The sequence below is a fragment of the Hordeum vulgare genome, chromosome 7H (assembly GCF_904849725.1).
Source record: "Hordeum vulgare subsp. vulgare chromosome 7H, MorexV3_pseudomolecules_assembly, whole genome shotgun sequence".
Classification (NCBI taxonomy): domain Eukaryota; kingdom Viridiplantae; phylum Streptophyta; class Magnoliopsida; order Poales; family Poaceae; genus Hordeum; species Hordeum vulgare.
In genome coordinates, this window is record NC_058524.1 from 171,927,756 (window position 1) to 172,071,934 (window position 144,179).

Below are 144,179 nucleotides of genomic sequence, written 5' to 3' on the forward strand. Positions count from 1 at the left end.
GCTCCTCGTCGATGTCGTCGTCCGTGATGGCCTCCCACACTCGAAGGGATCGAAGAATAATCTTCATCTTCACCGCCCACACGCCGTAGTTGGCGTCGGTGAGCATCGGGTACTGGATGGGGATGTTGCAATGCGCCTGGACGTTGGCGCCGCTCATTCCTCCACCACTGGTTGCTGACTTGACGCCCTTCTTCACCTTGTCGCCGTTCTTGTTCGCCTTGGCACCGCCGCTGCCGGACTTGACCGACTCAGCGTCGCTGTCCGTCATCGTAGATCGTAGATCATCGAGGCTCTAGATACCAAAGCTAGGAGCAATCTCACCGTCTCGATTCGATTAACCGGTGCAAACACCTCATCATAGTCAACTCCTTGACGTTGTACGTAGCCCTTTGCAACGAGTCTTGCCTTGTACTTCACAATGGCACCCTCCGTGTCATTCTTTAACTTGTAAACCCACTTCAAACCTATCGTCTTTTGGTTTGGAGGTCGGGTTACCAAAGTCCACGTGCCATTGCTCTCAATCGCCTTCATCTCCTCATCCATGGCGTGCGTTCAACTAGGACTTTTGCTCGCCTCTACGAAGTTCGCCGGCTCCTCAACTCCGAAAAGACATAGTCCGGAGTATTCGAGCGTAACTGGCTTTGTGTACTTGTAGACTTTCTTGAGGGTCTTATAGCGACGAGGCCCCGAGGAATCCGTTGTGGCTTGCGAAGGAGGTGACACAAATTGTGTCGATGTTGATGCACTTGAGGAAGAGGATTGAGTCTCGGGCGTGTCATCGACATCCGCGCCGTCGGCGTAGTCGTCGTGATCATGATCATCATCTTGATTGTCATCATCACTATGCGCCTCGTTGTCGATGTTGTCGTCGAGATCTCCACCCGTGCCGTGCGCTTCGTTGTCCCTATCTCCTTGCGACCTATGCACGTCGTCGTCAGTGTCGGCATCATGATGATCATTATCATTGTGGTAACCTTGGTTGGCCGTCTTATCAACCACTTGACAGATGTTTACTTGTCCATAGGTTCCAATCATTCTGTCAACCTTGTGCGTCATGGACATCAATTACGACATATTATTTGCGACAGTTGTAGGCAGCAGAGCTGCAGTTTTCTTGTGGTTCACACATTTCGTAGGTGTTACAAAAACAAAAGGCTATTGTAGACAACTTACTAACTCTAGATGCACGACATGGTCTACATTAGTACTGTGGAGCTTCTAATCGCATAGTGCTTCCGGCTGACTGCAATTGTAGTGTTTTCACGTCCATGATGCATGCCTAGAAACAGCATGGTGTGGCGACCGAAAATCCGGTCTGTTGCCGGCAAGCAGACACCTGTGGCGGGAACCCCGACAATCATGGGCAAATCAGCGCATTGGCGCCTTTTGACCGTGTAACAACCGGGCACTATGTGAGATCGCGAGGGGCAAAAGCTTGCATGCAAATGTACAATGCATAGGCTAGGTTGCGCCGTGCACAAACACAGACGAACAGACTCCTCGGTACCGTGTGGGGCTAGTTTTCCGGGGTGAGCTGATTATTTGGATGTTGGAGGCATGCTCTACACTAATCATTAACGCCCGAGCTATCTAATTTTTGTACATACTAATTATCATTGGCGGCAAGGCTAATAATCACAGAATCAGTTTGGTTTTTCAAGACAAAATACAATACTATATTATACTCCCTCCGTCTTAAAATAACTGTCTCAAACTTAGTACAATTTTGTACTAGAGTTAGTACAAAGTTGAGACACTTAACTTGCGACGAAGAGAGTAGCTACTAAGCACGCTCGCTCCACGTTCATTCGCCATGCAACCGATACGATGCCCTTACCTGACACGTGTTCACTATTTTTCCTTTTCCCCCTACGTGATGTTTTCTTTGTGGTGGACTCAGATGCTCGATCGGGCTGGCTTAATTTTGTTCGCCTCGGCTTTCCCTTTTGTCAATGGAATGTTCGAGGGGACGCCGTATGGCAAAATTAACAAAAGTAACCCCTGGAGCGAAAGAAGTAACAAAGTGAACCCGAAAGCAAAAAAATTCACCCGTCTGACCCTTTCGTGTGGCACCCGACACCTAGGCGCCACACTACACTGTGTGACGCCTAAGACGTCGACGCCACACTCCCCGGCCACCTGGCAGTGCGGGCCCACACCCCCAGGCAGTGTGACGCCTAAGCCTCAGGTGTCGCACCCTGTAAAAGTGTGGCGCCGAAGGCTTAGGCGCCACACTGCGACTTATCCAGCTACGGCCCAGCCCCCTCCCCCACCCCCTCCTCATTCCCCTTGCTACGTCGACAGAAGGTTTCTGTCGTCTCTTGAGCTTGCGTTGGTTTTTTCCTTAAAGAGGAAAGGGTGATGCATCACAGAAGCAGTAAGTATTTCCCTCAGTTTGAGAACCAAGGTATCAATCCAGTAGGAGAATCTCGTCAAGTCCACAGTACCTGCACAAACACAAAGAGCTTGCACCCAACGCTATAAAGGGGTTGTCAATCCCGTCAAGATTGATTGCAAAGTGATATCTGAAGGCGGAAAGTGCAGCGAAGAAAAAGTGTAAGGCTGAAAATATGGTGCGGAGTAGACCCGGGGGCCATAGTGTTCACTAGAGGCTTCTCTCAAAATAGCAAATATTACGGTGGGTGAACAAATTACTGTCGAGCAATTGATAGAACCGCGCAAAGTCATGATGATATCTAAGGCAATGATCATACATATAGGCGTCACGTACGAGACAAGTAGACCGATACTTTCTGCATCTACTACTATTACTCCACACATCGACCGATATCCAGCATGCATCTAGTGTATTGAGTTCACGACGAACAGAGTAACGCCTTAAGCAAGATGACATGATGTAGAGGGATAAACTCAAACCAATGATGAAAACCCCATCTTTTTACCCTTGATGGCAACAACACGATGCGTGCCTCGCTACCCCTTCTGTCAATGGGTGAGGTCACCGCACGGTATGAATCCAAAACCAAGCACTTCTCTCATTGCAAGAATCATAGATCTAGTTGGCCACACAAAACCCACAACTCGAAGAGAATTACAAGGATATGAAATCATGCATAAGAGAGATCAGAAGAAACTCAAATAAGATTCATAGATAATTTGATCATAAATCCATAATTCATCGGATCTCGACAAACACGCCGCAAAAGAAGATTACATCTGATAGATCTCCATGAAGATCATGGAAAACTTTGTATTGAAGATTCAAGAGAGAGAAGAAGCCATCTAGCTACTAGCTATGGACCCGTAGGTCTGTGGTGAACTACTCACGCATCATCGGAGAGGTCATGGTGTTGGTGAAGAAGCCCTCCGTATCCGAATCCCCCCTTCGGCAGGGCACCAGAACGTGCCCCAGATGGGATCTTGCGGAGACAGAAGCTTGCGGCGGCGGAAAAGTACTTTTGATGATCTCCTGATTTTTTCTGGGATTTTAGGGAATTTATAGGCGAAAGACCTAGGGCAGAGGAGGCCCAGGGAGCCCACAAGCCTGGGAGGTGCAGCCCCTGGTCGCGGCTAGGGGGCTTGTGGGGTCCATCGTGGCCCCCTGCCCTGATTCTCACGCTTCCCGATCTTTTTCTGTTTCGAAAAAAATGTTTTTGGCAGTTTCGTTCCGTTTGGACTCCGTTTAAAAATCCTCCTCTGAAAGGGGTTAAAAACATGGAAAAAATAAGAACTGGCACTTGGCACTGAGTTAATAAGTTAGTCTCAAAAAAGATATAAAAGGCATACAAAACATCCAAAGTTTGACAAGATAATAGCATGAAACCATCAAAAATTATAGATACGTTGGAGACGTATCAAGCGTCCCCAAGCTTAACTCCTGCTCGTCCTCGAGTAGGGAAGTGATAAAGACTGAATTTTCGATGTGGAATGCTACCTAGCATAGTTGTCCTTTGCAACTTCTTTCGTGTGACATGAATGTTCAGATCCGTAAGATTCAAAACAATAGTTTTCTATTGACATGAAAACAATAATACTTCAAGCAAACTAGCAAGGTAATCATGAACTTTCAAAATAACAAGGCCAAGGAAAGTTATCCCTACAAAATCATATAGTCTGGGTATGCTCCATCATCCTCACACGACTAATGTAAATCATGCACAACCCCGGTACTGGCCAAGTAATTGTTTTCGCACTTTTACTTTCTCAAACTTTTTATAACTATCATGCAATACATGAGCGTGAGCCATGGATATAGCACTATAGATGGAATAGAGTGTGGTGGTGGTTGTGAGACAAAAAAGAGGAGATTGTCACATTGACTCGGCGTATCAAAGGGCTATGGAGATGCCCATTAATAGATATCAATGTGAATGAGTAGGGATTGCTATACAAAGGATGCACTAGAGCTATAAGTATGTGAAAGCTCAAAAGGAGAACTAGTGGGTGTGCATCCAACTTGCTTGCTCACGAAGACCTAGGGCAATTTGAGGAAGCCCATCATTGGAATATACAAGCCAAGTTATATAATGAAGATTCCCACTAGAATATGGTAGTGACGAAACGAGAGGCTCTCAAACATGAAGAACATGGTGCTACTACGAAGCACAAGTGTGGAAAAAGATAGTAGCATTGTCCCTTCTCTCTTTTTCTCTCTCTTTTTTTATTTGGGCTCTTAGGCCTCTCTTTTTTTCTCTTTTTTTTATTTGGGCTCTTTGGCCTCTTTTTTTTATTTCCTCACATGGGACAATGCTCTAATAATGAAGAACATCACACTTTTATTTACTCACAGCTCAAAGTTTAGAAATGACTCTATAGGAAATGCCTCCGGCAGTGTACCGGAATGTGCAAAGATCTAGCTTGGCGTATGACGTTGAAACATCTCGCTAGCTATCTTACGATCATGCAATGGCAATATGAGAGTGACGGCACAAGTCATGAGACGGAATGGTGGGAGTTGCATGGCAATATATCTCGGAATGGCTATGAAAATGCCATAGTAGGTAGGTATGGTGGCTGTTTTGAGGAAGGCATATGGTGGGTTTATGTACCGGCGGAAATTGCGCGGTACTAGAGAGGTTAGCAATGGTGGAAGGTGAAAGTGCATCTATACCATGGCCTCACATTAGTCATGAAGAACTCACATACTTATTGCGAAAGTTTTTATTAGTAATCAAAACAAAGTGCTAAACGCATACTCCGAGGGGAAGGGTTGGTAGGTGTTAACCATCGGGCGATCCCGACCGCAACACAAAGGATGACAATCAATAGATCAATTATGCTCCGACTTCCTAACATAGCGGTTCACCACACGTGCATGCTACGGGAATCACTAACTTCAACACAAGTATTTCTAGATTCACAACACCTTACTAACATAACTCTTAATATTACCAAATCCACGTCTAAAAACTAATTGAGAGGAATAAAGACTTCTCTTTCTACTCAACGCACATGAAGATGGAGGCTTTTTTGTATCCTATTTGGGTACCTATCATCTTTGGAACAACTTTCATAGCATAAGACAACTACCAAGTCATGCACCGCCATGCTCTAAAAGATCTAAGTGAAGCACAAAGAGCAAAATTATCTAGCTCAAAAGATATAAGTGAAGCACTATGAGCTTTCTAGCAAAATCACGATGAGTGCATGTCTCTCTCTAAAGGTGTGCAGCAAGGATGATTGTGACACAACAAAAAGAAAAGACTCCTAAGATACAAGATGCTCCAAGCAAAACACATATCATGTGGTGAATAAAAATATAGCTCCAAGTAATGTTACCGATGGATTGAAGATGAAAGAGGGGATGCCTTCCTGGGGCATCCCCAAGCTTAGGCTTTTTTGTGTCCTTGAATTTGGCTTGGGATGCCTTGGGAATCCCCAAGCTTGAGCTCCTTCCACTCCTTATCTCTTTGTCCATGAGAACATCACTCAAAACTTGAAAACTTCACAACACAAAAGTTAAACAGAAACTCGTGATAACATTAGCAAAAGAAAACAAACTACCACCTCTTTAGGTACTGTAGCAATCTTGATTTCTATTTATATTGGTGTTTGATTACTGTATTCTCACTTTTCCATGGCTAGTACCCCCCGATACTATCCATAGTTTCATCAAAACAAGCAATCAACTCAACAAAAACAGAATCTGTCAAAAACAGACTAGTCTGTAGCAATATGTATACTTCGTATACTTCTAGTAGCTCAAAATTCTGAAAAATTATGACTGCCTGGGCAAAAGCATATCAACGATCAGCGAAAAGAAACAACTCAAAATCTCATTCTGGATAAAAATGAAAAATAATCTCGTGAGCGAAAAGTTTCTGTATTTTTCCAGCAGGATCAAACAACCATCACCAAGACTAGTCATAAAGATTTTGCTTGGCTCAAACACAAAAAGAAACACAAAAGACACAATCATAACAGTATTATGATAGTGTGGACGCAACAAAACAGAAAGAAAAATATAAATTCATTGGTTTGCCTCCCAACAAGCGCTATTGTTTAACGCCCTTAGCTAGGCATTGATAATGCAATGATGCTCACATAAAAGATAGCAATCGTACACGAAGAGAGCATCATAAAGCATGTGAAAATCACATCTAAGTCTAACATACTTCCTATGCATAGGCATTTTATAGGAAAACAAATTGGCAAGACAACCAATAGTTACCAAAAACAAGGAAGAGACAATAGAAATCTCAACATAATGAGAGGTAATTTGGTAACATGAAAGTTTCTACCACAATATTTTCCTCTCTCATAGCAATTACATGTGGGACCATAATCAAATTAAACGATATAGCTATCACATACGATATTCTTTTCATGATCCACATGCATGCAAAGTTGATGCTCTTCAAAAATAGTGGGATTATCATCAACTAAAGTCATGACGTCTCCAAACCCACTTCCAATAATATTGCAAATATCATATTCATCATGAGACTTAAACAAATTTTCAAGATCATAAGAAAAATCATCACCCCAATCATGATCATTGCAACCAGTACTGGTCATAGCAAAACTAGCATCCCCAAGCTTAGGGTTTTGCATATTTTTGGCATGATTGTCACTAATAGAATTTATAGTGAAACCATTGCAATCATGCTTTTCATCCAAGGATCCCTCGTGAATCACTTCATAAATTTCTTCCTCACAATTTTCAGATTCACGCATCTCAAGCAAAACTCCATAAATATAATCTAGTAAGCAAAACTCACTAGTAATTGGTTCAACATAGTTGGACCTCTTGAAAAGATTAGCAAGTGGATGAGCATCCATGTCACTAGATTCTTAGCAAGAAAAGATGCAAGAAAATTGAAGGCACATAGCACACAGGCAAAGGAAAGGCAAACGAAGAAAAAGGAAAATATTTTTGTAAATTTTTTTTTTCAGAAGTGGGGGAGAGGAAAACGAGAGGCAAAAAAGGTAAATGCAAGAGATGAGTTTGGGACACTTACTTGGATGAGTTCTTGACTTGATCCTCCCCGGCAACGGCGCCAGAAATCCTTCTGCTACGTCGACAGAAACCTTCTGTCGTCTCTTGAGCTTGCGTTGGTTTTCGCTTGAAGAGGAAAGGGTGATGCAGCACAGGAGCAGTAATATTTCCCTCAGTTTGAGAACCAAGGTATCAATCCAGTAGGAGAATCTTGTCAAGTCAAGAGTACCTGCACAAACACAAAGAACTTGCACCCAACGCTATAAAGGGGTTGTCAATCCCTTCAAGATTGATTGCAAAGTGAGATCTGAAGGCGGAAACTGCAACGAAGAAAAAGTGTAAGGCTGAAAATATGGTGTGGAGTAGACCCGGGGGCCATAGTGTTCACTAGAGGCTTCTCTCAAAATAGCAAATATTACAGTGGGTGAACAAATTACTGTCGAGCAATTGATAGAACCGCGCAAAGTCATGATGATATCTAAGGCAATGATCATACATATAGGCATCACGTCCGAGACAAGTAGACCGATACTTTCTGCATCTACTACTATTACTCCACACATCGACCGCTATCCAACATGCATCTAGTGTATTGAGTTCATGACGAACAGAGTAACACCTTAAGCAAGATGACATGATGTAAAGGGATAAACTCAAACCAATGATGAAAACCCCATCTTTTTACCCTTGATGGCAACAACACGATGCATGTCTCGCTACCCCTTCTATCACTGGGTGAGGTCACCGCACGATATGAACCCAAAACCAAGCACTTCTCCCATTGCAAGAATCATAGAGCTAGTTGGCCAAACAAAACCCACAACTCGAAGAGAATTACAAGGATATGAAATCATGCATAAGAGAGATTAGAAGAAACTCAAATAAGATTCATAGATAATCTGATCATAAATCCACAATTCATTAGATCTCGACAAACACACCGCAAAAGAAGATTACATCTGATAGATCTCCATGAAGATCATGGAGAACTTTGTATTGAAGATCCAAGAGAGAGAAGAAGCCATCTAGCTACTAGCTATGGACCCGTAGGACTGTGGTGAACTACTCACGCATCATCGGAGAGGTCATGGTGTTTGTGAAGACGCCCTCCGTATCCGAATCCCCCCTCCGAGAGGGCACCAGAACGTTCCCTAGATGGGATCTTACGGAGATAGAAGCTTGTGGCGGCGGAAAAGTACTTCGATGATCTCCTGATTTTTTCTAGGATTTTAGGGAATTTATAGACGAAAGACCTAGGGCAGAGGAGGCCGAGGGAGCCCACAAGCCTGGGACGAGCGGGGCCCCCTGGCCGCGGCTAGGGGGCTTGTGGGGTCCCTGGTGGCCCCCTGCCCTGATTCTCAGGCTTCCCGATCTTTTTCTGTTTCAGAAAAAATCTTTTTGGCAGTTTCGTTCCGTTTGGATTCCGTTGAAAAATCTTCCTCTAAAAGGGGTCAAAAACATGAAAAAAAACAGGAACTGGCACTTGGCACTGAGTTAATAAGTTAGTCTCAAAAAAGATATAAAAGGCATACAAAACATCCAAAGTTTGGCAAGATAATAGCATAAAACCATCAAAAATTATAGATACGTTGGAGACGTATCACCCCTCCCTTCACAGCTTTAGTCTTGCGCGTTGCACATGTGTGGCGCCTAAGCCTTGGGCGTTGCACATGTGTGGCGCCTTAGTCTTAGGCGCCACACATGTGAAAACCTACTATCATCTCTACTTCCAGCATCTCTGCACAACATTTTCACAGCACATTGATGCACATCATTTTCCACAGCACTTTCCACAGCACTTCTGCACACTTGTTTTCCACAGCACATTGATGCACAACACCCACAAATAGTGCACAACACAACTTAAGACACTCATATAGAGGCACACAATTCATAGCATTAAAACACAAATATGCAAATGGTTCACAGCACCCACAAATAGTGCAAATGGTTCACAACACCCACAAGTGCAACACCCACAAGTGCGAATGGTTCACAACATCCACAACTGCAAATGGCTCTGGTTCACATCTTGGGGCCTCGTCCCCTCTTAGAAGCTAGCTTCTTTCTTCTCACAACAAGCTCCAGTTCATCCAACTCATCGTCATCGTCATCGTCATGCTAATCGTCCATGCTTCTCATCCTTGACTAATGAGAGCCCCCGGTGACTGGGTTCTTTCCTTTGTGCGCATAATCATCCGGTGAGTACCGCCTAAATTCCTTCCTAGGATTCAACATGTAAGCGGAGCGTTGGAAAGCCTTCAACGTCATTTCGTCCGCAACCTATGATGCGAAAACGATATCGTCATACATATGAAGGTTGAAAGTGCACAATGTATGATGGCTATGTCATACCTCTGGAGTGTCAACATCATCCTCTAAATGAGCTGCCGAGGTAATGTCACCATCATTCATACGAGGTACCGAAGAAGTTGAATCGTCTAGAGTATTTCTTTGGGATGAACCGGATCTCGAAGGTGAAACATATTCAGGGTCACGGCAACCTAAAATGTTGGATAGGCGTCGCAACTTATTGCCCTGTTTCTGTTAGATTGAAAGATAAATGACATATATAAGGTACCGTATGTTGAATTCGTCGGCAAAATCTTAATAACGACACAACACCTTTATGAAAAGTCGAAGTGCAGATTCTCCCTTTTTTCCTCCAGGTGTCTTGTCTAAAATAGCTTTGGTTTCATCAGCTTGTTTCTTGACCTCTTTGCGCTATGATCACAAGAAAATGACATGTAAGGCAAGTGTATATGTGTACTAGCGTTCATACTTAACATAGGGGAGCACACTTACCACAAAGTTCAGGACAGGGGCGAAAGAAGTTTGGTACCCTTCGCGAATTAGCTTGTTGTATTCGCCATGGGCAAGTGCATCGTACTTAGTGGGTTCTTCCAATACGTCCTCCTCGTAAGCCGACGGACAAATCTCGACACGAGTAATCTCCTAAAACAATCTTACGTAGTTGTTGAACGCAATCGGACAATGCTCGCGGGGCTGGGTTCCTTGCGTACTCGTAGCTGCGTGCACACTTTGCTCGAACATGATGACATAGTTCTTATGATGCTTGTGCCAATCCTTGATCTTTCGCTACCTCCTCCTATCCAACCTGCTTTTTACAAAACCCATCAGTAGCTCGCTCAACACTAAACACAAAACCCATCAGTAGTTCTTTATTGTGCGTGCTTTGTTACCTGTGAAGCTGTGTGTCAGTGTCCACCCACTCCGGCGGGTGTGGCTGAAACAACCCAAATTGATGCATCACACGATGCGGGAGATGAAACTCAACCGCCCAATTTCATATAAGGGGACAATGCATTAGCCAAAGATGTTTTTCCTACACGCATATTGGATTGAGTTGGAATGTGTGTGCATCACCAAAGCTTGGCCCGACACCATATGGCTGCCATTCCACCTACAACACAACATAAAAGGCACAATTCATTTTACTCACAACAAAAGCTGGGAGTCAACTCTGACATGTTTACCTGCTCGGCGGTAAGAGAATCCATCTCGTTGGTGTATTGCTTCTACAATAGATTCACATCGCTCGCCACCTCCAATACCACGTCCCACTTGTAAGCCCAGGTAGGAAGCCGTACACGGTTGCCGTGGTCATCCCAGGTATTCCACTTTGCGGCTTTAGGGCGTCCAACAGGAAGGCGTTCCCAGCTCCATATCGAAAGTAGGAGCATACAACCACCAACTCCACCATCCTTTGTGGACCTGCGACAAGCATCGTCCAACTACAAGTAACAACTAACATGGATCAGTTTAGCAGAAAAGTATAAAACTGAACTTACTATTAACAATTTATTACCTGCCGGTACAAGTAGGCTAGTGAGGCCGAGCCCCAACTGAACTTGTTGTCGAAAACAGTCAATGCCTTCAACCACATCCATGGAGCATTCTTGCCAGTGTCGTCAGCGAATATAGTCCTACAGATCACGTACCGCATGTACACGCGAGCATACATATGGATCACCTTGTCATTTGCGCCCTGAGGACAATGAGCAAAGTTGGCGGCAATCCAAGTGAAAGGAGCGCCAGCCGGGACTCTATCTTTCTTCCCTCCATCTTCTACCTCCGGCTCTGGAGGTGACATACCAATAAGGGCATCCATTTTGTGCCGCCGTCCCTCAGAATCAGTGCTCATACAAAGAGGCTTCCCCTCGATCAGAAGTGCGGTGATCATGGAAACATCTTGAAGAGTCACTGTCATCTCTCCGGTTCGGAGGTGAAAACTATGGGTCTCCGGCCTCCACCGATTAATAAGTACAGTGATTGCTGCAGCGTTCAGGTTGGGCGTTGGCCGACTCACAAGCTGAATGAATGGAAGGAGTCTTGTCATCTCGATATATGGTGTGTACCGCTCATCGTACTGCATTATAGTCGATGCTCCGTGAGACCGAATCTTCAAGGGCATAAGCTCCTGCAAACAGGTAGGAGTGATATCATTACAGTTTCATTTTATTAAATAGGTCCGGTGTTCAAAATATGATCTACTTACCATATCCTTCTCCGACATCAAATAGGCCCGGTGTTCAACGTCATAGACATCATTCAAAAGCCACACCATCCTACATATCACAAAAAAAATAAACTTATGAATGTACTCATCTTCAAAAAAATACTCATACGAATCTACTCATCTACTAATCCACTCATCTACTCATCCACTCATCTACATAGTACTAAAAAAATACAGATATGAATCTAATCATCTTAAAAAAAATACGCATATTACTCATATCCTCATAAAATCCACGCCATCTACTCATAGGAATAGTCATAGAACACAACTACTCATCTAGGATTAATAAAATAGGACTAACTCATCATCTACATTTCAAATCCAATCAAAATATGACTCTCAACCTAACTAACCCAAATCTGAAAAATAGGCAATACTATTTGGATAGATAGATGGGAAATGGAAGAGATTACCTCATAGCCAAGTTTGGGGGATCAATCCACAGAAGAAATCACGAGATCTGAAGCATTTAGAAGAGGGGGTTTGGATGAGGAGAAGAGCCAGCCGCCGGTTTGAAAAACGAATGGGAGGGGAATGAGGAGGGGGTGGGGGTGGGGGAGGGGGCTGGGCCGCGACTGGGTAAGTTGCAGTGTGGCGCCTAAGGCTTCGGCGGCACACTTTACACGGTGCGACGCCTGAGGCTTAGGCGTCGCACTGCCTGGGGGGTGGGCCCGCTCTGCCAGGTGGCCGGGGAGTGTGGCGCCGATGACTTAGGCGTCACACAGTGTAGTGTGGCGCCTAGGTGTCGGGAGCCACACGAAAGGGTCAGACAGGTGAATTTGTTTTGCTTTCGGGTTCACTTCGTGACTTCTTTCACTCTAGGGGTTATTTTTGTCAATTTTGCCACACCCTGTTTTGCTGTCGCTCCGTCTACTCACATGGTGATGGAGTCAGATCGACCGCCCCGAGGAAACAACCTTTATCAGGTATGCACTGTTCTCTCTACTAGATACGTATCAAGAGAGTAGCCATGCATATACCACGCGTCCAATTCCCCCTCCTCTAGTTTATTCCCAGCTAGCTCTATCCATCCCTTTCCCCTCTCAATAGCCGCTAGCTCACTTCATTTACCCTTCCCCATGGTGGCCGTCACCAACAAGTTCAAGATTCCTCTTCCCCGTGCTGGATGTAACCAAGAAGTCCAACAATCAGTGTATGATTCCTTAAACGATTGCTCTTTTTCTTTGAGTTGATATGATTTGCACGTCTTCTTCATAAGGCCTCGTTTTGTTAGCAGGTAAACCACGTAGTTTGCCTGCGATCTCGGCCCAATCCACGTGGGTCGTTTCAGGCCGAGAACTGTTCCACGTGGGTTTTATTTTGTTGTTTGGTTTGGGCCACGATGGGGAAGATACCGGCCCAAACCACGTCTGTCTGCTACGTTCCACGGGGTCCAGAAGAATCGTCTCGGAGGCATGGAACTAAATCCACACGAGACGAGCGCACGGAATCTAGGGTTGACGAGGCAAAATTGACGGCGGAGACGCGTTGTCTTCGGCAACGACAACGAACGGCGGCGCGGTGCCTCCGGCGACCACGACGGCTTCCTTCTCTCCGGTAAGTCCTCTCCTTTTTCTTGCCGATCTGCTGCATCTTTACCCCGCCACCCTCTCCCCCTCGTCCGCGCGGAGCGACAACACAAGCAGCAGCGTCACCAACCCCGACCACCCGCAGCACCACGAAGCGGCGTCCGCCGCCGCCGCCAGCCCCCACCGCCTCCGCTCTGACGCCATCACTACATCCACTAGGTTTCGAGACAGAGTTGTGCCATGCTTCGTGTGTTGAGTAATCTTGGAGGCGGTTGGGGAGGGAATGGTGGATCCAAACAATCTTGCTAGGACAGGGGAAGGTGAGGGAGAGACCGAGTGAGATGGCATAGCTGTGACCAAATCTCCTGGTGGTGCTATATTCAGCTCTTTGGCATAGCTCTGAAACTAAAATCATGTTTCATGAATAATCCTGGTCTTACACTTGTGCATCCTCTTACATCAGTGGTATGTAGTTTTAAAAGATACATGTATCTAGGATTACATTCTGGTGGCCTGTTGAGGGGCATGTTATGCGATCGTCTAGGAATTTGGTTCTCTGTACTTGCCAGCTGTGGCTAGTAGGAGCTAATTGCTTCATTTTCAAACTTTGCCAGTCTGTCTACTGTAGTATATCTAAGTTCTGGATGCAGGCACACTGATTTGCTCGGATTAGTAATTAGTGTCAGCCACTCTTTTCTCTTACCAGGACGAGACATCAGTAGCATTGATTTTCTACTATATTTAAGTTGGAATTATGCCCTAGAGGCAATAATAAATATAGTTATTATTATAATTCCTGTATCAAGATAATCGTTTATTATCCATGCTATAATTGTATTGAATGAAGACTTATATACATGTGTGGATACATAGACAAAACACCGTCCCTAGCAAGCCTCTAGTTGGCTAGCCAGTTGATCAAAGATAGTCAGGGTCTTCTGATTATGAACAAGGTGTTGTTGCTTGATAACTGGATCACGTCATTAGGAGAATCACGTGATGGACTAGACCCAAACTAATAGACGTAGCATGTTGATCGTGTCATTTTGTTGCTACTATTTTCTGCGTGTCAAGTATTTGTTCCTATGACCATGAGATCATATAACTCACTGACACCGTAGGAATGCTTTGTGTGTATCAAACGTCGCAACGTAATTGGGTGACTATAAAGATGCTCTACAGGTATCTCCGAAGGTGTTCGTTGAGTTAGTATGGATCGAGACTCGGATTTGTCACTCCGTGTGACGGAGAGGTATCTCGGGGCTCACTCGGTAATACAACATCACACACAAGCCTTGCAAGCAATGTAACTTAGTGTAAGTTGCGGGATCTTGTATTACGGAACAAGTAAAGAGACTTGTCGGTAAACAAGATTGAAATAGGTATGCGGATACTGACGATCGAATCTCGGGCAAGTAACATACCGAAGGACGAAGGGAATGACATACGAGATTATATGAATCCTTGGCACTAACGTTCAAACGATAAGATCTTCGTAGAATATGTGGGATCAAATATGGGCATCCAGGTCCCACTATTGGATATGGACTGAGGAGTCACTCGGGTCATGTCTGCATAGTTCTCGAACCCGCAGGGTCTGCACACTTAAGGTTCGACGTTGTTTTATGCGTAATTGAGTTATATGGTTGGTTACAGAATGTTGTTCGGAGTCTCGGATGAGATCACAGACGTCACAAGGGTTTCCGGAATGGTCCGGAAACGGAGATTGATATATAGGATGACCTCATTTGATTACCGGAAGGTTTTCGGAGTTACCGGGAATGTACCGGGAATGACGAATGGGTTCCGGGTATTCACCGGGGGGGGGGCAACCCACCCCGGGGAAGCCCATAGGCCTTGGGGGTGGCGCACCAGCCCTTAGTGGGCTGGTGGGACAGCCCAAGAAGGCCCTATGCGCCATAGAAAGAAAATCAAAGAGAAAAAAAAAGAGGAGGTGGGAAAAGGGGGAAGGACTCCTCCTTCCAAACCTAGTTGGATTCGGTTTGGAAGGGGAGGACTCCCCCCTTGGCTCGGCCGACCCCCTTGGGGCTCCTTGAGCCCCAAGGCAAGGCCCCCCTCTCCCACCTATATATACGGAGGTTTTAGGGCTGATTTGAGACAACTTTGCCACGGCAGCCCGACCACATATCTCCACGGTTTTACCTCTAGATCGCGTTTCTGCGGAGCTCGGGCGGAGCCCTGCTGAGATTAGATCACCACCAACCTCCGGAGCGCCGTCACGCTGCCGGAGAACTCATCTACCTCTCCGTCTCTCTTGCTGGATCAAGAAGGCCGAGATCATCGTCGAGCTGTACGTGTGCTGAACGCGGAGGTGCCGTCCGTTCGGCACTAGATCGTGGGACGGATCGCGGGACGGTTCGTGGGGCGGATCGAGGGACGTGAGGACGTTCCACTACATCAACCGCGTTTTCTTAACGCTTCTGCTGTGCGATCTACAAGGGTACGTAGATCGAATATCCCCTCTCGTAGATGGACATCACCATGATAGGTCTTCGTGCGCGTAGGAAATGTTTGTTTCCCATGCGACGTTCCCCAACAGTGGCATCATGAGCGAGGTTCATGCGTAGATGTCTTCTCGAGTAGACCACAAAAGTTTTTGTGGGCGGTGATGTGCGTTTTGCTTCCCTCCTTAGTATTTTCTTGATTCCGCAGTATTGTTGGATTGAAGCGGCTTGGACCGACATTACTCGTACGCTTACGAGAGACTGGTTTCATCGCTACGAGTAACCCCCTTGCTCAAAGATGACTTGCAAGTGTCAGTTTCTCCAACTTTAGTTGAATCGGATTTGACCGAGGATGTCCTTGTATAAGGTTAAATAGCAATTCATATATCTCCGTTGTGGTGTTTGCGTAAGTAAGATGCGATCCTACTAGATACCCATGGTCACCACGTAAAACATGCAACAACAAAATTAGAGGACGTCTAACTTGTTTTTGCAGGGTATGCTTGTGATGTGATATGGCCAACGATGTGATGTGATATATTGGATGTATGAGATGATCATGTTGTAATAGATAATATCGACTTGCACGTCGATGGTACGGCAACCGGCAGGAGCCATAGGGTTGTCTTTAAACTAACGTTTGTGCTTGCAGATGCGTTTACTATTTTGCTAGGATGTAGCTTTAGTAGTAATAGCATGAGTAGCACGACAACCCCGATGGCGACACGTTGATGGAGATCATGGTGTGGCGCCGGTGACAAGAAGATCGTGCCGGTGCTTTGGTGATGGAGATCAAGGAGCACGTGATGATGGCCATATCATGTCACTTATGAATTGCATGTGATGTTAATCCTTTTATGCACCTTATTTTGCTTAGAACGACGGTAGCATTATGAGGTGATCTCTCACTAAAATTTCAAGACGAAATTGTGTTCTCCCCGACTGTGCACCATTGCTACAGTTCGTCGTTTCGAGACACCACGTGATGATCGGGTGTGATAGACTCAACGTTCACATACAACGGGTGCAAAACAGTTGCACAGGCGGAACACTTGGGTTAAGCTTGACGAGCCTAGCATGTGCATACATGGCCTCGGAACACATGAGACCGAAAGATCGATCATGAATCATATAGATGATATGATTAGCATAGGGATGCTTACCACTGAAACTATACTCAACTCACGTGATGACCGGACTTGAGCTAGTGTAAGTGGGTCATGAACCACTCAAATGACTAGAGAGATGTACTTTTTGAGTGGGAGTTTAGCAAGTAAATTGATTAAGTTAAACTCTAATTATCTTGAACATAGTCTAAGTCCACTTTGAATATATTTGTGTTGCAGATCATGGCTCACGCGACAGTCACCCTGAATTTTAATACGTTCCTAGAGAAAGCTAAGTTGAAAGATGATGGAAGCAACTTTGTAGACTGGGCTCGTAATCTTAAGCTAATATTACAAGCTGGGAAGAAGGATTATGTCCTTAATGCTGCGCTAGGAGATGAACCACCCGCTACGGCTGACCAGGATGTTAAGAACGCTTGGTTAACACGTAAGGAGGACTACTCAGTAGTTCAATGTGCAGTCGTGTATGGCTTAGAACCGGGACTTCAACGTTGCTTTGAGCGTCATGGAGCATATGACATGTTCCAGGAGTTGAAGTTTATCTTTCAGAAGAACGCCCGGATCGAGAGGTATGAGACCTTCGATAAATTATATGCTTGCATGATGGAGGAGAATTCGTCTGTCAGTGAACATGTGCTCAAAATGTCTGGGTACTCAAACCGTCTAGCTGAGCTGGGGATTGAACTCCCGCAAGAGGCTATCACTGACAGAATCCTTCAATCACTGCCGCCAAGCTATAAGGGCTTTGTATTGAACTACAACATGCAAGGGATGAACAAGTCACCCGGCGAGTTGTTTGCGATGCTGAAAGTCGCAGAGTCTGAACTCCATAAAGAGCATCAAGTGTTGATGGTGAATAAGACCACTAGTTTCAAGAGAAATGGCAAAGGCAAGAAGGGTAATTCAAAGAAGAGCGGCAAGCCTGTTGCCAATCCGACGAAGAAACCCAAAGCTGGACCTAAGCCTGAAACAGAGTGCTACTATTGCAAGGGTATGGGTCACTGGAAGCGCAACTGCCCCAAGTATCTGGCTGATAAGAAGGCGACCAAAGAAAAATCATGTATATTTGATATACATGTTATTGATGTGTACTTAACCGGCTCTCGTAGTAGTGCCTGGGTATTCGATACCGGTTCTGTTGCTCATATTTGCAACTCGAAACAGGAACTACGGAATAGACGAAGGCTGGCAAAAGATGAAGTGACGATGCGCGTAGGAAATGGTTCCAAGGTTGATGCAATCGCCGTCGGCACAGTTTCACTTCAGTTACCATCAGGATTAGTTATGAACTTGAATAATTGTTATTTAGTGCCTGCGTTGAGCATGAACATTATATCTGGATCTTGTTTATTGCGAGACGGTTACTCTTTTAAGTCAGAGAATAATGGTTGTTCTATTTCTATGAGTAACATCTTTTATGGTCATGCACCCAATGTGAGAGGATTGTTCATATTGAATCTTGATAGTGATACACATATACATAACATTGAGACCAAAAGATTTAGAGTTAACAATGATAGCGCCATATTTTTGTGGCACTGCCGCTTAGGTCATATTGGTGTAAAACGCATGAAGAAACTCCATGCCGATGGACTTTTGGAGTCACTTGACTTTGATTCACTTGACACGTGCGAACCATGCCTCATGGGCAAGATGACTAAAACTCCGTCCTCCGGAACAATTGAGCGTGCGAGTGACTTGTTGGAAATCATACATACCGATGTGTGCGGTCCGATGAGCGTAGAGGCACGCGGCGGATATCGTTATTTTCTCACCTTCACTAACGATTTGAGTAGATATGGATATATCTACTTAATGAAGCACAAGTCTGAAACATTTGAAAAGTTCAAGCAATTTCAGAGTGAAGTTGAAAATCATCGTAACAAGAAGATCAAGTTCCTACGGTCTGATCGTGGGGGTGAATATCTGAGTTTCGAGTTTGGTGCTCACTTAAGACAATGTGGAATTGTTTCACAGTTGACACCGCCTGGAACACCACAGCGTAATGGTGTGTCCGAACGTCGTAATCGTACTTTATTAGAGATGGTGCGATCTATGATGTCTCTTATCGATTTGCCATTATCGTTTTGGGGTTATGCATTAGACACAGCTGCATTCACTTTAAATAGGGCACCATCAAAATCCGTTGAGACGACACCATACGAACTGTGGTATGGCAAAAAGGCCAAAGTTGTCGTTTCTTAATGTTTGGGGACGTGATGCTTATGTCAAAAAGCTTCAGCCTGAAAAGCTGGAACCCAAAGAGGAAAAGTGCATCTTCATAGGTTACCCGAAAGAGACAGTTGGGTACACCTTCTATCTCAAATCCGAGGGCAAAGTGTTTGTTGCTAAAAACGGAGCTTTTCTCGAGAAGTAGTTTCTCTCGAGAGAATTGAGTGGGAGGAAGATAGAACTTGATGAGGTTGTCGAACCTCTCATCCCTCTAGATGGTGGTGTAGGGCAAGGGGAAACCTCTGTCGTTGCGACGCCGGTTGAGGAGGAAGTTAATGATGATGATCATGAAACTCGGGTTCAAGTTCCTGTCGAACCACGCAGGTCGACGAGACCACGTGCTGCTCCAGAGTGGTACGGTAATCCCGTTTTGTCAATCATGTTGTTGGACAACAATGGACCTGCAAATTATGAAGAAGCAATGGTGGGCCCAGATTCCAACAAATGGCTAGAGGCCATGAAGTCCGAGATAGAATCCATGTATGAGAACAAAGTGTGGACTTTGGAAGTACTACCTGAAGGCCGCAAGGCTATTCAGAACAAATGGATCTTTAAGAAGAAGACAGACGCTAACGGGAATGTGACCGTTTAGAAAGCTCGACTTGTGGCAAAGGTTTTTTCACAAGTTCAAGGAGTTGACTACGATGAGACATTCTCACCCATAGCGACGCTTAAGTCCGTCAGAATCATGTTAGCAATAGCTGCATTTTTCGATTATGAAATCTGGCAGATGGATGTCAAAACGGCGTTCCTTAAGGAAGAGTTGTATATGATGCAACCCGAAGGTTTTGTCGATCCTAAGAATGCTAACAAGGTGTGGAAGCTCCAGCGATCCATTTATGGACTGGTGCAAGCATCTCGGAGTTGGAACAAACGCTTTGATGAGGTGATCAAAGCATTTGGGTTTATACAAGTGGTTGGAGAATCTTGTATTTACAAGAAAGTGAGTGGGAGCTCTGTGGCGTTTCTAATATTATATGTGGATGACATATTGCTGATTGGAAACAACGTAGAGTTTTTGGAGAGCATAAAGGATTACTTGAATAAAAGTTTCTCTATGAAGGACCTAGGAGAAGTTGCTTACATTCTAGGCATTAAGATCTATAGGGATAGATCAAAACGCCTGATAGGACTTTCACAAAGCACATACCTTGATAAAGTTTTGAAGAGGTTCAAAATGGAACAGTCCAAGAAAGGGTTCTTGCCAGTTTTACAAGGTACGAGATTGTGTAAGACTCAGTGCCCAGTAACTGATGAGGATAGAGAGCATATGAGCACCGTCCCCTATGCTTCAGCCATAGGTTCTATCATGTATGCAATGCTGTGCATAAGTATGGCAGGCAGGTTCCAGAGTAATCCAGGAGTGGATCACTAGACGGCGGTCCAGAATATCCTGAAGTACCTGAAAAGGACTAAGGAGATGTTTCTCGTGTATGGAGGTGACGAAGAGCTCGCCGTAAAGGGTTACGTCGATGCAAGCTTTGACACAGATCCGGACGACTCTAAGTCGCAGACCGGATACTTATTTATTCTTAATGGGGGTGCGGTAAGGTGGTGCAGTTCCAAGCAAAGCGTCGTAGCAGATTCTACATGTGAAGCGGAGTACATGTCTGCCTTGGAGGCGGCTAAGGAGGGGGTCTGGATGAAGCAGTTCATGACGGATCTTGGAGTGGTGCCAAGCGCACTGAATCCAATAACCTTGTTCTGTGACAACACGGGTGCCATTGCCTTATCAAAGGAACCACGGTTTCACAAGAAGACCAGACACATCAAACGACGCTTCAACCTCATCCGTGACTACGTCGAAGGGGAGGATGTAAATATATGCAAAGTGCACACGGATCTGAATGTAGCAGACCCGCTGACTAAACTTCTTCCACGGGCAAAGCATGATCAACACCACAACTGTATGGGTGTTAGTTTATTACAATGTAATTCGCATGATGATGTGAGGCTAGATTATTGACTCTAGTGCAAGTGGGAGACTGTTGGAATTATGCCCTAGAGGCAATAATAAATATAGTTATTAGTATAATTCCTGTATCAAGATAATCGTTTATTATCCATGCTATAATTGTATTGAATGAAGACTTATATACATGTGTGGATACATAGACAAAACACTGTCCCTAACATGTGTGGATACATGTGTGGATACATGGTGGGACAGCCCAAGAAGGCCCTATGCGCCATAGGAAGAAAATCAAAAAGAAAAAGAAAAAAAAAGAGGAGGTGGGAAAAGGGGGAAGGACTCCTCCTTCCAAACCTAGTTGGATTCGGTTTGGAAGGGGAGGACTCCCCCCATTGGCTCGGCCGACCCCCTTGGGGCTCCTTGAGCCCCAAGGCAAGGCCCCCCTCTCCCACCTATATATACGGAGGTTTTAGGGCTGATTTGAGACAACTTTGCCACGGCAGCCCGACCGCATATCTCCACGGTTTTACCTCTAGATCGCGTTTCTACGGAGCTCGGGCGGAGCCCTGCTGAGATTAGATCACCACCAACCTCCAGAGCGCCGTCACGCTGCCGGAGAACTCATCTACCTCTCCGTCTCTCTTGCTGGATCAAGAAGGCCGGGATCATCGTCGAGCTGTACGTCTGCTGAACGCGGAGGTGCCGTCCGTTCGGCACTAGATCGTGGGACGGATCGCGGGACGGTTCGCGGGGCGGATCGAGGGATGTGAGGACGTTCCACTACATCAACTGCATTTTCTTAACGCTTCTGCTGTGCGATCTACAAGGGTACGTAGATCGAACATCCCCTCTCGTAGATGGACATCACCATCATAGGTCTTCGTGCGCGTAGGAAAATTTTTGTTTCCCATGCGACGTTCCCCAACAATGCGATCGTCTAGGAATTTGGTTCTCTGTACTGGCCAGCTGTGACTAGTAGGAGCTAATTGCTTCATTTTCAAACTTTGCCAGTCTGTCTACTGTAGTATATCTAAGTTGTGGATGCAGGCACACTGATTTGCTCGGATTAGTAATTAGTGTCAGCCACTCTTTTCTGTTACCAGGACGAGACATCAGTAGCATTGATTTTCTACTATATTTAAGTTCTGGATATCTGCTAGTAATTAATGTCGGCCACACTGATTTTCTACATACCTAAGTTGTGGATGCAGGCACACTGTTTTTTTAAATTATGTTTTGGGAGACGAGACATCCCATTTCTGTTACGAGGACGTCAATAGCATTGATTTGTTGTTTGCTGCTCACCATGCAATCTTTCACAACACCTTGATAGTTGATGGTTTGCCATGAACTATTTCAGTGGATTACATCCAGAGAGGGTCATAGGCTTCATGGAAGAATTACCTTTACCCTTGCAGTTTCAGTTTGTAGTATCCAGTTTCTGTTTGCAGTTTCAGTACAGTTTCTTTGGCATAAATGTTATCTAATATTCTCTTTTTTTGTAGATCACTTTCTTTGCAGGTCGAGTGGGAGAGGACGAATTACCTCCGTCGTGGGATCCAGTTAATACACCAGTTCATCATCTAGATAAGCGACATAAGCAACAACGTCGAAAAAATCAAGTCAAAAATTCAGGTTTGATGCATCCAACCTTTACCTTTGTCATTGATTTATGTGTGTGCTGCCATATGTGATATGCATTACATTGATGAAAAATTGACATCCTGTTGGTTAATTTTTTTTATTTGATGGTTACTTAGTGGTAATATGAATTCGACAAGTGTGCATGGAAAGAGGATGAGGGAGGAGGAAGATGATGATATTATGCTTTTCTGGTTGCCTGCATTGCACCTTTTGGGTCCTAGTGTACCCAAAAAGCATCGGCATACATCGATACTGTCCGACAAGGAGCGCCTACGAGAAATACTTGAAGGTCACGTGATGGATTACCGAGTAGCATTCCGTATGGAACCTGAGATCTTCAAGTCATTGGCTAACTATCTTAGACGAGATAATCTGATGCATGATACAAGAGCGAAGGTAGAGGAAAAACTTGGGTTCTTCTTGTACATGCTTTCACACAATGCATCATTTCAAGATCTACAACTCGAGTTCAAGTACAGCGGCGAGACATTACATCGCCATATCAAGGCATTTTTCAACATAGTCCCTGCTCTCACCTATAGGTTTCTAAAACTTCCCAATGTTCAACACACCCATCAGACAATTAGTACAAATCCACGCTTCTTCCCCTACTTCAAGGTACCTTATTAGGTATTAGCTATGAAGTAGTTATTTTTCTCACAAGATCACAAAATCATTCTTCATCCTTTTCCTCGCAGAATTGCATTGGAGCAATCGATGGTTCCCATATCCCTATTACTATAAGAGGAGACAAAGCTGCTCCATATAGGAATAGAAAGGGCACACTAAGTCACAATGTGATGTTGGCTTGCGACTTTGATTTAAATTTCACTTTCCTCTCATGTGGCTGGGAGGGATCTGCAACGGATGCGAAAGTCCTTAGATCGGCTTTGAATAATGGGTTTCATGTTCATGAAGGAAAATTCTTCCTTCTTGATGGTGGCTATGCTAATACACCATCATATCGTGGAGTTAGATATCACATGAAAGAGTTCCAGTGTGGTCAACGTCGACCAAGGAACTACAAGGAATTATTCAACCTTCGTCATGCTATATTAAGGAATTATATAGAGAGGGCTTTGGGGGTTGTGAAAAAACGATTTCCTATCCTCAAAGTTGGTACAATTCATCGCATAGAGAACTAAGTCAAGATACCGGCAAATGCTGCGATTTTTCATAATATCATTAGAATGCATAAAGGTGACGAGGAGTGGTTAGACAATCAGCCCAATAACATACCAGCGAGGGATTTTGTTGATCTCCCGAGAGGTGATAATCAATACCACAATGATGTGGAGTCGTTGAGTAATCAAATAGTTCATGGAGATGATGATAGAGACACGATTGCAATAAAGATGTGGGAAGATTATGTCATTGTAGCGACCCGACTCAAGACGAGTCAAGCCTCTGTGTTTCTGTGCCATCCCTGGATCAGTATGCTGGCACACACAGTACATCAATGTATATATCAAAGTGCAATCACATGTAAAATAGCGTAAAACCGATATATACCTTAATTATCTCAGCGGATGCGGTCAAGGGAGCGGAGTCCCAATAAACACCAACGGCAAGTTGAGTGTAGACCGTAACCCTGAATCGTACTCTTACTCGTCGAAGAAAAATATCTGCAACATAAGGCGTTGCAGCCGTGTGGGTCAGCATATTGAATATGCCGGCAAGTCACATATGAGAGGGGTAAAATATCATCTATCTCTACATGCATATTTGGCAGGTGGGGCTATAAGTTTTGCATAAAGCCAATTTTATCCTACAACAAGAGGGGCTAAAAGCAAAATGTTACTACATTGTTGGTTGTTAACGAGATGGTTCCGCCAACCAGTTCTCGTACCCAGGTTATCAATAATACCCTCATCAAATATATGTAATGGTGTTGAGAAATCCAGATAACTTCAGTTCCTTTGGCTCAAGTCGTCCATGACCGTGGACACGGCTAATCGATTAGGTTTGAGTACTCTGCAGAGTTTTGCACACGTTCCCCACAAGATTTGATCGCCTCCGAGTATGTCCTCGCACTTCAGGATGTTTGAAGACCGGATGATCAAAACAGGGTCTTTCAACGGGTCCCTCTGAATCCCTGTCGGTGCCCATCCATTCGTACCGTTCTTCTACATCTGCTAGCACCGCCTGTCTAGAGTCGCCGCGTTGTCCAACCAAGCCAGAGCCCATAATGACTTGTGGCTGTGCAGGTAAGCCTTGGGTCTTGAAAATATCCGTCCGTCTCTTTGAGCCTGGGTGAAGCTTTCCGCAGGATGTCATGGCCGTCGCCAGCATCCCGGGCATCCACTGGGTTCCCCAGGGAGCCGATCAACCGTCCTTCACCCAGAGTTGCATTGCGTCCGAGGTCTTGAAAATCTTGTCTTAACCGGTCTTGATTATTAATCAACCTTGCATCACTCGTGTTATGCACTCAACCGAAATCCCGTCTACTCAAGCATAGCAATATGAAATTTGTCGTCCCGGGGCCAAGTATCGGGGTTGTTGTGTGCCTAACACATGATACTACAATCTATACTAAAATTTCCAAGTACCTACTCAGCATGCAATTGGGCATAGGATGGTAGAACTACGATGCATAAAACATAGGTGATAGTATGATCAAAGTGACTTGCCTGGTGATGTTGACGAAGAAGAATTTCTCGAGAAAATAACTTGATAGACTACTCGTCACTCTCCAATGAAATCTATATAACAAACATATCATTCACATAAGCACTCATACTAGCAATCATTCTAGCAATCAAAACAAAAGAGAGAGCGAATAGGAATCCGAAGGAAACTTCAAATAAGACTAGGGAGTCTTCTACTACGTCAAACACTAAATAGTTTTTGTCTAACAGAAAATAATAACAAGGAACTAAGATATAAGTTTAACTAACATAAAATAAAGTATTTTACATAAAACTATTTTGGAAGTATTTTCAAATGGGAGTTGAAACAGTAGAGAAATCAATTGCAAGTTATTAGAGAACTAGAATTGATTTCATGAAAACAATAAAAATAAAATAAAAACTTGTTGCAAAACTACTGTTTTATCTAACAGAAACAAAACATAATAATGTTTCTGAAATAATAAATAAAATATTTTAAAACAAAGATAGAAAAGGAATTTAGCCGAAATCCTAAAACAGGTGAAACAGTGAGCTAAAGTACTCAAGCAAATCTGAAATTTTTACCACTGATAAATAAGGTCACTAGTGATCAGTACCAAAACGAATCAAATTAAAAGCTATTTTTAAACTCCTCGAATAGGCAAAACAAGGTTTAAACTAAACCTGATCTAACTTGTATTTGAAAATTTCAAACATAGACCAATTATATGTTTTTAAAAACTACAGGAAATTTGTGAGCTACTGGAAAAAGAATCACTATCATTGGACTTCGGGATCAAAAGTTGTGGCCAAAACAAAATTGAAACTTTCTGTTTTTGTAATATAGACAGAAAAACTGAAGCTAATGTAGCTAACTAAGGGGGTACACGTTGCATGTTGCTATTGGCTGCGGGTGCTGTTTGTTGCATTGCTTGGAGCAAACGGCCTAGGCTTAACAAAACTACTGGCTAAAAGAATAAGTGAACAAAAAAACCGATGGTTTTCTAAACTAAACCGAAAGGTTATTCCTAGATCTAATCTAAATCATATATCCAAGATCTAACGGTTACAAAATAAGAAAAGAGGAAGAACAGAGAGGGGAGAAGTTACCTTCGGCTGGGAGAGTTGCTCCCGTGGCTGCTGGTGGCGAGGTGGGAAGGAGGTGCTCCGGTGGGGAGGGGGGGCGGCGGGAGTGGGGAAGGGGGGGCGAAGGTGGGGGGTGCTCCTGGTAGGGGAGGGGGGGCGAGGTGGAGAGGGGGGGCTGTAGGGCGGGGCGAGGTGGAGGAGGAGAGCTCCTCGCGTGGTGGTGCTGGTCACTGGTTCCAGGGGAGGAACCGAAGGGTGGAGGGCGACGGGGTGGCAAGGGGGTGGCGGTGGAGGGGGCCGAGGTGGTGGGGAGAGGTGGCCGAAGGGTGGAGGTGGAGGAGGTGCAGCGAGGTGGTGGAAATCTGCTGGTGGAGGAGTTCTCTGGTGAGGTTCTCCGGCGACAACTCCGGCGAGGTGGGGCACGAGTTAGAGGCGAGGAGAGGAGAAGATTTCAACGGGAATGGAACGAGGAGGACGTGGGGCTTCTTATAGAGGCGACGGGAGGCGCTGGGAGGGAAAGGATTTCGTGAATCCCGGAGGTGGGGATTCTCCTCTCCATGGAAGGAAACTTCGTGTCACGTGAAGAAGAGATGGAGGTAGGAGATGATCTCTCTTGGGCCAAAATAGGGATAGGTTTTAATGGGCCAGGAGGTATTCCTAATAAAAGTGATTTCCTTCCTATTTTCAAAACTAGGAAACTAAAACGTTAAAAAGGAAATCAAATCAATTCGGAATAAAGAGTTTTTATATACTAAAATTATCAGAAAAATAAAATATAGATGATGGGCATTTTTCCAAGGCAAAAATAAAAACTTCAGAAAAAATTATTTTCACAAAATTGCCTAAAAGGTTTATTTTCTTTTGCCAATAATTTTCAAATGACCCTCTAAGTTTTAGGGTGCAAATAACAGTCGCTCTTTAGAATGTATTTCCCGGCATTTCTTGCACGAAGAAAATGAATGGAAATGCAAAATAATTCAATGCAAATATCTCCGTTCAAATTATTTATAGTTGAAGAAGTCATGTCATCTTCTCTCTTTGCTTTCAAAAGATTGAATTTGAATTCACCGGAGAAGGGGAAAGTCATTTTATTCCCTCTCATTCAAAATTTTCGAAAAGTTTCAAACTTCACACAAGTTTCAATCACTCAGCAAACAACCAAACAATCAATCTACTAATTATATTAACATTCCAAAATTTATAATTTTGGGATGTTACAGTCATTTATCGCCAACAGTAGCAAGGAAGATGTGGGGAGGCGTGAGGATGTGGAAAGAGTTAGTAATCTGAACTCTTTGTTTCTTTCCATAATTGTTAGCACATAATTTTTTCATGACTAAGTTAGATAAGAATGTTACTTATATTATTGTGCTCAACAGCTATGATGTTTGGAAGAGTTTCTCCGAAGTTCGTGGCTCCGTCCAAGAAGTTGTCACCAAAAGCTTGTATTACAAAAAGGAAAGGGACATCTCCAAAAGGTTGTACCTCAAAAAGGAAAGGGGCATCTCCAAAAGCTAGAGCATCATGGACTTTTGAACAAGAGAAGACTCTAGTTGAGTTGTTTCATGAGCATAACAACCCATTATTTAGGGGAGACAATGGATGGTCTACTGAAGCATGGAACAAGATAACAAGAGAAATGAATGAGAAGCATCCATATGCTTTATTCACAAAGCTGCAGATACAAAATAAGGAAAAGGAGCTCAAAAGGGACTATCGCTTCCTCAAAGAAGCAAGGATGCAAAGCGGAATCTCATGGGATGACTCAAGGAAGATGGTGGTGGCTGAACCTGCATTGTGGGAAAATATTCTCATTGTAAGTTAATTCTGTCCTCATCTAGCCTTCTGTCCTCATTGTGATAAATTCTTGTGTGGCTATTCACCAATTAATTTATTCTCTTTTTAGTCATTTCCTAAAGCGAAGAAGTTCCGCTCTAACAGGGCTTCCTTTCCATTGTTTGATGCTTTAGGAGAGCTACATGATGGTGAGCTGAACTTATTTATACTGAGTAGCACCCCCTTCATTCCTTCCTTCCCTTCCTGCTTAATTTCCCACCTCTTTGTGCATTTTATGTTAGCATCTTTAGAATTTGATCTCTAGGAATTGCTAGATTCTTTTTTTTGCTTGTGCCCCCCATGTTGCTAGTTCTTGCTCCCTCCTCTTGTTTTGGTTGGGTAGGGGGTAGGGGCATGAGATGGAGATATGCTCCACCCAGTCAGTCTTAATTTGCTTGTCAAAGTGTGGTTAATTAATAAATGGCTCTCTTGTCATACTATGTTGGTTCTGTTTGTTGGATCCTCAACTATTTAGAAATCGAAATTCAGAATCAGCATGTTAGAGTAGTCAGTACATTGTTGTTTTTTTAATGGAAGCACAGTAGTAAGTCCTTTGGTGACGAACAGCGCAAGAATGTGGCGTTGGTTGTTTAATAACCGATCACACAAACACGCATTATATGTGCATAAATAAATCGGGGATGGGGTCTTTCTTTTGTGGCTTTTTGTCCTGGCACTTTGTAAATATAAATATGCAGAGATAGTAGCATAGGTCATCATTGAGGTGGTGAACCTATTCGATGCCAAAAAGCAGGATCTTTGTAAATATAAATTCACATTTATGTTTAATTGATCTATTATGTCATTTTCCTTGTGTAGGACAAACAGCCGAAGGAACTTTGAACTTCACGTCATCTGAACCTTCTCAACATCCTATTCTTACTCAAGTTGATAATGTCGATGAGCCTTTCGAGAGAGAGAGCACATTTCTGGATATGGAAGAGAGAGTGGATGATGATGACGACGACGATGAGATAAGCATCTCTAGCCAGCAACCAGAAAAAGCTGTTGGAAAATATCCTATGGAGGTTCAAGGTACTGTTGGGAAGCGAGTGGAGAAGGAGCCAAAGAAACGCAAGAAAGCTGATGTTGCAGGGATGATGGAGAGCTATATTGCCATGAAGACCAAGCAAGATGGAGAGGAAGCTGCAGCAAGGGAGAGAGCCAAGGCTGATGTAGATGAGTTTTCAATCAAGAAATGCATCGCTGTGGCGAACGAAATTGAAGAGCTAAGCACTGAAGAAAAAGTAGATGCCTTTGATGTTTTCATGAATGAACAAAAGAGAGAGATTTTACTCAGCGCCGATCCATCAAGTCGCATCATGTGGTTGAGGAGGCAATTGGGTAGACTAGCTTGAGTCAGGTATACTATAATATCTTGCATCTAGGAGTGGCACATACTATAATTTCTCTACTTGCTTACTTATGCTCTAGAAGTCTAGTGGTAACACAAAGTTTTGAACTTTTTATTCAGCAAAATCTAATACTAATAGATAAGTTGCTCTAGAAGTCTGTTTGTATGCTAAGTTTAATGTGATAAAACGCCACAGGGACTGAACACACATTTGCTCTATTTCTGCTATTGGATCTGATGCATTTATACTCGACACCATTTGTGTTGCTTCTCTGCTGCAATGTGTGTAGTGGAGACCGGGATTAGTCTGCATTTCATACATTGAGTTCTCGATTGAGTCACTATCCTTGACGAGAGTTTTGGGTCAGTGTACACATTTGTTGTCTGACTTGTAACGGATAACTACTATGTGGTTCATGCTAACTGCTACTATAAGTTAATTAGGACCATCATTTTTGCTTTATTTCTGTTAATCAGACACACATTTGCTGTCTAATTCACTATCCTGTAGTTCTGCAAATATATTGGTCCTGTAGTATCTTGTAGTTTTTCTTAATTAGATCTTTGTTTAATGATGAGTTCATGGTTCATGACCCTTATTATGCCTTGCTTGAACCAGAAATGCCAGCTCAAGAACATGGATATGAGTAGGCCCATCGGCGAGAAGTGCACAATCGAGGAACAAATGTTGTTTATTTATTTTCAAATGAATCGCAAAAGTTTGGAGTAGTTTGTACTAAATTATCAAGGATGATATGTAATCTGTGTTGAATTATCACAAAAGTTCTTGCTTATATATGCTAGTGCTGCATTCAAATGCTATGTAATCTGTGCTGAATTATCAAGGATGTTTGTTTTTCTTGTTGAAATTGATAGGTCATTAATAACTGAACCAAACCCCCCTTTTAGTTTGAGAGAACCAAATGAGTGTGAAGAGAAGGGGTTTGACATGGATGAGCTATGGAGTGGATTGGTGACAGGCAGGGATCAATTCGATCCCCTAGTGGATTAGTTCCACTAGGGGATTAGTTTCCCTGGAACCAAATAAGCCCTAACGGTGTTGGTGGCCTCCTTGGCCGAAGTTAGAAAGAAGGTCGCACCGCTCAGATCCCTGGTCGCAATCATCGCGTTCTGCCGTGCATGCATGCATACACAATATTTGGTGGCCAGAGCCGCCTACTGTCGCGTGTGCGCGGCGTGCAGCTGTAGCCGACATGCGTTGCCGAGCGTGTATACTCGCCGGCTCGTGCTGCCACCAGGCGTCTGGGCAAGTGCCACTTCCTGACGTTGGGCGCGAGGGCAACCGTTGCCTGCCGTCGGTGGGCGTGCGCGCCACCGTTGCATGCAGCCACCGCTTGCTGCCGCTGCGTAAGCGGGTCTCCACTGTGTGTTGTCGTATGACCAACGTACAAATTAGCCACTTTCACATTGTAGCTATCTCAGAATCATGTTTACTTTCACAGATTGTAGCTTACCATGAAGGAAGATGCACTGTTCAAAGATTTGGTGAAGGGTGCGTACGGTCTTACCTTCATTGTTCGTATTGGAAGGATATGGGATCACTATACCATCGACGCATCTAAATAATTTGCCATCAATTTTGTCATGGTAGACCGTAAGGCAAGTGAACTGAATGTACATTGCTATCAATTTTACTTTCTTCAAAACATACACTTCTTCTGGATAGAATACCATCTTGAGCTCTTCTACCAAATTAATTCTGCAGGGAGGAGTAATCAAAGGAGTGATCCCGTCGGATATAGTGCATCAGTTTCAGGAAAGAATGAGAGAGGGGTCAGTGTACAAAATTTGGAACTATCTCATCGAAAGGCCCAAATATATCTACACAACATCAGATCATCCACAAAGACTTCCTTTCATAAAAACAACCACTGTTACTCCTATTGTTCCTCGACCAGTAGGTTTTCCCTTGCTTGCTCATAATGCATTGCAATTTTTAAATATTTAAAAACGTATTGGATCAAAGGAAATTCTGTCAGGTTACTCTTTAGCGGCCCTTTTATACAAACTTGAAATATATCTGTGATATCAATTTGAACTAATAATATTATATGTGTCCAAATTGCTAGATACTATTGGTGTCATGATTGACGGTACCAACCTACTGCCTCCTACTCGTGCTGCCAAGGAACCAAGGCGTGAGATAACAATCATTGATGGACAGTAAACTGATCTGCAATCTCTGGCGTTAGCTAGACGAATGCTTATGACAACAAACCTACTCCTGCAACGGCACAAGAAGAATGCTGAAAGCACTCCCCAGTAATGAGACTGGAAGAATGTTGTTGATGGCCCACGAGCGCGTGGGTTCGCAACAGTTTTCGAGGGTAGAGTATTCGACCCAATTTGTTGGTTTGCATGACGGGAGGTGCGAGTATACTCTCAAGTATTAGCAGCTGAATTTGTCAGATTCAACCACACCTCAAAGATTAGTATCTGGAAGCACAGTAGTAATAGCAGAGTAGCGAGTAACGGCAGTGTAACGAGCAATAGCAGCGGCAAGGAACAGTAGTAGTGACAGCTGTAGCAAGTAGCAACAGTAGCAAGCGACAGTAGTAGCAACAGTAGTAGCAGCAGCAGCAAAGCAAGAAAAGTAACAGCAGTAGCAACAGTAGTAGCAGCAACAGCAAAGCCAGACAAGTAACAGCAGTGGCAACAGTAGTAGTAGCAACAACAAAGCAAGACAAGTAACAGCAGTAGGACAAACTCGTAGGCAATGTGTCGGTGATTTGTTTGGATGATACTCATCATGCAACAGCTATAACACGGAGAGATATGTGGCCAGCTCCCGTTCGTCAATGTGATGTAGGCATGCATTTCGTGTGTTGTCATACGTGCTTAGGGAAAAGAACTTGCATGACATCTATTGTCCATCCCTCCCGTGGTAGCGGGGTCCAAATGGAAACTACGGGATATTAAGGTTCTCCTTTTAATAAAGAACCGGACCAACGCATTAGCACTTGGTGAACACATGAACTCCTCAAACTATGGTCATCACCGGGAGTGGTTCCGGTTATTGTCACTCCGGGGTTGTCGGATCATAACACATAGTAGGTAACTACAACTTACAAGATCGGATCTAAAACACACATATATTGGTGACAACATAATAATTTTTGATCTGAAATCATGGCACTCGGGCCCTAGTGACAAGCATTAAGCATGGCAAAGTAGTAGCAACATCAATCTCAGAACATAGTGGATACTAGGGATCAATCCCCATCAAAACTAACTCACTTACATGATAGATCTCATCCTACTCATCACCGCCCAGCGAGCCTACGAATAGATTACTCACGAACGACGAAGAGCTTCATGGAATTGGAGAGGGAAGAAGGTTGATGATGACGATGGCAACGATTTCCCCTCTCCGGAGCCCAAGACGATCTCCACATGTGCCCTCGAGATGAAGAACAGGAGGTGGCGGCGCCTCCGTATCGAAAACGCGACGAAAACTTCTCTTTTTATTTTTTCTGGGACGAAAGGCAACTTATAGAGCTGGAGTTGGGGGCGGCAGGTGCCTATGGGCCCCACAAGCCTGCCCACCGCCACCAGGGGGTGGTGGCGGAGCAGGGGCTTGTGGCCCACTGGCCCACCCCCTGAGGTGGAACTTGGCGTAGATATTTTTTATATTTTCCAAAACTTCTCCCCGTAAATTTTCAAGATGTTTGGAGAACTTTGATTTCTGCACAAAAATAACACCAAGGCAATTCTGCTGAAAACAGCGTTAGTCCAGGTTAGTTCCATTCAAATCATGCAAATTAGAGTCCAAAACAAAGCAAAAGAGTTTGGAAAAGTAGATACGATGGAGACGTATCAACTCCCCTAAGCTTAAAACCTTGCTTGTCCTCAAGCAACTTAGTTGACAAACTGAGAGAGAAAGAATTTTTTTGACAAACTTTGTTTGATCTTGTTGTTGCAACTATGTCTAACTCATAACCAGAATTTCAGCAAGATCACAAGTTAACCACATAAGCAAATGACACAAAGGTCTCACGGTAAACTAATATCAATGGCATAATCAGCTAACGAGCAAATAATAATGAGTTTAAAATACCAACACTTCAGTCAAAACAAGCATGAAGCAATATGTATAGGTGGTATCTCGTTAGCTCTTTCTGAGACCGCAAAACATAAATGCAGAGCACTTTCAAAGATCAAGGGTTGACTAAACATTGTAATTCATAGCAACGAAGATCCAGTCATAGTCATACTCAATATCAATCAAAAGCAAAGCATAGAAATGACAGAGGTGCTCTCTAATTGGTGCTTATATAAGAGGAGGAGGACTCGACAGGAAAATAAATAGACAGGCCCTTCGCAGAGGGAAGCATTGATTTGCAGAGGTGCCACAACTCAAGCTTTGGAAACAGAGATAATAATTTTGGGTGGCATGCTTTCATTGTCAACGCAATGACCAAGAGTTCTCAATATCTTCCATGCTAATCATGCTATAGGCGGTTCCCAAACAGAAAAGTGAAGTTTTAACTCCCCCACCACCAATCAATCACACTCCACGGCTAGCCGAATCCTTGGGTACCGTCCATACTAACATCAATCCGGGGGGAGTCTTGTTTTACAGTTATGTTTTCGATTTAAGCGTGGAACTGGGCATCCCAAATACCGGCCCCTTTCTCGTGAATGACTATGAATAAACACATGTGGAGGATAACCCTCCTAGCATGGAAGATACCAATAGCCCTCTGTCACCACATGAGCGGTTCGGGCATGCAAAACAAATTATTTCTTGAAGGTTTAGAGAATGGCACATGCAAATTTACTTGGAACAGCAGGTAGATACCGCAAATAGGTAGTTATGGTGGACTCTCATGGAAAAACTTTTGGGTTTATGGAAGTGGATGCACAAGCAGTATTCCTGCTTAGTACAAGTGAAGGCTAGCAAAAGACTGGGAAGCGACCAACTAGAGAGCGACAACAGTCATCAAGATGCAATCAGTTTGACTAACATTGAATGCAAGCATGAACAGGATATAAATCACCATGAACACGAACATCATAGAGGCTATGTTGATTTTGTTTCAACTACATGCATGAACATGCGCCAAGTCAAGCCACTTCAAACATTCAAAGGAGAATACCATCCTATCATACTACATCATAGTCATCTCAAAATCTATGTTGGCATCCAAGACAAACCATTATAAGCTCTCAGCTAAATAAGCATGGCATCAGAAACTATGATCTCTAAGTTGTCATTGCAAACATGGTTCTCTCACAACAAAGCTAAATCTGGGTCGACAAGCTAGTCATATTTACAAAAACAAAATAGATAGAGTTCATTCCAGCTTTTCAGTATCAGTCACTTCATCATATACCATCATTGTTGCCTTTCATTTGCACGATCGAACGATGAAAACGATAATAAGCGCATTGGACTAAGCTGAATCTGCAGGCAAACACAAAGGAGAAGACAAAATATTATGGCTCTTTGAAAGCTAAATAGGTAAGCATGCAAGAACCAATAAACATTGTAACCAATATCTTCTACCTTGACACAAAGAAAAAGAAAACTATTTACACGGGAATGCTCCCAACAAGCAAAAGGAGAAAGAAAAATCTTTTTGGGTTTTCTCAAAAGGACACAAAACAAGAAAACAAGAAAAAGAAAATAAACTACCATGGATAATACAGTGGCAAAGTGTAAACACCGGCTAACAAAGTGGAAGCATAAGCATGAATGTAAAGTCGGTGAGAACACGTACTCCCCCAAGCTTAGGCTTTTGGCCTAGCTTGTACTCCCATGGTGGGAAATAACCAGCTCCAGGATACTCCGGAGCAGACTGTGGATGCCACTGCTGTGTGAGATCCTTTGGCTCCCACTGATAAACTGGCGTCTGGTACTCGAATAGCGGCTCGGGCACGGGCGCCTGTGGTTGGGCCAAGCCCCAATATGCGTAGATGTCCGCGGGCATAATAGTGTACCTACGTGGATGAAGATCAAACAAAGAAGGAGCAGGCAAAGTAATAGTCTCTCGAGTACCCTGACTAAACACCAGGTTATAAATCATCCGTCTACTAGCATCTCTATCCAAAAAATCATGACGAACCATGCTATCATAATCAAGATATCTCTCAGGGAGAAGCATCTCTCCTTCCTCTCCCAGTATAATGGGTATCTCAAAGTGTCTGGCAAGACGTGTAGCATAGATACCTTCATAGACGACACCTTTAGAACGGTTCAGGTTCAACCGTTGAGCGACTATAGCACCCAAGCTATAAGTCTTATCGTTATAAAGGCCTTCGTGCAAAACCGCAAGGTCTGGAGAACTAAGTGATCCAGCCTCCCCACGGACAATCAAACATTTTCCCACAAATAGTGAGAAGTACCGAAGCACAGGAAAATGTATGCTAGCAATTCTAGCGCGAGACACTCCTCTCTCCTCTCCAAGAGCAATAGAACCAATGAAATCCTCCAAGTCCCATGGACGAGGGTCACAGATATCCCCAACATAAGGTAATTTGCATACATTGCAAAAATCCTGCAGCGTCATGCACTGGGGGACATCGTATATCATGAACGCAACCATGGGAGGATTCTTCCTCGGATAAAAGTTGAAGCTTTGAACGAAAATATTGGTGAGGAGGAGATATTGTGGGCACTTATCTTCAACGAACGCAGTAAGACCTGCGTTCTCCACCAAGTAATAAAAGTCTTCATAAAGTCCGGCGGCGCGCAAAAATTCATCACTTGGCCACTCGCACGCTCGAACTTCTGTCACTCGAGGGACTACGTACTTGGGTGGTTCTTCTCATCCTCCTTGTGGTTACGGTTTGAAGAGCCTCTCAAGAACCTCCTCATCTTTTCCTTTTTCTAGCTCTGAAAAATTCTGAAATTTTTAGAGACTTCGAAAGAAAAGTGAATAAGGATTAACCCAACTTGTAGCAACTACTCCTACTAGTGCCTAGAGACCGTATCACACGCTAAAACTACTTGGGACCAATTAAAATCGACATTTCTAGCTCAAGAACAGGGTCACCAAGGTAGCAAGAATACGCGAAGGATAAAGCACTAGAGCAAAAACTAATTGGACCAATGGAGGAGTCACTAACCAAGGAGTAATTTCCCCAAAACGGTTCGGAGAATGGTGCTTTGAGCAAAGAGATCGAAAATCACAGCCAAATGAGCAAGAACACGGGTTTGAGCTGCGAAACAATTTTTTCTAGAGGTGGAAGAAGAGGCTGGGAGCTGGAATGAGTGGAGGGGGTGCCTGTGGGCCCCACAAGCTTGCACCCCGCCACCAGGGGGGTAGGTGGTGGTGGCAGGGCTTGTGGCCCACTGGTCTGGGCCCCAGGCTAGCTCTCAGGCCCACAAATTTGCAAAAATTCCAGAAAAAATCATACTAAATTTTCAGGACCATCGGAGAACTTTTATTTTCGAGGTATTTTTCTCCGGGACGCTAAACCAGAAAACAGTAAAAGCTAAACTAATTCCATCATTTTTCTTCTAAGCAACATAAAAGGAAAGCTCAAAACAGAGGTATGTGACTCTTTGATTCATCCGTTTCATAGTCATCGAAAGAAATCCGTCAATGGGGTTGATCAAATCTTTATGACAAAACCTTCTCGAATTGCAAGAGAGAACGGAGAATTTTCGAATAAAAACTAAGTCACCTCAATGGGGATATGTATCTCCCCAAAAAGCAAATCATACTTCATCTTGACACGAGGAATAGGGCATTCAAAGCTCCCAATGAGAATCGATGAAGTCTTTTCGATAGCATTGATGCAATGCACTGGATATCGTTTCTTCAGAAAGTGCACTGTGTGCTCATTACCGTTGACATGGAAAGTGACATTGCCTTTGTTGCAATCTATAACAGCTCCTGCAGTGTTTAAAAAGGGTCTTCCGAGGATGATAGCCATGGCATCGTCCTCGGGAATATCCAAGATAATAAAGTCTGTTAAGATAGTGGTGTTAGCAACCACAACAGGCACATCCTCGCAAATGTCGATAGGGAAAGCAGTTGATTTGTCGGCCATTTGCAGAGAAATTTTAGTGGGTGTCAACTTATCCAATTCAAGTCTATGATAAGGAGAGAGCGGCATAACACTAACACCGGCTTCAAGGTCACATAAGGCAGTTCTTACGTAGTTTCCTTTAATGGAGCAAGGTATAGTGGGCACTCCGGGATCACCAAGTTTCTTAGGAGTTCCACCTTTGAAAGTGTAGTTGGCAAGCATGGTGGAGATCTCAAGATCTCGTATCTTCCATTTATTAGTCACGATATCTTTCATTTACTTGGCATACGGAGACATCTTGAGCATATCAGTTAACCACATCTGCAGAAAGACGGGTCTTATCATCTCAATGAAGCGCTCAAAATCCTCATCATCCTTTTTCTTGGATGGCTTAGGAGGAAAGGGCATAGGTCTCTGAACCCATGGCTCTCTTTCTTTACCAAGCTTCCTAGCAGTGAAGTCATTCTTGTCGTATCTCTTAGGTTGTGGATTATCAGGATTAACCGTAGGTTCAATCTCCACATCCTCATCATGGCTAGGTTGAGCATTATTATGAACATCACTGTCCATATTGTCACCAGGTTCATGTTCATCACCAGATTGTGTTTCTACATCAGACGCAGAAATATCATTAGGTTCTTCAGGTGTGATAGTATTTGGTGAACTGTCATGCAGGTCTCTATCATCCTTCTTCTTCTCCTTAGGATGACTAGGTGTATCAGCATTGATTCCTTGAGAATCTTGATCAATTCTCTTAGGATGACCTTTAGGATACAAAGGTTCCTCAGTCATTTTTTCTCCTCTAGTAATGACTCTGACAGAGTTGTCATTTAATTCGCTGAGCAGGTCATTCTGAGCTTTAAGTACTTGTTCTACCTGAGTAGTAATCATAGAGGCATGTTTACTCAAAAGCTTCAGATCATTGACATTTCTGTCTACACAAGCACTTAAATGGCTAAGCATACGAGTACTTTGTTCCAAATGTCTGCTAACATAATCATTGAAACTCTGTTGTTTGGCAACAAAGTTGTCAAATTCATCAAAGCATAAGCTAGCAGGTTTATCAAAAGGAATATCACTCTCATCAAACCTACACAGAGAATTCACTTCTACTACCTGTATCGGGTTATCGAGACCGTGGATCTCTTCGATAAGTGGTAGGTTTTTGAAATCTTCAGATCTAATGCCTTTCTCTTGCATAGATTTCTTGGCTTCTTGCATATTTTCGGGACTGAGGAATAGAATACCTCTTTTCTTAGGCGTTGGCTTAGGAGGTGGTTCGGGAATAGTCCAAGGATTATTGTTGATCAAGAGGTTATTCAGTAGGGTCTCAACTTGTTCTACAGTTCGTTCCCTAAAAACACAACCGACACAACTATCTAGGTGGTCTCTAGAGGCATCGGTAAGTCCGTATAGAGGATATCAAGTATCTCGTTCTTCTTAAGAGGGTGATCAGGCAAAGCATTTTGTAGCCGGACGAGCCTACCCAAGCTTGTGGAAGACTCTCTTCTTGGAGTTGAGCAAAGTTGTATATTTCCTGCAAGGCAACTTGCTTCTTATGGGCAGGGAAATATTTCTCACAGAAGTAATAGACCATCTCCTGGGGACTACGCACACATCCAGGAGCAAGATAGGTGAACCAGACTTTAGCGTCATCCTTTAGAGAGAAAGGAAACAGCTTAAGGATATAGTAGTGGCGGATCTTCTCCTCACTAGTGAAAAGGTTGGCTATTTCGGATAGTTTGGCAAGATGGGCTATGATTGTCTCGGACTCATAACCGTGAAAAGGATCAGATTCGACTAGAGAGATTATCTCAGGGTCGATAGAGAATTCATAATCCTTATCGGTGACAAAGATAGGCGAAGTGGCAAACTTCGGGTCATTTTTCATCCTAGCTTCCCGAGATTTTTCCTTCCACTTGAGAAGTAATTTCTCAGCATCATAGGCATCCTTACACGCAAGAAAATCCTCAGCTATCTCTCCCTCCATAACATAACCCTCAGGTATATCAGGCAATTCATATCTAGGAGAGCTAGATCTAGCAGGAGCAAAAGCAGGTTCTATCTCAATAGTATCGACAGTATCAGAAGTATCACGAGCATTGGCAGTAACTCTAGCAATATGAGCATCAAGGAACACTCCTAGTGGAACATCAGGCAAAGGAGTATCTCTAGCAGTATCAAGCATAGCATCATCAGGCAAAATAGCATCTCTAGCATCATCAGACAAAGCAGTATCAAGCATAGCATCATCAGGAAAAATAGCATCTCTAGCATCATCACGCAAAGCAGTATCAAGCATAGCATCTCTAGCAGTATCAGGCATAGTATCAAGCATAGTATCATCAGGCATAGTATCAAGCATAGCATCTCTAGCAGTATCAGGCAAAGCATTATCACGCATAGTATCAAGCATAGCATCTCTAGCAGTAGTATCACAAGCATCATCAAGCACAGGCGACATATCAAGATTTCTAGCAGGAGGTGATGTCGCAAACTTACTCATAACTGAAGGTGAATCAAGTGCAGAGCTAGATGGCAATTCCTTTCCTCCCCTCGTAGTTGAGGGCAAGACTTTGATCTTCGGATCCTTCAGATTCTTCATAGTGATCAGCAGATATAAATCCCAAGTAACTCAAAGAATATAGCAATACCTCCCCGGCAACGGCGCCGGAAAAATGCTGATCTGCAATCTCTGGCCTTAGCTAGACGAATGCTTATGACAACAAACCTTCTCCTGCAACAGCACCAGAAGAATGCTGAAAGCACTCCCCAGTAATGAGACTCGAAGAATGTTGTTGATGGCCCACGAGCGCGTGGGTTTGCAGCAGTTTTCGAGGGTAGAGTATTCGACCCAATTTGTTGGTTTGCACGACGGGAGGTGAGAGTATACTCTCAAGTATTAGCAGCTGAATTTGTCAGATTCAACCACACCTGAAGGATTAGTATCTGCAAGCACAGTAATAACAGCAAAGTAGCGAGTAACGGCAGTGTAACGAGCAATAGCAGCGGCAAGGAACAGTAGTAGTGATAGCAGTAGCAAGTAGCAACAGTAGCAATCGACAGTAGTAGCAACAGTAGTAGCAGCAGCAGCAGAGCAAGACAAGTAACAGCAGTAGCAACAGTAGTAGCAGCAACAGCAGAGTGAGACAAGTAACAGCAGTGGCAACAGTAGTAGTAGCAACAACAAAGCAAGACAAGTAACAGCAGGAGGACAAACTCATAGGCAATGGGTCGGTGATTTGTTTGGATGGTATTCATCATGCAACAGCTATAACACGGAGAGATATGTGGCTAGCTTCCGTTTGTCAATGTGATGTAGGCATGCATTCTGTGTGTCGTCATACGTGCTTAGGGAAAAGAACTTGCATGACATCTATTGTCCATCCCTCCCGTGGCAGGGGGGTCCAAAAGGAAACTACGGGATATTAAGGTTCTCCTTTTAATAAAGAAACGGACCAACGCATTAGCACTTGGTGAACACATGAACTCCTCAAACTATGGTCATCACCGGGAGTGGTTCCGGTTATTGTCACTCCGGGGTTGCCGGATCATAACACATAGTAGGTAACTACAACTTGCAAGATCGGATCTAAAACACACATATATTGGTGACAACATAATAATTTCAGATCTGAAATCATGGCACTCGGGCCCTAGTGACAAGCATTAAGCATGGAAAAGTAGTAGCAACATCAATCTCAGAACATAGCGGATACTAGGGATCAATCCCCATCAAAGCTAACTCGATTACATGATAGATCTCATCCTACTCATCACCGCCCAGCGAGCCTACGAATAGATTACTCACGAACGACGAAGAGCTTCATGGAGTTGGAGAGGGAAGAAGGTTGATGATGAAGATGGCAACGATTTCCCCTCTCCGGAACCCAAGACGGACTCCAGATCTGCCCTCCAGATGAAGAACAGGAGGTGGCGGCGCCTCCGTATCGAAAACGCGACGAAAACTTATCTTCTTATTTTTTCTGGGACGAAAGGCAACTTATAGAGCTGGAGTTGGGGGCGGCGGGTGCGTGTGGGCCCCACAAGCCTGCCCACTGCCACCAGGGGGTGGTGGCGGAGCAGGGGCTTGTGGCCCACTGGCCCACCCCCTGAGGTGGAACTTGACGCAGATACTTTTGATATTTTCCAAAACTGCTCCCCGTAAGTTTTCATGACGTTTTGAGGACTTTGATTGCTGCACAAAAATAACACCAAGGCAATTCTGCTGAAAACAGCGTCATTTCAGGTTAGTTCCATTCAAATCATGCAAATTAGAGTCCAAAACAAAGGCAAAAGAGTTTGGAAAAGTAGATACGATGGAGACGTATCATAAACCTCTCATCTTTTGGCTTTCTTTATTCACCATCTCTATACTGTAAACCCAAAAAATTATATACATTGTGCAGGAACACTCTCTTCAAAGTACAACATGTACATGATGGCACGTAAATGTTGATATTCCTGAAATGAAAACAATATTGAAGATGTGAGCACTTTCTACTACAAAACTGTACCTTAATTATTGTACATCCTAACATACTCACTCCACTACTATGCATTCTTACCATATAGGGTCAACAACCAACCATATTAAATTGAAGTACGCAATCCTGGACAAAGACCACGAGAAAAAGTTGAAACAACTATCAGCACCTTGAGAGGAGTCGATCCTCCTACCACACTAGTATTTTACATCCATGTAACTACACTCACTATTGGTATTTAATACTTGAACCTAAGTTCGTTTCTTGCCTAAATTTACAGAAAATTTGGTTCAGGTTTAGTGTGAAAATAATCCGAATAGTGTCTCTTACGGACTCAATGTACATGGGTTGCAAACTTTGCTGGAAAGGACTAACAATGCCAGGCGGTGGTTTACGCAGTTGTCATAACTGTAACTGTCCTGATGGAGGAGAGCCTTGGCCAAGGTACACACCTAATTATCCGTTAAACAAATTGTTAGAATTGGTCCATCTACAAATTCTGAAATCTCAAATTGAGCCCATGAATAAAATGACAAGTGGTGGTGTGGTGGTGCTAAAGTTTAATCCCATACCGCTAGTGAAGGAAGAGTTGGACCTCTTTATATAGTGAGTTCTCCCCACCATTCTAAGTGTGTGTTGAGAAGAGAAAGGGGAGAACCACACGTGCGCGCTGATGGCTGCTGTGTATCCCTTGCAACGGCGCCAGAAATAGTTGTGCCGATGGCACCAGGAATCCTTCAGCTGCGGCTACACCTTAAGGGACTTCCTAGGCAAGTATGCAAAGGATTTCCCCCGTGGCCTTGGAGCCTTGCGTTGGTGTTCCCTCGAAGCGGAAAGGGTGATGTAGCCCAGCGACGGTAAGTATTTCCCTTAGTTTGAGAACCAAGGTATCAATCCGGCGGAAGAGTATCTCAAGATCCTGCACAAACACAAAAGCTTGCACCCAACGTTAAGAAGGGGTTGTCAATCCCTTATAGATTGTTTGCCAAGTGAGAACTGAAAGCAACAAAGTAACAAAGCAAAATAAAAGCGGAGTTGTAAACGATGGATGTGAATAGACCTGGGGGGCGTAGTGTTTACTAGTGGCTTCTCTCATGAAAGAAAATAGACGGAGGGTGAACAAATTACTGTCGAGCAATTGATAGAACTGTGCAGAGTCGTTACGATATCTATGCAATGATTGTTTCTATAGGCATCACGTCCGAAACAAGTAGACTGATACTTTCTGCATCTACTACTATTACTCCACACATCGACCGCTATCCAGCATGCATCTAGTGTATTAAGTCCATAAGAACAGAGTAACGCCTTAAGCAAGATGACATGATGTAGAGGGATAATCCCGAACCAATGATAAAAAACCCATCTTTTTACCCTTGATGGCAACTGCTTGATGTGTGCCTTGCTGCCCCTACTGTCACTGGGAAAGTTCACCACATGGCAGAACCCAAAACCAAGCACTTCTCCCATTGCAAGAATCATAGATCTAGTTGGCCAAAAAAAACCCAAGACTCGGAGAGACTTACACGAATATCAAATCATGCATATAAGAAATCAACAACGACTCAAATATATATCATAGATAATCTGATCACAAGTCCATAATTCATCGGAACTCGACAAACACACCGCCAAAGAAGATTACATTGGATAGATCTCCATGAAGATCATGGAGAACTTTGTATTGAAGATCCAAGAGAGAGAAGAAGCCATCTAGCTACTAACTACGAACCCGTAGGTCTCAAGTGAATTACTCACGAGTCATTGGAGAGGCGATGATGATGATGAAGAAGCCCTCCACCTCCAAAGTCCCCTCCGGCAGGGCGCCGGGAAGGGTCTCTAGATGAGATCTCGTGGAAACGGAAGCTTGCGGCGGCAAAAAAGTATTTTTGAGGTTCCCCTGATTTTTTGCGGAATATTTGGGAATATATTGGCGCAAGACCTAGGTCAGGGGGCGGCCAGGGAGGCCACAAGCCTGTGCACCACCGCCTCCCCCCTGGTGGCGGAGTGGGGGCTTGTGGGCTCCCTGGAGCCCACCTGGCTTGGCCCAAAAGCCCCGTGGACTTCTTCCCTTCGGGAAAAAAATCATTTTGGGGTTTTTCTTCCGTTTGGACTCCGTTCCAAAATCACATCTGAAAAGAGTCAAAAACACGGAAAAATAGGAACTGGCACTTGGCACTGAATCAATAAGTTAATCCCAAAAAAGACATAAAAAGGTACATAAAACATACATAGAAGGCAAGATAACAGCGGGAAACCATCAAAAATTATAGATACGTTTGAGATGTATCAAGCATCCCCAAGCTTAACTCCTGCTCGTCCTCGAGTAGGGAAGTGATAATGAATGAATTTTTGATGCTTTCATGCTACCTAGCATAGGTGTCCTTTGTAATTCCTCTTATGTGACGTGAATATTCAGATCCATTAGATTCAAAACAATAGTTTGCTATTGACGTGGAGACAATAATAATTCAAGCAAACTAGCAAAGTAATCATGAACTTTCAAAATAACAAGGCCAAAAGAAAGTTATCCCTACAAAAGCATATAGTCTGGCTATGCTCTATCATCATTGCACAACAAATTTAAATCATGCACAACCCCGGTATTGGCCAAGTAATTGTTTCACACCTTTACTTTCTCAAACATTTTCTACTCTCACGCAATATATGAGCGTGAGCCATGGTTATAGCATTATAGATGGTGTGGAATGTGGTGGAGATTGCAAGACAAAAAGGAGAAGATAGTCACATTAACTAGGCATATCAATGAGCTGTGGATATGCTAATCAATAGATATCAATGTGAATGAGTAGGGATTGCCATACAAATGATGCACTAGAGCTACAACTATGTGAAATCTCTTAGAGAAAACTAGTGGGTGTGCATCCAACTTGCTTGCTCACGAAGACCTAAGGCAATTTTGAGGAAACCTATCATTGGAATATACAAGCCAAGTTATATAATGGGAATTTCCCACTAGCTATATGGTGGTGACAAAACGAGAGACTCTCAATCATGAAGATCATGGTGCTCAAAATGCACAAGTGTGGAAAAAGTGGTAGCATTGTCCCTTCTCTCTTTTTCTCTCATTTTTTTTAATTTTGGTGGGATCTTTGGCCTCTTTTTTTATGGGCTTCTTTGGCCTCTTTTATTTCCTCACATGGGACAATGCTCCAATAATGATGATCATCACACTTTCAACTCAAAACTTAGAGCAATTATGACTCTATATGGAATGCCTTCGGTAGTGTACCGTGGCAACGATCTAGCATGGCATAGACATCAATGGAAACATCATGCTGGCTATCTTACGATCGTGCAATGGCAATGTAGACGTGGTGGCACATGTCATGGTGGTAGTTGCATGGCAATATATCTCGGAATGACTTTGAAAAATCCATAGTAGGTAGGTATGGTGGATGTTTTGAGGGAGGCTAATGGTGGGTTTTGTGCACCGGCGAAAGTTGCACGGCACTAAGAAGATAGTGATGGTGGAAGGTAAAAGTGCATCTAAACCATGGACTCAACATTAGTCATGAAGAACTCATATACTTGTTGCAAAAGTTTTATTAGTAATCGAAACAAAGCATTCAACGCATACTCCTAGGGGAAGGGTTGGTAGGTATAAACCATCGCGCGATCCCGACCGCTACGCAAGGGTGACAATCAATAGACTAATCATGGTCAGATTTCATCGCATAGCGGTTCACCATACTTGCATGCTACGGGAATCACTAACTTCAGCACAAGTATTTCTAGATCCACAACACCTTACTAGCATGACTTCAATATTACCATAACCACAACTCAAAACTAATTGAGATGAATCAAACTTCTCTAACTATTCAATGCACATGAAGGTGGAAGTTTTCGTATCCCTTTGGATAACTACCCCTTTTGAGACTACTTTCAAAGCATAGATCAACTACCAAGCCACGGACCGCTGCGCTCTAAAAGATACAAGTGAAGCACATAGAGCAAAACTATCTAGCTCAAAAGATATAAGTGAAGCACATGTGAGCTGAATTGTCTACCAAAAGATATAAGTGAAGCTGGACAAAATCAAGGTGTGTGCATTTCTCTCTCTCTAGGTGTGCGGCAAGGATGATTGTGACACAACAAAAATAAAAGACTCCTACGATACAAGACTCTCCAAGCAAAAACACATAAGATATGGTGAATAAAAATATAGGCCCAAGTAACGTTACCGAGGGATTGAAGACGAGAGAGGGGATGCCTTCCCGGGGCATCCCCAAGCTTAGGCTTTTACGCATCCTTGAATCTCTTGGGGTGCCTTGGGCATCCCCAAGAATGAGCTCTTGCCACTCTTTATATCTTTGTCCATAAGAACTTCACCCAAAACTTGAAAACTTCACAACACGAAACTTAAACAGAAACTCGTGATATCATTAGTACAAGAAAGCAAACCACCACTTCCTTAGGTACTGTAGCAAACTTAAATTCTGGTTGTACTGATGTTGGGGTACTGTACTTTCATTCTTCCATGGCTAATACCCCCCGATACTATCCATAGTTTCATCAAAATAAGCAACCAACACTACAAAAACAGAATCTGTTAACAGCAGACCAGTCTGTAGCAATCTGTATGTTTCGTATACCTCTGGTACTTCAAAAATTCTGAACAATTACGACAATCTGAAGATTTTGCGTAGCAATCAGAAGCAGAAAGAATCAACTCAAAATCTCATACAAAAAAAATGAAAATTCTTTTCGTGAGCAGAAAGTTTCTGTCTTTTCGAGCATGACAAAACGATCATCCCCAAGACTAATCATAACGGTTTTGCTTGGCACAAACACAAAAAACACAATCATAGCAGAATTATGAAAGTGTGGAAAACACAAACAGAAAGAAAAAGGATAGATTCATTGGGTTGCCTCCCAACAAGCGCTTTTGTTTAACGCCCTTAGCTAGGCGAAAGTGATGGAATCACGTATAGTCATCTTTGGTGCTCAAACCATAGGTAGCCCTCATCATAGATTCATAAGGAAATCTTATTTTCTTTCTAGGAAAGTGCTCCATGCCCTTATTTAAGGGAAATTGAAATCTAATATTCCCTTCCTTCATATCGATGATAGCACCAATAGTCCTTAGGAAAGGTCTACCAAGAATAATGGGACATGGAGGATTGCAAATCTATGTCAAGTACAATTCCATGGGTACATAGTTCTTATTTGCAACAATAAGAACATCATCGATCCTCCCCATGGGCTTCTTGACAGTAGAATCCGCAAGATGCAAATTAAGAGAAAACCTCATGAAAACCAAGAATGTCACATAAAGACTTTGGAATCGCGGAAACACTAGCACCCAAATCACACAAAGCATTGCACTCATAGTTTTTGATCTTAATTTTGATAGTAGGTTCCCACTCATCATGACGTTTTCTAGGTATAGAGACTTCTAGTTCGAGATACTCTTCAAGAGATTTCATCATAGCATCTACGATATGTGCGGTAAAGGCTTTACTTTGGCTATAAGCATGTGGAGAGTTTGCAATGGATTGCATCAAAGAAATGCATTCAAACACGAAGCAATTATCGTAATTGAATACCTTGAAATCCAAAGTGGGAGTTTCATTACTACCCAAAATTTTGACTTCTTCTACTCCACTCTCCACACCTTTATCATCAAGATAGGTGGACTCCGAATCATTGGGGCGTTTTTCAACCAAAGTGGATTCATATCCAGCCCCTCCATAAGTAGGTTTGACACGCGAAAACAAAGATTCAAGAGGAGACACACCAAGCACTTTAAGATCTTCGCGATTTGCATCACTAGAACGCACCCTTTTAAACCATTCATGTCTAGAGCGAATTTGGGTGGTTCTTTCTTTGCTCTCATTCATGGAGATACGCATAGCTATCAAAGTTTCATCCAAGTTGATCTTGGGAGGAGCGCATCTAACTTTCAAAGCATCAATATCGCAAGACATCCTATCAACGCTCTTAGCCAAATCGTCTATTTTGAGTAGTTTTTCCTCTATGGACGCATTCAAAATCTTTTGAGAGTTGATGAACTCTTTGATATTACTCTCTAGATCAGAGAGTAATTTGTTATGATTTCCATAAGTGTTGCCATAGTAATTTCCATAATTGTTATAGGAGTTACTAGGAAAAGGCCTAGGAACATAGTTTCCTCTAAAAGCATTGTTGTTGCCAAAATTGTTCCTACCAACAAAATTCATGTCTAAACTAGCGTTGCTACTCTCAATCAAAGAAGATAGTGGCATGTTATTAGGATATACGGTAGCGTTTCTACTAGCAACCAAATTCATCAACTCGTCCATCTTAGCACTAAGCGAGTTAATCTCTTCTATAGTGTGCACCTTTTTGCTAGCAGGCGACCCTTCAGTGTGCCACTGAGAGTAGTTGGTCATGATATTGTCTAGGAGTTTTGTAGCGTCTCCTAACGTGATTTCCATGAACGTTCCACCTGAGGCGGAGTCCAAGATATTGTGAGAAGCGAAATTCAAGCCAGCGTAAAAGATTTGTATAATCATCCACAAACTCAAGCCATGAGCGGGCCAATTTCTAATCATAAGCTTCATCCTCTCCCAAGATTGTGCAACGTGTTCATGATCAAGTTGCTTGAAATTCATGATATCGTTACGTAAGGAGATGATCTTTGCACCTATCCCAAGAATCTATACTATTTTTAGGCAAAGAAGAAAACCAAGTTTTTGCGCGATCTCGCAACGAGAAAGGAAAAAGTTTCAACTTAATCACGTCATTATCCACATCTCTTTTCTTTTGCATATCACAAAGCTCAATGAAGGTATTGGGATGGGATGCAGCATCTTCACTAGGAAGGCCAGAGAATTGCTCTTTCATAACAAGATTCAGCAAAGCTGCGTTGATTTCATACGATTCCGCACTAGTGGCGGGAGCAATCGGAGTACTAATAAAATCATTATTATTAGTGCTCGAGAAGTCGCAAAGTTTGGTGTTTTCCGATATGATGTATTCAGCAAACAAACAATCACACAAGAAAGCAAGAAACCAGTAAAGGAAAACGGCAAGGGCAAGAGAAAATGGCGAAGGCGAAAGGCGACTAAAAACGGCAAATGTGAAGTGGGGGAGAGGAAAACGAGAGGCAACTAGCAACAAAAGTAAATGCAAGAGAAGAGTTTGTGAGACCTACTTGGATAGATCTTGATTTCTCCTCCCCGGCAACGGCGCCAGAAATACTTCTGATGGCTGCTGTGTATCCCTTGCAACGGTGCCAGAAATAGTTGTGTTGACGGCACCAGGAATCCGTCATCTGTGGCTACGCCTTAAGGGACTTCCTAGGCAAGTATGCAAAGGATTTCCCCCGTGGCCTTGGAGCCTTGCGTTGGTGTTCCCTCGAAGCGGAAAGGGTGATGTAGCACATCGACGGTAAGTATTTCCCTCAGTTTGAGATCCAAGGTATCAATCCGGCGGAAGAGTATCTCAAGATCCTGCACAAACACAAAAGCTTGCACCCAACGCTATGAAGGGGTTGTCAGTCCCTTATAGATTGTTTGCCAAGTGAGAACTGAAAGCAACAAAGTAACAAAGCAAAGTAAAAGCGGAGTTGTAAACGATGGATGTGAATAGACCCGGGGGCCGTAGTGTTCACTAGTGGCTTCTCTCATGAAAGAAAATAGACGGAGGGTGAACAAATTACTGTCGAGCAATTGATAGAACTGTGCAGAGTCGTGACGATATCTATGCAATGATTATTTCTATAGGCATCACGTCAGAAACAAGTAGACCGATACTTTCTGCATCTACTACTATTAATCCACAGGTCGACCGCTATCCAACATGCATCTAGTGTATTAAGTCCATAAAAACAGAGTAACGCCTTAAGCAAGATGACATGATGTAGAGGGATAATCTCAAACCAATGATAAAAACCCCATCGTTTTACACTTGATGGCTACTGCTTGATGTGTGCCTTGCTGCCCCTACTGTCACTGGGAAAGGTCACCACATGGCAGAACCCAAAACCAAGCACTTCTCCCATTGCAAGAATCATAGATCTAGTTGGCCAAACAAAACCCAAGACTCGGAGAGACTTACAAGGATATCAAATCATGCATATAAGAAGTCAGCAAAGACTCAAATATATATCATAGATAATCTAATCACAAGTCCACAATTCATCGGATCTCGACAAACACACCGCCAAAGAAGATTACATCGGATAGATCTCCATGAAGATCATGGAGAACTTTGTATTGAAGATCCAAGAGAGAGAACAAGCCATCTAGCTACTAACTACGGACCCGTAGGTCTGAAGTGAACTATCACGAGTCATTGGAGCGGCGAGGATGATGATGAAGAAGCCCTCCACCTCCAAAGTCCCCTCCGGCAGGGCGCCGGGAAGGGTCTCCAGATGAGATCTCGCGGAAACGGAAGCTTGCGGCGGCGGAAAAGTATTTTCGAGGCTCCCCTGATTTTTTGCGGAATATTTGGGAATATATAGGCGCAAGACCTAGGTCAGGGGGCGGCCACGGAGGCCCCAAGCCTGCCCACCGCCGCCTCTCCCCTGGTGGCGGAGTGGGGGCTTGTGGGCTCCCTGGAGCCCACCTGGCTTGGCCCAAAAGCCCCCTGGACTTCTTCCCTTCGAAAAAAAAATCATTTCATGGTTTTCTTCCGTTTGGACTCCGTTCCAAAATCAGATCTGAAAAGAGTCAAAAACACGGAAAAACAGGAACTGGCACTTGGCACTGAATCAATAAGCTAGTCCCAAAAAAGATATAAAAAGGTACATAAAACATAAAAAGAAGGCAAGATAACAGCGTGAAACCATAAAAAATTATGGATACGTTTGAGACGTATCACGCGCTCGCTCGCCTGGCCTAGCAAGCAGGGCGTACGTGCGACATGCGCGTGAATGGTTCGCCGAATTCCGGTTCGATGCCTTGCGGGTCGCGGCTTCTTTTTGCCATTTTATTTTTTATGTCTTGTCACACAAGTTCATAATTTCTTGTCCGATAAGTACACGACTTGGAAACCAAGTCGGTTTGAGATGTGGTCACGACACGGAACCGACCTTGGTCCTCCTATATATACTGCTTACCGTGGTCGGTCAAAGACACACCGAAAACTTCTAGGGTTTTGCCTCGTCTCACAACTTGCGCCGCCATCATAGTCTACCTCATCTCGAATGCCGACGTGCATTATTGTGCGAGAGAGCAGGTCTTCGGAACCATTCGTCCTTGCGATCCTACACCGGGAGAGGGCGAATTAGGCTTTTTGGAAGCGCTTTGCACGACTACTCAAATTCGTCACCACGGGTCGTCTACCGTCCAAGTCAGGCGGTGCTCCTCATCGTCGTATTCATCGCCATCAACAAAGGGTCTTCACCAACATCATCGTCAACATAGTTGCTCCTGTTGCAACTAACGAACTGTACGTTACTTGTAATCTGTTTATGTTGATCGTTGTAGTTGGTGCTTCTTGCGCAGTGATGGTGTGCATGTTCAGTTGCTCTGACGGATTGCTAGAGTATTGCATGCTATCTTCTGTTTTAGTCTTGAATTATTAGTGAAATTAATCATGAACTTGCCTAATCTTCCAACAATCCAAAAACCTAATCGAGGCAATTTCCCGAGTTAACTATGGCTAGATTTGATTATGCACTGAGGCCGGATAAGTTTACCAGTGTGCACTTTAAGAGGTGGGAAGTGAGATCCACGCTCTGGCTTACTGCTCTAAAAGTTTTCCATGTTAGTGCTGGCATGCCAGAGGGAGCTTGTGATGAAGATCAGATAAAGTTCCAGGAAGCAAACACTATGTTTGTGGGATGCATTTTGAGTGTTCTTGCTGACCGTATGTGCGATGTGTACATGCACATACAAGATGGAAAGACACTGTGGTATGCGCTGGAGGCTAAATTCGATGCTACAGATGCAGGTAGTGAACTGTACATCATGGAGAATTTTCACGACTACAAGATGGTCAAAAACCGTTATGTGGTTGAACAAGCTCATGAGATACAGTGTATTGTGAAGGAGCTGGAACTCCTTAAGTGTGATCTACCCGATAAATTTGTTGCTAGGTGCATGGTTGCAAAGTTGCCCACCTCATGGAGAAACTTTGTCACTTCTCTGAAACATAAGAGAGAGGAGATATTAGTTGAAAATCTGAGTGCATCTCTTGATGTTGAAGAGAAAGCTCGGGCTAAAGACACTACGGAGAAAGGAGGTGAGGTTCAACCTACTGCCAACATGGTACAAAGTTTCCCACATAACAAGAAAAAAAGGAAAGAACAAGCATGTTTCAACAAGCCTATAAAGACTACTACCTTCAAGACGAAGAAGATCAACAAGGATGAGCTAGAGTGCTACGCCTGTGGGAAACTGGGACACTTTTTCAAGGAATGCCGAGAACATGCAGACCGTAGAGGGAAAACCAGCTCCAAGAGAGTCAACATGGTGACCGCTAGCAATACTGATGGCTATGGTAATTTACCTATTGTGCTTTCAGGATTTCAATCATCTTCATGGTGGATTGATTCAGGAGCTAACGTTCATGTGTGTGCCGATGTCTCTTTGTTTACTTCTTATCAGGTCGCAAGGGATTCTTCTGTCCTAATGGGGAATGGATCGCATGCTTCTGTTTGTGGCATTAGCATGGTGGATCTGAAGTTTACTTCGGGAAAGATCGTGCAACTAAGGAACATGCAGCATGTCTGTACTATGAACAAGAATCTAGTTAGCGACTCCCTTCTATGTCGATATGGGTTTAAGGTAGTTTTAGAGTCAAATAAAGTAATCGTGTCGAGATTAGGACAATTTATAGGCAAAGGCTATGAGTGCGGAGGCTTGTTCCGCTTTTCCCTTTCAGATTTTTGCAATAAGTCAGTAAACCAAATATGTGCTAGTATTAATGATGATACAAGTGTTTGACATTCTTGTTTATGTCATATTAATTTTGGTTTAATATCTCGGCTATCGAGTATGTGTGCAATCGAAGCAGCCTCGGAAGCCTCACACGGCTGCCGAAGAGAGAAACTTGGCACCTATAGAACTCATACATTTTGATCTATGTGAGATGAATGGTATGTTTGTTGGGAAACGTTGCATGTGAAACAAAAATTTCCTACGCACACGAAGACCTATCATGGTGATGTTCATCTACGAGAGGGAGATCAGATCCACATACCCTTGTAGACCACTAAGTGGGAAGCGTTAAGAAACGTCGTTGATGTAGTGGTACAGCTTCGTGATTCAAATCACCGTCGTCCAACGATCCTTCCCGATCTAGCACCGAACGGACGGCACCTCCGCGTTCCGCACACGTACATCTCGATGAAGATCTCCTCCTTCTTGGTCCAGCAAGATATACGGGGAATAAGATGAGTTCTCCGGCAGCGTGACAACGCGCCGGTGATGGTGATGATCTATTCCTGTAGGGCTCCGCTCGAGCTCCACAGAAATCCGATCTAGAGGAAGAACTACGAGGTATAGGATTGAGTTGCACGTGGCCAAGTTGTGTCTCAAAAACCCTAAAATATCTAGTATATATAGGAGGAGGGGAGGGGCTAACCTTGGGGCTCAAGGGAGCCCCTAGGGCACTGTCCGAAGTGGAGAGGAGGACTCAACCTCCAGCTCGGTTTGGGAAAGGAGGAGTCCTGCTCTTCCTTCCCACCTCCCTCTTCCCTTTTTCTTTTCTTTTCTCTTTTCTTTTTCTTCCTAGCCGACATGGTGCTCTTGGTATGGACTCACCAGCCCATTAAGGGCTAGTGCACCACCCCTAAACCACCAGGCTCACTCCCGGGTGGGTGGGCACCTCCCGGTGAAGATCCGGAACCCATTCGTCTCTCCCGGTACACTGTCGGTAATGCCCGAAATCTTTCCGGAGACCAAATGAAACAATCTTATATATCAATCTTTGTTTCCGGACCATTCCGGAAACCCTCGTGACTTCCGTGATCTCATCCGGGACTCCAAACAACCTTCGGTCACCAACACCTATAACTCAACTATACCGAAACGTCACCGAACCTTAAGTGTGCAGACCCTGTGGATTCAAGAACTATGCAGACATGACCTTATACACTCCCCGGTCAATATACAATAGCGGAACCTGGATGTCCATATTGGATCCTACATATTCTACGAAGATCTTCTCGGTTGAACTTATGTGCCAAGGATTCATATAATCCCGTATACCATTCCCTTTGTCCTTCAGTATGTTACTTGCCCGAGATTTGATCGTCGGTATCCTATACCTATTTCAATCTTGTTACCGGCAAGTCTCTTTACTCGTTCCGTAATACAAGATCCCGTGACTAACACTTGAGTCACATTGCTTGCAAGGCTTATATGTGATGTTGTATTACCGAGTGGGCCCCGAGGTACCTCTCCGTCACATGGAGTGACAAATCCCAGTCTTGATCCATGCTAACTCAATGAACACCTTAGGAGATACCTATAGAGCACCTTTTTAGTCACCCAGTAGCGTTGTGATGTTTGATATACACAAGGTATTCCTCCGGTGTCAGTGAGTTACATGATCTCATGGTCATAGGAATGAATACTTTACACGCAGAAAACAATGGCAACAAAATGACACGATCACATTCTACTTTTATATTTTGGGTCTTGTCCATCACATCATTCTCCTAATGATGTGATACAGTTATCAAGTGACAACACTTGCGTATGGTCAGAAAACCTTAACCATCCTTGATCAACTGGCTAGTCAACTAGAGGCTTACTAGGGACATTGTTTTGTCTATATATCCACATATGTATCTATGCTTTCATTCAATACAATTATAACATGGATAATAAACGATTATCTTGAAACAGGAAATATAATAATAACTATTTTATCATTGCCTCTAGGGCATATTTCCAACAGTCTCCCACTTGCACTAGAGTCAATAATCTAGTCTCACATCGTTGTTCGACCTGGGGAGAGTCAAGTCAAGTACAACACAGGATTGACCGGGTGGGGCGCGCCAAAGCAACCCAGGACCCACAATGGAATGAATCTAGCACCCATGCATTTCTGGTGTTGATCATGCTTCGCTCGTGGAAGAGGTTTAGTCAGCGGATCTGCAACATTCAGATCTGTGTGCACTTTGCAAATATTTACGTCCTCTCCTTCGACATAGTCGCGGATGAGGTTGAAGCGTCGTTTGATGTGTCTGGTCTTCTTGTGAAACATTGGTTCCTTTGCTAGAGCAATAGCACCAGTGTTGTCATAGAACAAGGTTATTGGATTTAGTACACTCGGCACAACTCCAAGATCCATCATGAACTGCTTCATCCAAACACCCTCCTTAGCTGCCTCCGAGGCAGCCATCTACTCCGCTTCACATGTAGAATCTGCTATGATGCTTTGCTTGGAACTGCATCAGCTTACCGCACCCCCATTAAGAATAAATATGTATCCGGTTTGAGACTTAGAGTCATCCAGATTAGTGTCAAAGCTTGCGTCGACTTAACCCTTTACGACGAGGTCTTCATCACCTCCATAAACGAGAAACATTTCCTTAGTCCTTTTCAGGTACTTTAGAATATTCTTGACCGCCGTCTAGTGATCCACTCCAGAATATGCTTATGGCCAGGCTGACGTCCGGTCTTGTGCACAGCATTGCATACATGATAGACCCTATGGCTGAAGCATAGGGGACGGTACTCATCTTTTCTCTATCTTCCGCAGTTACTGGACACTGAGTTTTACTCAACTTTATACCTTGTAACACTCGCAAGAACACCTTCTTGGACTGCTTCATTTTGAACTTCTTCAAAACTTTATCAAGGTATGTGCTTTGTGAAAGTCCTATTAGGCGCCTGATCTATCCCTATAGATCTTAATGCCTAATATGTAAGCAGCTTCTCCTAGGTCTTTCATTGAAAAACATTTGTTCAAGTAATCCTTTACGCTCTCTAAAAACTCCACATTGTTTCCAATCAGCAATATGTCATCCACATATAATATGAGGAACGTTACAAAGCTCCCACTCACTTTCTTGTAAATACAAGATTCTCCAACAACTTGTATAAACCCAAATGCTTTGATCACGTCGTCAAAGCGCTTATTCCAACTCCGAGATGCTTGCACCAGTCTATAAATGGATCGCTGGAGCTTGCACATTTTGTTAGCATTCTTCGGATCGACAAAACCTTCGGGTTGCATCATACACAACTCGTCCTTAAGAAAACCATTAAGGAACGTTGTTTTGACATCCATCTGCCAGATTTCATAATCGAAAAATGCAGCTCTTGCTAAAATGATCCGAAGGGACTTAAGCATCACTACCGGTGAGAAAGTCTCATCGTAGTCAACTCCTTGAACTTGTGAAAAACCCTTTGCCACAAGTCAAGCTTTATAAACGGTCACATTACCATTTGCATCCGTCCTCTTCTTAAATATCCATTTGTTCTGAATAGCCTTGCGACCTTCAGGTAATACTTCCAAAGTCCACACTTTGTTTTCATACATAGATCCTATCTCGGACTTCATGGCCTCTAACCATTTATTGGAATCCGGGCCCACCATTGCTTCTTCATAACTCGCAGGTTCATTGTTGTCTAGCAACATTGTAGATAAGACAGAATTCCCGTACCACTCTCGAGTAGTACGTGATCTTGTCGACCTGTGAGGTCCGATAGTAACTTGATCTGAAGCTTCATGATCATCATGATTAGCTTCCTCCTCAACTGGTGTTGCCTCGACAGAGGTTTCCCCTTGCCCTGCGCCACCATCTAGAGGGAGCAGAGGTTCCACAACCTCATCAAGTTCTATCTTCCTCCCACTCAATTCTTTCGAGAGAAACTCCTTCTCAAGAAAAGCTCCGTTCTTAGCAACAAACACTTTGCCCCTCGGATCTGAGATAGAAGGTGTACCCAACTGTCTCTTTTGGGTAACCTATGAAGACACTCTTTTTCGCTTTGGGTTCCAGCTTTTCAGGCTGAAGCTTCTTGACATAAGCATCGCATCCCCGAACTTTAAGAAACGACAACTTTGGCCTGTTGCCATGCCATAGCTCATATGGTGTCGTCTCAGTGGATTATGATGGTGCCCTATTTAAAGTGAATCCAGCTATCTCTAATGCATAACCCCAAAACGATAACGGCAAATCGGTAAGAGACATCATAGATCGCACCATATCTAACAAAGTACGATTACGACGTCCGGACACACCATTATGATGTGGTGTTCCAGGCGGTGTCAACTATGAAATGATTCCACATTGTCTTAAGTGAGCACCAAACTCGAAACTCAGATATTCACCCCCTCGATCACATCGCAGGAACTTGAACTTCTTGTTACGATGATTTTCAACTTCACTCTCAAATTGCTTGAACTTTTCAAACGTTTCAGACTTGTGCTTCATCAAGTAGATATATCCATAAATACTCAAATCATCAGTGAAGGTGAGAAAATAACGATATCCGCCGCGCGCCTCCACACTCATTGGATCGCACACATCGGTATGTATGATCTCCAACAAGTCACTTGCACGCTCCATTGTTTCGGAGAACGGAGTCTTAGTCATCTTGCCCATGAGGCATGGTTCGCACGTGTCAAGCGATTCGAAATCAAGTGACTCCAAAAGCCCATCAACATGGAGTTTCTTTATGCGCTTTACACCAATATGACCTAAGCGGCAGTGCCACAAAAAGGTGGCGCTATCATTGTTAACTCTACATCTTTTGGTCTCAATGTTATGTATATGTGTGTCATCACAATCAAGATTCAATATGAACAAACCCCTCACATTGGGTGCATGAACATAAAAGATATTACTCACAAAATAGAACAACCATTATTCTCTGACTTAAATGAGTAACCGTCTCGCAATAAACAAGATCCAGATATAATGTTCATGCTTAACGCATGCACTAAATAACAATTATTTAAGTTCATGACTAATCCTGATGGTAACTGAAGTGAGACTGTGCCGACGGCGATTGCATAAACCTTGGAAGCATTTCCCACGCGCATCGTCACTTCATCCTTCGCCAACCTTTGTTTATTCCGCAGTCCCTGCTTCGAGTTGCAAATATGAGCAACAGAACCGGTATCAAATACACAAGCACTACTACGAGAGTTGGTTAGGTACACATCAATAACATGTATATCACATATACCTGGTTTGGCGTTGGCCGCCTTCTTATCAGCCAAATACTTGGGGCAGTTGCACTTCCAGCGACCCATCCCCTTGCAATAATAGCACTGAGTTTCTGGCTTAGGTCCAGCCTTGGGTTTCTTCATCGGAGTAGGAACAGTTTTGCCACCCTTCTTGGAGCTCCCCTTCTTGACTTTGTCGTTTCTCTTGAAACCAGTGGTCTTATTGACCATCAACACTTGATGCTTGATGTTTGCTGTGTATCCCTTGCAACTGCGCCAGAAATAGTTATGTCGATGGCACCAGAAATCCTTTAGCTACAGCTACGCCTTAAGGGACTTCCTAGGCAAGTATGCAAAGGATTTCCCCCATGGCCTTGGAGCCTCGTGTTGGTGTTCCCTCGAAGCGGAAAGGGTGATGTAGCACAGCGACGGTAAGTATTTCCCTCAGTTTGAGAACCAAGGTATCAATCCGGCGGAAGAGTATCTCAAGATCCTGCACAGACACAAAAGCTTGCACCCAACGCTATGAAGGGGTTGTCAATCCCTTATAGATTGTTTGCCAAGTGAGAACTGAAAGCAACAAAGTAACAAAGCAAAGTAAAAGCGGAGATGTAAACGATGGATGTGAATAGACCCGGGGGCCGTAGTGTTTACTAGTGGCTTCTCTCATGAAAGCAAGTAGACGGTGGGTGAACAAATTACTGCCGAGCAATTGATAAAACTGTGCAGAGTCGTGACGATATCTATGCAATGATTATTTCTATAGGCATCACGTCCGAAAGAAGTAGACCGATACTTTCTGCATCTACTACTATTACTCCACACGTCGACCGCTATCCAGCATGCATCTAGTGTATTAAGTCCATAAGAACAGAGTAAGACCTTAAGCAGGATGACATGATGTAGAGGGATAATCTCAAACCAATGATAAAAACCCCATCTTTTTACCCTTGATGGCAACTGCTTGCTTTGTGCCTTGCTGCCCCTACTGTCACTCGGAAAGGTCACCACATGGTAGAACCCAAAACCAAGCACTTCTCCCATTGCAAGAATCATAGATCTAGTTGGCCAAACAAAACCCAAGACTCGGAGAGACTTACAAGGATATCAAATCATGCATATAAGAAATCAGCAAAGACTCAAATATATATCATAGATAATCTGATCACAAGTCCAAAATTCATCGGATCTCGACAAACACACCGCCAAAGAAGATTACATCGGATAGATCTCCATGAAGGTCATGGAGAACTTTGTATTGAAGATCCAAGAGAGAGAAGAAGCCATCTAGCTACTAACTACGGACCCGTTGGTCTGAAGTGAACTACTCACGAGTCATTGGAGGGGCGATGATGATGATGAAGAAGCCCTCCAACTCCAATGTCCCCTCCGGCAGGGTGCCGAGAAGGGTCTCCAGATGAGATCTCGCGGAAACGAAAGCTTGCGGCGGCGGAAAAGTATTTTCGAGGCTCCCGTGATTTTTTGCGGAATATTTGGGAATTTATAGGCCAAATACCTAGGTTAGGGGGCGGCCAGGGAGGCCACAAGCCTGCCCACCGCCGCCTCCCCCCTGGTGGCGGAGTGGGGGCTTGTGGGCTCCCTGGAGCCCACCTGGCTTGGCCCAAAAGCCCCCTGGACTTCTTCCATTCGGGAAAAAATCATTTGGGGGTTTTTCTTCCGTTTGGACTCCGTTCCAAAATCAGATCTGGAAAGAGTCAAAAACACGGAAAAAACAGGAACTGGCACTTGGCACTGAATTAATAAGTTAGTCCCAAAAAGATATAAAAGGGTACATAAAACATACAAAGAAGGCAAGCTAACAGTGTGAAATCATCAAAAATTATAGATACGTTTGAGACGTATCAATGCTCTTTCTAGAGTTCTGACTGTGCGACTTTCAGCATTGCGAATAACTCGTCGGGTGACTTGTTCATCCCTTGCATGTTATAGTTCAACACAAAGCTCTTGTAGCTAGGTGGCAGTGATTGAAGAATTCTATCAGTGATAGCCTCTTGCGGGAGTTCAATCCCCAGCTCAGCTAGACGGTTTGAGTACCCAGACATTTTGAGCACATGTTCACTGACAGAGAAATTCTCCTCCATCTTGCAAGCATAGAATTTATCGGAGGTCTCATGCCTCTCGATCCGTGTGTTCTTCTGAAAGATAAAATTCAACTCCTGGAACATCTCATATGCTCCATGACATTCAAAGCGTCGTTGAAGTCCCGGTTCCAAGCCATACAAGATTGCACATTGAACTAGTGAGTAGTCCTCCTTACGTGATTCCCAAGCGTTCAAAACATCTAGGTCAGATGTAGTGGGTGGTTCATCTCCTAGTGCAGCATCAAGGACATAATTCTTTTCCCCAGCTTGTAGGATGAGCCTAAGATTACGAGCCCAGTCTACAAAGTTGCTACCATCATCTTTCACCTTAGCTTTCTCTAGGAACGTATTGAAATTGAGGGTCGCTACTGCATGAGTCATTGATCTACAACATAAAATATTGCAAAGTGGACTTAGACTATGTTCAAGATAATTAGAGTTTAACTAATCAAATTACTAATAAACTCCCACTCAAATAGACATCCCTCTAGTTACTTGAGTGTGGCATGATCCAAATTCACTAACTCAAATCCGATCATCACGTGAGTTGAGTGTAGTTTTAGTGGTAAACATCTCTATGCTAATCAAATCAACTATACGATTCATGGTCGACCTTTCGGTCTCTCGTGTTCCGACGCCATGTCTGCCCATGCTAGGCTCGTCAAGTTTAACCCGAGTGTTTCGCGTTTGCAACTGTTTTGCACCCGTTGTATATGAATGTTGAGTCTATCACACCCGATCATCACGTGGTGTCTCGAAACAATGAACTGTCGCAACGGTGCACAGTCCGGGAGAACACAATTTTATCTTGAAATTTTAGTGAGGGGTCACCTTATAATGCTACAGTCCTCCTAATCAAGATAAGGTGCATAAAAGGATTAGCATCACATGCAATTCATAAGTGACATGAAATGACCATGATCTTGTGCTTCTTGATCTCCATCACCAAAGCAGCGGCATGATCTTCATCATCACCAGCGCCACACAATGATCTCTATCATCGTGCCGCCATAGAGGTTGTCGTGTTATCTATGCTATTACTACTAAAGCTACAACCTAGCAATATAGTAAACGCATCTGCAAACACAAATGTTAGTTTAAAGACAACCCTATGGCTCCTGCCGGTTGTCGTAGCATCGACGTGCAAGTCGATATTAACTATTACAACATGATCATCTCATACATCCAATATATCACATCATGTCTTTGGCCATATCACATCACAAACATACCCTGCAAAAACAAGTTAGACGTCCTCTAATTTGTTGTTGCATGTTTTACATGGCTGCTATGGGTATCTAGTATGATCACATCTTACTTACGCAAAACCACAACGGAGATGTGCAAATTGCTATTTCACCTCTCTCCAAGGACCGCGTCAGTCAAATCCAATTCAACTAAAGTTGACGAAACAGGCACCCGCCAGTCATCTTTATCCAACAAGTTGCATGTTAGTCAATGAAACTGGTCTCTCGTAAGCGTATGAGTAATGTTGGTCCGGGCCGCTTCAATCTAACAATACTGCCGAATCGAGAAAAGACTAAGGAGGGCATAAAATCGAACATCAACACCCACAAAAACTTTTGTGTTCTACTCGATATTACATCTACGCCTGAACCTAGCTCGTGATGCCACTGTTGGGGAACATTGCATGGGAAACAAAAAAATTCCTACGCACACGAAGACCTATCATGGTGATGTTCATCTACGAGAGGGAGATCGGATCCACATACCCTTGTAGATCGCTAAGCGGGAAACATTAAGAAATGCAGTTGATGTAGTGGTACAACTTTGTGATTCGAATCAGCATCGTCCCACGATCCATCCCGATCTAGCACCGAACGGACGGCACCTCCGCGTTCAGCACACGTACAGCTCGATGACGATCTCCGCCTTCTTGATCCAGCAAGAGAAATGGGGAAGTAGATGAGTTCTCCGGCAGCGTGACGGCGCGTCAGTTATGGTGATGATCTATTCCTGCAGGGCTGCGCTCAAGCTCCGCAGAAATCCGATCTAGAAGAAAAACTACGAGGTATAGGTTTGAGTTGCACGTGGCAAAGTTGTGTCTCAAAAACCCTAAAACCTCTAGTATAAATAGGAGGAGGGGAGGGGCTAGACTTGGGGCTCAAGGGAGCCCCTAGGGTGCCGGCCGAAGTGGAGAGGAGGACTCCAACTTCAATTCAGTTTGGGGAAGGAGGAGTCCTCCTCTTCCTTCCCACCTCCCTCTTCCTTTTTTTATTTTCTCTTTGGTTTTTCTTCCTAGCCGACATGGACCTCTTAGGCTGGCCTCACCAGCCCACTAAGGTCTGGTGCGCCACCCGTGGGCCACCAGGCTCACTCCCGATTGGGTGGGCCCCTCCAGGTGAAGATCCGGAACCCATTCGTCACTCCCGATACACTGCCGATAATGCCCGAAATCTTTCCGGAGACCTAATGAAACAATCCTATATATCAATCTTCGTTTCCGGACCATTCCAGAAACCCTCGTGACATACGTGATCTCATCCGGGACTCCGAACTACCTTCGGTCACCAACACCTATAACTCAACTATACCTAAACGTCACCGAACCTTAAGTGTGAAGACCCTGTGGTTTCGAGATCTATGCAGACATGACCTGAGACACTCCCCGGTCAATATCCAATAGCGGGACCTAGATGTCCATATTGGATCCTACATATTCTACGAAGATCTTATCGGTTGAACCTCTGTGTCAAGGATTCATATAATCTCGTATACCATTCCGTTTGTCCTTCGGTATGTTACTTGCCCAAGATTTGATTGTCGGTATCCTATACCTATTTCAATCTCGTTACCGGAAAGTCTCTTTACTCATTCCGTAATACAAGATACCGTGACTAACACTTGAGTCACATTGCTTGCAAGGCTTATATGCGATGTTGTATTACCGAGTGGGCCCCGAGATACCTCTCTGTCACACGGATAGACAAATCCCTGTCTTGATCCAAGCTAACTCAACGGACACCTTCATAGATACGTGTAGAGCACCTTTATAGTCACCCAGTAACGTTGTGAGGTTTGATACACACAAGGTATTCCTCTCGTGTCAGTGAGTTACATGATCTCATGGTCATAGGAATGAATACTTGACACGCAAAAAACAATAGCAACAAAATGACACGATCACATGCTACCTTTATATTTTGGGTCTTGTCCATCACATCATTCTCCTAATGATGTGATCGAGTTATCAAGTGTCAACACTTGCGTATGGTCAGAAAACCTTAACTATCCTTGATCAACTGGCTAGTCAACTAGAGTCTTACTAGGGACATTGTTTTGTCTATATATCCACACATGTAGCTATGCTTTCATTCAATACAATTATAGCATGGATAATAGAGGATTATCTTGAAACAAGAAATATAATAATAACTGTTTTAGCATTGCCTCTAGGGCATATTTCCAACAGTGTTGACAAAGGGTGGAAAGAGATATTTCATGACTTTGATTGATGATGCGACTAGATTTTGCTATGTTTATTTGTTGCAATTTAAAGATGAAGCTGTCGATTACTTTAAGATCTATAAAGCTGAAGTTGAAAATCAACTAGAGAGAAAGATCAAGCGTCTTAGGTCGGATCGTGGTAGAGAATATTTTCCCAAAGTTTTTTATGAATTTTGTGAGGAACATGGTATCATTCATGAGAGGACGCCTCCCTATTCGCCCCAATCAAACGGGATTGTTGAGAGGAAAAATCGCATGTTGACTGACTTGGTGAACGCCATGGTATACACTGCTGGTTTATCTAAGGCATGGTGGGGGGAGGCTTCGTTGACCGTATGTCATGTCCTGAATAGAGTTCCTAACAAAAATAAAGAGAAAACCCCTTATGAAGAGTGGGTTGGGATAAAACCATCACTTTCTTATTTGCACACTTGGGGATGTTTGGCAAAGGTCAATATTCCTATCCCCAAGAAACGCAAACTTGGACCAAAGACAGTGGATTGTGTTTTTCTGGGTTATGCTCAGCGGAGCATTGCTTATAGATTTTTAGTAGTTAAATCTGAGGTTCCTGATATGCATGTAGATACTATACTGGAATCTCGTGATGCAAAAAAATTTGAGAATATGTTTCCTATGAAAGATATGCATATCATTGCTAGATTTTCTTCTGAGTTAAATTCTAAATCTAGTACATTTCATGATTATATTGAACAAACACCTGAGGAAGTCCATGAGAAGGATAACGTTGAAGGTCCTGTAAGGAGCAAGGGACGAAGGGTTGCAAAATCCTTTGGTGATGATTTCATCGTATACCTTGTGGACGATACTCCCAAGTCTATTGAAGAGGCATATGCATCTCCGGATGTAGATGATTGGAAAGAAGTTGTTCATAATGAGATGGACTCAGTTCTTTCTAATGGAACTTGGGAATTAACTGAACGACCTTATGGTTGTAAACCTGTGGGATGTAAATGGGTGTTCAAAAAGAAGTTATGGCCTGATGGTACTATTGATAAGTACAAGGCAGGACTTGTGGCCAAGGGCTACACTCAGAAAGAAGGCAGAGATTACTTTGACACCTATTCACGTGTTGCTAGAATGACCACCATTCAGGTGCTACTCTCCCTGGATCCCTCTTATGATCTGATAATTCATCAAATGGATGTAAAGATAGCTTTCCTAAATGGAGAGTTGGAACAGGAAATTTATATGGATCAGCCTGATGGGTTTGTGTTAAAAGGAGAAGATAAAATGGTGTGCAAGTTGCTAAAATCTTTGTATGGTCTGAAACAAACACCTAAGCAATGACATGAGAAGTTTGAAAGAACTTTGACTTCTACGGGATTTGTCATTAATGAGGCTGATAGGTGTGTTTACTATCGCCATGGTGGAGGCAATAGTGTCATATTATGTTTCTATGCGTATGACATATTTATCTTTGGTACAAACATTGTTGCGATCAATGAGGTCAAGTCTTTCCTGCCAAAGAGTTTTGACATGAAAGATCTGGGAGAAGCTGGTGTGATCCTAAACATCAAACTTATTAAGGATGAGAGTGGGATTACTCTAATGCAATCTCACTATGTTGAGAAGGTCATGAGACGTTTAGGCTTTATGGATAATAAGCCTTCTCCAACACCTTATGATCCCAACGTGACACTTAGAAAGAACGAGAAAGAAACGAGAGATCAGTTAAGATACTCTCAAATTGTCGGTTCACTCATGTACCTAGCTAGTGCTACAAAACCAGACATCTCTTTTGTTGTGAGCAAATTGAGTAGGTTCATGTCCAACCTGGGTAATGATAATTGGCATGCACTAGAAACAGTCTTGCACTATCTGAGAGGTACTATGAGTTATGGAATTCACTATTCGGGGCACCCCCTGTGCTAGAAGGATATAGTGATTCAAATTGGATCTCTGATGTTGATGTACTCTACACTACAAGTGGGTATGTGTTTACTCAGAGGTGGTGCAGTGTCATGGAGGTCTTCCAAGAAAACCATTTTGACAAGGTCAACTATCGAAGCAGAACTAACTGCTTTAGACACAGCCATTGTAGAGGCAAAATGGCTGCGTGAACTCTTGATGGACTTGCATGTGGTTGAAAAACCCGTACCGGCTATTCTTATGAATTGTGACAACCAAACGGTTATCACTAAAGTAAATAATTTTAAGGATAACACAAAGTCATCAAGACACATGAAGAGACGTTTGAAATCTGTCAGGAAGTTGAGAAACTCCGGAGTAATAACGGTTACGTATATTCAAACAAACAAAAACCTCGCAGATCCTTTTACAAGGGGACTATCACGAAATGTGATAGATATTGCATCGAGGGAGATGGGAATGAGACCCATATATGTTACACCATAGTAGTAACCCAACCTTTGTGATCGGAGATCCCATGAATTAGGACTTGGGAAGAACAAGCTATTGGTTAACAGAGGAGGGTAATAAGTGACCGTCTCTAAGTGAAGATGCAAAACTCTCAGAGCTGTAAGGCTTAAGTGTTGTAAGGCAGGTTGGCAACATGCCTTAATGTGATTCCATTGGCTATTATAGCAAAGATGTTGTCCTACAGAGCAATCTTGAAAGAACACACCTATATGAGCGCCGATTGTAAAACATCGCAATCTAGGAGATTTGAGTAATCTCTAGTAAGCTCATGAAGAGACCAAGGAGTACGATGTATATGCTCCAAACCATGGGGTAGCCTACTAGCAGCCAGATACTGGTTAAGACTTTGAATGAAACCTGTTCACACAAAACTAGCAATTCAAGGCATAGGCCATTATCAAGTTGTGGATGGATGTAGCTTAAAGTTCTAGGCAGAAGTTCAACTTCACAGTCTCTGCTAAAATACTCGTATATTATACAAGTGGAGAGAAAACGCAAATCTCTAAATGGGTATTTGAGATCTGGTGGGGGATTGTTAGAATTAATGGGCTTGGCCCATCTACAAATTCTGAAATCTCAAATTGAGCCCATGAATAAAATGGCAAGTGGTGGTGTGGTTGTGCTAAAGTTTAGTCCCATACTGCTTGTGAAGGAAGATTTGGACCTGTTTATATAGTGAGTTCTCCCCACCACTCTTGGTGTGTGTTGAGAAGAGAAAGGAGAGAACCACATGCGCGTGCTCGCTCGCCTTGCACGGCAGGGCAGGGCGTGCGACATGCGCGTGAATGGTCCACCTAATTCCGGTCCGATGCCTTGCGGGGATGCGGCTTACTTTTGTCATTTTATTTTTTATGTCTTGGCACACAAGTCGACAATTTCTTGTCCGGTAAGTATACGACTTGGAAACCAAGTCGGTCTGAGACGTGGTGGCGACACGGAATCGACCTTGGTCCTCCTATATGTACTGCTTACCATGGTCGTCCAAAGACACACCGAAAACATCTAGGATTTTGCCTCGTCTCACAACTTGCACCGCCATCGTAGTCTACCTCATCTCGAATGCCGGCGTGCATTGGCGTGCGAGAGAGCAGGTCTCCGAAACCGTTTGTATTTTCGATCCTACACCGGGAGAGGACGAATTAGGTTTTTGGGAAGCGCTTTGCGCGACTGCTCAAATTCGTTACCACGGGTCGTTTACCATCCAAGTCAGGCGGTGCTACTCATCATCGTCTTCATCGCCATCAACAAAGGATAGTCACCAACATCATCATCAACACAGTCGCTCTTTCTGCAACTAACAAACAGTACGTTACTCGTAATCTGTTTATGTTGATCGCTATAGTTGCTGCTTCTTGCGTGGTGATGTTGTGCATGTTCAGTTGCTCTACCGGATTGCTATAGTATTGAATGCTATCTTCTGTTTTAGTCATGAATTATTTAGGGAAATTAATCATGAACTTGCCTAATCTTGCAACACAAATAGGAAGAAAATTCTTTGGCATGCAATTGCTTACACCTTGATGTTTAGTATGAAAACAGATACAAAATAAGACTACATGCAATAGACGATGGAAATGACAATGAAGAAAATGCTCCATTTCCCGAATTCTTATTCTTTGGCGCACTTGGTGAACGAATAGCTGGCATCACCGCAGATTGTGCAGCAGCCCACAAAATAGGAAGGACTGACTACCTTCCTCCCGAACTGAAAGAACTCCCACGCAAAAGATTCATTCTAACATATGTGGCACAAGAGGTATCACTTAAATGTGATTTCCACATGTTCCAAGTCAAGGCAGTATAACACCTAGAAAGTGAAGAACCCCTTGCCCCACTAGCAATGCTAAACATAACCACAACATCACCAACATCTGAACAAACAGACAAAAATACAGTTACCACACCAGCAACGTGAGAATATGATATGGACACACATGAACCTTCACATATAAAAGATGGAAAGGTATAGTTGTCGAAACAAGAAACTCCTTCTATTAACTATACAAATAGTCATCTTAGTTTACTTAATCCACTTGGTTCTTTGCAGTTATTGGATGAGACGTCCACTTCGCAAAGCAGGAAGAGGAAAAAAAACAAGGACAAACTCTCACCTCCTCATCATAAAAAGAGGTTAGAACATACATTTTGTACAATCTTCAAACAACTAGTCTACTAACTGCTCACATAATACTACTTAATCATAAACAACCATGTGGACAAGCAGTTATTCATCTCCGAAAATGATCAAACAAACCTGAACTGATCAAGAGAAAGCTCCAGATATGCAACCCAAGTGATGAAGTAGCTCCACATACCAGATTCTAATACAAATCAAACTACGCTTTCAACATGGGAGATCTCAAGACTGAAGAAGCACAGTTCTTAGTATTGTAAATATATGCGTACCTCTTTTCACCTGAACTTGAACTTCTTGCCCTTTGTGCCTGTTTTAGACTAAGCTTCCTGGCTCTTTTGAACTACACTTCTCGCTTAGTTGTATGTATCCTACTAGTTTGTTCCTTAGTTGGACCCCCGTGTGTGAGCACAATCTTAATCTATGATCATCATAGATGTAATGACATCCTACCTCTTCTGTACACGATTGTGCCAGTCCTAACACCCTCGTTATATAGTAAAAGCTAAGATATGTTCCCCACTAGATCAACTTACACTATGTTCGGCAAGACAAGCCCAAGTAGCAACAACACAACACCATGAATCAGACACCACAGGTAACACGTTAATTCCGTTTAAACATACTATACAAACAATAAACAAAAGTGCTAGCTCATCTTTTAACCTCTCTTCTAACCATTTCCAGATCAACACGCTCTCGACGAAGCGTATCTTGCTGGACATTTGCAAGGCAATGGGGATCAAAATACATGCATACGACGTGCATCCTCAAAACAATGCCGGATACGTCGCTAGACTCCGCATAGATCTTCCACCACCCTAGAATTCTGGCGACACAATCATCCCTCGCACACACTTTAGTAGCCCATAGGCAACAGAAGATGACTTGTGACACCCTCGATTTGATCGTACGCTAATCATACACGCAAATGCGTACGACCAAGCTCAAGGACTCACGGGAAGATATCAGAGCACAACTCTAGACACAAATAAAACATACAAGCTTCATATTACAAGCCAGGGGCCTCGAGGGCTAGAATACAGAAGCTCGATAAACACATGAGTCAGCGGAAGCAACAAATATCAGAGTACAGACATTAAACATGAGGTGCCTTAGAGAAGGCTAGCACAAAAGATACAACGATTAAACGTGGCGAGGCCTCCTGTCTGGGAACCTCCTAACTACTCCTGGTCTTCAGCGGCCTCCACGTAGTAGTAGGCACCGTCGGGGTAGCAGTCGTTGTCGGCGGGATACTCCATCTCCTGGGCTCCATCATCTGGTCGCAGCAACGGATCAAGGGGACAAAGGGGGAGCAAAGCAACGGTGAGTACTCATCCAAAGTACTCGCAAGACTGATATCAAAACTATGCTAAGTATGCATCAGTATCAAAGGAAGGGGTTTATATGTGGACTAACTGCAGCAATGCTAGAATAGAGAGAGAAGTCTAGTCCTATCAAAGACTAGCATCTTCAACGATCTTGCAGGAATAGACGAGAGTAGAACAAGGAAACACAATTCAATAGTCATATTGTTGTGGCAATATTAATATGAGGTCACGCCCAGAGATTCACCCTCAACTCCCTGCAAGGAAGCAATCCCAGAGCAACATTCCAGTTAAGTAACAGTTGTAGTTCTATAAGATCGGGGCACAACTCCAAGTCGTCCTATAACCGTGGACACGACTATTCGAATAGATAAGTTCTTCCCTCGAATGGTGCACAACATATTCCTCATCACACTCGATAAAACTCTATCCGGACGAACTTTTCTAGGTCATCCCCGGCCTAGGAATATCGACACGTCGCAGCCCCACCTAGACTCAACAGAGAGGCCAGCCCACCGGTCTAAATCCTAAGCACGCAGGGGTCATGGGCCCATCAACCTTTGCACTCCTGGACGATGCGAGGGCGGCCAATGTTAGTCCTAGCACCCGTTATTACAAGCGCGATACATATTCGGACCACTCGGGCGCGCGCCACTCCATTGCTGGCGTGTGAAGAGATTCGGCTGATACCACGACGTCGAGTACCCATAACTTCTCCCATGTAGACGGTTAGTGTGTAATAAGGCCTTCCGACCAACCCAGATCAAATACCCAAATCCATTAACATTTTAATTGACTCATCGACACATCCACGCGGGAATCCACCCGCCTAACATTTATTTAACAATGCTCCTAGTAACACGGCAAGTAATTGTGTGGTTGTAACATCAGGGGGATCCGAGGCATCACCCTCGTTGGATTCCGAACGATATATTCGTCAAGGTGGACTTAGAGGAATCACCCTCGAGGGTATCACACTTGAGGGGTTGCACGAAAGATTCATCATCGGGAGTGATGAAGGAGGAATCACCCTCGATAACCACGACCGACTAGCTACACTACAGAGGTATCATCATGAGTACTTGGCGAGGTGTCAGCCTCGGTACCCGATAGTAGCTCTGCAGCGTCGTACAACTAAGGGGGTGTTAGTGTTGTGTCGGGTCTTGGCTCGTCGATCAGGGCTCGAGACTTGATGATAAAGCAGGGCAACTGGACTAAGGGGGCAAAGGGGATGACTGAGACACCTATACAAAGCAGTTTAAAGTGCGGTACTGAAGGTAGAAGTTCATCAAAATTACGCTATGCATTTGATATAGGAACTAACTACAATAGTAGCAAAATTCTAATGCAAGCATGAGGGAGAAAGAAATAGGCGATATAGGGATGATCAAGCGGGGTTTGCTTGCCTTGTTGCTCTGCGGGAAAGGGCTGGTCGTCAACGTGTAGTCGTACCTTGCAGCATCGTCAGTCTCGAGCTCTACTGGTAAGAAGAGGGGGAAGAAACAATAAATACACGACAATGATCAACAGGGATGCACGACATGGAAATATGCATGTCTAGGCATGAGCTAACGCAGTATCATTGGGAAAATATCGGATGATATTTCCCGGGTCTGTGGCTACTACCAGTCACACGAAAAACGGTGGAAAGTTCCACGTTTGCTATGCTAGGGGCGCCAGACAGACGAGCGGATAGCGTATCTGAGTTCGTCTCGTTTTGCACCTGAACTTTGATGTTCAAAATAATTTAATCTAACTTACAGTTTATTTTATATTAATTTTTAAAACTTTATTAATTATTTAAGAATTAACAGAATTAATTATATTAGAAAATTACTCGCAGTGACGTCAGCATGACATCAATAGTCAAGAGGGTTTGAGTGGTCAAATATGACGAGTGGGTCCGATGTGTCATAGTCACTTTTATTTTTTTAGATTAACTAATAATTAATGAGTTTAATTAGTGGGAGGGACCCACGTGTCATAGTATCTAAAACAAATAATTGAACATATTATTTAACCGTTTCACTAATTAACCTATTAATCTTAATTGTCATATTAACTAATTAATTAATTAAACTATTTATTAATTATTATTTTAAATGCTTTTATTTGAGTAGGGGTATGTGCGGCCTCCCTGTCAGTGGGAGAGGGGGGGTTGGCCCCAAATGGCAGTTGCCCACCAGCCACACACACACACACACACACAACACACACACACACACACACATACACAACACACACACACATGTTGTACACACCACTATATCCATACATACACACATATACACATGCATAATTTTATATACCATTGCATTCATACATACACATTTATACATATATTCATACACTCATTTTTTATCTTTAAACAACCCCACGGCTAATCCACTCCTCTCATGTCTAACGGGAGGGAACGAGGTGGTGAGGTCGCCGGAGACCGGGGAGGCCGAAAGCGGCGCATGGGGGGCGGTGGCCGGAGCTGCGGATGGGGAGAGGAAGGGGAGGGGAGATGCCCGATGGCGCACCGATCCTGTAGGGGAGCAGAGGCATGGGGGCGAGTTGGGGAGGCCCGTCGTAGGGGAAGGCCGGCGTCGAGGCAGATCCGGCGACGAGGAAGCGAGGAGGAGGCGCAGGGGCACCGGGCGACGGGGAGGCGGCGCGGGGAGGCGACGAGGTGGAAGATCCGGTGTGGGGCGACGTGGGGCTCGGCACGGGGGGCCCTGGCAGCGGAGGATCCGGTGGGGGCGGCCCCCAGCAGCGGCGAGGAGAGGTGGTGCGGGCCGGCGCTGGTGGGAGGCGCTCGAGGGGAAGGAACGAGGGGAGGGGTGCTCGGTCGTGGCTGAGGGGCTCTGGTGGCGTGGGGTGCGAACGAGCGAGAGGTGGGGAGCGCTGGGCTCGCTCGTGGGTGGGTAGCGAACGAGAGGGAGGCTGTGTGGGGGTGGGTGAACGAGGGGGGAATGAGGGGGTTCGGTTCCCCTCGTGGGGGTCTGATGGGTGGGTTTGATGGTGGCGGGTGTGAGGCAGGGACTGAGTGTGGCTAGGGTTTAGGTGGGGGTTTTTGTACCCCCAAGGTTAGTGGGTTTGTTTGGGTAGATTAGATGGGCCGGCTGGCCCACTTGGGTGGGGTTTTTTTCATTTTTTTTCCTTTCTTTTTATTTTATTTTTAGTTTGTGTTTTAGTTTTACTATATTTTAGTGAACATAAATACCTCCAGAAATATTGATTCCTAAAATACAATTATCTATGCAATATTCGACACACACCGAACCTTTTGTTTTGTCATTTGAAAACTTTTATTTTTATTTAAATTAAATTTTTAATTTCATCGTGATTTGAACCAGAATGAGATTAGCAAAAGTGAAGGCGATGACAAGGCATTATTACCGTGGGATTACCGTCGCTTGATGACAGGGGTTATTGTAGCACAAATCCGGGGATGTCACAACTCTCCCCTACTAACAAGAATTCTCGTGATGAGAATTAAGAGGTAGAAGGAAAGAGCTCGGTGTATTCATCACGAAGATGATCCTCGCTTTCCCAAGTGGCTTCATCTTCATAATGATTTTACCACTTCACTTTAGGGAACTTGGTGACTCTGCGACGAGTCTGACATTCAGCCTGATCGAGAATGCGGACCGGATGCTCTTTATAAGAGAGGTCTTGTTGCAGCTCAAGCATATCATGATCCAGTGCTCGAATAGGATCCTTGAAGCAGCGACGGAGCTGAGACACATGGAAGACATCATGAACCTGATAAAGGTTCGCCGGTAGTTCCAATTGATAAGCTACTTTTCCACGCCTTTCGTGATGAGTGAAAGGACCAATATAGCGAGGAGCTAACTTGCCCTTGATCCTAAAACGGTGTGCACCTATCATTGGTGTGGCACGAAGATAAGCCTTTTCACCAGGTTGATAGACCATATCTTGATGATGACGGTCGTACTGACTTTTCTGAGAGTTTGAGCAGTCTTCAGATTCTCATGAATAATGCGGACTTGATCTTTAGCATGTTCGATAACATCTGGACTGAAGAGTGATCGTTCCATTGGACGGTGGCTCGGGAATTTCATACGAAGCCAAGTGCAAAGGATACTTTGGAGTTAAAGATGTACAGGATAGTCAGGTTTTTTTCCTGTGGAACTTTGGGTTATGGGTCCACCATGTGGGCCGAGGGTAGGCAGAGTGGTGACATCTTGCACGGTCTTGGAAACAAGACATGTTAGAGGATAGTCTACCAGTTATGTCGGCAACAACCGTCAGTACCAAGGGCCGGGGACAAATAGAACCATTTTCCTGCTCGTTGGAATGAGGCGGACCAATAGGCATGGTTCTCGTCCACCGACGGCTACCGGAATGTTATCTACAATGGTAACAGGGTCTTACCGACAGAGTTATATATCGAGGTTGTTACCTAAGCTGGGAATTAACACTGCTTAGATAAGTTATGCCTCAAGAAAGGTCAAACAAATCAATGGGAAGGAAAATGTGTTCACACACACAAGTATTAAAGTATACCATTCCCGAGGAAAAATAGGGTATGGTATACATGATAGGTCATCAAGTACATAACCATTTAGATAAAGAGGCAGGAAGAACCATGATGTTTACCCATACCATGTGGTTTGGATAATTGATCAGGAACAATTTAGCATTGCGCTTCCAATGTTCTTGTTGATAATTGAAGTACCACATTCGTGCTTCGAGATAGCATCGACATGGTCATCGGATAAAGGTTGGACTTTGGGTACACAAAGGATTAATCAAAATTAACTTATAAAATAAGTCATATAGTTTCCGCATGGAATATGGCGAATCTTACACATGGGAGAATTTATAACAATAGGTCATGCGGCACGGTGTACCAGACAAGACATCATTATACCAGGTTACATAAAGACCAAAGTTATAATTATTGGGAAATGTTCCAACCATCATATCTCCCCGAGATTCAGATCTGATTGGTGCCAGGGTACCTCAAACCTAGGATGCCTGAGAAGAAAAAATGATGATGCAAGATTCTCAGGATATGAACTACAAAAGCAATCCTTGGATCACGAGTTGGATTGTAAGACACATGAACAACATGTCAAGACATTCATGCACACGTGGAATTCTTACAACAAAATGCAACTGAGTTGTGATTTGGGAACCATCATCGAGGATATCAAGGCCCTTGTGTCAGCCTGGATTAGTTCTTAGGAAGGAACTTCTTTTCCTTGATCAAATCAGTCAGTGGATGGGCGTGCTAAGAGAAGTTATATGAAGTGAAGATAACAAATCTTCAACACATATAACACTTCGCACCTGCGTGAATGATTTGGGATGATCCTAGAGGAAGAAAAACAAAACTTTCATATATTCATGGTGATAGGATTGCACGTGAACCTTGGGAAAACACTTCTTCTTATCAATTATATTCTTCATGAGCTAGGCACAAAGATAGTGCTTTCAAAAGCCCCATTACGAACCATGGAGAAGTTGAGGGTGTGGTCGATGGGCTCAACAACAATCCCTCAATATTTTGATGGGGATGAATTCCCAAAAAATTACAAGATCAAGGAGATAGCATTTGTCAAGTCAAATGGTATAATGTCGTATGCTCAAGGGAACAACGACAATTAAACATTGGTCGAAGGGTGCACTCAGAAATACAGATTGAGTAGCACGACCAATGCTAAAAATAGTGAGCCAACAGCCAACACACCAAGAATGAAACAATTAGTTGTTATCCTCAAGGCAATAGGGTTGCCATAAGTATTGGGATCACACATCAAAGTTCACTTGTTGGTATTCTGGTTTGAAACAACATGGGACCAAGCAATGCTTGGTGATGGCTAGAAGTATCACTATATCAAGAATTCTTAAGAGGTGCAACAATTCTCACGACATTCTTGACATAAAAGTTAGTAATACTCCAAGGTAGGAGATAACATAAGCTGAATAGCAAGGAACTTAAGGGACAACACAAAACATGATCAAGTTTGTGCTGGAGGGAAGGCAATAAGGTTTGTTGATGATAACAAAAATCATCGAGGGGAAAGGATGGTATTTCTCATCATGCATTCGATTGATACCCTGAAGGAGCTCAGAATGATGATGATGATCACCACATATTTGTCAAGAAGTTTCATGAAGGTGTAATCGCTTAGCGACGACATCAAGTAAAGGAATAATGAAGTGAAAGGTTGTCGGAACCACAGATAAGACTGCTAGCTCCGAATCGAGATTGCCTTTCAAGACAACCAACATAAAATTGAAATCTCAATGTAAGCTTATCGCACTGTTGGATTTTGGTACCACGGATGAAGGACAGAGATAGCATTGCCAAGCTCCAACATGACGATGATGATGTAGCTTAACAGCTTGGAGTGCCAAGATCAAGTACAAACTCGTAAACAAGGAAGATTACTAAGAGTTGTCGAATCGCAATGCCTACTCGGTTCGGTTGTTGGTGTACTTGAGTGTCCAACAACTCAAATCACGAGGAATTGGAAATAGTGAAATAGCATATCTGGTGAGGAGCTCACAAGAAGTTATATAGCTCCGTGATATTTTCGGGATACCAGGGACAATACTCGGAGGTAGATCAACATAAAGGCTTGGACCGATGTATTGATTTGAAGAAGACAAGCACTTTAACTTGTCTACGAATGGAATTCAAAGAGGATCAATCATGGTCGGAACCACGGTTGCAAAGTACCAAATCACGGATACAAGATCAAATCATGCAAAGTATCAGTGGAACAATATCACAAGAATTTCTTTGAATGTAAAGGATGTCGTCGGATAATAACCCAACAATGGGTCTCACAGTCCACAGGGGACCTGATGCGAGTATCGGTACTAAATCAGAGGGAGATATGATGAAATGCATCGGGTTATAAAACATCTGAAAATATATATACTTAATTACCAAAGGAATTAGGATTTCCAGGTTGGTGTATCATAATCAGATGCTCCGACCAAACACAAGTAATTTGAATGGACTTAGATGGACAACCAACCAAAGTTGATTTGTCAAGAACTAGCTCTGTCTCGAAAGGACGTTGAGACGGAAAGATAATTTATGAGTGTCAACAAATGATTGTGTGCATTCACACAAAGGTAGAATCAATAAGATCATAGGAAAATCACAAAGGATTTTAATGAATGCGACTAGACATATGGATTTAACCATAATGCAAATAGGTGAGAAAGGTCTAGAGCAATAGGCTACTGGGGATTCCGGAAGATCGAATAGCAATTCAAAGAGCTTTCGAAACCCATGACAATTGATGATGGACGAATCCCCGATAAGATAATTCATTGCATCTCGTAAAACAAGAGCAATTGGAAAACCAAGTATGAACGACATTTGTATGTAGTCATCCATAGGGGTTGACGGAGGAAGGGAAATCGTAGAAGCGATGAGCACCAGCTTCCGACAGAACATCGGAGAGTATCTTCGGAGTCTTCTGAGTAATCAAGCCATCGTCTGGAATTGTGGGGCTCTCCGGGACGAAGTATTTACGAGAACCTAGAGTTAGAGTTAGCAAAAGCTTTAACCCGAAAGAGAAGAGAGAGTAGAACCCACAGTATAGAAAAGGAGTAAAAGATACTAATACCACCCAACTAAGATGTGGGCCCATAAGCCACAACATCAAAGTTAGTAAGTTTTTCAAGTACTAGACTCAACTTCGGTCAAGGAGTTGGAAAGGGGGATACCTAAAGGAAGTCGGCTCTGATACCAACTTGTAACACGCTCGATTTGATCGTACACTAATCATACACGCAAATGCGTACGACCAAGATCAAGGACTCACGGGAAGATATCACAACACAACTCCAGACACAAATAAACATACATGCTTCATATTACAATCCAGGGGCCTCGAGGGCTAGAATATAGAAGCTAGATAAACACACGAGTCAGCGGAAGCAACAAATATCCGAGTATAGACAATAAACATGAGGTGCCTTAGAGAAGGCTAGCACAAAAGATACAATGATCGAACGAGGCGAGGCCTCATGCCTGGGAACCTCCTTACTACTCCTGGTCTTCAGCAGCCTCCACGTAGTAGTAGGCACCGTCGGGGTAGCAGTCGTCGTCGCTAGGATACTCCATCTCCTGGGCTCCATCATCTGGTCGCAGCAACGGATCAAGGGGGCAAAGGGGGAGCAAAGCAACGGTGAGTACTCATCCAAAGTACTCGCAAGACTGACATCAAAACTATGCTAAGTATGCATCAGTATCAAAGGAAGGGGTTTATATGTGGACTGACTGCAGCAATGCGAGAATAGAGAGAGAAGTCTAGTCCTATCAAAGACTAGCATCTTCAACGGTCTTGCAGCAATAGACGAGAGTAGAACAAGGTCACACAATTTAATAGTCATATTGTTGCAGCAATATTAATATGAGGTCACGCCCAGAGATTCTCCCTCGACTCCCTGCGGGGAAGCAATCCCGGAGAAATATTCGAGTTAAGTAACAGTTGTAGTTGTATAAGATCTAGGCACAACTCTAAGTCGCCCTATAACAGTGGACACGATTATTCGAACAGATAAATTCTTCCATGCAGGCGTGCACAACATATTCCCGTCACGCTCGATAAAACTCTAGCCGGACACCCTTTTCTGGGTCATGCCCGGCCTCGGAATATCGACACGTCGCAACCCCACCTAGACTCAACAGAGAGGCTAGCCCACTCGTCTAAATCCTAAGCACGCAGGTGTCATGGGCCCATCACCCTTTGCACTCCTGCACGATGCGAGGGTGGCTGCTACTGCAACAAAAGACCTTCCAACGGCATCAAAAATAGGTGTGTCGAGGGCACCAGGAATCCTTCTCCTATGGCTACGCCTTAAGAGACTTCCTAGGCAAATATGCAAAGGATTTCCCCCGTGGCCTTGGAGCCTTGCGTTGGTGTTCCCTCGAAGCGGAAAGGGTGATGTAGCGCAATGATGGTAAGTATTTCCCTTAGTTTGAGAACCAAGGTATCGATACAGTGAAGGAGTATCACAAGAGCCTGCACAAACACAATGAACCTGCTCCCAACGCTATGAAGGGGTTGTCAATCCCTTATAGATTGTTCGCCAAGTGAGAACTGAAAGCAACAAAGTAACAAAGCAAAGTAAAAGTGGAGGTGTAAACGATAGATGTGAATAGACCCGGGGGCCGTAGTGTTTACTAGTGGCTTCTCTCCTAAAAGCAACTAGACGTTGGGTGAACAAATTACTGTCGAGCAATTGATAGAACCGCGCAAAGTCATGACGATATCTATGGCAATGATTATATCTATAGGCATCACGTCCAAAATAAGTAGACCGATACTTTCTGCATCTACTACTATTACTCCACACGTCGACCGCTATCCAGCATGCATCTAGTGTATTAAGTCCAAAAGAACAGAGTAACGCCTTAAGCAAGATGACATGATGTAGATGGACAATCTCATATCAACGACACATCCCATCTTGTTACCCTTGATGGCAACTACTCAATGTGTGCCTTGCTGCCCCTACTGTCACTGGGAAAGGTCACCACATGGAAAGAACCCAAAACCAAGCACTTCTCCCATTGCAAGTATCATAGATCTAGTTGGCCAAACAAAACCCAAGACTCGGAGAGACTTACAAGGATATCAAATCATGCATATAAGAAATCAGCAAAGACTCAAATATCATAGATAATCTGATCACAAGTCCACAATTCATCGGATCTTGACAAACACACCGCCAAAGAAGATTACATCGGATAGATCTGCAAGAAGATCATGGAGAACTTCGTATTGAAGATCCAAGAGAGAGAAAAAGCCATCTAGCTACTAACTACAGACCCGTAGGTCTGAAGCGAACTACTCACGAGTCATTGGATGGGCGATGATGTTGATGAAGAAGCCCTCCAACTCCAAAGTCCCCTCCGGCAGGGCGCCGGGAAGGGTCTCCAGATGAAATCTCGCGGAAACGGAAGCTTGCGGCGGCGGAAAAGTATTTTCCTAGATCCCTTGATTTTTTGCTGTATTTTAGGGAATATATAGGCCAAAGATCTGGGTCAGGGGGCGCCAGGGAGGCCACAAGCCCTGCCACCGCCGTCTCCCCCCTGGTGGCGGAGTGGGGGCTTGTGGGCTCCCTGCAGCCCTCCTGGCTTGGCCCACACGCCCCCTGATCTTCTTCCGTTCGGGAAAAAATCATTTCGGGGATTTTATTCCGTTTGGAGTCCTTTCCAAAATCAGATCTGAAAAGAGCCAAAAACACACAAAAAACAGGAACTGGCACTTGGCACTGAATTAATAAGTTAGTCCCAAAAAGATATAAAAGGTACATAAAACATCCAAAGATGACAAGATAACAGCATGAAACCATCAAAAATTATAGATACCTTTGAGACATATCAAGCATCCCCAAGCTTAACTCATGCTCGTCCTCGAGTAGGGAAGTGATAAAGAATGAATTTTTGATGCTTTCATGCTACCTAGCATAGATGTCCTTTGTAACTCCTCTTATGTGACGTGAATGTTCAGATCCATTAGATTCAAAACAATAGTTTGCTATTGACGTGGAAAAAATAATAATTCAAGCAAACTAGCAAGGTAATCATGAAGTTTCAAAATAACAAGGCCAAAAGAAAGTTATCCCTACAAAAGCATATAGTCTGGCTATGCTCAATCATCATTGCACAACGAATTTAAATCATGCACAACCCCGGTATTGGCCAAGTAATTGTTTCACACCTTTACTTTCTCAAACCTTTTCAACTCTCACGCAATACATGAGCGTGAGCCATGGTTTTAGCACTATAGGTGATGTGGAGTGTGGTGGAGGTTGCAAGACAAAAAGGGAGAAGATAGTCACATTAACTAGGCATATCAATGAGCTGTGGAGATGCTCATCAAGAGAAATCAATGTGAATGAGTAGGGATTGCCATTACAAATGATGCACTAGAGCTACGATTATGTGAAAGCTCTTAAAGAAAACTAGTGGGTGTGCATCCAACTTGCTAGCTCACGAAGACCTAAGGCAATTTTGAGGAAGCCTGTCATTGGAATATACAAGCCAAGTTATATAATGAAAATTTCCCACTAGCTATATGGTGGTGACAAAACGAGAGACTCTCAATCATGAAGATCATGGTGCTTAATATGCACAAGTGTGGAAAAAGCGGTAGCATTGTCCCTTCTCTCTTTTTCTCTCATTTAAAAAAAAAAAATTTGGTGTGCTCTTTGGCCTCTTTTTTTTGGTGGGCTTCTTTGGCCTCTTTTATTTCCTCACATGGGACAATGCTCCATTAATGATGATCATCACACTTTCAACTCAAAACTTAGAGCAACAATGAATCTATATGGAATGCCTTTGGTAGTGTATCGTGGCAATGATCTAGCATGGCATATACATTAATGGAAACATCATGCTAGCTATCTTACGATCATGAAATGGCAATGTAGACGTGATGACACATGTCATGGTGGTAGTTGCATGGCAATATATCTCAGGATGACTTTACAAAAGCCATAGTAGGTAGGTATGGTGGCTGTTTTGAGGGAGGCTAATGGTGGGTTTTGTGCACCGGCGAAAGTTGCACGGCACTAAGAAGATAGTGATGGTGGAAGGTGAAAGTGCATCTAAACTATGGACTCAACATTAGTCATGAAGAACGCATATACTTGTTGCAAAAGTTTTATTAGTAATCGAAACAAAGCATTCAACGCATACTCCTAGGGGAAGGGTTGGTAGGTATAAACCATCGCGCGATCCCGACCGCCACGCAAAGGATGACAATCAATAGACTAATCATGCTCAGATTTCATCACATAGCGGTTCACCATACGTGCATGCTACGGGAATCACTAACTTCAACACAAGTATTTCTAGATCCACAACACCTTACTAGCATGACTTCAATATTACCATAACCACAACTCAAAACTAAATGAGATGAATCAAACTTCTCTAACTATTCAACGCACATGAAGGTGGAAGTTTTCGTATCCCTTTGGATAACTACCCCTTTTGAGACTACTTTCAAAGCATATATCAACTACCAAGCCACGCACCGCTGTGCTCTAAAATATATATGTGAAGCACATAGAGCAAAAGTATCTAGCTCAAAAGATATAAGTGAAGCACATGTGAGCTGAATTGTCTACCAAAAGATATAAGTGAAGCTCGACAAAATCACGGTGAGTGCATGTCTCTCTCTCTAGGTGTGCAGCAAGGATGATTGTGACACAACAACAAAAATAAAAGACTCCTACGATACAAGACGCTCCAAGAAAAAACACATAACATGTGGTGAATAAAAATATAGCCCCAAGTAACGTTACCGATGGATTGAAGACGAGAGAGGGGATGCCTTCCCGGGGCATCCCCAAGCTTAGGCTTTTATTGCATCCTTGAATCTCTTGGGGTGCCTTGGGCATCCCCAAGCTTGAGATCTTGCCACTCGTTATCTCTTTGTCCATAAGAACTTCACCCAAAACTTGAAAACTTCACAATACGAAACTTAAACACAAACTCGTGATAACATTAGTATGAGAAAGCAAACCACCACTTCCTTAGGTACTGTAGCAAACTTAAATTCTACTTGTGCTGATGTTGGGTTACTGTTATTTCAATCTTCCATGGCAAATACCCCCCGATACTATCCATAGTTTCATCAAAATAAGCAACCAACACAACAAAAACAGAATCTGTTAACAGCAGACCAGTCTGTAGCAATCTGTATATTTCATATACTTATGGTACTTCACAAATTCTGAACAATTACGACAGTCTGAAGCATTTGCGTAGTAATCAGAAGCAAAAAGAATCAACTCGAAAGCTCTTACAGAAAAGAAAAAAATGAAAATTCTTTTCGTGAGCAGAAAGTTTCTGTCTTTTCCAGCATGACCAAACGATCATCCCCAAGACTAATCATAACGGTTTTACTTGGCACAAACGCAAAAAGAAACACAAAAAACACAATCATAACAGAATTATGAAAGTGTGGAAAACACAAAACAGAAAGAAAAAGGATAGATTCGTTGGGCTGCCTCCCAACAAGCGCTTTTGTTTAACGCCCTTAGCTAGGCAAAAAGTGATGGAATCACGTATAGTCATCTTTGGTGCTCAAACCATAATTAGCCCTCATCATAGATTCATAAGGCAATCTTATTTTCTTTCTAGGGAAGTGCTCCATGCCCTTCTTCAAAGGAAATTGAAATCTAATATTCCCTTCCTTCATATCGATGATAGCACCAATAGTCCTTAGGAAAGGTCTACCAAGAATAATGGGACATGAAGGATTGCAATCTATGTCAAGTACAATGAAATCCACGGGTACACAGTTCTTTTTTGCAACAATAAGAACATCATCGATCCTTCCCATGGGTTTCTTGACAGTAGAATCCGCAAGATGAAAATTAAGAGAACACTCTTCAATCTCATGAAAACCAAGAATATCACATAAAGCCTTTGGAATCGCGGAAACACTAGCACACAAATCACACAAAGCATTGCACTCATAGTTATTGATCTTGATTTTGATAGTAGGTTCCCACTCATCATGAAGTTTTCTAGGTATAGAGACTTCTAGTTCGAGCTTCTCTTCAAGAGATTTCATCATATCATCTACGATATGTGCGGTAAAGGCTTTGCTTCGGCTATAAGCATGTGGAGAGTTTGCAATGGATTGCATCAAAGAAATGCATTCAAACAAGGAGCAATTATCATAATTGAATTCCTTGAAATCCAAAGTGGGAGTTTCATTACTACCCAAAATTTTGACTTCTTCTACTCCACTCTCCACACCTTTATCATCAAGATAGGTGGACTCCAAATCATTGGGGCGTTTTTCAACCAAAGTGGATTTGTATCCAGCCCCTCCATAAATAGGTTTGACACGCGAAAACAAAGATTCAAGAGGAGCCACACCAAGCACTTTAAGATCTTCGCAATTTGCATCACTAGAACGCACCCTTTTAAACCATTCATGCCTAGCCCGAATTTGGGCGGTTCTTTCTTTGCGCTCATTCATGGAGACATGCATAGCTTTCAAAGTTTCATCCAAGTTGACCTTGGGAGGAGCGCATCTAACTTTCAAAGCATCAATATCACAAGACATCCTATCAATGCTCTTAGCCAAATCATCAATTTTGAGTAGTTTTTCCTCTATGGACGCATTGAAAATCTTTTCAGAGTTGATGAACTCTTTGATATTACTCTCTAAATCAGAGGGTAATTTGTTGTGATTTCCATAAGCGTTGTTGTAGGAATTGCCATAATTGTTGGAGGAGTTACTAGGAAAAGGCCTAGGAACATAGTTTCCTCTAAAAGCATTGTTGTTGCCAAAATTGTTCCTACCAACAAAATTCACGTCCAAACTAGCGTTGCTACTCTCAATCAAGGAAGATAGTGGCATGTCATTAGGATCTACGGTAGCATTTCTACTAGCAACCAAATTCATCAACTCGTCCATCTTAGCACTAAGCGAGTTAATTTCTTCTATAGTGTGCACCTTTTTGCTAGCAGGCGACATTTCACTGTGCCACTGAGAGTAGTTGGTCATGATATTGTCTAGGAGTTTTGTAGCATCTCCTAACGTGATTTCCATGAATTTTCCACCTGAGGCGGAGTCCAAGATATTGCGAGAAGCGAAATTCAAGCCAGCGTAAAATATTTGTATAATCATCCACAAACTCAAGCCATGAGCGGGACAATTTCTAATCATAAGCTTCATCCTCTCCCAAGATTGTGCAACGTGTTCATGATCAAGTTGCTTGAAATTTATCATATTGTTACGTAAGGAGATGATCTTAGTCGGCGGAAAATACTTGGATATGTAAGCATCTTTGCACTTATCCCAAGAATCGATACTATTTTTAGGCAAAGAAGAAAACCAAGTTTTTGCGCGATCTCGCGACGAGAAAGGAAAAAGTTTCAACTTAATCACGTCATTATCCGCATATCTTTTCTTTTTCATATCACAAAGCTCAATGAAGGTATTGAGATGGGATGCGGCATCTTCACTAGGAAGGCCAGAGAATTGCTCTTTCATAACAAGATTTAGCAAAGCTGCGTTGATTTCATACGATTCCGCACTAGTGGCGGGAGCAATCGGAGTACTCATAAAATCATTATTATTAGTGCTCGAGAAGTCGCAAAGTTTGGTGTTTTCAGCCATGATGACTTCAACAAACAAACAAGCACACAAGCAAGCAAGAAAACCACCAAAGGAAAATGGCAAAGGAGAAAGGCAAATGAAAACGGCAAATGTGAAGTGGGGGAGAGGAAAACGAGAGGCAACTCGCAAAAAAGTAAATGCAGGAGATGAGTTTGTGAGACCTACTTGGATAGATCTTGATCTCTCCTCCCTAGCAACGGCGCCAGACATACTTCTGCTACTCCAACAAAAGACCTTCCAACGGCGCCAGAAATAGGTGTGTCGTTGGCACCAGGAATCCTTCTGCTACGGCTACGCCTTAAGAGACTTCCTAGGCAAATATGCAAAGGATTTCCCCCGTGGCCTTGGAGCCTTGCGTTGGTGTTCCCTCAAAGCGGAAAGGGTGATGTAGCATAGCGATGGTAAGTATTTCCCTCAGTTTCAGAACCAAGGTATCGATCGAGTGAAGGAGTATCACAAGAGCCTGCACAAACACAAAGAACATGCTCCCAAAGCTATGAAGGGGTTGTCAATCCCTTAAAGATTGTTCGCCAAGTGAGAACTGAAAGCAACAAAGTAACAAAGCAAAGTAAAAGCGGAGGTGTAAACGATAGATGTGAATAGACCCGGGGGTCGTAGTGTTTACTAGTGGCTTCTCTCATGAAAGCAAGTAGACGGTGGGTGAACAAATTATTGTCGAGCAATTGATAGAACCGCCCAAAGTCATGACGATATCTATGGTAATGATTATATCTATAGGCATCAAGTCCAAAACAAGTAGACCGATACTTTCTGCATCTACTACTATTACTCCACACGTCGACCGCTATCCAGCATGCATCTAGTGTATTAAGTCCAAAAGAACAGAGTAACGCCTTAAGCAAGATGACATGATGTAGATGGACAATCTCATATCAATGATAGAGCCCATCTTGTTACCCTTGATGGAAACTACTCAATGTGTGCCTTGCTGCCCCTACTGTCACTGGGAAAGCTCACCACATGTTAAGAACCCAAAACCAAGCACTTCTCCCATTGCAAGAATCATAGATCTAGTTGGCCAAACAAAATCCAAGACCCGGAGAGACTTACAAGGATATCAAATCATGCATATAAGAAATCAGCAAAGACTCAAATATATACCATAGATAATCTGATCACAAATCCACAATTCATCGGATCTCGACAAACACACCGCCAAAGAAGATTACATCGGATAGATCTCCATGAAGATCATGGAGAACTTTGTATGGAAGATCCAAGAGAGAGAAGAAGCCATCTAGCTACTAACTACGGACCCGTAGGTCTGAAGTGAACTACTCACGAGTCATTGGAGGGGCGATGATGATGATGAAGAAGCCCTCCAACTCCAAAGTCCCCTCGGCAGGGCGTCGGGAAGGGTCTCCAGATGAGATCTCGCGGAAACGGAAGCTTGCGGCGGCGGAAAAGTATTTTCGTGGATCCCCTGATTTTTTGCTGTATTTTATGGAATATATAGGCCAAAGATCTAGGTCAGGGGGGCGCCAGGGAGGCCACAAGCCCTGCCACCGCCGCCTCGCCCCTGGTGGCGGAGTTGGGGCTTGTGGGCTCCCTGCAGCCCTCCTGGCTTGGCCCACGGGCCCCCTAATCTTCTTCCTTTCGGGAAAAATCATTTCGGAGATTTTATTCTATTTGGACTCCGTTCCAAAATCGGATCTGAAAAGAGCCAAAAACACAGAAAAAACAGGAACTAGCACTTGGCACTGAATTAATAAGTTAGTCCCAAAAAAGATATAAAAGGTACATAAAACATCCAAAGATGACAAGATAACAGCATGAAACAATCAAAAATTATAGATACGTTTGAGACGTATCAGTGGCCGATGTGAGTCCTAGCACCCCTTATTACAAGCGCGATGCATATCCGGACCACTCGGGAGCGCGCCGCAACATTGCTGACATCCAAAGAGATTCCGCTAATACCACGACGTCGAGTACCCATAAGTTCTCTCACGTAGACGGTTAGTGCGTAATAAGGCCTTCCGATGAACCAGATCAAATACCCAAATCCATTAACATTTTAATTAACTCATCAACACATCCACGCGGGAATCCACCCGCCTAACATTTATTCAACAGTGCTCTCACTAACACGGTTAAGTAAACGTGTGGTTGTAACATCATGGGGATCTGAGGCATGACCCTCGTTGGATTCCAAACGATGTATCCGTCAAAGTGGACTTAGAGGGATCACCCTCGAGGGTCTCACACTTGAGAGGTTGCACGACAGAGTCATCGTCGGGAATGGTGAAGAAGGAATCACCCTCGATAACCACGACCGACTAGCTACACTACAGAGGTAACATCATGAGTTCTTGGCGAGGTGTCACCCTCGGTACCCGATAGTATCTCTGTAGCGTCGTACAACTAAGGGGGTGTAAGTGTTGTGTCGGGTCTTGGCTTGTCGATCAGGGATCGAGACTTGATGATAAAGTGGAGCAACTAGACTAAGGGGCAAAGGGGATGACTGAGCCACCAATACTAAGCAGTTTAAAGTGCGGTACTGAAGGTAGCAGGTCATCAAAATTACGCTATGCATCTGATATAGGAATTAACTACAACAGTAGGAAAATTCTAATGCAAGCATGAGGGAGAAAGAAATAGGCGATATAGGAATGATCAAGGAGGGTTTGCTTGCCTTGTTGCTCCACGGCAAAGGGTTGGTCATCAATGGTGTAGTCGTACCTCGCAACATCGTCACTCTCGGGCTCTATCGATAAGAAGAGGGGGAAGAAACAATAAATACATGGGAATGATGCAACAAGGATGCATGACATGGCAATATGCAGGTCTAGGCATGAGCTAACGCATTATCATCCGTCATAGATGGATTGGAAAAATATTGGATGATATTTCCCGGGTCTTTGGCTACTACCGGTCATACGAAAAACAGTGAAAAGTTTCACGTTTGCTATGCTAGGGGCACGAGATAGAAGAACGGATAGCGTATCCGGGTTCGTCTCGTTTTGCAGATGAACTTTCATGTTCAAAATCATTTCATGTGACCTACAGTATATTTTATATTACTTTTTAAAGTTTTATTACTTTTTTAGGAATGAACAGATTTAATTATATTAGATAATTAAATATGAGATCACGGTGATGTCAGCATGACATCAATAGTCAACACAGTTTGACTAGTCAAAAATGACGAGTGGGTCCCATGTGTCATAGTCACTTTTATTTTTTTAGATTAACTAATAATTAATATGTTTAATTAGTGGGAGGGACCTACTTGTCATACTATCTAAAACAAATAATTAAACAGATTAATTGACCGTTTCACTAATTAACCTATTAATCTTAATCGTCATATTAACTATTTAATTCATTCACTAATTAATTAAACTATTTATTAATTACTATTTTAAATGTTTTTCTTTTAATAGGGGGTGTGTGGGGCCTCCCTGTCATTGGGAGTGGGGGGTTGGTCCCATATGGCAGTGGTCCACCGGCCACACACACACATGTTGTACACACAACTATATCCATACATACACACATATACACCTCATAATTTTATATACCCCTGCATTCATACAAACACATTTATACATATATTCATACACTCATTTTATTCTTTCATTATTATCTTTAAACAACCACACGACTAATCCACCCCTCTCCTGTCTAACAGGAGGGAACGAGGCGCAGGGGCGAGGTGGTGAGGACGCCAGAGACCAGGGAGGCCGAAGGCGACGCGTGGGGGCGGTGGCCGGAGCTACGGAGGGGGAGATGAAGGGGAGGGCGGAGCCCGACCGCTCACTGAGCCTATAGGGGAGCAGAGTCATGGGGCGAGTTGGGGAGGCCCGTCGTGGGGAAGGCCCGTGTCGAGGTGGATCCGGCGTCGAGGATGCGAGGAGGAGGCGCAGGGGCGTCGGGCGACGGGGAGGCGACGACGTGGCAGATCCGGTGCGGGGCGATGTGGGGCTTGGCACGGGGGGGCCTGGCGGCGGCGGATCCGGTGAGGGGGCGGCCCCCAGTGGCGGCGAGGAGAGGTGGTGTGGGCCGACACTGGTGGGAGGCACTCGAGGGAAGGAACGAGGGGACGGGTGCTCGGTCGTGGCTGGGGCGCTCTGGTGGCGTGGGGTGAGAACGAGCGAGGGGTGGGGAGCGCTAGGCTCGCTCGTGGGTGGGTAGCAAACGAGAGGGAGGCTGCGTGGGGGTGGGTGAACGAGGGGGAACGAGGGGGTTCGGTTCCCCTTGGGGCCTTGTTCGGTTAAACCTCTCGTGAAGAGGATTGAAGAGGTTTGGAGGGGATTGAGGGGGAATTTGACTTGTAGGGAATTTAATCCTCTCCAATCCACTCCAATCCCCTTCAAACCCTTTGCAACCGAACAAGCCCTGGGGGGCCTGATGGGGTGGGTTCGATGGTGGCGACTATGAGGGAGGGAGTGAGTGTGGCTAGGGTTTAGGTGGGGGTTTATACCCCCCAAGGTTAGTGGGCTGGCTTGGGTAGATTAGGTGGGCCGGCTGGCCCAGTTGGGGTGTTTTTTTTTATTTTTTTCCTTTCTTTTTATTTTTATTTTAGTTTTTTTATTATATTTTATTGAACTTAAATACCTCGAGAAATATTGATTTCTAAAAGGCAATTATCTATGCAATATTCGACACACACCGAACCTTTTTGTTTTGTCATTTGAAAACTTTTATTTTTTATTTAAATTATATTTTGAATTTTATCGTGATTTGAACCAAAATGAGATTAGCAACAGTGAGGCGATGACAAGGCATCATTACCGTGGGATTACCGTCGCTTGATTACAGGGGTTACTATAACACAAATCCGGGGATGTCACAATGACGCCCTAGAAGAGGTAGAAGAATTCACCATCAGGGAAATCATAGGTTTTGGCAACTTAGCAGTAGATGATGTAAACTATAGAGAATCACAAAAAACATCATCACACGCCGAATTTGCTACCATGCACGCAATAAAGCACTTTAACAACTCTAGGAGGGGAATGGATGAAAATCATTCTCTCAAAGGAAACCACACAAAGCTATACCAACTCGCAGAAGCATGCATCAACTGCAATAACATCCTCCCCATAGCCACCAAAAAATCAATCTCGACTTTAAAATACACTGGAAAGATTCCACACAAACCCAAGCAGAAGAGCTAGCATATTACCTCATAGACACAATCCTTGCACCAAAATACATCCACATCAAGCCAACCAAAAAGCATGGATGACATCAACGACAACATTAACGACTAAAATTGGTAAGCTCGTGCATAATTACATCTATTGCTAACAAAAAAAATCTGCCAAATACCAACAAATTGCTTTTCTTTGCATCTATTCTCGTCAGAGATGACCAACCAGAAGACCGACGTAACCTTTCATACTTGTTGCAGTTATTTACTTCTATACTAGATGACCTACTTCACGTAAAATAGTTGCCTCAAGAAACACCAATAATATAGCTCCATAGTTCTCTCGCACTCATTTAGATTTCTACTAGGCACACTACTTCCTGTAAAATACTTGCCATAGGCAACATCAATAAAGTAATGTTCTCTACAAATCAACACAATTACCTCCTATGATCATGTCAATCTAGTTAAATATCAGTCTACCGCAATGCATCATCTCTCTTATCATACATTTCAACCAACATAAAAATCTCTATTGAAAGTTCATCCACTTACCAAACAATGCAAACACGCTTGCCGCACACATAACAACATGGCGTACATGCAAACCAACCTATAGTAAGATATACTATCACAAATAACCAAAACACACAAAAAGACAACCACACGTGAACGCATCCATGAGCGAAGTGAACAAAACAAGCATGCCAACACGATGTTCTTATCTACACAGGCCACCACCTCATGGACTTGCCACACACCAAACCTTCGTCCTTACCAACACATGTACGCATGCAAAGCTAGACCGACATAAATGCAACAACAGCAATTAAGCCAAGACCCTTCCAACAACAAAACATAAAATTATGCCGACTAATAGATCGACAAGAAAACAATACAAACGACACTTTCCACCTCATTCACTGGCAACAAACCTCAATGACGGGCGCGGCATGCCGCCGCGCCATCCATGTGCTAGTGATATGATAAAGTTACACATGAAGTGGATAACGATTAATGAGGACATGACTACCTTGGATATTATCACAATCATTGCATATGCGTATTTATTTGAAGTGATTTCTGATAAAAGTCATGCAATAATCTATTTATGTTATCCGGAACAAAAAATACTTCACCTGTTTTTATTATATGCCTAAATGCAGAGTAGTCGAACACTTGTATGAACAACGTGTGATGACAAGGGAAGAGCAAATGGTTGGATGCTATTCAAAAGGTCCTCTAATGTCAAAGGAAATAATTAGTTGTTGTTCAAGAATTTCTCTCACGTCACTTTTAGCCCAAGAGAAGATAGAGTCCAAGTCTCTCACGTTATGGACTCAGATTCGGACTACACAGACATGCGTGTACCAAAGCGCCAATAACTTTTACATCCGGACTCTGAATTGGATGATTCTTTTTGGGGTGCAAGGTAGATTTTATGGGACTTCCAGCCCAATTAGAATCACCTTCAAATTCGTCTGAAGCGTGGAGATATCGACCAAACAATCTGACGTTGCACCAGAATCCGAGTCAAACTACAAGTCCAAAGGTGTTGCATCACCTCCACTTGGGCCCATAGGCCTTGTACGACCTAGGGTTAGTTTTAGGCTGCCTTGGGACGTCCTCCCACCTCCTTGGCCGCCACCCCTTGCTCCTATATAAGTAGATCAACCTAGTGGCTTTTTGCTTGGGATTTGTTTAGTTAAAAGTTAGCCATTGCAACTTCGTGTACTTTGTTTGTGTCCAACGACCAGAGTAGACCGCTTGCGGATCCCTATCCTTATCAATACTTCATATATATTCATAGTATTCAAATTGCAATATCATATTCTTGCTTGTTCTTCAATTGCTTGCAGGAATAGACCTTCGTGGTCAGGTTGATCGTGTTCCGTCGTGGTCAATAACCTCTTGGAGTTGGTTTAGCGATTGCTAAGGCGCAACGTCGTGCACATTTGTATTCGGATCGTCAAAGTCGTCTCCACAAAATCGATAGTTATCATCTCATCGAAAGATTGGCCCCTCCCCCCTATGTCAAGTGGTATCAGTTTTCAGGTTGCCTCATGAGAATTTCCAGTTATCTCTAGATTAGATTTATTTTTATTACCTATTACCCAAGAAAAAATCACAAAAGAAGAGTTAGATCTAGTTATCCTTTGTCCAAGCCAGTCTGAGCCTTTGTAATTTTCTTTTTAGTGCTTGCATAGTTGAATTATTGGTTGCATCGTCGTGTCAAGTTGCTGGTCTTAACGTCTAGTCTTTTAGAGTTTTGAGTTATCTTCACAAGTTGTCACGCCACTGCCGCACCATCTTCCTTGCTGCTACCACATACCACCACTACGCCGCCGTCATCCCTTCCGTTGTCGCCCACCACCATCCATCAATATTCACCACGTGCTCCAATTATTCATTGTCATTATCATACTTGAGGTCATTCGCATCTGTGCTTGATCCAATCTGCATCTTATTTGGTTGTTCGAGAGACGAGAAAAAAATGTGAGAGCAAAAAAAGTAAAAGAGAAAAAAGTGAGAGAATTTTTTTATAAAAAAGAGAGAGAGAAAAAGAAAAAAAATACAAATTTCGGATCTATCTAGACTTAATTCCCTATCTGAATTCGGATTAGAAACTCTTTTGTGCACTGTTCGGTAAAACAGGTGTATCTTTCTCATATGAAGTCCGTTTTGGCTCCACGAGTACTCAAATTTGAGCTATCGACGAGTCGCATTTGAATAGTTTATCAAGCTATTTCATTATAGTCACCTCTAAATCGGCTTCTAAATAGGACTTTTTGCCCTCCGAACGTCAAGAACACAGTTTGTCAATATTTTTCAGGTCTGTTCCCGAATTTTTTGGGTCTTCATACGGTCTCGGAATTGAGTGATTTTTTTTACATTCGAAAGCTTGAGTCAGTAGAATTGTTGAGAAAAAATATCAGAAATTTGACATCATATTTTCAAGAGGGAAGTTGTAGAGATAGTTTTGGTTTATCCTGCTTGGGGGTCATTTATCATCACTATCTTTACTATCATTGTGATCTTTACTTATATCTTCATATCTAGAGCTACTTAATCTCATCTGTTGCTGGTATTTGTGCTTTGACGTGACTCCTTTAGTGTTTCAGGCTCGCATCTCTAGTACGGTCTAGACTAGGACCAGCACAGTACCGTCGTTGAGCGTTTATTCAACGTTGCATCTCTGAATTGATTATTGCTAATCATTGGTACCATATATTATAAGCCTTCCCAGCTCCACATACATCTACATCGTGTGTTTGACGCCACGTGGCAATCGCTTTATCCAAGCTTTGAGAGTTTTGACTACACCGGTTGTCGGTCACCACCTCTGTTGCGTATGATATAAACGACACTTTCCACCTCATTCAGTGGCAACAAACCTCAATCACGGGCGCGGCATGCCCCATGCCATCCCTATGCTAATGATATGATAAATTTACAGATGAAGTAGAGAACGATTGATGAGGACCTGATTACCTTGGATATTATCACACTCATTGCATATGCGTATTTATTTGAGGTGATTTCTGATAAAAGTCATGCAATAATTTATTTATGTTATCCGGAACAAAAATACTTCACCTGTTTTTGTTCTATGCCTAAATGCACAATGGTCGAACACTTGTATGAACCATGTGTGATGACAAGGAAAGAGGATGCTATTCAAAAGGTCCTCTCATGTCAAAGGAAATAATTAGTTGTTGTTCAAGAAGTTCTCTCACGTCACTTTTAGCCCAAGAGAAGATAGAGTCCAAGTCTCTCACGTTATGCACTCAAATTCGGACTACACAGACATGCTTGTACCAAAACGCCAAGAACTTTTACATTCGGGCTCCGAATTGGGTGATTGTTTTTGGGCCGAAAATTAGATTTTATGGGCCTTCCACACCAATTTGAATCACCTTCAAATTCGTCCGTAGCGTGGAGATATCGACCAAACAATCTGACGTTGCACCAAAATCCGAGTCAAACTACAAGTCCAAAGGTGTTGCATCACCTTCATTTGAATCCATACGCCTTGTACGACCTAGGGTTAGTTTCAGGCTGCCTTGGGACGTCCTCCCACCTCCTTGGCCGCCGCGCCTTGCTCCTATATAAGTAGATCAATCTAGTATCATTTTGCTTGGGATTTGTTTAATTAAAAGTTAGCCATTGCAACTTCGTGTACTTCGTTTGTGTCGACATGTGTTCGACAAAAAGTAACCGATAAACCAAACAAAAAACAAAAAGAAACCAGAGAAAAAGAAAAAAAAAAGAAAAAAAAAAGATAACTGAGAAAACCAATGCAAAAGAATGTATACAGTGAAAGCCTAAAAAGAAACAAAAAAACAAAAAAATAAGGATAAAACAAAATCGAAAGAAAACAAAGAAATAAAGAGGCAAAAGAGGGAAAAACTGAGTGAAAAGCAAGCACAAAACTAAAGAAATCATAGAAAATCGAAGATTAGGAATGATAAGAAAGAGAGAAAAACAAAGAAAACCAACGACATCAAAAAGGAAAAAAAATCCAACGAAACCATTCCACAAAAAAGTAAAACCATGAAAACTGAAAAGGAAACAAAGAAAAGCGATGCAAACCAAGAAAACTGAAGTAAAAAAGAAAAAAAAATCCAGTGAAAACCAAGAAAGAACCAGTGAAGAAGAAAAAAACTAGGAGAAAAAAGAAAACCTAGATAAAACAGAGAATGCCATTTAAATAAAGAACATGAAGCCGAGAAGAAAGCGAACCTGGAAAAACTGAAGAAAAGCAGTACAAACGTTCAAGAAAACCACCAAACCGAGCAAGCGACTTCAATCGAAAACGTAGCGAAATAAAACAACAGAGTAAGTGAGCTGGCGCAGTACCTTGACAGACACCCTGCTCTTGATATAAACCATATATAGTTCTTGCCGAAATCATTAGTAGGAGTATTCTTTGCAAAGGTAACTCCCACGGGCAGCCCCAACAAATTTGCATATATGTCATTTATTGTAAATTGTAAGTTTTCTATTATTTTGTAGATTCATTTATTTAAAATGTTTTATCTCTTAAATTGTGTGATTTTGAATCTTTTTTACTGTTTGATTTCTTGCGTCGACTTCTTCAAAACTAGACCACGCCTCTCAAGATAGGGGAAAACACATTTTTCCCTTTTTTGCCGTGCCTCTCGTTGAACAAAAAAATATATTTTTATGTCATTTTTTCAAATTTGTTTTTAGTTCCATGCCTAAGAAAACCGAAGAAAAATCAAAAACACTTAAAAAACATCTAAAAGCTGAAAACTAGTGTAGAAAAATAGATAAAATAAAATCCGAAAGAAACGTCTAGAATGCGACACGTGGTGGTGGTTGAGAGGCGACAAATGGCGCGCTCCCAGCCCACCTCAAGTGACCCTTGCGGAGGCTTTCGAAGGAGCACTCTTTGAGTAGTTGCTTCCAGTTCTCACGCATATCATTTGCAATCACTGGCCTAATGTAATATTCAATTCGACAGGGCTTCATACAAGGCCCAAACGAGAATTTTTTGTGTGAGATGAGAAACTAAAGCATTTCTTACTCCCCAGTTGAGAAAAAAAATGTAGTCCGAAACAAAAACGCAAACAAAACTTTTTTTTTGTGATGAGAAACTAAAGCATTCCCTAGTCTGCAGTTGAGGAAAAAAAATGTAGTCCGAAACAAAAGCAAAAGTTCCAAGAAGCGCATGGTCTTTCCTCCACTGAGTCTGAAGCCAAAGATGTAATCAGGGTCTCAGGGATACGGATTCAATGTACGGAGACATAGCTATCTTCACACCGACCAGCGTAGGTCACAAACTCACAATCCAAGATCGACGTCCATCACTATGATATGCATGCCTGGTGCGGAAAAAGAAGGCTCGCATCGTGGCGATCTTTTAATCTCAAACTAAGTGGCACAAGTCTGAACCAACGTTAGTGCAGTGCCACAAGATTCTACAAAGTTGATAACCAAATAAAGTGCAGCGATGGATGGACGTTCAATGTATGTAGAACCACCACGTTTTCCTATACTGATTAAACGTCCGTGTTTGATGCCGACTATACCGTCGTGGTCGCCGTGAACTGCAAGCCGGAATGTTTCAGCTACCTGCGTCTAGTGTACGACATGCTTGAAACAAAGGAATGTGCAGCTGAGAAAGAGCAACCGAGGCAGCAGACAACCAGAAGTGTGGAACTAAATGCAATCAGGCTGACCCGAAGATATGGCAGGAATTTGTTTAGGTTTAGTCAAAAGACAGCTCTTAATTTGCGTCTAAATTGAGCCCACATGTCTCCTGATCTCTGAACATCCTCCATGAAACTCCATCAAACTGCAGCACTAAGTTATTTTTTTTTTGGCGAGGAACAGCAGCACTAACTTAAGACAAATGTGCTTTTCATCTGTAATTTAGCAACTGATGGCGATAACAGAGTTGTTCGTGAATAATTAGGAGCCTACATAGTGGCAAAAAAAGAGAGGAGCCCACACGGCCAGACCCTGCACACGACACACAGTAGACATTGTTCAGATTAAACACACCGGTCATTTGCTCGTAATGGATATATCATATCTTAGTATCATCTATACTTATACTAATTAGGCACTCTCTAGAAATTCTCACGTTAATCAGTAATTATGAACCGTTAATCTGATGAGATCAAATCTTTACGGTGTAGATCAACTCAGATAAAAAAAAAAGCACGCATATCTATCTTCCATGACTCAACTCTCTCAAATCTACCACGTCTCACATATCTCTACAACAAGAAAAAAACTCACGTATCTCCCTCCCATTACCTAACTCCTTAAACCTGTCACGTAATCTCTTACAACTCATATAATCCTTGGAAAAAAACTTAACTCCATGGTCCTTCCACGTTAATTCTAGCGTGGCAAAAAAAGAAGAACTAACTTTACGATCTCTTCCACGTTAATTTTAGTGTGGCAACATAAAACTGAAGCACATGGTCTGTTTCACGTTTTTTTGACTTGCACAGTCTCTTCCACATTAATTATACTGGAACGTAGATTGTTAACTATCGAACCTGTTTAACATATATTCCTAATCATTTTTATTATGTCACGTTCTCCCACAAGTATGTCTCCCTTCTTGGCACGCTTGCGTACATCCTATGGATGAGACTCCTCAGGTTGAAACTTTAAAAAACTTATCCGCATGCTGCCACAAAGAGCCTTCTTCAGATCGCAGCTCCTACCAGCCTCCTCGCTAAACTCGATATCAATGGTAGGATACCTTCTTCTATATACACATATATGAGATGACATGCCTATGAAGGACACACTTAAGGACGAGTCGCGCTCAAGCGGTTTCCCAAGCTTCATACACAACATCTACAGGGATGAGTTCATGTTGACGTACACCATGAAGGAGACCGAGCACACTGCAGCCATGATCCTCAACAACTTCAGGGACCTCCTCGAAGTGGAGGTGGCGGCAGAGGCCAGGGAAGTGCTCCAGAGGTCTAAACGGTGTGTCGCCCTTACTTTATTCATGCCATGCTCGACGAGTAGTACCAGCAGGGAGGCAAGGAGTGCCTGTAGTGGCTCCACGAAAAGGCTCCCGCCTCTATCGTTACTTTAGAAGCACTGTCGTCATGACCAGCGAGCATATCGTAGAGTACGTGCTGGGGCTAGCCAACCTGAAGGAAATTCATGAGGCCCCGCTTGGCATCAGTGTATTTTTCTGTATATATTTTACAGGGGTATTACACCGGTCATAGTTGATTTTCGTTTGTGAAAGAAAACGACGGATGCAGGTGTGTATAATTTACAGGTGTATGGCGTTGTGAAACGCCAATCCAACCAGGGCCTGAATAAGCTGACTACGCCTTCCTAAATCTCCTCTGTGTTTTCTTAGCTCTTTTATCTTTTCACATGTTTTTTATAAGAGTGTATCATGCATCTGGAGATCTTTTAGCATGTATATTCAGAAACAGACACCAGCAACTCCTGAAGTACATGTTGGGCTGAGCAACAACAGTAGCCAGTTCATGAATAATCTGATTACGTCGTTCTAAATATCCTCTGTTTTTTTAGTTTCCTCTGTTTGGTTTATGCGTGGATTCCTTTGACACCCCAAGCATGTTGTACAACTCCATGTTGCAGGTACTATACGAGTACAATGAATTTTCTGAGCTCTCATTTCAAATATTGTTTTATAATAGTGTATCATCTGGAGATGTATTAGCATGTGTATTGAGAAACGGACACCGCCAAAAATTGTGGCCCTGACTCAAGTGTAATAGCAAAAAACCAAAGTGTGTATATGATGATCCCATGAACTGTTCGTTCATCATTCTATACAGTAATTATACTCTTTGACATAAATGTTAGATTGGTATTCAAAAGAAACTATAACCCACATGCTCAACAACTTTTTAGGGAAACTCGCATGCACAAATAGATCATGTATATGGAAAAACAATGAGACGCATTGGTTCGTTTTAAAGTTAGCCAACAACATCAATCAGAAAAGAAATTCCATGCGTGAATGCGTAAAACTGAATCCATCATTGTGCATTTAGACCACTTAATTACTTGATGACAAAAATTTCATGTGCGAATGTGTAAAACTGATTCCACTATTGTGTATTTAGACACTTACTAGATGACATGAATTCCATGCACGAATGTGTAAAACTGATTTGTGCATTTAGAACACTTACTGAATGACATATTGATGTTTGAGTTGATGAGGTGACTAGAGGATAATGAACTAGGAACATATGCAGTAAGCAAAGATGCATGCACGTCACGTTGATCAGTAATTATGAACCGTTAATCTGATGAGATGAAATCTTTACGGTGTAGATCAACTCAGATAAAAAAAAGCACGCATATCTATCTTCCATGACTCAACTCTCTCAAATCTACCACGTCTCACATATCTCTACAACAAGAAAAAACTCACGTATCTCCCTCCCATTACCTAACTCCTTAAACCTGTCACGTAATCTCTTACAACTCATATAATCCTTGGAAAAAAACTTAACTCCATGGTCCTTCCACGTTAATTCTAGCGTGGCAAAAAAAAGAAGAACTAACTTTACGATCTCTTCCACGTTAATTTTAGTGTGGCAACATAAAACTGAAGCACATGGTCTGTTCCACGTTTTTTTGACTTGCACAGTCTCTTCCACATTAATTATACTGCAACGTAGATTGTTAACTATTGAACCTGTTTAACATATATTCCTAATCATTTTTGTCATGTCACGTTCTCCCACAAGTATGTCTCCCTTCTTGGCACGCTTGCATACATCCTATGGATGAGACTCCTCAGGTTGAAACTTTAAAAAACTTATCGGCATGCTGCCACAAAGAGCCTTCTTCAGATCGCAGCTCCTACCAGCCTCCTCGCTAAACTCGATATCAATGGTAGGATACCTTCTTCTATATACACATATATGAGATGACATGCCTATGGAGGACACACTTAAGGACGAGTCGCGCTCAAGCGGTTTCCCAAGCTTCATACACAACATCTACATGGATGAGTTCATGTTGACGTACACCATGAAGGAGACCGAGCACACTGCAGCCATGATCCTCAACAACTTGAGGGACTTCCTCGAAGTGGAGGTGGCGGCAGAGGCCAGGGAAGTGCTCCAGAGGTCTAAACGGTGTGTCGCCCTTACTTTATTCATGCCATGCTCGACGAGTAGTACCAGCAGGGAGGCAAGGAGTGCCTGTAGTGGCTCCACGAAAAGGCTCCCGCCTCTATCGTTACTTTAGAAGCACTGTCGTCATGACCAGCGAGCATATCGTAGAGTACGTGCTGGGGCTAGCCAACCTGAAGGAAATTCATGAGGCCCCGCTTGGCATCGGTGTATTTTTCTGTATATATTTTACAGGGGTATTATACCGGTCATAATTGATTTTCGTTTGTGAAAGAAAACGACGGATGCAGGTCTGTATAATTTACAGGTGTATGGCGCTGTGAAACGCCAATCCAATCAGGGCCTGAATAAGCTCACTACGCCTTCCTAAATCTCCTCTGTGTTTTCTTAGCTCTTTTATCTTTTCACATATTTTTTATAAGAGTGTATCATGCATCTGGAGATCTTTTAGCATGTATATTCAGAAACAGACACTAGCAACTCCTGAAGTACATGTTGGGCTGAGCAACAGCAGTAGCCAGTTCATGAATAATCTAATTATGTCGTTCTAAATATCCTCTGTTTTTTTAGTTTCCTCTGTTTGGTTTATGCGTGGATTCCTTTGACACCCCAAGCATGTTGTACAACTCCATGTTGCAGGTACTATACGAGTACAATGAATTTTCTGAGCTCTCATTTCAAATATTGTTTTATAATAGTGTATCATCTGGAGATGTATTAGCATGTGTATTGAGAAACGGACACCGCCAAAAATTGTGGCCCTGACTCAAGTGTAATAGCAAAAGACCAAAGTGTGTATATGATGATCCCATGAACTGTTCGTTCATCATTCTATACAGTAATTATACTTTTTGACATCAATGTTAGATTGGTATTCAAAAGAAACTATAACCCACATGCTCAACAACTTTTTAGGGAAACTCGCATGCACAAATAGATCATGTATATGGAAAAATAATGAGACGCATTGGTTCGTTTTAAAGTTAGCCAACAACATCAATCAGAAAAGAAATTCCATGCGTGAATGCATAAAACTGAATCCATCATTGTGCATTTAGACCACTTAATTACTTGATGACAAAAATTTCATGTGCGAATGTGTAAAACTGATTCCATTATTGTGTATTTAGACACTTACTAGATGCCATGAATTCCATGCGCGAATGTGTAAAACTGATTTCATTATGCATTTAGAACACTTACTGAATGACATATTGATGTTCGAGTTGATGAGGTGACTAGAGGATAATAAACTAGGAACATATGCAGTAAGCAAAGATGCATGCACGGTTTCTAGCCTTGCCACATTATTTAGGACAACTTGACAGGTAAGCACTAGCGCATGTATATGCCTCTTTGCTGTGTATCAGTTAGTTTCTCTTATCACTAATACCAATGGTCACAATATCTATCGTAGTTACGTATCTAAGATGTGAACATATATATATATTTCCTGGTAGCAAACCATCATGCTCTCATGAGTTAGATTAGATATATTTCTAAATGTGGCGAACCTCTAGCTAATAATGTTTATAGGAATAGCCCAACTCCGTCGAAATAGTTCAAAAACTTTACTCTTATAAACAATATATTTTTTTAGTATTGGATAGTTTCCCGCATCAAATATTCACATACAAATGGATTAATTTGTGCACATCTAAACCACACATGAAGGTAAAAATAACTAGCTATTATATCTTGACTAGCATAAGATTATAATTACTAGCAAAGCTGGTTACGCCAAACATAAGAGATGTTGACAATGATGAATGCCGAGTTCAAACTGCTACCACCATTCCATAATGTAGTGCATATATTTTTTGAAGAAGTCAAATTTAGCAAATTTTGACTAAGTTTATTGAGAAAATCATGTAAATCAACAATACCAAATATACCATGTGAAAACATATCTAATGATGTATCTAACATTATGTGATTGGTATTCTTAATATGCATATTTTTCTTTGTATACTTGGAAGAAGTTACAAAAATACTTTTAAGATAAAATCTATAGGCACTACATTGTGAAATGGAGGGAGCATGTTTAGTAACATCTCCTAAAGTTAAGGACCATGCCCTCACATGTTACAAAAGGTATGTCTTTATGTTTATATTATAAGTAAAAAATAACCAAAATCACATAAATGTTTTTTAATTACCTACTTTATGTAACCCTTACAATAAAATATAGGAAAATTAACCTCGAGACTATACTTGATTTGGATTAATCTTTTGAACATATATGCCATCAAATTTTGATAACTACTTAACCATGGCAACTTACACAACACAACACATTATGGGCACTATGACATAAGCCCTTTGAGTAGGAAATCTATTTGAGAAAACAAAATATAAACAAATATTAGCTGACTAGCCCGTGCGGTTGCACGGGTTGACGACTAGTGTGTATAATATTAGTTTATGATACTATCTTTGTAATGCATAATATCATATATTAGTATCATAGATGACTCTATTTGCGACTGTATTTATTGTCATGCATACATAATAGCACAATATTTATTATGTTGTATTATGATATACTTCCTCTGTTTTTTTGTGTAGGATGTATTATTTTCAACACGATTACCTAGGCACATAATTATAGACATGTTAAGACTAAATTACCCTTGACAAATTTGTTGGTTAGTGAAAAGTGAATCAATTAGTCTAGAAAAGTATGTGATACATGTAATCGACAAAGAGATACTTTTTCTTCTTTTGTAATAAGAAGAGATAAAGACAATCAGAAAAGAGATACTTTCCCTTTTTTAGGAGGGCTAACAAGGGAATTATGAGGAATTAGAAAAAATACACCTTATATTCTGAAATTTTATCAAAAAACAAATACATCTTATATGAAGTAATGGAGAGAGTAATAATTATTTTTTTATTTAATTATATGACATCTCGTTAAATAGTTAAATTCACATGCATGATGCTGGACTAGCTATGATACTTTTATAATGACCAACCTTACACTCATACGAGTAGGTTTAAACAGCTCACGATGTGTGTAATGTTGTGTGTCATGTAGGCACGCTAGTTAACGTGACACGCCAAAAGCTATCCGTTAGTAAGAACCTGTTTGGAACTGTTCTACTCCACAGAACTTAGCTCCGCTCTAAAAAACGTAAGCCAAACGGGGTAGCTTCATGATATACCGCTCCATCAAAAAACTAAAATCTAGGATCCAACTCCTTGTTTTTTGTGAAACACTCTAGGAGGTGCTCCATAAAAATATAGAAACTGGAGTTGGAAGAAAATTACCTACCACTACCACAAAGAAGTGGATACCCCTTCATTTCTTATCTCTCGTCCAATCAAATAGATCCTTTCCACCAAATTTTCCATTCGTGAAGCTGGAGCTAAATGAGAGCCAAACATTCTCTTAAAAATGTTGCAACTCCTTTATGAAACTGCTCTAAATGGATTTGGTGAGGCGGAACTGATTTTGATGGAGCAGAGCGGTCCCAAACAGGCCCCAAAAGTATTACCATCCAGCACGACCGTGAACTCACCGATGATGATTTCTTACATATGACCTAGACTTAACCGACAACCACCACTCACGGCGTAGGAAATGAGGGCGTCAAAGGAAATTCAATTTGGCTCTTGGGATCATATACTTTTGCCCATCAAAAATATTTTTTGCAATGTTAAAAAAAGGAAAAAATTAGACGTGTTCTTTATCATACCCAAATGGTACCTACAAATTTTTAGTAAAAAATCTTAAGCATTTTGAGCTGAGTGAAAAAAAACAAATCATGTTACCTAGAAATGTTACACTTATTTTTGTTTTTTTCACCTCCGACATACCACTATCCCGTTTTGCATGAAAATTGCCAAGCACGCTTCTTAGACTAAGATGAACATCCACACAAAAAAATCAGATTTTTTTAAATTTATTTCCTACTCCCTCCGTCCTAAATTACTTGTCATATGAATGAATGTATCTAGAGATATTTCAGTTTAGATACATCCATTTTTATCAATTTATGCGACAACAAATTCCGGATGGAGGGAGTATTTGTTTTAAATTTACTATCCATCAAAGAGCATATGCTCCCAAGAGCCAAAACAGCCCTCCCGTCAATGGGGAAATCCTTCCCCGTCAATGGTAATATTGTACTTCATATGTAAGGAAATATAAGAGTGTTTAGTGATCTAGACGCTCTTATATTTCTCTACTAAGGGGGTATAAATTTATTAAAGCCAACTAGCGTCTTTATCGGTCAAAAACCTTATTCAATTTGCAAAACTGACTTTTGGAGCACATGGGCATTGGAGCACATTTCTTTTAAACCCCTCAAAAAATGGTGCTTAAAAGTCTTGAATTTTTTTTACATGAATACACATTGTTAGAGCATATATCTCCATATGTGGTTTTGGTAATTGATGACAATTCCTATGGACTAATGGTTGCCTTAAGTTATATTTATAGGATTTGTCCATAAACACTTCTTGAAGTCCATCTGTTGGGTTCAAGGAGTTTATATGATGACCAAGGTGTTATTCAAGGTATTACCCAAAGAATGGTCATAGAGACACAAGGTTGATCAAGATCGTCAGACAAAGAGTAAATCAAGATGATCAACACACAAAGTGTACAAGGTGTACCTATTGGGATCAAGTGATCCCATGGTATGGTAAGCATTGTCAATGACGTGTTTGTGTACTAACCCATGGTGTTCGTGAGAGTTCTATGTGGGGTTAGGTGTATTTCCATGGGCTTGCGTCAAGAGGAAGATCTCATACAATCCATGGAGGATGACGTCAACTGGTGATCGTCATCAAGATTGCGGTGTGCAAGTTCAAGTGGATCAACACGAAGATATCTTGCTTGAAGCTTGCCGTCCATTGTGGTCGCAATGGACTTGTGAAGATATGATGAAGAGCGGCTCACCCATGTTGTGCATGGGGGAGCAATCAACTAGTCTCCATCAAGCCAACGCAATCAAGAAGGTGGTCCATCTTGAGGAAGCCAAGATCATCGTCATCTAGCTCAAGAGGACGAGGTGCAAGGTATAGGTTTGCCCTTGATAGGTTTTCTGTTTTAGGATAGATTGTTGTACTCTCAAGGGGGGATCTCAAGTGAGTAGCTCGATCGTATCATTCGTTGAGAGCTCAAACAATTTGCATCCTTGCATCATACTTCTTGGTTCCTGTTTGGTGGTTCTCTTTATGAGTTTTAGAGATTATGGTCATCTTCATGACAAGCTCGAGTTCATCGAAAACGAAGTCCATATGCATCTTCTATGATGTTTTCGATGTTGGAGTTTTTGCCGGGTATTCATTCATAGAGGTCTCGCATCTCTATAACATTGGCATTTTCATATCTGTTTGGATAGCTCTTGTCGTCCTGAATCCAATAAGCTTGGGTTTGCTCGATTCAGAGCTCGTATGCGAAAGTTATGGTTGTTTCACTGGCGAGAGGTAGTACCGCTTGTACCAAGTGGTAGTACCGCTCCCTAGCGGTAGTACTGCTCCGGGTGGGCGGTAGTACCGCTTCAGGACGGTAGTACCTCCCTTTGGGCGGTTGTACTTCGTCGGACTTTTTGTGAATACATTTCCAAGCGATGGTAGGCCCGATAGTAATATCTTTACTATCGTGGCCAAGTGGTGGTACCGCTCCTCGCCAGCGATAGTACCGCTAGGGGCAGCGGTAGTACCACGCCTGGTCAGTGGAAGTACCACACCTCGCCAGCGGTAGTACCACTGTGCGCGTGCTGTAAGTGGGGCTAACGGTCTCATTCATTCCCTCACTATATAAAGGGGGTCTTCTTCCCCTTGGACTGATCTGACCGTTTGAGCTCGTGTTCTTCCTCCATTGTTGACCTTCTTCGAGCTTGCTAACTCTCAATCCCTCCAATGATTCTTGCTAGTTCTTGAGGGAAAAGAGAGAGGCGATCTAGATCCACATCTCCACCAGTCACTTTCTCCTCTATGTGAGGGGAATCCCTTGGATCTAGATCTTGGAGTTCTTGGTGAGCTCCTTGTTCTTCCTATCATATTTCTCCATACACTACAGGAATCACCTTCTTTGCCGTCTGCCATCACAGACGGCAAAGACAGTATCCCTGACGGCAAAGACAATACCACAGACGGCAAAGATTGTCACGGTCGGCAAAATTTCTGCGTCAGCCTACGACGGCATAGGACCTTCTTTGCTGTCTGCCCCCGCAAAGCGGACGGCAAAGTTCTTTGCCGTCAGCTTTCACTAGGAGCAGTCGGCAAAGCTTTTGAGACGGCAGCCGACAGGCGTTGCCTCCGTTAGGGGTTAACGGAGCCTTTGCCGTCTGCCTCTCCCCGTGAATCTTTGTCGTCTGCCTCCCCGTCAATCTTTGTCGTCTGCCTTCTCCTCCCCTCCCCTCCCCTCCATCTTTTCCATCTGCCTCCCCGTCAATCTTTGTCGTCTGCCGGGTCCTTCCCCCCCTCTCTCCACTCTTTGTCGTCTGCCTCCTCCTCTGTGCCCTCTTCTTTGCCGTCTGCCCCCCAGGAAGCAGACGGCAAAGAGACTATATGGCCGGCTGCTACTGCCCAGGTTGCACAGCTGGGCGCCACGTGGCACCTTTGCCGTCGGCTGGCTGACGGCAAAGGCCTTTGCCATCAGCTGGCAGACGGCAAAGAGCCTATATTGTCACATTTTTATTTATTTTTTCTATTTCACAGCACATATACATATAATTCATAGCACATATATCATAAATAGATCACAACACATATATGATATACATATAAAGCTCATCAATGCCATTTGTTCATCAACGTACATCCCATATGTCAAAAGAACCAACACATACAAAGTTTCATCCATATATACATACATATAGTTGCACATATATTGTTCATCAACACATTGTTCATCAACACATACAAAGAACCAACACATTGTTCATCAACTCAAATAAAAACGGAAACTAAAGCACTCCAACGCCAGCTTCCATGCATGTAGTACATCCAATCTGCAAAATGGGAATAAGAAAGTCAGAAGAAGAATAACAACAACATATATATTACAAATAAGCTAAATTGAAGAAGAAAGAGAAGAATCAAGAAGAGAACAAGGAGAAGAAAAACAAGAAGGAGGAGGAGGAGGAGGGGAAGGGGAAGGAGAAGGAGAAGGAGGAGGAGAAGAAGAAAAAAGAAGAGAAGAAGAAGGAGAAGAAGGAGGAGAAGAAGGAGAGAAGAAGAAGGAGAAGAAGGAGGGATCCTTCTCCTTCTTCTTCTCCTCCTTCTCCTTCTTCTTCTCTTCTTCTCCTCCTCCTCCTTCTTCTTCTCCTTCTCCTTCTCTTCTTCTTCTCTTCTTCTTCTTCTTCTTCCTTCTCCTTCTTTTTGAGCTAAATATTCCAATTATGTCATTTTAGAGGAAAACAAGCTAACTATATAATATTCATGAGCTAACCAAGGTTCTTATGCCATTTTGAGCTTATTATGGTATTTTGGAGCTAAATGGGCTAATTATGTCATTGTTGGGTTAATTAAAGAAAGGATAATATGAAAGAGGATAAGAAAGAAAATGGCATAAGAAGAAGAAATCAAGAAGAAGGAGGAGGAGGAGGAGAAGGAGGAGGAGGAGAAGGATAGAAGGTCCTTGGCCTTCTCCTCCTCCTCCTCCTCCTCCTTCTTCTTCTTCATCTCTTCTTCTTCTTCTATCTTTTCATTTTTCCTATTTCTTCTCCTCTTCTCCTCTTGTTGGAGCTAAATTACCTAATTATGACTTTTTTGAGCTAAATATTCCAATTATGTCATTTTAGAGGAAAACAAGCTAAGTATATAATATTCATGAGCTAACCAAGGTTCTTGTGCCATTTTGAGCTTATTATGGTATTTTGGAGCTAAATGGGCTAATTATGTCATTGTTGGGTTAATTAAAGCAAGGATAATATGAAAGCAGAGAAGAAAGAGGAGGAGGAGGAGGAGAAGAAGAAGAAATCAAGAAGAAGGAGGAGGAGGAGGAGAAGGAGGAGGAGGAGAAGGATAGAAGGTCCTTGGCCTTCTCCTCCTCCTCCTCCTCCTCCTCCTCCTCCTCCTCCTTCTCCTTCTTCTCTTATTCTTCTTCTTCTTCTTCTTCTTCTTCTTCTTCTTTCTTTTCATTTTGCCTATTTCTTCTCCTCTTCTCCTCTTGTTGGAGCTAAATTACCTAATTATGTCTTTTTTGAGCTAAATGGGCTAATTATCCCATTTTAGAGGAAAACAAGCAAAGTATATAATATTCATGAGCTAACCAAGGTTCTTATGCCATTTTGAGCTTATTATGGTATTTTGGAGCTAAATGGACTAATTATGTCATTGTTGGGGAAATTAAAGCAATTGCAAGGATAATATGAAAGAGGAGAAGAAATCAAGGAGGAGGAGAAGAATAAGAAATGAAGGAGGAGGAGGAGGAGGAGGAGAAGGACTACAAGGTCCTTGGCCTTCTCCTCCTCCTCCTCCTCCTCCTCCTCCTTCTTCTCTTCTTCTTCTTCTTCTCTTCTTCTTCTATCTTTTCATTTTGCCTATTTCTTCTCCTCTTATCCTCTTGTTGGAGCTAAATTATCTAATTATGTCTTCCTTGAGCTAAATGTTCCAATTATGTCATTTTAGATGAAAACAAGCTAAGTATATAATATTAATGAGCTAACCAAGGTTCTTGTGCCATTTTGAGCTTATTATGGTATTTTGGAGCTAAATGGGCTAATTATGTCATTGTTGGGTTAATTAAAGCAAGGATAATATGAAAGAGGAGAATAAAGAGGAGGAGGAGGAGAAGAAGAAGAAATCAAGAAGGAGGAGGAGGAGGAGAAGGAGGAGGAGGAGAAGGCCAAGGACCTTCTGGCCTTCTCCTCCTCCTCCTCCTCCTCCTCCTCCTTCTTCTTCTTTCTTTTCATTTTTCCTATTTCTTCTCCTCTTGTTGGAGCTAAATTACCTAATTATGTCTTCTTCGAGCTAAATGGGCTAATTATCTCATTTTAGAGGAAAACAAGCTAAGTTTGGAGGAGAAACTTACCGTAGTGGTCATCAAGGAGGAGAAGCACCACAGTTGCTCGCGTCGGCTTCGTTTGGAGACGGTTGCCCTGGAGAAGGGTCGTGCGATGCCACTCGGGAGTTATTCTGCAGAAAAGATATTTTTGCAATGTCTCAGTTAGCATGATGACACTCAATTATTAATACTAGTTTATAATAATTCTCACCGTGCCAATCGAAGAGAAGACGGGCATCGGCGGAGGGATTTGACCGCTCTTCTCGCACAGACCCTGAAGAATGGGTCGTATTAGTTAGTATTGAAACAGACACTACACACATGATTTGGCTAATGTGAAAAAAAAACATACCACAAAAAGCTCGTACAGAGCCCGTTGACCCGCCTCATTCCGGGCCCTCTCCTCCTCAAGCAATCGTGTCGTGGTCTGGTCCCTCTCATCAAGAGCAGCCTGAAGAGCAGCCTGGCTTGCCAATCTCTTTCTCAAGAGCAGCCTGGTTTGCCGCTCTCTCTTTCCGAAGAGCAGCCTGAAAAACCATTCCTCATTACCACAGTAATGATCTATGGTGACACACATAATGAAATGGATGAAAGTGTTCTTAGTCCGTACAACTAACCTCGATGGCAAGTTCGACTGGCCGTGGACGAGGCGTTATCTCAGGACATCTGCTCGACTGGCGCGCCTTGATCTCCGGAAGAGTGAGTGGACAACGTATTATCCCATCTCCAATGGCTATCGAGCCATGGGGCCTCCCGCCACCAGATATCATCACCAGCTCTGGATCCAAAGGTTCCTGGCTAGGGTTAAAGTCATCCCCTTTCGTAACCTTCCCCGCGTCCCTGTATGCCATGGGCTTCTGGTGGGATGATATGTTGGTGAAGTTACTGGGATCATCCACGTCAGACTCAGAGAATGCCTTCGCCTTCTTGTACGAGGCAGTATGGGCCATGCCATAAAGGTCGTACAAGTGTGGCATCTCAGTCTTATTGTGATGCGCCTAAAAGAGAGGAACAAAATATCAGCATCAAGAATGAATTGCATGAATCATGAAGCAAATCACATACCCAGTTTCGTCCAAACTGAAGTAAGTTGGCGCTGCCTTGATGGTGTGGCACACCAACCATTTGGCTACGCCGATCCTTCGCATTCTCGTGGACGGCTCGCCAGCTGCCTGTGCACCACTCATCAACCAACGCCTCCCAACAATCCATCTTATCCGCACACCATCTCGGGGGCACCTGTAAGTTATTAGAAAGAATTTTTAGCGCTACGCCTATGAATGAAATCAAGAAAACTACGTAGAAGGACTTAAGAATAGGTAATTACCTTCATGTATTGCTCCTTCTTCAGAAACTTTCCGCGGCAATCCTTCTTCTCCTTCTTAATACCACGCGTGGCGTAGTAATCTCGAATAGCCTGCGGCCCAGCCTCGTGGCGCAAGTTCTGTAGTAACCGCCTACACTCGACCTCGAGAACCCTGGCCGCCTCCTCCTCATATCTATCCTCACACCTATAGAAGGTCTACAATCAAACGTGAAAACACCGATTAGTACAATAATTAGGTATATTGTTAATTTTAGATTCTGTAAAAGGATAATTTACCCAAAAGCTCCTGATCACCATCTCGGCCCTCGTGTGGCACAAGACACCATCTATAATCTCCTCCGGCGGGGCCTGCGCAGCCTGGTAGTTCTCCCAGGTAAATCCTAGTGTAGGAACCTGACCCTCACCAGGCAACGTGACAAACCCCGGGAAATTTGTCCGGCAAAGCACACCAAGGACGGAGTTCGGCCTACGGACTCCAAGAGCATGTACCCATCCCCTGCAGTATGATAAGGTCAGCGCATTAGATATTTGAACAAACTTGAAGGCAAAAGCTAAAAAAGGGTAAATGTACTTACCTATCTCCTTCAGGTTTAATCACCGGCCTCTGCTCGCGGGTACCCGGGGCGACCGGGAGACGTGTACTACCACGCTTGTACACGGTGGCCCCGTCCACCTGCACATCGCCCTCACTATCCGTAAGCTCATCCCCGCCATCCCCGTCCCCTGAGCCACCCGGACCCTCGGTCCAATCCGGCAACTCGGTACGATCCGGCCAAGGCTCCCATCCGGCCCTCTCCACGTCGGGTGAAGCCTCCGGAACCGTAATCTCCTCCGGCTGCTCCTGGGCCGAATGCACCTTGACCCGAGGCTGCTCCTGGACCGGAGTCTCATGGGACGAATGCCCGTGAACACCAGGCTCCTGGACCGGAGTCCCCGTAGCCTCCTCCGCAAACGAGTCGACCATACTAGTCCTATGCTCGGGTGAATGAGCTGGTGGTGGTGGCGAGGACGGCTCAACAGTCCTCCTGGATCTTCCGCGGCCACCACCTCTCCCTGTACCCTTCCCCTTCCTCCCTACCCGACCAGCACCTCTCCCAGTGGGCAATGCCGCCGACGAAGAAGAACCCCCGGCTGGTGTCGAAAGACTGTCTGCCAAGGCTCTACGGAGAGATAGGGGTGGAAGGGAAGTACCACCCCTCGTGCAGGGCGCCTGGGAAGAACCCGTCGAGCGCTCTGGACCCGCGCCCACCATCTTTCAACACCTGCCATGATAAATATTAAAAGAAATTAGTACAACATAAAAAAATTGAATGACTGACATGAATAATAATATGTACATGAATAATAAAGATTAAAATATATATAATTTAAGTTGTGAATCTTACAAACTAATAATCATCATCAATAAATGCATCATCATCATCATCACTATCACGCATGTCTTCATGAATGACGTGCTCATCGGGTTCAACGGCGTGAAGTTGTGAAAGGCCTTCCTTTAATCGTTGAAGCATTGACAGGTCATCCGCATCAGTAACCTCTACGAGTTCCAGGTCTTCTGGTTCCGGCTCAGGGCTGGAGTCGGATTCATTGTCGTTGTCTACTTCCATGTTCTTGGATGAAGCATGGCGGTTCTTGAAACGTTTCTTGGAAAGACGTGCTTCTTGGAAGAATTCTCCATCATATGTGTCTGGGTTAATGTGAGTTTCATAATCCTGTTCATTTGGGAGAGGTGGTCTGACATGTGGCGGCACTTCATAAACAACATACCAACCTTCCAGATTCTTATCCGTTTGGCATGCCCACGGTAGATAGAAAACTTGGGTCGCCTGTTGAGCCGTAATATAGACATCGAGAACATTTAAATGGGTGTTTGGATTGATTTCGAATAGTCCTATATGTTCATGAGTCCTTCTAGTCTTTTTCGGCTGGAACCAATAACATTTGAAGACTACGACGTTCGGTGGGTTTTCACCAAAGAATTGAAGTTCATAAATTGCTTCAACTCTTCCATAATACTCGATAACACCTTCGCCGATAGCAGAGACACCACAATTTGTAGATTTCCAGTCGGGCATAGATAGCTCTTTGCCAAAGGTACGAAAGAGATACCCGTTGATGTTGTATTTCTCAAATGAACGGACCTTATAGTCAAAACCATTAGCGACTTGTCTCAATTCGGCGTCCATAGACTCTGAATTAGCCTACAAGTTTAATACGACACGGTTGTTGCATTAGCCGCAAGTTAGACCAAGAATGAAATGGTCCATTATTGATAATTACCGTTTGTTTGAACCAAGAGATGAAACCGGGATAGCCGCCTCCTGTCTTTGACAGAAGCTCATACTCTTCGACGGAATCATTTTCGATCACCGCTCCATCCGAGAATTTGACGACGTAACGGCTGTTTGAAATATCCGGGAATAAGAGCAGTTCAAATGAATTAGAAGTTATGGGAAAATGTGCCGAGAACTCACTCGATGTACGGCCGCACTTCTGTTAGGTTGTTGAAGATATACAACGAAATGTTCCGCCATTCTTCGATATCCAATGTTATTGGTTTCGAAGCACCGGCTGGTGCGAGCTTCCCTTTGAATAGGCTGAGGTTGGACCCACCTTTTTTAGGGTCTCCATCATTGTGTCGAGGCTTCGGATTATGCAAATGATGATTTTTGGCTTCGTAGTGTGCTGTCACAAAGTTTGCCACCTCCTCAGTAATGAATGCCTCAACCATCGATGCTTCAATTCTACGCTTATTTTTACATTTACCTCGAAGGGTCTTCTGCATCCTCTGAGTTGCATAGCACCAACGATCTTGCACGGGCCCACCCAATCTTGCCTCGGTCGGTAGATGTAAAATCAAATGATGCATTGGATTAAAGAAGCCCGATGGAAAGATCTTCTCTAACTTGCACAACAACTCCGGTGCAAACTCCTCCATGTCTTCTACCACGCGAGGCGACAATTCTTTTGCACAAAGAACACGGAAGAAATAGCTCAGCTCCGCCAGTACTAGCCATTCATCCTCAGGAATAAAGCCACGTAACATCACTGGCATTACCCGCTCTAGCCATATGTGCCAATCATGACTCTTGAGACCAAAGATTTTTAATTTTTCAAGACTCGCTCCCCTCTTTAGATTCGCTGCATACCCATCGGGGAACATCAAGTGCATTTTGACCCACAAGATAATTTCCCTCATAGCTGGCCTTCCAAGATTGAACCAGGCCTTTGGCTTCGACCACTTCTGCTTTCCTTTGCCTTCTCGCATGTTTTGTAACGGTCTATGACATAGTGGTTCTTGATCGACTCTAGCCTTAATATTATCCTTTGTCTTCCCATCTATGTCGAACAATGTACCAAAAATAGCCTCTCCGATATTCTTTTCAGTGTGCATCATGTCGATATTGTGTGGAAGAAGGAGGTCTTTGAAGTAAGGCAGATCCCACAAGCATGGCTTGTGAGTCCAGGCATGTTTTGAATTATACCCCTTGAAATACCCTCGACGCTCTGGATCAGGCTCAAGGGCGTTTAACTGATCCAGGATCTGTTGGCCTGTGAACGCAGGTGGTGCCAAGTTTTTGACAACTTTACCTTTGGTAAAGTTCTTCTTGTCTTTTCTGAACTGATGGTCAGGATCCAGGAACTGTCTATGCAAGTCAAAGCAAGAGTACTTTCGACCCTCCTGCAACCAATGAAACTGAAGAGTTGCCTTGCATTGGGGGCACGGGAACCTTCCATGCACACACCATCCAGAGAATAGCGCATACGCTCGCAAGTCATGCATAGAGTACATGTACCACACATGCATTTTGAAGTTTTCTTTTCTAGTGGCATCGTATGTCTTGACCCCATTTCCCAAGCTTCTTCCAATTCATCCATAAGCGGTTGCAGGTACACATTCATATTCTTCCCCGGATAATTGGGCCCTGGAATTATCAACGTCAGAAATATGTTCTTTCTTTGCATAATCTGCCCGGGGGGGGAGATTGAGTGGAATGACAAATACAGGCCAACAACTGTATTGGGTTGTCGTCATGCCAAAGGGATTAAAACCATCCGTGGAGGCGCAGACTCGAGGATTCCTTGGATATGCCGCTTTATCCTGATGCAATCCATCGAAATGTTTCCACGCTTCCCCATCCGATGTGTGTACCATCATCTTATTCCCATCCGCATCTAGTTCGGTTATTTTGCCCAATTTGTGCCATGTCATCTGTCTCGCTGTCTCTTCGACCATGAAAAGACGTTGAAGTCTTCATACGATTGGCATATACCGAAGAACACTAACTGCGATTTTGGTCTGCCTCTTCTCACCCATACCGTTGTCTACCAGAAGATACCTGCAAGACTCGCAATTGGGACAATAGTCCAAGTGTGCATACTCCTTCCTAAATAAGACACATCCTTTCTCACATGCATCTATCTTCTCATAGGGCATCTTAAGTACACGAAGTATTTTGTCTGACTGGTACAGGTTTGCAGGCATGACATGGCCTTTGGGTAGGAAACGTCCAAATAGTGTCATCATCGCGTCGTAGCATTCTCTTCCCAAGTTGAACTGAGCCTTCAGAGCCATTACTTGTGCAATTGCATCCAGCTGACAGAGCTCAGTGTGCTCATGGAGAGGACGTTTTGAAGACTCCAACATTTCATAAAAGGCCTTTGCAGATTCCTCCATCTCATCTTCCGAATCCCGAGCATCATCAAAGTCTTGCACCATGTCTTCGATCCCAGTACCATGCTCGTCCGTGCGACGACGGACCACCTCAGCTCTTGTGCGTTGTATAGACTCACCATGAAATGTCCACACCGTATAATTAGGCTTAAAACCCCTCCTCTACAGGTGTTTAATCATTACAGCCTCTGTCGTCTTTTTATAGTTCTCGCATCCAGGACAGGGGCAATAGTTTCTTTCCTGGCCATTTGCGAATGCGGCTTTCACAAATTCCTTTGTTTTTAAAAACCATTCTTTGATCATCTCTTTCTGACTAGGGTGACCGGTATACATCCACGCACGATCACTCATCTTGCGTAGCTACTAAAGACAAAAGAAATATATTTATATATAATTTAGCTTTTATATTCATCGGTTAATCAGGTTTGCCATTTTTATTACGTCCAGGCAACCTACACGCTAATAGGTAAATATAGGTCCTAATCCCACCTGAGTATGTGTAGATTGGGTTCGTTTTCCCATGCTCTGCTCCGGATCCAACGCAAAAGTTCGGCAGCACCTCCCCGCTGTTCTCCTGATACACGTCTCCGCAATAAACAGAGAGGATGTGCATTTGGAGAACAACAGGGAGGCACTGACGAAATTCCACATCGGATCCAGAGCACAGCATACGGGGAAAACGAACCCAATCTACACATACTCGGGCTGTCCATGGATAAAGTTGGACAATTCGAAAGGACGGCGGTTATAAATATGCAAAGACATGCATATTTATAGATGTCGCCCTTTCGAACGGGAGACGCATACTGGTCACGCATACTAATAAATTAATTGAATTACCTAAATCTAGAAAGTTTCATCCGAAAACCGAGCCATGGTAAATGAAGGGGGCGGGGAGGAGATGAAATTTGTACTGACCCACGAATGCACGGGCGGAGCTCGTACAACGCACGGGCAGGTCTTCGCACAGCAGACCTCACAGCGACGAGACAACTATCACATGTAAATCCTTTGATCAACACAAATATTCCAATTATGTCATTTTAGAGGAAAACAAGCTAAGTATATAATATTCATGAGCTAACCAAGGTTCTTGTGCCATTTTGAGCTTATTATGGTATTTTGGAGCTAAATGGGCTAATTATGTCATTGTTGGGTTAATTAAAGCAAGGATAATATGAAAGCGGAGAAGAAAGAGGAGGAGGAGGAGGAGAAGAAGAAGAAATCAAGAAGAAGGAGGAGGAGGAGGAGAAGGATAGAAGGTCCTTGGCCTTCTCCTCCTCCTCCTCCTCCTTCTCCTTCTTCTCTTCTTCTTCTTCTTCTTCTTCTTTCTTTTCATTTTGCCTATTTCTTCTCCTCTTCTCCTCTTGTTGGAGCTAAATTACCTAATTATATCTTTTTTGAGCTAAATGGGCTAATTATCCCATTTTAGAGGAAAACAAGCTAAGTATATAATATTCATGAGCTAACCAAGGTTCTTATGCCATTTTGAGCTTATTATGGTATTTTGGAGCTAAATGGACTAATTATGTCATTGTTGGGGAAATTAAAGCAATTGCAAGGACAATATGAAAGAGGAGAAGAAAGAGGAGGAGGAGGAGAAGAAGAAGAAATCAAGGAGGAGGAGGAGGAGAAGGACTAGAAGGTCCTTGGCCTTCTCCTCCTCCTCCTCCTCCTCCTCCTCCTTCTCCTTCTTCTCTTCTTCTTCTTCTCTTCTTCTTCTTCTTCTTCTTCTATCTTTTCATTTTGCCTATTTCTTCTCCTCTTCTCCTCTTGTTGGAGCTAAATTATCTAATTATGTCTTCTTCGAGCTAAATGTTCCAATTATGTCATTTTAGAGGAAAACAAGCTAAGTATATAATATTAATGAGCTAACCAAGGTTCTTGTGCCATTTTGAGCTTATTATGGTATTTTGGAGCTAAATGGACTAATTAATTCCAAAAAACTAAATACCAAACATGTAATCTTCTTTTTGTCTTCTCCTCCTCCTATTCTTCTTCTTCTTCTTCCTATTCTTCTTCTTCTTCTTCTCCTCCTCCTCCTCCTCTTATCCTCTTCTCCTCCTCCTCCTCTTCCTCTTCTTCCTATTCTTCTTCTCCTCTTCTCCTCCTCCTTCTCCTCTTCTCCTCCTCCTCCTATTCTTCTTCTTCTCCTCCTCCTCCTCCTCCTCCTCTTCTCCTCTTCTCCTCCTCCTCCTCTTCTTCTTCTTCCTATTCTTTCTAGTAAGCTAACTAACTAACTAACCTAACTAACCAAGCTAAGTAAACCTATCGCTAAACCTAGATAGCACTAAACAGCAAAAAAAACAGAATCTACCACTAAGTAACTAAAAAATAATCTAGCTACCACTAAATAACAAAACAAAATCTACCACTAAACTACCAACTAAATCTACTATTAACTAACTAAATCTACCAACTAACTAAACTACCACTAAAACTACTAATTAACTAACCTACCAACTAAACTATATATGCCACAACAACGACAATAACAACAACAACTACAATAACAAGAACAACTACTACAACAACAATAAAAAAATCTTGCCAGTAGTTATAATCTAATTCCAAAGAACTAAATACCAAAAAATAAAAAAATCAAGGGGGCGGGGGTGGATGGGCTTACCGGCAGTGGGGCTGCGGGGGCGGCGCCGAGGCCTGCGGGGCAGTGGCTGGGCCGGCGGCGCCGGCGGTGGGGCTGCGGCGGCGACAGCAGGGGCGCCGGGGGTGGGGCAGCGGGGCGCACCAGGGGCACCACGGGGCGCCGGCGGTGGGGCTTGAGGGGTGGCACCAGGGGGCGCCGGGGGGGTTGTGGGGCTTTGGGGCGGCACCAGGGGCACCGAGGCGGCGCCGGGGGTGGCCGAGCAACAGTGCTGGCGGCGTTGGGCGTCGGGGGAGGAGAGAGAGAGGGAGGGGCCGTTTGAGAGAGAGAGAGGGCCGCGGTGGGGGCGGGACAGCCGTTACTAGATTCAAGATCTTTGTCGTCTGCTAGCACACGGCAAAGGGGTCTATACTCTTTGCCGTCTGCTGGCAGACGGCAAAGAAGGCGCCAGCAGACGGCAAAGAAGGGAGTAGGTTGACCTAAGGTTCCCCCGGCCAGATGAGCTTCTTTGCCATCTGTTGGCGCCTTCTTTGTCGTGTGCCACGGACGGCAAAGAGCTGATTGCTGGCAAAGACCTTCTTTGCCATCAGCTAGTTCTTTGCCGTCAGTTTTGCTGAAGCTGATGGCAAAGAGTGTCTTTGCCGTCTGCTAGCTGACGGCAAAGAATAGGCAGACGGCAAAATCTCTGATTCCAGTAGTGATAGCTTTTTTTGTTGTGGAGGGATTTGAGTGTGAGGGACTTGACCACTTTGTGTGTTCTTGCCATTGCATTAGTTGCATCAGTTTGAGTTCTCGACGGTGATACGTGGAAGTGAGAAGTTGAGAAGCTTATTACCTTTTGGTACTTAGTACCCTAGAGATTGTTCTTTGTGGATGCTTTGGCGTCCTAGAAACTTGGTGGTGCCTTGGAGCTTAATCATTGTGGTGTAAAGCTCCGGGCAACCGTCGGGGTCTCCAATTAGGTTGTGGAGATTGCCCCGAGCAATTTGTACGGGTACCGATGACCGCCCCCAAGGGTTACCATTTGTACGGGTTCGGTGACCGCCCTCAAGGGTCCCTTAGTGGAATCACGGCATCTTGCATTGTGCGAGGGCGTGAGGAGATTACGTTGGCCTTAGTTGCATCTTGCGGAGCAATGTGCATCCACACCGCTCCAACGGAGATTAGCATCTGCAAGGGTGTGAACTTGGGGATACATCATCGTCTCCGCGTGCCTCGGTTATCTCTTACCCGAACCCTTTACTTATGCACTTTACTTTGTGATAGCCATATCGTTTCTTGTCATATATCTTGCTATCACTTAGTTGTTTATCTTGCTTAGCATAAGTTGTTGGTGCACATAGTTGAGCCTAGTTGTTTTAGGTTTTGTGCTTGACAAATTAAACGTCAGTTGTTTTAGGTTTTGTGCTTGAAGATCACCAAGAAAACGAATTGCGACATTACTATTTACCATTCGTTTGCTTGGTGATCTTCAAGAGCACCACCAAATCTACTGCCATGGCACGGATTCGAGTCGGAGCACTGCCAAATACACTGTTATGGCATTCATTCGAGCTAGGCCACGACCAAAACCCCTTTCCAGGGTACACACTCCAACCATAAAAGCCCCCCCCCCCCCCCCGTGTACAACCACATCATCAACGAATGAGAAGATGGGGATGGCAAGGTACGCCGAGGTGGCAACTAACATGTCTCCATGGCCTCGCCGAAGGCGACGATAGTATAGGCAAGGAGGGAGACGATATCATTGGAGCCTTCGCTTTCTCTTCGCACGACAAAGAAGAAGGGGCAACGCGACCACCTTTTAAGCATGAGGTGCAATCAATGGAGGAGGCAACTCTAAATCAGCCTGCCTAGTTAGCAAAATCTAAGAACAAACCACTTGGATTCATAACCAAAACCACCCTTGGGCACAATGATAAATTTTTGACATACTTTAGGGGGTGATTTAAACGATTTTGTACTTCAGGGGAATTCGATCCATTGGGAGATATTTGGTCGGGGGGTATACATTCCTCTAGATTTAACCCTACCAATCTTTCCATCGCCCAATCCCTCCTCATCTGATTTGTCGACCCGTCATTCCTCCACAATTCTCCTCCAAATCCACCACTCCAAAAGTGTAGCATTTATTGCAAGAACTGGAGGCCCTCAATGCAAGGCTTTTGAAGGTGATTTACTTTCCTAACATAGGCCTCCTATCTGATAGCCTCGGGTTGCACCCATCACAAATATCGCCTACAATGGTGGAGGGTACTAGTGTACAAAAGGATGATCTAAACCTACATAGTGGCCGGGTGAGGAAACTAATGTACGGATCACCATCGGATCCCCCGAGATGGCATGTTGCGGGTCGCTAAACTATATGATGATGCACATACAAGGGCGAGTGACTATATTGAACATGCTACCTACACATGGGATATTAACATGTTGGAAACTAGCTTTTCTATTTGTCACTCATGTTGAGATCACCATGAATATATGAGTTTCTTCTAGAAGATTGGAAGATACCAGATCATGGCATTACGACTACAAAAGATTATATATGATTAGGTACACTTACCATATGATAGTGATCATCAAGGAGAGAAGGGGGCATGGATCAATGACATTTCGTCTGGTTCACGTCCTAAGAAATAGGAAAATGCCTTGACTGCCGTTGGAACGTTCAGGTTCCCTTCCTAATTGTTTAAGATGAACGTGTCCTAGTGGAGACTGGCGAAGCAATCTTCGCGACATGTTATATAATTCAGCACAGGAGGATGCCACAAACTAGTGAGTGTTCTGTTTGCGGCACGAGTGACTCATGGCGCCACTCACTAGTTGATTGCATGATGGCGTGATGTGTATGGGTGTTGGTTGATGAAGATATATTAGAGCACATGAACAACATGCAATATATTTTGTTCAGTAAATTGTTTTTGCCATGAACGAGTTTGTGCTATTCATTGGGCAATTTGATACATAAAGAGAAAAGTTGTGTACAAAGATCAATTTGAGAGCCCTTTGTTGACATTCTATTTTGTAAAGGGTTTTCTGGATGAGTTTGAGTCTTCAAAGAAGGTAACACAGATCTCGCACCCTTCTCATATAAAGCTGGAGTTGGACAGATGCAACGACGGATCCAGAAAAGAAAGTGTTGGCAAGGGGTGGACACAAATTCGAAGGATGTCTATTTTTTCAGAAAATTTGAAAGGTATCTGTGCACAAATTTTAACCACCTGAGCTTCTTCACTAAATAGATAGATTCCTCCACCTTTCTATGACAAAGATATATGTTACCCTTATTTTGATCGAAATTGAATTGAACACGGCTTGAACTTTCTAAATGTTTAGCTCTGATACTATATTTACTTGCATGCAATGACTAGTTTATCCCAAAATCCAAGCTTATAGAGATATGCAAGCAATATATTTTAATGTCGGTGAATTTAGCACCCGTGAGTGATTTGGTTTTATGTCATAGTGTTATAATTTACAGTTAAGCAATTGAAACATTCAACGGTCAATCTAAACGAGGGTCCTATTTGGATCCATGGGTTAGAGTTAGTTTAAGCTAGTTGGGATCACATAGCCCTAAAGTATTTAAACATGAGGGCTAGATTGGAGCTAGTTGCATCTAATGTTGGGGAATGTTGCATGGGAAACAAAAAAAATCCTACGCACATGAAGACCTATCATGGTGATGATCATCCAAGAGAGGGAGATCGGATCTACATACCCTGGTAGATCGCTAAGAGGGAAGCGTTAATAAACGTGGTTGATGTAGTGGGACGTCTTTGCAATCCAAATCGCCGTTGTCCCACGATCCGTACCGATCTAGCACCGAACGGACGGCACCTCCGCATTCAACACACATACAGCTTGATGACGATATGTGCCTTCTTGATCCAGCAAGAGAGACGAAGAGGTACCTGAATTCTCCGGTAGCACGACGGAGTGGCGGTGATGGTGGAGCTACTCTGGCAGGGCTTCGTCGTGTCGTACTGATCTAGCTACAATGTGTCATGAAGTAGTGTAGGGAGAGAGGTTTGCACTAAGGCTTGAGGTGCAAAACCCTCTCAAACCTCCACTATATATAGGAGGAACCAAGGGTTGGCTGCCTTGCCTCCTACTCCAAGTAGGAGGGGTCGGCCGAGCCAAGGAGGAAGGTTTCCTCCTCCAATTCGGTCTGGAGCAGGAGTCCTTTCCTTCTTGCCCACCTCCTCTTTTTTTCAATTCCTTTATTCTTGCTCTAGCCGAAATAGCCCTATTGGGCTGGCCTCACCAGCCCACTAAGGGCTGGTGCGCCACCCATGGGCCTATTAGGTTCTCTCCCAGGTGGGTGGACCCTCCCGGTAAAACCTCGAAACCCATTCATCACTCTCGGTACTTTACCGGTAATGCCCGAAATCTTTCTGGAAGCCAAATGCAACAATCCTTTATATCAATCTTTGTTTCCGGACTATTCCGGAGACACTCGTGACGTCCGGGATCTCATCTGGGACTACGAACAACATTCGGTTACCAACATCAATAATTCAACTATACCGAAAACGTCACCGAACCTTAAGTGTGCAGACCCTGCGGGTTCGAGAAATATGTAGCATGACCGAGACACTCTCTGGCCAATATCCAATAGCGGGACCTGGACGTCCATATTGGATCCTACATATTCTACGAAGATCTTATCGGTTGAACCTCTATGTCAAGGATTCACACAATCCCGTATATCATTCCCTTTGTCCTTCGGTATGTTACTTGCCCGAGATTCGATCGTCGGTATCTCCATACCTATTTTAATCTCGTTACTGGCAAGTCTATTTACTCGTTCCGTAATACAAGATCCCATGACTAACTCTTTAGTCACATTGCTTGCAAGGCTTCTTTGTGATGTTGTATTACCGAGTGGGCCCCGAGATACCTCTCCGTCACACGGAGTGACAAATCCCAGTCTTGAACCATGCTAACTCAACCAACACATTCGGAGATGCCTGTAGAGCACCTTTATAGTCACACAGTAACGTTCCAATGTTTGATATCATATGCTACGTTTATAGTTTGGGTCTTGTCCATCACATCATTCTCCTAATGATGTGATCCCGTCATCAAGTGACAACACTTGTATATGGCTAGGAAACATTAACCATCCTTGACTAATAGGCTAGTCAACTAGAGACTCACTAGAGTTATTATTTTGTCTATATATCCACACATGCATTTATGTTTCCATTCGATAAAATTATAGCATGGACAATAAACGACTATAACTATTTTACTATTGCCTCTAGGGTATATTTCCAAGAGTCTCCCACTTGCACTAGAGTCAATGATCTAGCCTTACATCTCCATGTGATTTACAATGTAATGAATCTAACACCCATACAGTTCTGGTGTTGTTCATGCTTTGCTCGTGGAAGAGGTTTAGTCAGCGGATCTGCAACATTCAGATCCGTGTGCACTTTGCAAATATTTATGTCTTCCTCCTTGATGTAATCGTGGATGGCGTTGAAACGTCGCTTTTATGTGTGTGGTCCTCTTGTGAAACCTTGGTTCCTTGGCTAGAGCAATGGCACCACTGTTGTCACAGAACAAATTGATTGGATCGAGTGCACTTGGCACCACTCCAAGATCTGACATTAACTACTTCATCGAGACACCCTTCTTAGCCGCCTCTGAGGCAGCTATGTACCCCGCTTCAAATGTAGAATCTACTACGACACTTTGCTTGGAACTGCACCAGCTTACCGCACCCCCGTTAAGAATAAATACATATCCGGTTTGCGACTTAGAGTCATCCAGATCAGTGTCAAAGCTTGCATCGATGTAACCCTTTACGACGAGCTCTTCGTCACCTGCATAAATGAGAAACATTTCCTTAGTCCTTTTCAAGTACTTCAGAATATTCTTGACCGCCGCCTAGTGTTCCACTACTAGATCACTTTGAAACCTGCCTTCCATACTTATGGCCAGGCTGATATCCGGTCTTGTGCACAACATTGCATACATGATAGACCCTATGGTGAAGCATAGGGGATGACACTCATATTTTCTCTATCTTCTGCAGTTACTAGACATTAAGTCTTACTCAACTTTATACCTTGTAACACAGGCAAGAACCCCTTCTTGGATTGTTCCATTTTGAACTTCTTCAAAACTTTATCAAGGTACGTGCTTTGTGAAAGAGCTATTAGGCGTCTCGACCTATCTCTATAGATATTTATGCCCAATATGTAAGCAGCTTCTCCTAGGTATTTCATTGAAAAACTTTTAGTCAAGTAATACTTTACGCTTTCCAAATACTCCACATTGTTTCCAATCAGCAATATGTCATCCACATATAATATTTGAAACGCTATAGATCTCCCACTCACTTTCTTGTAAATACAAGCTTCTCCAAAAACTTGTATAAACCCAAACGCCTTCATCACCTCATCAAACCGTTGATTCCAACTTTGAGATGCTTGCACCAGTCCATAAATAGATCACTGGAGCTTGCACACCTTGTCAGCATTCTCTGGATCGACAAAACCTTGGGGTTGCATCATATACAACTCTTCCTTAAGAAACCCGTTAAGGAACGCCGTTTTGACATCCATCTGCTAGATTTCATAATCGGAAAATGCAGCTATTGCTAACATGATACGGACGGATATAAGCATTGCTACGGGTGAGAATGTCTCATCGTAGTCAACTCCTTGAACTTGTGAAAAGCCCTTTGCCACAAGTCAAGCTTTATAAACGGTCACATTGCCGTCCGCGTCCGTCTTCTTCTTAAAGATCAATTTGTTCTGAATAGCCTTGCGACCTTCAGGTAATACTTCCAAAGTCCATACTTTGTTTTCATACATAGATCCTATCTCGAATTTCAAGGCTTCTAACCATTTGTTGGAATCTGGTCCCACCATTGCTTCTCCATAATTCGCAGGCTCATTGTTGTCCAACAACATGATAGACAAGACATGATTCCCGTACCACTCAGGAGCAGTACGTGCTCTTGTCGACCTGTGAGGTCCAACAGTAACTCGATCTGAAGCTTCATGATCATCATTATTAGCTTCCTCTTCAACGGGTGTTGCCTACACAGAAATTTCTTTCTGCCCTGCGCCGCCATCTATTTGAAGCAGAGGTTCCGCAACCTCATCAAGTTTTATCTTCCTCCCACTCAATTCTTTCGAGAGAAACTCTTTCTCGAGAAAAGCTCTGTTCTTAGCGACAAACACTTTGACCTCGGATCTAACATAGAAGGTATACCCAACTGTCTCTTTTGGGTAACCTATGAAGACACACTTTTCCGTTTTGGGCTCCAGCTTTTCAGGCTGAAGCTTTTTAACATAAGCATCACATCCCCACACTTTAAGAAACAACAACTTTGGCTTCTTGCCATACCATAGCTCATATGGTGTCGTCTCAACGGATTTTGACGGTGCCCTATTTAAAGTGAATGCAATTGTCTCTAGTGCATAGCCCCAAACGATAATGGAAAATAGGTAAGAGACATCATAGATCGCACCATATCTGATAAAGTACGATTACGACATTCGGACACACCATTACGCTGTGGTGTTCCACGCGGTGTCAACTGTGAAACAATTCCACCTTGTCTTAAGTGAGAACCAAACTCATAACTGAGATATTCTCCTCCTAAATCAGATCATAGGAATTTGATCTTCTTGCTACGATGATTTTCAACTTCACCCTGAAATTGTTTAAACTTTTCAAACGTTTCAGACTTGTGCTTCATCAAGTAGATATAACCATACCTACTCAAATCGTAAGTGAAGGTGAGAAAATAACGATATCCGCCGCGCGCCTCTATGCTCATTGGTCCGCACACATCAGTATGTATGATCTCCAATAAGTAACCTGCACGCTCCATTGTTCCACAGAACGGAGTCTTAGTCATCTTACCCATGAGGCATGGTTCGCATGTGTCAAGTGATTCAAAATCAAGTGACTCCAAAAGTCTATCAGCATGGAGTTTCTTCATGCGCTTAACACCAATATGACCTAAGCGGCAGTGCCACAAGAAAGTAGCGCTATCATTGTTAACTTTACATCTTTTGGTCTCAATGTTATGGATATGAGTGGCATCACAATCAAGATCCAATATGAACAAACCCATCACATTGGGTGCATGACCATAAAAGATATTACTCATATAAATAGAACAACCATTATTCTCTGACTTAAATGAGTAATCGTCTCCCAATAAACAAGATCGAGATATAATGTTCATGTTCAACGCACGCACTAAATCACAATTATTTAAGTTCATAACTAACCCCGATGGTAACTGAAGTGAGACCGTGCCGATTGCGATCGCATCAACCTTGGAACCATTTCCCACGCGCATCGTCACTTCATCCTTCGCCAGCCTTCGTTTATTCCGCAGTTCCTGTTTCGAGTTGCAAATGTGAGCAACAGAACCGGTATCAAATACCCAGGCACTACTATGAGAGTTGGTGAGGTACACAACAATAACATGTATATCATATATACCTTGTTTGGTGTTGGCCTCCATCTTATCAGCCAGATACTTGGGGCAGTTGCGCTTCCAGTGACCAGTCCCCTTGCAATAATAGCACTCAGTTTCTGGCTTAGGCCCAGCCTGGGTTTCCTCGTCGAAGGGGCAACATCTTTGCCACTCTTCTTGGAGTTACCCTTCTTGCCTTTGCCGTTTTTCTTGAAACTAGTGGTCTTATTGACCATCAACACTTGATGTTCTTTTTGGATTTCTGACTCAATGACTTTGAGCATAGCAAATAACTCATCGCGTGACTTATTCATCCCTTGCATGTTATAGTTCAACACGAAGCTCTTATAGCTAGGTGGCAGTGACTGAAGAATTCTGTCAGTGATAGCTTCTTGCGGGAGAGCGATCCCCAGCTCAGCTAGACGGTTTGATTACCCACACATTTTGAGCACATGTTCACTCACAGACGAATTCTCCTCCATTTTGCAAGCATAGAACTTATCGGAGGTCTCATACCTCTCGATCTGGGCAATCTTCTCAAAGATAAACTTCAACTGCTGGAACATCTCATATGCTCCATGATGTTCAAAACGTCTTTCAAGTCCCGATTCTAAGCCATACAAAACTACACATTGGACCAATGAGTAGTCAACCTTACGTGCTTGCCAAGCATTCAAAACATCTTGGTCAGCCGTAGAAGGTGGTTCATATCCTAGCGCTGCATCAAGGACATAATTATTTTGCCCAACTTGAAGGATAAGTGTAACGACCAAGATGCGGTCCTTTCCGATCTGGGGGTCGAGGCCCCGAATTGGAAAGAAGCGCATCTAAGCATTTCGCAAACAGGTAACACAGCACAAATAATAATAAAGGTAGACAATTCGGGATTCAATTGTCTTCTCATAAATATCTCACAGTACAACACACATACAACCAAAGTAGTTCCGCTACGGACTACAAAACATAGAAAATGCTATGCTACCCTGCCTGCACGCCCACGATCACGACCACGCCTCAATCTTCTGGATAGTTCACATAAAGGCGGTCTGTCTCCTCGTCGCACTGCCACGCCAGCTGAGTGCCGTCGAAATCATCTGTCTCTAGGGTACTTGTACCTGTTGGGATTTTGGAGGAATCCGTGAGCCACAGGGACTCAGCAATCTAAGACCTTGGTGCCAGAACTAGTCAAGTTATTAGGTAGGGTAAGGTGAAGTGTTTAAGGTTGCAGCATCCTAGCTTGATTTAGTGGCTAACTTACGTAAAGCATTTATGAAGGTGGTCTACACTAGCGGTCGTGATTACTTGATCACTAAATGATCCTTAACACCTACCTACGGCATTCATAACCCCACTGTGTTCCCGATCGAAGAGACATCTTCGAGGGGACAGTCACGGTTACGCACACAGTTGGCAATTTTATTAGCTTATGTTTGAGTTATCTAATATCGGATGTTAACAAAATATTCCAAGTTGCCACATAACCGCGGGCACGGCTTTCTGAAAGATTAAACCCTGCAAGGGTGCTCCAACAAGTCCATCACAAACGTACACGGGCCGCAAAGTAATCCTCTATCACGAATCTCGTGATCTCGTCGGATTCCTTAGAGGAAAACCTCAACTCTGGGGGAAACCAAAGCTTCACCGGGATTCCTATACGCAAGATATATCGCTAAGGTAAAGCAAGACTAGCAGGACCTCCCAACGTGTCGACGACCCCGATAAGAGCCGCGTATCTCAGTCTCAGGACACGCCGGATGAAACTAGCTACAGGTACCAAACCTCAAGTTTCCTTGTGGTGGCCTCACAGGCAGACCAGTTTGGACCAACACTCATGAGGAGCACTGGCCCGGGTTGTTGATTAAAGATCCTCGGGGTGATCATTCCCTATGCAGATTATTAAGTGATTAGCAAATTAACACTAATGTTGGGTCCTGCCGGACAAGTCTTATCACTAAGCGATTTATCGAGGGGTCCCCATAACAACCCCGAACGTGTTAGGAGCGATCATTATGGAATCAAACACCGGTAACCGGTAACTAAGGCGGCAATAACGGAACAAAGCACCCGGCAAAAGGCTAGGCCTTCCGTTATTCACCAAGTATATAGGTGCATTAGTTAAATAACAGAATTTAAGATAATGATATCAAGCTCATGTTGTCACATGAGACAAAGCACCTGCATCTAGCAACGCTAACATTAGTAGCTGAGCAAAGCCTACTTAGCCATTCAAGTTTTGCTAGGAAGGGATCAGTGTATGGGTTCATGGCATATCAAGAGGCAATTTAATTCAGTGGTAGGCAGCGAGCAATATGACATGGAAACTCAAACTAGTATAACAAGTCTAGAGATGGAATCAAGGTCATATCATCTTGCATGTGATATCCTCAGCTTGGAATGGTTCTTGTTCGTCCTGCAAGTACTCTCCCGAATCCACGTACGCGTTCTCCGATCCCGGTGCTACCCAACATAAGAATAACATCCAATGAATAACAGCACCTCAAGATGCAACAAGCACATGATGCATGAGATGAAAGATGAGCATGCATCACTATTTCTATCACTAGCACAAGCAAAAGAAGTTGCTACAAGTTTCTGAACAGAACTGTACACTAAGCTATTTTGACATGCATGAGAATGACATGATCAGATGTGTATCGTGAAAACGATGCAAAACCATATAAAGAACATTACGTTCGGAGCTACGGATCAACGGGAATCAACGAATCAAGGTATGAAGCCCTACGTGTCAAAAACAACACCACACACTCCAATGGCACAAATCTAGTATTCCCAGGTTGCCAAGACATATAACAACCCAACATGAATGGATTGGAGCAAGGAAGAACACCACAACATCAACTAAGCACCCACAATCATCAAAATGACAATACTACACAATCTGCCATAATCTGCATCTTAGCTCTTTGTGAGCTACATGCAACATATCTACAGCCCTCCAAATATGACAAATAATATATGTGGCTGTAGCTAGCCAAGAATACTACCAGCACAAGCAAGAATCACACAAAAAGGAATTAAACACAGGAAGATACAAGGCTACAAACTTTCCCAAAACCATCAGGTATCAGGGACTTCGTGAAAATTCCTGCACCTGACTTTCGGTCTTTGTTCTGAAGCTTTTTGACAGCAACCAAAACATAACCTACAGGACTCCAAATGGGATGAAATTTGACAGGGAGCTTCACAAACATATCAGGTCAAATTCCTAGCACTGAACTAAGGCTAGATCACAACACAATGACTAGCACAACCTCATCTACAGGAGAAGAAATTGTTTCCAGATTCCCAGACTTAGTGAAATTCCAGATTTCACTAAGCTGGAATTGCCAGCCACATGACCACTTTGGATGGGCACCACTTGCACACATGTATTCCAAATCATGAATTGAAACCCACATGTGGTAGAGGGGGTCACCCTCTACTACCACAACCAAGAATCAAATACAAGAGCACATCACCCTGCATGGAACCAAGCTCTAAACTTAGAAAAAAAATGCAAATATGAATTTCCAGAAAAATGCTCCAATTGCAAATCTAAGTTCACCAATGGATTCCTTGGGAAATTCTACCACAAAATCATATATGATATGTGGGCACTTACTTGGAACAAGTGGCCACAAATTAAGAAAGAGGAAACTACTCCAAATCATGACTAGGGAATAGTGCATCATTTCATGTAGTTCCTCTATATCAACTACTACATGGTTGAGCTCATGTGCACAATGACAAAGTGACATGGGGGTTTGAACCCCATGTTTGTGTCATGCACATCAACTTCACAACCCCTTCTACCAAGCTTCCCAACATACAAATCACCATGCCCTCTCACATATGGACATGTGAAGGTGCACAAGTGTTGCAAGGTGGGGATGTTTTCACCACATGCATATCATCAACTCATATGCATATCATCTAGTTAGAACCCACACCACCTACACATGCTAGCAACACAAAGAATGCTAACACATGCATGAGGCACTTACACCACATGCATACACACACTAGCACACCTCATGTGTGGGCATCTCTCACACACACATGCTCAAGCACAACATAATCTAAAACCTACATATGATCAACTATATATATCCACGCACACCACAAGATCTCATGCTCTACTCACATGGTATGTGGGGGGGGGGAACGCACAAACACACTTACATCACATCTTGCCTAAGATAGGTCATATGTCGATCAACATGCACATGAACAACACAACCACATCACCTCTAGTGCAAAAATACACACATACATATGCTAGCTCACATCTACCCTCACATACAAAAACCTACACACTAACACACATGTGCTTAGCACCATGTGTGTGCACACACACACACACACATTCACACATGCATATGGCCATTCTATGGCAGCAAAGAGAAACAATAAAGCCCTCTGCCATCTAAGTTTAAACCACAATCATCAAACAAACAAAAAGCATAAAAGAAAAATGAACAGCAAGGAAAAGAAAAAAAAGGGCCTCCTAGAGTCGAACCCCTGTGACCCTGCTGTGTAACACACCCCCACACCACTGGGATACGCCCGCTTACTCGACACAGAAGGGAACCTACCAGGTTATACTGCCCCTGTGGCTACCTGAACAAAGCAACGCAAAAATGCAAAAGGTGCCGAAGGGGGGATTCGATCCCGCGACCTCCATCAGGCACACCACACACACATACCACTGGGCTACTACTCGATTACTGACAGAGAAGGGGTCGCATTCAAGGTATTCTAGCAGCGCTACTCTGCCCTGCCTACAGAGTAACACCAGCGTCAGGGAGAACGCCGGGGTGTTTCGTCGGGGTTGCTGCTGTTGTGCCACGGAGGCCTTCCTACGTGCTGCTGCTGCGCCTGCTAAGCCTCCCCTACACAGATCTACAACGATCTACTGTATCTAGCATCTACCTGCACCACCGCAACCTACCGCAACCTAGTGCACCCCTGCCTCTACTAACTGACGGAGAAGGCACACCATCAACTCGCTGGATCCAGGCCGATCTAGGGGATAGAAGAGAGGGGAGGTGCAACCTCACCTTGAGGAAGGAGGGAGAGCCCGATCGACGGAGAGGAAGAAGCACCGATGGTGTAGAAGAACGACAACGAGGAAGATCTGCTGCTGCTGAAGTAGAGGAAGGAGGGCACCGTGGCCGCGGCAAAGACGTGGTCGGGGCCGTCGGTGCAGTCGTTCCCCGGGGTTCCTAGCACCGGGAATGGAACGCGGGCACCTTCCCCGAGCTCCCGGACATGATCGCCGGCGACGCTCGACGGAGATGGCGGGGGTAGACGCGGCAGGGCTGCTCTCACCTCTCTGCTAACCCTACAGAGGCCTTACCTGACAGAGGAGAGGGGGAGAGAGATGGGGAAAGGAAAGTGGCGGCGGAGGAGAGGAAAGGGAGGAACCCTAGGACGAGGGGGGAACGCGCCACGTTATAAGGGGGGCCCTCGACGTTTGTGCAACGGCGTCCTCATGCGTTCTCTGATGCTGACGAAAAGCGTGCACATTGGGGGTGACGGCGTCAGGAAGGAAGAAGGAGAGCCCTGCGGACTCCTGCTGCGCGAGAGAGAGGGAGGTGGGCCGCCAAGTGAGAGAGAGAGCCCACCTTGGCGGCACTTAAAAGAAAAGAAAGACCATGTGCTTTTCTTTTACAGAAATAACAGAGAAGAGAGAAATAACACAGGGTTTTCTGTAGGAGATAAAAACAAAATAAAAATGCCCCTGGTCTTGAAAACATCTAACCTATTTGGATAAAATGCAAAGGGAATTTTTGGAGCAACTTGAATAAATGCAAAACAGGAATTTATTTACTGTTTTGGATTTATTTGCACCCTTAAAAGTAAGATACAAAACAGCAAAAACACATCTTGACATCCTCCACAAAATATACTAAATCATGGGCATTTTTGAATCAAGGTTGGGACAAGTGAATATTGGCTTGAGAAATAAAAGAGGAAGAGAGGTTGCAAACATGACAAGCCCACTACATTTAGTACTAACATCACATGAAAGCATAGAGCACCTCAACACATACACAACATCACAAAGTAGCTAACCACAAGATCACCACATCACATGAAATGCTAAGATCCTATACCACAACACAAGACAAGGCATACCATGATATGCTATGCATGCATGCATGGGAAGGAAGGAAAATACAAGGGACACCACATGAAGTCATGGCAGAATTGATATCATTAAAACTCTGACAAGTTGGACCCACTTACAATAGGTTCCAAATAGGGAAGGTTTACACTTGGGGCACTACAAACTCTCCCACACTACAAACAAGATCTCGCCCTCGAGATCTAAGACTGAAAGAAATCGGGAAATTTGGAACGGAGGTGATCCTCGCGTTCCCACATAGCCTATTTATCGAAATGGTGAGACCCGTGCACTTTGAGAAATTTGACAGTCTTGTTACGGGTCTTGCGCTCAGTCGCCTCGAGAACCGCAACTGGATGCTCACGATACGAAAGGTCAGACTGAAGGTCGATATCTTGAAGATGCACAGTGCGCTCGGGGGTCTTGAAACACCTCTGAAGCTGAGAAACATGGAACACATCATGGACATTTGCAAAGGTTGACGGAAGCTCAAGCTGGTACGCAAGGTCGCCCCTCTTGCCAACCACTCTGAACGGACCAACGAAACGAGGCGCAAGCTTGCCTTTGATGCCAAAGCGTTGCATACCCTTCATAGGCGACACCTTGAGATAGACAAAGTCATCAAGCTCATAAGACATGTCACGATGCTTGCTATCGTAATAGCTCTTCTGACGGGACTGGGCTGCTCTGAGGTTGTCGCGAATGATCCGACACATCTCCTCAGCTTCTTCTATCATATCATTGCCAAGGATCTAACGTTCGCCGGTCTCGGACCAGTTGAGCGGAGTACGACACTTCCTGCCATAAAGAATTTCAAACGGAGCCTTGCCAGAACTAGCTTGATAATTGTTGTTATACGAGAACTCCGCGAAAGGCAGACAATCTTCCCACTTCATGCCAAAAGAGATAACACAGGCTCTCAGCATATCCTCAAGAACTTGATTCACTCTCTCCACTTGACCACTAGTTTGAGGGTGGAACGCTGTGCTGAAGCGGATCTTTGTACCCATAGCAGACTGAAAAGAATCCCAGAACTTGGAAGTGAAGATACTTCCGCGATCTGAAGAGATCATCATAGGCATGCCGCGCAAAGAGACAATCCTGGAGGTGTACAACTCTGCCAGCTGAGGTGCTGAAATGGACTCCTTGACTGGAAGGAAATGAGCCACTTTGCTCAATTTGTCGATGACGACGAAGATAGCATCATTGCCCTTCTTGGACTTCGGAAACCTGGTGACGAAATCCATCTCAATGTGATCAAACTTCCACTTGGGAATCGGCAAAGGCTGCAAAAGACCTGCTGGGCGTTGATGTTCTGGTTTCACCCTTCGACATACATCACACTCGTTTACGAACTGAGCAATCTCATGTTTCATACGAGTCCACCAGAAAGTCTGCTTCAAGTCATGGTACATTTTGGAGCTTCCAGGATGAATAGAGAGCAGAGAGTTATGAGATTCTTCCATGATCACCTTCCTGAGATCACCTTTTGGGACGACAAGGCGATCCTCGAAAAACAACGTGTCCCTGGCATCAACAATGAAGCACTTATACTTGGGGAGACTCTTTCCCACGCCAATCTTGACCTTCTTCACCATAGCGTCAAGAAGCTGAGCTGCTCTGACCTGATCTTCCAAGGTAGGAGAGATCTGAAGGTTCGCAAGAAATCCCTGAGGTACTAGCTGAAGGTTGAGCTTCCTGAAAGACTCACAAAGACCCGGCTGGAGAGGTTGCAGAATCAGACTGTTGCAATATGCCTTCCTGCTCAATGCATCCGCCACAACATTTGCCTTGCCTGGTGTGTACTCAACACTCGGATTAAAATCCTGGAGCATTTCTACCCAACGTGTTTGCCGAAGATTCAAGATAGGCTGAGTGAAGATGTACTTGAGACTCTTGTGATCGGTGAAAACTTCAACTTTACGTACCAACAAGAGATGTCTCCAAGTCATCAAGGCGTGTACCACAGCTGCTAGCTCGAGATCGTGCCCAGGATAGTTCTTCTCCGCAGGCTTCAACTGCCTGGAGGTATAAGCAACCACCTTCCTATCTTGCATCAAGACTGCCCCAAGACCCTGGAGAGAAGCATCCCAAAAGACCTGGTACGGCTTGGAATCATCTGGAGGAGCCAAGACCAGAGTGGAGATAAGCTTCTCTTTGAGTGTATCGAAGGCCAGTTGACACTCTGGAGACCAAGCATACTTAACACCCTTCTGAAGAAGACTAGAGAGCAGCTTGGCGATCTTGGAGAAGTTCTCAACGAATCTTCTACAATATCTAGCAAGCCCGAGAAAGCTTCGAAGCTGCTTCACATTTTGCGGAGGCTCCCATTCAACAATGGCTTGAACCTTGGACGGATCAACCTTAATGCCCTCGGCAGAGATAATATGCCCAAGATAAACCACTTCTTTCAGCCAGAACTCGCACTTGGAAAACTTAGCATATAGCTTGTACTCTCTCAGTTTATCAAGCACCAATCTGAGATGTTTTTCATGTTCTTCCTCAGTCTCAGAAAAGACCAGAATGTCGTCGAGATAGAGCAAGACAAATTCATTCTTGTATGGGGAGAAAATATAGTTCATCAATCGACAAAATGTCGGAGGAGCATTTGCCAGACCAAAAGACATGACTGTATACTCATACGAGCCAAAACTAGTACTGAAGGCCGTCTTCGGAATGCCTTCCTCGCGAATGCGAATTTGATGATAGCCCATTCTGAGATCAAGCTTGGAGAATACTTTAGCACCTTTCAACTGTTTGAACAACTCAGTTATGTTCGGAAGTGGATATTTGTTCTTGATTGTATTCTTGTTCAATGGACAGTAATCGACACACAGCCAGTCCGTGCCATCCTTCTTCTTGACAAACAGAACACCACGGCCCCATGGAGACGAGCTCGGTTTGATCAAACCCAAACGCTCCTGCTCATCGAGTTGCCTCTTGAGTTCCTTCAATTCTTCTAGACCCAGCTTGTACGGCCGTTTGCACACTGGCTCTGTGCCTGGCTCAAGCTCAATGACAAACTCAACTTCACGGTGCGGAGGCATGCCTGGTAGCTCTTCAGGAAACACATCTTGATACTCGCAGACCACTGGGACTTGCTCAATAGGATTGATCTCGCCCTTTTCATTCAAAGAGAACAAGCGGATTGTATCATCGCGCGCCGCGAATATAATCACATCCTCCGAAGAGTGGGTAAGCTTCACTTCTTTGGCTTCACAATCAATTGACGCCTTGTTCATGGTCAACCAATCCATACCAAGGATGAAATCAATGTCGGAATTGCCCAAAACAATAGGAGATGCCAGAAAAGCATAAGCGCCCATCTTGACACAAACATCTCGGACGAACAACTGAGAGCTCATCCGCATACCCGGAGAGACAACTTGCAATGACTTGGAAAGGAACTCGGTCGCAATATTATTACCAAATGCAAAGGGGTATGACATGAAGGAATGCGAAGCACCAGAATCAAATAATACTTTAGCAGGGATATCATTGATGAGGAGGTTACCCATGATCACATCAGAGGAGTTGTCCGCTTCAGCTGTGTTCACCGTGTTGACTCGAGCTGATCTGGGGTTGAATTTGGCAAGAGCGTTGCTTGGAGGTTTGCCTGGAGGAGGAGGCGGCAGTCGGAGCTGAGAAGTACATTTGTTGGCATAGTGACCCTTCTGCCCACATTTGTGACAAGTGACATCTGCTCGCTGCCGGAACTGAGTCTGAGGAGGCCCTTGCTTCTGATGCTGGTATCTCTGCTGGAAGCCAGGGTTGGGTGGGTGGGAAGAACCACGACCACCTGAGTGCTTCAGCTGCTGTGAGTGCCGAGGAGGAGGAGGAGAAACCCAAAACCTCTGTTGCTTCTGAACCACCTGAGTCGAGGAAGAGATGGAATCTCTGAAGCGCTTCTTGGAATTTTCCACCCTGAGCAAGGCTGCCTCTGCTCTGAGAGCTAGGTTGTAGAACTTGTCAAACTCCTCAGGATCGTGCAAGGCAAGATCTAACTGCAAGTCTTCTTTCAAGCCACCCCTGAACTGGTAGATCTTGCTCTTCTGATCCGGGATATCCTGCAGCGCGTAACGGGCCAGCTCGTGCAACTCGACATTGTACTTGTACACGAAATTGTTGCCCTACTTCAAACGCCTGAACTTCTCACGCATCTCCTCTACAAAACTGGAAGGGATGTAGTGGGACCTGAAGTCGCGAAAAAACTCATCCCAAGACATCACCCTGTCGCCTCTAGAGTCCTTGAGCTGCTGCCACCATATAGAAGCCTGTCCCTTCAACTGAAACGTTGCAAACTTGACATAGTCCTCCGGACGCACATTGCTACACTCGAAATGTTTGTTCATATCACGGATCCAATCTTCTGCATCAAATGGCTGGTCGCAAGAAGTGAACGTCTTAGGCTGGTTCGACAAGAACTGACTCAGATTGGCGAAGTGATTCCCACCCTGCTGGAAATTGCCCTGTTGTTGATTGGCTCTCTCCTGGATCAACTGTAACAGCATCTGAGTGTTTGCATTAGTAGTTGCCATCATCGCTTGACAGACCTCTGCAGGAGGAGGCGGCGGAGGAGGAGGAGGTGGTGGAGGCGGCATATCCTCACGCCCTCGGGTCTGACGAGTCGGTGGAGCCATCCTGAAGACGGATAACATATTAGTCCACAGAATAATTGAAGATATTGCTGAATCAAAAGACAGAATAGTTGAACAGAATTTAGCAATTGCACTTGAACAACATAGCAAGAATGCATCCTCAAAGTGACGGACGACAAAATTCCGATAAGGACCACTGCAAACAAGTGTGAGCTAGAATCGCTCGGAACAAACATATGATCGAGATTTCCCAAACCTCAATCAAGCGTCTCTAGGAAGATAGTCCAATAAGATACTACTAGATATCCCACCTATGAATTCCCGAAATAACTGGTCATGCAATCAGGTACACGGATACAAGGAGTATTTCACACAACTCCTAAACTAACCCGTCACCTGTATCACATCCTTCAACACACAACCAGCATCTCGGACCTTCATCTACAACAGATCCTCGTGATCACAACGATACCAAGTGTGGTAGTACCCCCGAACAATCTACACCAGTACTGGGGACATCGGGGTTATCTCACCACTACCAGTATTGAAGCAATAACGAACATCCTTCGTTCTTAGATACTCAGAAATCTGAATGATGGCGATGTGCGCAAGAATCCCCTAGAGCACGACTCCCCTGATACTTAGAGCAGATAGGAGGCACCAAGACAGGATTCTGTCACATCGAAATCATATAGACTTCACAAACACCCGCGTGATCCTAAAAAAATTGAGCGAGAAAAGGAGTAGAGTTAAGGATTTCCTAAGACGGGAACCTCACCAGAGCATAGAAGAGGAGAAAAAAGAATCCTACTCTCCGATATAACTAAGACTCAAAACATTTTCTAGACTCGAATCGGCCAAGTACGATCACACAAAGGCTCCTATGGTCGTAAGGCTCTGATTACCAACTTGTAACGACCAAGATGCGGTCCTTTCCGATCTGGGGGTCGAGGCCCCGAATAGGAAAGAAGGCATCTAAGCGTTTCACAAACAGGTAACACAGCACAAATAATAACAAAGGTAGACAATTCGGGATTCAATTGTCTTCTCATAAATATCTCAGAGTACAACACACATACAACCAAAGTAGTTCCGCTACAGACTACAAAACATAGAAAATGCTATGCTACCCTGCCTGCAGGCCCACGATCACGACCACGCCTCAATCTTCTGGATAGTTCACGTAAAGGCGGTCTGTCTCCTCGTCGTACTGCCACGCCAGCTGAGTGCCGTCGGAATCATCTGTCTCTGGGGTACCTGTACCTGTTGGGATTTTGGAGGAATCCGTGAGCGACAGGGACTCAGCAATCTAAGACCTTGGTGCCAGAACTAGTCAAGTTATTAGGTAGGGTAAGGTGAAGTGTTTAAGGTTGCAGCATCCTAGCTTGATTTAGTGGCTAACTTACGTAAAGCATTTATGAAGGTGGTCTACACTAGCGGTCGTGATTACTTGATCACTAAGTGATCCTGAACACCTACCTACGGCATTCATAACCCCACCGTGTTCTCGATTGAAGAGAGATCTTCGAGGGGACAGTCACGGTTACGCACACAGTTGGCAATTTTATTAGCTTATGTTTGAGTTATCTAATATCGGATGTTAACAAAATATTCCAAGTTGCCACATAACCGCGGGCACGGCTTTCCGAAAGATTAAACCCTGCAGGGGTGCTCCAACTAGTCCATCACAAACGTGCACGGGCCGCAAAGTAATCCTCTATCACGAATCTCGTCATCTCGTCGGATTCCTTAGAGGAAAACCTCAACTCTGGGGGAAACCAAAGCTTCACCGGCATTCCTATACGCAAGATATATCGCTAAGGTAAGACAAGACTAGTAGGACCTCCCGACGTGTCGATGACCCCGATAAGAGCCGCGTATCTCAGTCTCAGGACACGCCGTATGGAACTAGCTACCGGTACCAAACCTCAAGTTTCCTTGTGGTGGCCTCGCAGGCAGACCAGTTTGGACCAACACTCATGAGGAGCACTGGCCCGGGTTGTTGATTAAAGATCCTTGGGGTGATCATTCCCTATGCAAATTATTAAGTGATTAGCAAATTAACACCAATGTTGGGTCCTGCCGGACAAGTCTTATCACTAAGCGATTTATCGAGGGGGTCCCCATAACAACCCCGAACGTGTTAGGAGCGATCATTATGGAATCAAACACCGGTAACCGGTAACTAAGGCGGCAATAACGGAACAAAGCACCCGGCAAAAGGCTAGGCCTTCCGTTATTCACCAAGTATATAGGTGCATTAGTTAAATAACAGAATTTAAGATAATGATATCAAGCTCATGTTGTCACATGAGACAAAGCACCTGCATCTAGCAACGCTAACATTAGTAGCTGAGCAAAGCCTACTTAGCCATTCAAGTTTTGCTAGGAAGGGATCAGTGTATGGGTTCATGGCATATCAAGAGGCAATTTAATTCAGTGGTAGGCAGCGACCAATATGACATGGAAACGCAAACTAGCATAACAAGTCTAGAGATGGAATCAAGGTCATATCATCTTGCATGTGATATCCTCAGCTTGGAATGGTTCTTGTTCGTCCTGCACGTACTCTCCCGAATCCACGTACTCGTTCTCCGATCCCGGTGCTACCCAACATAAGAATAACATCCAATGAATAACAGCACCTCAAGATGCAACAAGCACATGATGCATGAGATGAAAGATGAGCATGCATCACTATTTCTATCACTAGCACAAGCAAAAGAAGTTGCTACAAGTTTCTGGACAGAACTGTACACTAAGCTATTTTGACATGCATGAGAATGACATGATCAGATGTGTATCGTGAAAACGATGCAAAACCATATAAAGAACATTACGTTCGGAGCTACGGATCAACGGGAATCAACGAATCAAGGTATGAAGCCCTACGTGTCAAAAACAACACCACACACTCCAATGGCACAAATCTAGTATTCCCAGGTTGCCAAGACATATAACAACCCAACATGAATGGATTGGAGCAAGGAAGAACACCACAACATCAACTAAGCACCCACAATCATCAAAATGACAATACTACACAATCTGCCATAATCTGCATCTTAGCTCTTTGCGAGCTACATGCAACATATCTACAGCCCTCCAAATATGACAAATAATATATGTGGCTGTAGCTAGCCAAGAATACTACCAGCACAAGCAAGAATCACACAAAAAGGAATTAAACACAGGAAGATACAAGGCTACAAACTTTCCCAAAACCATCAGATATCAGGGACTTCGTGAAAATTCCTGCACCTGACTTTCGGTCTTTGTTCTGAAGCTTTTTGACAGCAACCAAAACATAACCTACAGGACTCCAAATGGGATGAAATTTGACAGGGAGCTTCACAAACATATCAGGTCAAATTCCTAGCACTGAACTAAGGCTAGATCACAACACAATGACCAGCACAACCTCATCTACAGGAGAAGAAATTGTTTCCAGATTCCCAGACTTAGTGAAATTCCAGATTTCACTAAGCTGGAATTGCCAGCCACATGACCACTTTGGATGGGCACCACTTGCACACATGTATTCCAAATCATGAATTGAAACCCACATGTGGTAGAGGGGGTCACCCTCTACTACCACAACCAAGAATCAAATACAAGAGCACATCACCCTGCATGGAACCAAGCTCTAAACTTAGAAAAAAATGCAAATATGAATTTCCAGAAAAATGCTCCAATTGCAAATCTAAGTTCACCAATGGATTCCTTGGGAAATTCTACCACAAAATCATATATAATATGTGGGCACTTACTTGGAACAAGTGACCACAAATTAAGAAAGAGGAAACTACTCCAAATCATGACTAGGGAATAGTGCATCATTTCATGTAGTTCCTCTATATCAACTACTACATGGTTGAGCTCATGTGCACAATGACAAAGTGACATGGGGGTTTGAACCCCATGTTTGTGTCATGCACATCAACTTCACAACCCCTTCTACCAAGCTTCCCAACATACAAATCACCATGCCCTCTCACATATGGACATGTGAAGGTGCACAAGTGTTGCAAGGTGGGGATGTTTTCACCACATGCATATCATCAACTCATATGCATATCATCTAGTTAGAACCCACACCACCTACACATGCTAGCAACACAAAGAATGCTAACACATGCATGAGGCACTTACACCACATGCATACACACACTAGCACACCTCATGTGTGGGCATCTCTCACACACACATGCTCAAGAACAACATAATCTAAAACCTACATATGATCAACTATATATATCCACGCACACCACAAGATCTCATGCTCTACTCACATGGTATGTGGGGGGGGGAACGCACAAACACACTTACATCACATCTTGCCTAAGATAGGACATATGTCGATCAACATGCACATGAACAACACAACCACATCACCTCTAGTGCAAAAATACACACATACATATGCTAGCTCACATCTACCCTCACATACAAAAACCTACACACTAACACACATGTGCTTAGCACCATGTGTGTGCACACACACACACACATTCACACATGCATATGGCCATTCTATGGCAGCAAAGAGAAACAATAAAGCCCTCTGCCATCTAAGTTTAAACCACAATCATCAAACAAACAAAAAGCATAAAAGAAAAATGAACAGCAAGGAAAAGAAAAAAAGGGGCCTCCTAGAGTCGAACCCCTGTGACCCTGCTGTGTAACACACCCTCACACCACTGGGCTACGCCCGCTTACTCGACACAGAAGGGAACCTACCAGGTTATACTGCCCCTGTGGCTACCTGAACAGAGCAACGCAAAAATGCAAAAGGTGCCGAAGGGGGGATTCGATCCCGCGACCTCCATCAGGCACACCACACACACATACCACTGGGCTACTACTCGATTACTGGCAGAGAAGGGGTCGCATTCAAGGTATTCTAGCAGCGCTACTCTGCCCTGCCTACAGAGTAACACCAGCGTCAGGGAGAACGCCGGGGTGTTTCATCGGGGTTGCTGTTGTTGTGCCACGGAGGCCTTCCTACGTGCTGCTACTGCGCCTGCTAAGCCTCCCCTACACAGATCTACAACGATCTACTGTATCTAGCATCTACCTGCACCACCGCAACCTACCGCAACCTAGTGCACCCCTGCCTCTACTAACTGACGGAGAAGGCACACCATCAACTCGCTGGATCCAGGCCGATCTAGGGGATAGAAGAGAGGGTAGGTGCAACCTCACCTTGAGGAAGGAGGGAGAGCCCGATCAGCGGAGAGGAAGAAGCGCCGGTGGTGTAGAAGAACGATGACGAGGAAGATCTGATGTTGTTGAAGTAGAGGAAGAAGGGCACCGTGGCCGCGGCAAAGACGTGGTCGGGGCCGTCGATGCAGTCGTTCCCCGGGGCTCCTAGCGGCGGGAATGGAACGCGGGCACCTTCCCCGAGCTCCCGGACATGATCGCCGGCGACGCTCGACGGAGATGGCGGGGGTAGACGCGGCAGGGCTGCTCTCACGTGTGTGCTAACCCTACAGAGGCCTTACCTGACAGATTAGAGGGGGAGAGAGATGGGGAAAGGAAGGTGGCGGCGGCGGAGAGGAAAGGGAGGAACCCTAGGACGAGGAGGAAGGCGCCACGTTATAAGGGGGGCCCCTCGACGTTTGTGCAACGGCGTCCTCGTGCGTTCTCTGATGCTGACGGAAAGCGTGCACGTTGGGGGTGACGGCGTCAGGAAGGAAGAAGGAGAGCGCTGCGGGCTCGTGCTGCGCGAGAAAGAGGGAGTTGGGCCTCCAAGTGTGAGAGAGAGCCAACCTTGGCAGCACTTAAAAGAAAAGAAAGACCGTGTGCTTTCTTTTACAGAAATAACAGAGAAGAGAGAAATAACACAGGGTTTTCTGTAGGAGATAAAAACAAAATAAAAATGCCCCTGGTCTTGAAAACATCTAACCTATTTGAATAAAATGCAAAGGGAATTTTTGGAGCAACTTGAATAAATGCAAAACAGCAATTTATTTACTATTTTGGATTTATTTGCACCCTTAAAACTAAGATACAAAACAACAAAAAACACATCTTGACATCCTCCACAAAATATACTAAATCATGGGCATTTTTGAATCAAGGTTGGGACAAGTGAATATTGGCTTGAGAAATAAAAGAGGAAGAGAGGTTGCAAACATGACAAGCCCACTACATTTAGTATTAACATCACATGAAATTATACATCACCTCAACACATACACGACATCACAAAGTAGCTAACCACAAGATCACCACATCACATGAAATGCTAAGATCCTATACCACAACACAAGACAAGGCATACCATGATATGCTATGCATGCATGCATGGGAAGGAAGGAAAATACAAGGGACACCACATGAAGTCATGGCACAATTGATATCATCAAAACTCTGACAAGTTGGACCCACTTACAATAGGTTCCAAATAGGGAAGGTTTACACTTGGGGCACTACAATAAGCCTCAGATTTCGAGCCCAGTCAACAAAGTTGCTAACATCAGCTTTCAGCTTAGCTTTCTCTAGGAACGTATTGAAATTCAGGGTTGCTACTACGCAGGCCATTGATCTACAACATAAAATTTTGCAAAGATTACTTAGACTATGTTCAAGACAATTGAGTTTAGCTAATCATATTACTAATAAACTCCCACTCAAATAGACATCTCTCTAGTCATTCGAGTGTCGCATGATCCAAATTCACTAACTCAAGTCTGATCATCACGTGAGTTGAGTATAGTTTTAGTGATGAACATCTCCATGTTGATCATATCAACTATTGATTCATGCTTGACCTTTCGGTCTCTTGTGTTCCGAGGCCATGTTTGTACATGCTAGGCTCGTCAAGTTTAACCCGAGTGTTCCGTGTGTGCAACTATTTTGCACCCGTTGTATGTGAACGTTGAGTCTATCACACCCGATCATCACGTGGTGTCTCGAAACGACGAATTGTTGCAACGGTGCACAGTCGGGGAGAACACAATTTTATATTGAAATTTTAGTGATGGATCACCTTATAATGCTACCGTCATTCTAAGCAAAATAAGGTGCATAAAAGGATTAACATCACATGCAAATCATAAGTGACATGATATGGCCATGATCTTGTGCTTCTTGATCTCCATCACCAAAGCACTGGCATAATCTTCATCGTCACCGGCGCCACACCATGATCTCCATCATTGTGCCGCCATCGAGGTTATCATGCTATCTATGCTATTACTACTAAAGGTACTACCCAAGAATACAGTAAACGCATCTGCAAGCACAAACGTTAGTTTTAAGACAACCCTATGGCTCTTGTCGGTTGTCGTAGCATCGAGGTGCAAGTCAATATTTAACTATTACAACATGATCATCTCATACATCCAATATATCATATCATGTCTTTGGCCATATCACATCGCATGCATACCCTGCGAAAACAAGTTAGACGTCCTCTAATTTGTTGTTGCATGTTTTATGTGGATGCTATGGGTATCTAGTATGATCGCATCTTACTTACGCAAAACCACAATGGTGATATGCAAATTGATATTTAACCTTCTCCAAGGACCGCCTCGATCAAATCCGATTCAACTAAAGTTGAAGGAACAGACACCTGCCAGTCATCTTTATGCAACAAGTTGCATGTCTGTCGATGAAACCGGTCTCTCATAAGCGTATGAGTAAAGTTGGTCCGGGTCGCTTCAATCCAACAATACCGCCGAATCAAGAAAATACTAAGGAGGGCAGCAAATTAAACATCAACGCCCACAAACTCTTTTGTGTTCTACTCAAGATATCATCTACGCACGAACCTCACTCTGA

The 144,179-nt window shown here is 43.5% G+C and overlaps 1 protein-coding gene and 1 pseudogene across 1 annotated transcript; both read left to right on the forward strand.

Annotated features, from left to right (window-relative positions):
- The first annotated feature begins 27,927 nt into the window (after nucleotides 1-27,927).
- On the forward strand, nucleotides 27,928-29,740 carry LOC123408566. The gene is made up of 3 exons (XM_045101645.1): nucleotides 27,928-28,362; nucleotides 28,453-28,531; nucleotides 29,202-29,740. Exons 1-3 carry the CDS (start codon nucleotides 27,928-27,930, stop codon nucleotides 29,738-29,740), a joined length of 1,053 nt encoding a protein of 350 aa, XP_044957580.1.
- Nucleotides 29,741-30,950: 1,210 nt separating this feature from the next.
- LOC123408568 lies at nucleotides 30,951-68,574 on the forward strand (annotated as a pseudogene).
- Nucleotides 68,575-144,179: the final 75,605 nt, after the last annotated feature.

Bases quoted from the DNA above. Each gene is read 5' to 3' on its own strand.
- LOC123408566 (XM_045101645.1), top strand. From the start codon at position 27,928: ATGATGTTTGGAAGAGTTTCTCCGAAGTTCGTGGCTCCGTCCAAGAAG. The intron at 28,363-28,452 runs GTAAGTTAATTC...TTCTCTTTTTAG, and splicing joins TGTGGGAAAATATTCTCATT to TCATTTCCTAAAGCGAAGAA. The intron at 28,532-29,201 runs GTGAGCTGAACT...TTCCTTGTGTAG, and splicing joins TTTAGGAGAGCTACATGATG to GACAAACAGCCGAAGGAACT.